The following is a 114,581-nucleotide window of genomic DNA, read 5'->3' as shown; positions in this document are numbered from 1 at the left end:
ATTTAGGAACTAGAGGAAAGTTTTATGTTTCTTCATTGCTGCATTACACCCACAACCCTTTAGTAAGAGGATGTCCAATTGCCTACAGATGGGTCTTGGGTCCCTAATTCGCACTCCCCCTCATTCACAATGATTTGATTTTTTGTTCCTTGATATGTGATACCTGATCTCTTCGACACCTCGTGATTACACAGGCTGGTGTGCATCTTCCATGTGGACCTTGTTGCTTCTGAGCTTGATGGCCGATTGTTTACCTTCAGGCCTTTAGGACCCCAGACCCTATATCTTTTGATAGCCAGGCACCATCAGCTTTCTTTACCATATTTTTGATTCTTGGATTTGCTTTTGGGAAACATTTCTCTTTGTCCTCTGGCTTCAACTTTTCTTGCTGTGCAAACACCATATTGGGATCTCTCTTCAGCATAGTCCCATGGCCTTCATTGGATACCCTTATTTCTGCATGCCAGTTCCTCTTAGTTTGTGTCACTGAAGCCTATCCTCTAGCAACTTTTTGAGAAAAGTTATGTATTGGTTATATATTATTACATAATAAATGACATAACTGTTTATTATGTCACAGTTTCTGGAATCTGGGTATAACTTAGGTGTGTCTTCTAACTCTGGTCTCTTACAAGGTTGCAATCAAGGTGTGGCCCTAAATGACAGTCATCTTAATGCCTTGGATCCATTTCCAAGCTCACACAAGTTGTTTTTCAGTTCTTCTAAAGTTGTTGGAACATTGGGACATCTTTGACCGCCACCTCATTAGGACTACTCTTGGACTGATCCTCCCAAAATAAATTATTTTTGCAATTTCCAAAAAAAAGTATTTTTTCCTATTTCCATATTGAATTGATAGTTTGGACAAAGAATTTTAGGTTTAAGACAGTGGGCTGACTCTTCTCCTCAGCCCTGTCTCCTGGTGGCTTCCCTGAGAAGACCATGGGTGGGACAGCTAGGACTTCCTAAGGGTCCTGAGAGACCCAATCAGATTGCAGGACAGGAGACTTCAAAGATAATGTTAGGTTTCTAAGGTTATAAATACTGAGATACCTTGGCTTCACAGGAGAAAGAATTCACACTAAAGCCAGGTTTATGATCCAAATGAGTTTCTATAAAGGATAGAAGGAGTTTCAGGTGTTACAGGGGGAACTGATTACAAGGATCTACATGTGACTTCTTCCCTGGGGGATGGACAGTAGAAAAGTGGGTGAAGGGAGATGTTGGACAGTATAAGATATGACAAAATAATAATTTATAAATTATCAAGGGTTCATGAGGTAGGGGGGAGCAGGGAGGGAGGGGGAAAAATGAGAAGCTGAGACCAGGGGCTTAGGTGGAGATCAAATGTTTTGAGAATGATGAGGGCAATGAATGTACAAATGTGCTGTATACAATTGATGTATGTATGAATTGTGATAAGATTTGTATGAGCCCCCAATAAAACGATTAAAAAAAAAACCAGAAGGTGTTTCAGGTGTTACAGGAAACTGAACACAGCCAGAGAGAGAGAGAGGCCACAGCCTGGCCACGTGGGACCACAGCCTGACCACGCAGAACCTGGAACCGCAGAGGAGCAGCTATAAAGCGAGGGGCTGGGGGAAAGAAAACAAGAGCATGGGTCTGGGTTTTCAGGGTCCTCCACGGGGAGCAGTGGTCAACAGTACTGGTTGACCCCATTGGCGGAGTTAAACTCACCTGGCCCAGATCGGGGTCCACCCACATGTTCTGGCTTCCTGTCTCAAAGACCTGAATGTGAGCAGGCCTCCAGCCTTAAGCAGCTTCCAACTTCCAGTAGGGGGAAAGTTCTGCCTCTAGTTACCCAACAATAAGACAAACGACTGATGTGTTAAATAAGCATTATAGATCTCTATGATCGATAGAACTATGTCCTGTGGGACAGATCTTTGAGCTAACATTATACCAACTATATATATATATATTTAATTTTATAAATCATCTAAACAGAAAACAAATAAAAGACCTGAATGAAGAGGAAGGAAAGCAAGACACTGAAAGGGGAAAATACGAAACCTGAAAACCAACACGATGGAACTACTGTACAGGAACAACAACATAAAGAAATCACAGCAATGCTCAGAACCCCCATCCAGAAAAAGTGAGGGTCCCTAAGACAGTTTACCCTTCACCCTTGAAGAAAAGGGAAACAAAGCATACTGATTTTTTTTTCTTGTTTTTGGAGTGGGGAGGGAATGTTGACTCTGAGAAGCAACCTATCAACGGATGGATGTGGGATGGATGAAATTCCAGATGTCTCCCTCTGGATAACTTTGAAGCACTGCTGGAGCAGAGGGGTGCACTCAGGGGAAGGATTCTTGAGAAGGCCCTGGAGAAGCAGCAATTAATGCATTGCTTTGATAGAAAATGCAGCTGAGACAGATACTATGGCTATGCAGGAGCTGCATTCCAAAAGCAGCTCTCAGGGAAGTGAGAGACACTTTTCATTTCATGTGACCAGGGCGCCTGCCCTGTGTGGATAGGGTTTGTCCATGAAGGCTGTGGCCTGGGAAAGGACTTCGTGGTCTTCCTTCCTCATAGGAAAGCTGATGCACAACCCGATGCTCCAAGCCGTGAATGTGACATGCTGGCAGGAAGCAGGGAACCAGTAGAGAGATCTGAGGGGCCAGTCCCAATCCCAATGACATGCACAGCCACCCCCACCCCACCCGACCCCCGAAGAATTCACTTCAGAGCACAGCACTGAAACTGCAGCTCAGGGACAGGGACACGGCTGATCACAGCACCCAGGAGCAAATGAAGAGAGTGGAGCATGTCCTGGTCAACCAAGCCCTGAGGACAATATTCCTGCTCAGAGTTGCCAATACATAGAGAGGACCATAGGGCCAGCCCCACTACAAGACATGATGTCCCTCACTGACCCATAGTGCTATGGGGACAACACGGGAGACACAGTGCAGGAATTGTGCCCAATCTAACCCCACCACACTGAGGTGAAACACTAAAGATGTGTAACAGAATAGCAAGGGGAACAGAGCAATGAAATCCCCAGGGAATATCAAAAATAGACTTTGGGACCAGGGCATGGCACCACATCAGACTCGCCAGAAAACACTCCTAAAAGTCAACAAACAGACCTTGAACTATTTATAGCCTTTTTCTTGTCACTGGTTCTGTTGTTGTTTTGTTTTCTTTTGCTGCTTTGTTTTGCTCTGTCTTGTCTTTGTGCATATTATCTCTGTAGGTCTATCTAGATGAGATAGGCAGGATAAACAATCCGGAGGAGAAAACAACAGGACTGATGATTCCAGGGGGACATGGGAGAGGGGCAGGTGGGGGAAAGGAAGTGGGTGTTAACAAAGGGACAAGGGAACAACAAGCGATTGAAAATTGATGTCAAGAACGGTGTAGAAGGACTTTCAGGGCTGGATCAAGAACAATGTAACTGAGAGGAATTCCTGGAACCCAAATGAAGGCTGAACATGATAGTGGGACAAGAAGAAAGAAAAAGGAAATAGAGGAAAGAACTAGAAGGCAAAGGGCATTTATAGAGGTCCAAATGAAGGCATGTACATAAGTAAATATATTTATATATGATGATGGGGAAATAGATCTATGTGCATATATTTATAGGTTTAGTATTTTTTTACCAAAAATGTCTTTATTAAGATTCATGAGATTTTAAAACTATAATTAAATCAGAAATAATAACTTATAAAGACTCAAATTTTCATATCTATAGAAATTATTGCCATTTACTTTCTATTTGGATTCATTTATACCTTTTTCTATTCCATATGAAAATATATGGGATATACTTTCAATTTAATTTTTTAACATTTTGTATTTACTTATTTTTTGTTAATTTAACAAAATTTTACTTTTCTTTTTTTTAAAACATTTTATTAGGGGCTCATACAATTCTTATCACAATCCATATATATACATACATCAATTGTATAAAGCACATCTGTACATTAAGTATTCCTTCAATGCAAGAACACTTTGTTCTATTAAACTGACATTCTATGGTGCTCACCTTTCCAACATGATCGTTGGAGACAAAGTGGGTGCATAAGCAAATGTGGTGAAGAAAGGTGATGGTGCCCGGCTATCAAAAGATATAGCATCTGGGGTCTTAAAGACTTGAAGGTAAACAAGCAGCCATCTAGCTGAGAAGCAACAAAGCCCACATGGAAGAAGCACACTAGCCTGTGTGATCACAAAGTGTCAAAGGAATCAGGTATCAGGCATCATCAGAACAAAAACATCCTATCACTGTGAATGAGGGGGGAATGCAGAGTGGAGACCCAAAGCCCATCTGTAGGCAACTGGGCATCCCCTTACAGAAGAGCTTTGGGGAGGAGATGACCCAGTCAGGGTGCAGTGTAGCAACGATGTAACAGAAATTTCCTCTGGTTCTTTAATGCTTCCCACCCCTATCCCCCAAAATCATGATCCCAATTCTACTTTACAAATCCGGCTTGACCAGAGCATGTACACTGGTACAGATAAGAGTTGGAAACACAGGGACTCCAGGACAGATAAACCCCTCAGGACCAATAAGAGAGTAGCGATACCAGAAGGCGAAGGGAAAGGTGGGGGCTAAACGGGGAACCAATCACAGTGATCTACATACAACGCCCTCCCTGGGGGATGGACAACAGAAAAGTGGGTGAAGGGAGACGTCGGTCAGTGTAACACATGAAAAAATAATAATTTATAAATCATCAAGGGTTCGCGAGGGCTCAAACAGAAAGAAATGATTTGAAAATGATGATGACCACAGATGTGCAAATGTTCTCGACCCAACGGATTGTGATAACAACTGTTATCAATGAAATGACTTAAAGAAAGAAGGAAAGCGGATGCAGAGATTTGGGCTGTGTGATTTCGCATGAAGATAAGTGAGAAGTGAGCACAAAACGTGGAGCAGTGAGTGCCGGCGCCCGTCTCTGCCGCGTGTGCCTGGCGCCACAATGAAAGTGGCCGCCTCTAGACCTGGAGGGAAATATCCCTGAGATACCTTCCGCGCCTTAAATGTGGGGTTGGCTCACTGGGAATGATTGGTGAGCCTGCCCTTTATGCATGGCCCACCACACTGCTTTTGTAAGACCACTTTTTGCATTTCAATTGTTAACAATAGAATCGACCAGCAGAGTTCCTATTGAAAGCGTCTTTATTAGCTGGCCAGCAACTGCCTCTGCCGGGCCCAACGCAGGGTCTTGAGAGAGCAGCCCCTTGCCCAGGTAGGGGTAGGTTCTACACAACAGTGGTTAATCCAGTGCTTTTCAACCTTCCTAATGCCGCGACCCTTTAATATAGTTTCTCATGTTGTGGTGACCCCCAACCATGGGAAATATGTTTCCCGATGGTCTTAGGTGACCCCTGTGAAAGGGTCATTCGACCCCCAAAGAGGTAGCTACCCACAGGTTGGGAACCACTGTGTTCATCAATCTACAGCTTTACACCAAGCGGCCAATTAAGAATTAATTAATGTGTCTTCCCAGGGTGGAGGGATTTACACCCCCTGCATTCCTCAGTTCCCCCCCCCTCCTGTCTTTATGCCTTTATCTCAGGATGTTTGATACTCTGCAGGCTGTTGGATGTCCTGCTGAGGCATTCCATTTCGTTATCCTGACCTGCCTTTCATGTGGCAATTCATGGGCATGCCTAGAGCAAGCTGTGTTTACAGAAGGGAGATAGCATTGGTTAGGCCTAGATTAGACTCTCATTTCCCACTTGTTTTATTTGGGATTCAGATCACTGAGTCTGATTCCTCTTTTTGGGTGTGTACTGGATGATATTTTGTGGTTAAAGCTAGAACATTATCAGTAGCTTTTCTAACAAAAGTTTCCTCAACTCCTCATATAATTATTTTAAGTATGCATGGCCCCAAAGTGGCTGCTACTAGTAAGGCAAGAAGGGGTCTGTAGTAGTTACATAATCATGTGTCAATTTGAGAGGATTGAGTGTTAGGGGTGAAGTTTAGCCTGTCAATCAGATCACAGCTTGATGACCTCATTTTGAGGTGCTAAGAAGATAAATAGCTCACTGGAAGTGGGACACAAGCAGACTCCCTGGGAGACATTGCAGCTGACAAGACACATGGAACTAGGCTAGTGCCCTGAGCTGAAGGAGACACGTGGAGAGCCCTGCCAGCGCTGAGATGCTTACAACACCACTGGGTCCACAAGACTTCTCACCCACTGGCCTGTGATCTTCCTGCATCCGGCACCATGTCATGTGTTTTGTGAGTCTGAAGAGGACTTTATAGATTGGTATCAGACATACGGGCAAACATCGGACTTATGGACTTGATCTGAACTGGGCTGGGATGTTTTCTCAATGTTCACTTGCTCTGGTTGATAAAGCTCTTTCTGGCACACATGCACGTTTATGAATTTGTTTCTCTAGTCCACTGGGACTAACACAGGGTCCTTTCGAAGGAAGCAACCGGGGCAGGACTGAGGATAGTATTCCCCAACCGGGGGTGTTTGACTGATCTTTCCTGCTTGTAATTCGGTTTTTTAGCTGCTTAAGTTTGCTAGTGACAACATTTGATTCATTAAGAAAATAAGAGCATTCTTCATGTAAGGCCAAGCATGTGCCTCTCTTGTCACTAAGTAGGAGTTCTAAGCCTCTGTGATTACGGAGGGCCACTGAGTCAACGAATTCATCTGATTCTGTAAGGTGCCTGCTACTGAGGTGCCTGCCACTTCTGTCATGTCCTCACCCAGCGCAGACGCAGACGACAGCTGTTGGTATAATCCCACAGAGGTTCTTAATCCCCCCAGGCCTGCCCCAGTCCCTATTATTGCTCCTAAGCCTGCAAGGGCTAGGCCAACCCCTCTCTTTGTACGGGTTGGGGGTCCCAGGAAAAACTGCTCGAGAGCACTTTGTGAAAACACTCTTACAGCAGGTAATAGGAAAATCACACCGCGGGTACTTGTTCATTAAGTTCTCTGGATAGATGGCTTTGCACACCTTTTTATTGTGGCTTTGCACACCTTTTTTATTGCACCAGAAAAAATGTCCCGTCTAGGGCACACATGGTCTGAGTGGGTCTTTTAAAAGTAGAGCAATTCGTGGTGTTTTGGAATGGATTTTCTAAGAAATAGTAACAAGGGAGGTTAAATTCTAATGATAAACCGACACCGTGTGCCAAGAATATGGAGACATTTGTTCCTCCGCATCTTGAGGCCTAGTCAGAGGGTACACATTTTCAGGGTGGGAACTCCCACAAACCCCATGTTACCAAAGGAAACACATGCCAGCACGCAGTGTTTAGAGGCGCTAAGCTGTGTGCGAGGACTTTCCGCATTCGCTGGCGCAGTTGACTCAGGTCATTTGGGCGCAGCCTGCGTGGGACCGGCTTATATCCCAGTCGCTGGGCGTTGGTTGCAGTTCTGCTATAACTCGGTGAACTGCCTCCTTTCTGGCTTCATCCGCCACACCTGCTCCATCACTCCTTGCCCAGTGCGCTCGGTCAGTCGGGCACAGGGGTGATTACAATAGGCTGCCACCCAGTACTTTTATAACAGTGCCAATGAAATAGTTTTGGTCATTTCCTCCCTCTCCTACCACAATAATCAGTTAGCTCTGGGTGCTGACCTCAGGACCAATCACTGTGGATGTAAGTGTGCATACCATTTGGGCAATTTGAGATGGTTTTAGGGTTGGTGCGAGGACGGAATGGACCTATCTTGGAATCCCGCCTGGCTATGCTGGGTTATACGGAAGAGGAACAAGGTGAATGTGAACATTTCCGTTTTACAGGATTTGGGGCTTTTACTACAGTCCGTTTTCCTTCCTTCTCGGTCGATGGAGATGCTGTCTTCAAGTGGGTGTGGTGGATCCCGGCAGGACGCTGGGCTACTTTCACAGTCGTTGGGGTGCGAAGAGTGATGGTAAAGGGCCCTTTCCATCTGGGCTCCACGCTTTTGATGGGCACTGAGTCTCCAACCACAAATCCTGCTCTGACAAAGGCCCTCTTCCATCGAAGCACAGTGGCTTCAGTACCGTATATACTTGTGTATAAGCCGAGTTTTTCAGCACATGTTTAATGCAGTTTTGTGGTAAAATTAGGTGCCTCGGCTGATATTAGGGCCGGCTTATACTTGAGTATATACGGTAGTTTAAGCTTGCCTGAGATTCACCTTGGACCTGTTGGAGGGGTTGGAGAGACCTTAACAAGAAAAGGTCTCTATTTTCTTCTAGAAAGGAAAACGTAACTTTTGGCAACATGGGAGGAAGTCTTCTGAATATAATTTCATAAGGAGTAAAAAACATTTCATAAGGGGTACGCGGTGCCCACGAGAGGGCAAAAGGTAGCAGCTCTATCCAACCTCCGCCAGTCTCAGGTGTGAACTTGGTTGAAGTTTCCTTTAGGGTCCTTTTCTTTCGTTTCCATTCTTCCGACCTGTCCTGAGCTTTGAGGGTGATGTGCACACCTTGATTTCCAATCAGTGCCCACGGCCAGCACAGGGGATTTTGTTAAGGCTTGCTTTAAGGTTTTGAAGGCATTCTGTGTTTCTGGAGTCCCCTCCAAGGGGCCATCGTTCCCAGAGACAGCAGCATACAGGGGCTTGGCTATTTCCACAAAACCCAGACCCTATAGGCAGCAATAACCCACAGCCCCCAGGAATTCTTGCATTTTGGTAGAAGGCACAGGTATCTGCAATATGGCCTGGATCCTGGATGAGATGTTGCGCACCATCTTGTAGTTCATAGCTGAGATAAATGGCTTTTGGCAGGCAGACCTGGGCCTTCTTCGCTGAAACACGGTATCCCAGGTTGCCTGAGGCCTGCAGGAGGCTCCGTGTCTCTCGCCAACACTGCTCAGGAGAAGCCGTAGCCAGAAGTAAATCATCAACGTGTTGTAAAAGACTTACCTCCAGATGGCTTTCTCCGTAGTCCATGAGATCTTTGTTTCGGATTTCATCGAAGAGAGTAGGAGAAATTTTAAAACCTTGGACTGATCTTGTCCAGCAAAGTCGTCCTGATTTTCCATGCCCACATCCATCCATTCAAAGGCAAGCAAAGGCTGGTAGGCAGGAGACAGAGGAATATGAAAGAATGCATCTTTTAGATCTAAGACCACATAACAAGTCCTTTCTGGTGGCAAAAGGCTCCACAGAGTATAGGGGTTGGGCGCCGTGGGGAGATGGTTTCCACTCTTTCGTTTACCTCTCTGAAGCTGGGGCAGGAGTCACCAAAATTTGGCTTCTATCCTGGCAAGCAAGGTAGTATTCCTGCTTGACTGGCATGGTTAGTATTCCTGCTGCCAGCAGGCTGGAAACGGCTTAGATATGCCCATTTGCACCTCATGACTTACGGGGTACTGCTTGACCGGCCACTCTGCCAGAGAAAGATAGTGTTGTCTGTTCCAGAAAGAGTTACAGAACCACTTCGGGCCCCGCTGTGGCTTTTAGCTGGGCAATGCCTGGTGTCACGTGAGATGAAAACCCGGTGGATTCGTCTCAGCCCAAACCTCAGGCACTTCTCGCTGAAGCTGTTTTAAAAGAGCCAGGAGACTGAGTACTTGGTGCAGACAAGGCGGGGTTCTTCCACCAGAGGGCAGGTGAGAGCGAGAACAGGAACCTCACTCTGGACTTGGAGAATTTATTTTGGGATTAGTGAAAGACACCGCAGCCTGGAGCTTGTGAAGCCAATCCCACCCCAACAGAGGGTAAAGGGCAATCCGGAATGACTCCCAGATGTACCGTGCGCTGGGTGGTCCACAAACTGGAAGGTTTGTACGTTTCCCGCGGTCCCTTGTACTTCAGTCGTTGCTGAGCTTCAAGTTCCCAGCAATGTGGTTAACGCCGCGTGCGTGGCTCCTGTGTCCACCTAACAGGCTGGCCCCCCACTTGCAGTGTTGCCATGAGCTCCCGGGGCGAATTGAGCCCCGGCCCCTTCATTCATCCACCAGGGCTAATAGTGCTTCCTCCTTCTTCTTTATAATTGGGCACTCATTTTTCCACGCATTATTTCAATCCTTTTACTGGAATTTCCTCGTGGCCCAGAAAATAAACCTCTTGGAAAGATTGTGTGCACACTGGAAAGGAATGTGTATCCTATTGTTGGGTTGAGTGCTGTAAAACTGACAAGTAGGCCAAGTATTCCTAGTATGTGACACATAGCGGCCACGAATTAATACTTTCTCAGAGGCTGAATGAATGAAGACTTTGTAGAATTCCACGTCACCGGAACCCCTCTTCTGTCGACAATAGTCAATGATTGTTCCCAATGTATCCTCCTCAAAGTCTTTCTTTCCTCCTCAGAGCCAAATGCACCAAAGAGAATGTCCCTCCTTCTTTCGGGCTGGTTGTCCTTGACCTTTAAGCAGAGCCTCCTGAGCGAGCCGCACTGGGCAGTGTCCCTCTCAACTGAGCCCACCTCTTTCTAACACTGGCAAGAGGTACCTACAACTGCAAAACGGAAGCTTGGAATTAGTCTTTGAGGCACTCCTGCCCCCTTGTGGCCATCTTAACCCACAAGCGCCCTAGAACTGTTGCCTCCTTTCCCCTACCTAGGAGCGCTGGTTGAGTAGTGAGTCAGCACCGGCTGCTAAGCAAGAGGCCAGCCATTTGCACCCACCAGCCACTCTGCCTGAAAAAGCTAAGGTTGTCTGTTCCAGAGAGATTCACAGAACCACTACACCAGCAGTGGATTTTCCCTCCCTCGCCCTCATTCCCAAATAACAGACAAACCCAAACTCACAAGCCTGGAATTAATTCTCACTTATCACAACCCTGTACAGGATTCCTGGAGACTTTAAATCATTGTGAGAGCAGACAGCTTCACCTTACTACCACAGAGCGGATGATGAGTTTGAACCACCTACCTTGTAATCAGCAGCCCAATGCCTAACCCACGGTGTCACCAGTGCTCCTTACATGGACTGAAAAGCTTAAGAAAGATCAGAACATTTAAGTTTGGCCTACCCTTCATAGTGTGTTATGCACTGGGCTGTTGACCTGAAGTTAGCAGTTCCAAACCACGAGCTGCTCCTGGGGAGAAAGATGAGGCTTTCTGCTCCTGTCAAGATTGACAGTCTCAGAGACCCATAAAGTCAGTTCGCATCTGACCGGTGGGGTTGCTATTGAGTCAGAATCAGCTCACTTAAAGGGGGCGTTTGGAGTTTTATTTGGAGGGACTCACTTATTTACAGGTGTTTATTGGTTGATTAAGGAGCCCTGACCCCAATGTGAGTTAGGCACTGGGCTTCTAAGTGCATGCTTAGTCACTCCATGGGAGAAAGAGGAGGCTGCCCTGCCCACTCCTGCAAAGATAGACAAGCTCTAGGGCAGCGGTTCTCAACCTGTGGGTCTCAACCCCTTTGGGGGGTCAAACGACCCTTTCACAGGGGTCACCCGATTCATAACAGAAGCAAAATTACAGTTATGAAGCAGCAACTAAAATAATTTTATGGCTGGGGGTCACCACCACATGAACTGTGTTAAAAGGTTGCGGCCCACTGCTCTCTGGGGAGCAGCTGATAGCAATGATGAACGTATAATCCCACTCAAGGGGAGCGAACAACAGAATTGTATGTAAATGAATATACTGGATGGTGGGGGACATGGCCCAAAAGGTAAATAAATATAAGGGTTCCTGGGGTGAGGGAGAGGAGGGAGGATAAAGGACAGCTTAAAACTGACTGTGGTAGCACTTGTACAACACTGCTTGATGTGATTGGACTATGGGATGGGATGCTATCTGTAAGAGCTCCCGATAAAATGATTCAAAAAGAATACATAAATAAATAAAAACAAAGTCAACCTTGCATATACAAAACACTCAAAGAAAGATGTACAGGCTCAGAAACTCCATTGTAAGGCCTTAGGAGCTGGGATGGACTCAAAGGTCAGGGGCGTGGATTTGGGTACTTCTCATTGGTGTCCTTGTCATATTGAGGGGGGCTGCGTGCTGCCTCGAGGCTGACAGCAATGCTATCAGTATTGCAAACACCAGCCAGTGTCACTCATGGGCACACGTTCTGAGGGGGCTTCCAGGGCCTGCTAGCTGCAGCTCAAGACCACCAGCCACTCTGTGAGAGAAAGATGGGGCTTCCTACCCCAGCAAAGTGTTACAATGTCAGAAACCCACAGCAGACAATTTTTCCCTATCCCACAGGGTCATTATGTAGTTAGAATTGACTCTATAGCAATGAGCTTGTTTGGGGGGCTGTTTTGTTTTGATTTGGTGTGTGTCTTATTTTGGATACTTTAGAGAAACAAATCTACAGAAACTCATGTATAAGAGAGATTTTTATATAAAGGTTTAGTGCACAGCAAGAAAATATCCCAACCCAGTGCTGCCCAAGCCCACAAGTCCAACATTAACCCATATGTCCAACACCAATCCACAAAGTCCACCACCATCTCACAAAACAGACACAATGATGCCAACAGCAGGAGGAAAGCCAAGTCAGTAAATGTGTAAACATCTCAGCATTGGCAGGGGTCTCCACATGGCTACTCCAGCACCCAGGGCTGCATTGGGGTAGGAATGTCTTGCAGGAAGTGAGCCTTGTCAGTTGAAGCAAGGAACTGGCTAAGGCAGCTGCACCCTGGTCCGACCATCAGAAAGCAAGAAACCTGAGAACTCGAAAGGCGAGGCTCACTGAGCCATTTATCCCTCCGCCCTTCAATTAACCACACATGTTTATTGGCCAGGTTGGCACAATCAACTACCTCAGTGTGGCTTGGTTTTTCCAGACTAAGACTAGGAAAGGAAGTCCCCACTAGAAGGGATTAAAGGAATAAGTAATATTTCTATACATTGTCTTAGAAAAAGTCCTAAAACATAAATGAAGGAAATAAACATAATACATAGCAATACCGAGAGAGGGTGTGGTGCTTAGGTTTTATGTAAACTTGAGGGCACCTGTGTGGAGGCAGGGGTGGAATACAACCTGTCGATCAGGTGGTAGCCTGGTGATGCTGCCTTGGGTTGTGGCCTTTTTCTAAGAGAGACTGCTGGGAATTTCTCTCTGGCCCTTAACCCACCCTGCTTGCTAGGATCCGTGTCTGCCTCCTGGGGTGGGCCCTAGATAGGCCGCTGACTGGACGCCAGCCCGCGAGCTGTCTGTACCCTGCCGTGTTCTCACCCGACCCTGGATCATGTGACTTGTCCCCAGCAGCTTGTGTTCAGCTTGACTCCCACTCCACCTTCCTGCACCCTCACCCTGAAGCTCTGTGAGTCTGAAGAGCGTTCTGACTAGCGCAGGACCCACGACGTGACTTGGACTGGGTGGGCATGCCTTTGTGATTCAAAATGATTCCTTGAGATAAAGTTCTTTCTGATACATAAGAGTGTCGCTGGTGTTGTCTCTCTAGAGAGCCCAGCCTCACACAGAGGGTTTCCAGTCTGGCCGAGACAGAACCAAAAAAGGAAAAGGCTCAAAGAACAAAATTCTCTAAACATACTTAGGTTTGTGGTGGCCCAGAGGACTATGTGGAAAACTGCACATCAACTGTTTAATCGGTGCGTAATGCTTGAGAGAACACACTTAAGTTACTACAGGCGAGCCTTAAGCCAGCGGCCGGCGCATAGTGCTCATTACCTCATTGTTCCTTTGCAGGGTCTGGCACTATTTTAATTATCATCAAAATCCCTTCTGCAATTAAAAGAACAGTAGTCACAAAATGAGGGAAAGCGAACGCCAACAAACATCTGCCAAGATCCTCAATCTCAATGGGCATCAAGAAACTGTAAAATGAAATAATATTGTTTTCTGTCCATCAGATTTGCCAAAAACAAAGGATTTTTTTTTACCATCTATTGTGGTGAAAAGCTAATGTAACCATGGCAACAGAGAGAAGACTTTGGGGTTTTAGGTTGTTTTTTGTTTTTTTCTTATATCTACCGAGGTTTAAGGATCCTCAGGGGCCCAGTCATTGAAGAGCTTGGCTGCTACCCTACTAGCTGCTCCGAGGAGAGGTGTCAGTCGGCTTCAGTAAAGATTTACAGTGTTTGGAGACCCTATAAATAATTATATACTGCCCTATAGGGACATTATGAGTGAGAATCAGGTTTGATCCGGCAATTCCATTTATAGAACTCAATTTCAAAACAGATCTCCACGTATACAAAGACATGCGCGTATACAGACGTTGAAATCTCTCTACCCAGCTTTGGAAGGGATGGCGATTGGAAGCACGTCTCCTTTGCCAGCTGATGCAATGCTGAATGGTGTCAGCAGAGGGCACCAGGAGGAAGAAGAGGCTCAAGCCATTTCCTTTTTTTTTTTTTGACTCGCCGGACGCCAGGGGTGCTTGCCTCACATCAACATCCAGTTTCAACAGCATCCTCTCCTGGGAAGGGTCCCCGCGTTTCAACAGCACCCCTGTGAAGCGATGCCCAGTCAGCGCCTCCACTGAGCATCCCACTGAGATGACTTCCTGCTTGCCAGCACAGGTCATGTGGAGGACTGGTCTTGGAGAAAAGGGGTCTTCCAAATGGGTCCCTTCCTTGAGCGTGCTGCCTCCGCCGTGGGGGGGGGGCCTCCTCCCTGCCCCTGCTATTCCTGTTTTCCTAGTTCTCGGTACCTCTTCTGAGTCCCCTGTCACTAGTTCAGGGTCGGACTGCCTCGGTGGGCTTCCGAGTCGGAAACTTTACAGGAAGCCCATCTTTCTCCCACATAGCGGCTGGTGGTGTCAAACTTCAGTGCCAGTACATAGACGATATGGGATAATATACCAAATAATTGCCAGGGATGACTTCAGGAGGAGTGGGATTTCAGGGGCAGCGTAAAAAGGGTATCTCTTAATTAACTATATGATTCACTAAAGTGTCCTACTATAAACAAATTCATATCTGAGAGATCTTTTTTTTAAGTTCATGAAACATTAAATGAAAGGATAGTGGATTTTTTTTCATTTACTTTAAGTCCCCCCCACTCAAAAAAATTAAGTAATTTGAAACAACAAAAAGTATATTTGTTTTGTGGAAGTCTCTTAAAACCAGAATCTAGAACAGGGATACACACACACACACACACATATATATATACATATATAGATATATACATATGTATAATATATACTCATTGCAGTTTCTGGGAGTTAAAATGTTAGAGGAGTGTTTCATGATTGGGAGTTGCGCTTGGAAAGAAACCAGTAAAAAAAGAAACTAGCAAGATGAAACAATGACTCATGTGTGTGAAAAAGAGATGTTTTGTATGACCGTAATTTGAGATTATTACAAGACCTGAGAGAGATGCCAACACAGATGGCACTGTTCGGAGCTTTGGTGGTGGTATAAGTTGGACTGCTAATCCTAAGGTTAGCTGTTTGAAACCATCAGCCACTCCTTGGGAGAAAGACGAGGTTAATAGCTTCAGAAACCCTAAGGAGGTCGTCCCACAATGCCCTATCGAGCTATTGCAAGCCTCAATCCACTCATTGGTCATGGTCTTCATTTGTTTGTTGGTTTCAACTACTCCGAAAATGTGGGGACCTAGGATAGAAAGGACTCCAGTAGATTAACCCCAGAAGTGTAACTATTCCAGAAAAATTTAGCTTTGGGCCCTAAATTCCTCCCCACCCCACCCCCACCCCCCACAGTCCATTCTTCAGTAACCATGGCAAAAATCTCAGCAACCTGATAAGGCAGAGTAGAACAGGCGCACCCTGTGGATTTGAGAGGCTGTAAATCTTTTTCCTAATTTTAATCATTTTACTGGGGATTCGTACAGTTCTTTTTTTTTAATTTTAACAATTTATTAGGGGCTCATACAATTCTTATCACAGTTCATACATATACATACATCAATTGTATAAAGCACATCTGTACAGTCTTTGCCCTAATCATCTTTTTCTCCTCTTTTCTTTTTTTACTTTTTATTAGGAACTCATACAACTCTTGTCACCATCCATACATATACATACATCAATTGTATAAAGCACATCGATACATTCCCTGCCCCAATCATTCTCAAGGCATTTGCTCTCCACTTAAGTCCCTTGCATCAGGTCCTCTTTTTTTTTTCCCCTCCATCCCCTTTCCCCCCTCCCTCATGTGCCCTTGGTAATTTATACCTCGTTATTTTGTCATATCTTGCCCTATCCTGAGTCTCCCTTCCCCCCTTCTCTGCTGTCCCTCTCCCAGGGAAGAGGTCACATGTGGATCCTTGTAATCAGTTCCCCCTTTCCAACCCACTCACCCTCCACTCTCCCAGCATCGTCCCTCACACCCTTGGTCCTGAAGGTATCATCCACCCTGGATTCCCTGTACCTCCAGCCCTCATATGTACCAGTGTACAGCCTCTGTCCTATCCAGGCCTGCAAGGTAGAATTCGGATCATGGTAGTTGGGGGGAGGAAGCATCCAGGATCTGGGGGAAAGCTGTGTTCTTCATCGGTACTACCTCGCACCCTAATTAACTCATCTCCTCTCCTAAACGCCTCTATGAGGGGATCTCCATTGGCCAACACTTGGGCCTTGGGTCTCCACTCTGCACTTCCCCCTTCATTTAATATGGTATATATATATATATATATATATATATATACATATACATATACACATATACATATACACATATATACACATACATACACACACTTATATCATTGTTTTTTGGTTTTTTTTGCATGATGCCTTATACCTGGTCCCTTGGCACCTCGTGATCGCACTGGCCGGTGTGCTTCTTCCATGTGGGCTTTTTTGCTTCTGAGCTAGATGGCCGCTTGTTCACCTTCAAGCCTTTAAGACCCCAGACACTATCTCTTTTGATAGCTGGGCACCATCAGCTTTCTTCACCACATTTGCTTATGCACCCATTTGTCTTCAGCAATCCTATCATGGAGGTGTGCAGTCAATGATATGATTTTTTGTTCTTTGATGCCTGGTAACTGATCCCTTTGTGACCACTCGATCACACAGGCTGGTGTGTTCTTCCATGTGGACTTTGTTGCTTCTGAGCTAGATGGCCGCTTGTTTATCTTCAAGCCTTTAAGACCCCAGTCACTATCTCTTTTGATAGCCGGGCACCATCAGCTTTCTTCACCACATTTACTTGTTCACCCACTTTGGCTCCAGCCGTTGTGTCGGGAGAGTGAGCATCATAGAGTTCCAATTTAATAAAAGAAGGTATTCATGCATTGAGGGAGTGTTTGAGTAGAGGCCCAAGGTCCTTCCGCCACCTTAATACTTGACCTATAAATATAGACACAGATCTATTTCCCCATCCTCCTATATATATTTGCATGTACATGTCTTTGTCTAGACCTCCATGAATGCCCTTTGACTCCTAGCTCTTTCCTCCATCTCCCTTGACTTTCCTCCTGCCCTACTACCATGCTTCGTCGCCACCTGGGCTAGAGTATACCTCATCTCTAAGCAACCTTACCCTTGATCATTTCCCACCAGGCCTGCCACAACCCCCTTCTCTACCATTTGGGGTCCCATGTTGTTCCCTTGTCCCTGGGTTTGTTAACACCACTTCCTTACCCCCCTACCCCCCCACCCCAAGTCCCCCGGGAACTGTCGGTCCCGTTGTTTTTCCTCCAGATAGTTCATCCAGCCTGTCCTATTCAGACAGACCTGTGGAGTCACTAACATGCACGAAAACTAGACAGAGGAAAACAAAGCAACAGTATACAACCAGACAACAAAACAACAAAAACAAACCACTGAAAAAGAACAGAACAAAACAGTTCACAAGAGAAAAGCTTGTAGTTAGTTCAGGGATCGTTTGCTGGCCCTTAGGAGCGTTTTCCAGTCCAGTCTGTTGGGGCACCACGCCCTGGCCCCAAAGTCCACTTTCAGCATTCCCTGGGGACCTTGCCACTCCATTCCCTTGCTGTTCCGCTGCACTCCCCCAGTGCTTTGCCTCCGTGTGGTGGGATCAGGTCAGGTGCAATTCCCACACTGTGTCTCCGGTGCTGTCCCCTGTATCGCCCTTAGTCACTGAGGGGCATCATGTCTCATAGTAGGGCCAGCCATTCGTACAGTTCTTATCACAATCCCTGCATCCGTCCACTGTGTCAAGTACATTTGTATATTTATTGCCATCATCATTTTCAAAACATGTTCTTACTCCTTGGGCCATTGGTATCAGCTCATTCCCCCCCCCACCCTCCCTCCCTCCATCATGAGCCCCCAATAAAATGATTAATAAAAAATAAAATTAAAATAAAAAAACACACACACACAGAGTGAATGATCCCTCCTAGATTATCCCAGATGCCCCATTTCTTCTTTATTTAAGAAGAGCCAGCGCTAGGCATATGGATTAAAAACAAGGAATTCTCAACATTGCTTTGAGCAATGGGAAAGGTGTTAGCGTTTTGACAGGCAGCACCTTTCCAAACATTGCTTTACTGCTCTGACTCAGGATGAACACCTGGGCACCCCACAAACCAAACACCAAACTCACTGCAATGGAGTCGATGCTGACCCATAGCGAACCCCTGTGGGTTTCAGAGACTGGAACTAGTTAGGGGAGTTGAAAGCCCAGTCTTTCTCCTGTGGAGCTTCTGGTTTCGAACTGCCGACCATGCAGACTCAGTCCAATGAGTAAGGGCATCCCATACGGGTGCACCCGATGCCCTACACGCGGTTTTCCTCGTCCCCTTATTCTCTCGCTCCGCTGATCCCCACACCCCCATTTCTCCCGATCCTAGCATACTCCCAACCACACTTTTCCCCATCACGTGTTATTGCTCAGTGTGTTCCCTGAAAGCTCCCTCCTTTCCCTTTCGGCTCCGTGGGTGCTGCTTTTTCGCGCTCTTCTTTCACGGACTCACCAATCAACACGATAGAAAAGCGCAGGTGCGAGCGGTGCCAGACCCCACCCAGAGCGAGTGGACACCCCCATTTCCCCGCCCCTGAGCGTGGAGTCCGAAGACGATTGGTCCTAGTGCGCCTCCCATGACTGGCAGCTTCCCCAGCCAACCCAGACCTGCCCCGCCCTTTGCCGCCCCACCCCTGCCCCACCCACGCTGCTGCAGGCGGGGTGGGTCTCCTGATGTTAAATAGGAGCTAATAGGATTTAGAAAGTTCTTCTCTCCTGGCCAACCTCCCTCCTAGTTAATACCCCGAAAATAAGACAGTGTCTTATATTAATTTTTGCTCCCAAAGATGCACTAGGTCTTATATTCAGGGGATGTCTTATTTTCCCATGAAGAATAGGGTACACATCTATTGTTGAACAACAAAAAAGGAAATGAATTACCTGTATATGGTACGGTAGTGTGGGGTCCTGGTTTGTAACTGCCAGCACCAGCGCCATGACAGGCTGTATAAAACCAAAGTCTGGGGCAGGCCTACGTTTCGGATTCAGGGTCCTGGTCACTGAGGCAACTCTGTCGGATGAGACATCCCCTGTTTCAAACTGACCAATGGGATGCAGCGCCTGAGTACGACCTAACCGTGAAATTCAAGCAAAAGCCCACCACCGATTGACCAATCCAGGAGACATGCGCGAAACGGCTTACCAGCCACCGCTGGACACTGGCGCCAGAAGCTCCTCCAAAGAATTCAAGGAACAAGGAGCAATATGGGACTTCCCCGTTTGCCTCACCCTGTAAAAGCTAGGCTACCAAGGCACTCGGGCCGATTCCCTTTGGATGCTGGGTCCCTGCTGCGTGGCAGTGGAGGGAGGAAGCCCTAGCTCGAGCTAGCTAATAAACTCCTTTTGGCCCTTTTGCATCTCAACTGGTGGTGATTATTCCGTGCACCCAAGGTGAGCTCACCTTTCTTCCTCGTATCTAACAGTAGTAGTCGTCATCACAAACCAGCATAACCAGACAAACTGAATCCTACAGTATCAAGAATTTCTTGTTACCACCATTATTTCCATGTACAACAATCTATGGTACATTTACTCATTTATTCAATGACACGTCCTCATCTTCTGTAACATCATCATAACAATCCAAACCCTTCTTTTCGGGGAGGTCTTATTTTCGGGGGGATGCCTTATATTTCAGCGAGAGGCAAAACAACAAGTAGGTCTTATTTTGGGGGGATGTCTTACTTTTGGGGAACAGGGTAGCTGCTAGCTAAGTTTTTTCAGGAGCCAGGAAAGCCCGTTCTGCCATGGATTGTGCTCAGGATGTTAACAGTAGCGAAAGGTAAGCGTTGAGCTGTTAACCCACCAGCCGCTTCACGGGAGGAAAATGGTGCGATCTGCTCACGGAAGATTTGCAGTCGCGGAAGTCCTGTGTAGGGTGACCCTAGTCGGAGTCCACTCGGCGGTGATCGCCACCATTGTCAGCGCTTCGTGAGAATTAGCTCATCTCTCACAGCAAGACTGTGAAATAGTTGTCTACTATCCTGTACTACGGGCGAGGAAGTTCAGTGTCAGGGAAGGTTAAATATCTTACCAAAGGTCCTAGCTATATATAAGACTGTCAAGCGGCAGGAGTAGAACTCAGTAGGCCGGATCCCCAGCGCCATGTTCCAGACCCACTGTCAGTATGCCTCTGGAGGCGTCGGGTCAGCCTGCAGTTCCAGAGCAGATGATGGAGGTGTCCTGCCTTTGAGTCAGGCTTAGAAAGCAAGGAGAGCGGGGCTGGCAGGAGGAAGAGAACCGAGTTTCTTTGCTGGGTTCTCGGGGTTTAGGAGGAGGCTGAGAAGGATTTCAATGAACCTACAGGATGTGGGTCCCCTTTCAGAATCATCCTTTAAGGTTAATCCAAGGGGGAAAGTATTCAATGATACGGGATTAAAAAAAGAAAAAGATCATGGTCCTTTGGTACTAACACTCCTTTAAAAGAGTTGGACAGCTTTTGAAAATAAAAATACTGGTTTTGTTTCTGTATTAATATAGAGTTTTATAAACAAAACTGCCATCGAGTTGATGCCGACTCACAGTGACCCTATAAGACGGTAGAACGGCCCCCTGGGAGATTCCAAGACTAATTCTTCACTGGAGTAGACCGTGAAGAAAAAAGACGACGTCTTCATAGATGCCCCAACGTGGATGACGCTTGAGAAACTGTTGAGTGAAGAAAAGGACAAATGTTTGAATTCAAACTAAATTCCCACTGACATCAAGTGTATCCCAACTCACAGTGAGCCTAGAGGGCGGACTAGAACTGCCCTTCTGGGGTTGGGGGCTGTGAATCATCACAGAAGCAGAAAGCCTCATCTTTGGGTGGCTGACCTTGCAGCCCGAGAACTGGAAAGGTGCTAGCCACCAGGGCCCCTTTGTGGGAGCCCGCACCTATGAAATAACTAAACAGGTAGATGCATGGAGACCAAAGTTTACCAGTAGCTACCAGAGGCAGGAAGGGTAGAGGCTACGGAGCTGTTTCCAAACCAATCAGTTTCTGTTTCTGGTGATGGAAAGTTCCACAGAAGATATTGGTGATGGTTGTCCGAACCGATGATAGTAATTGATCTCCCCCAATGGCACACATGAAAAACGCACGCGAAATTGGCAAATGTGTCACGTAACCATAAAAAGGCAAAGAATTATGTAGAAGTTATGCAAATAGGTGAAAATAAAAAGTCAAGCAGGATAAAACATGCCCAATGGTGTTCATTTGCCCCCTTTGAAATAATTCTGTAGTCTCATAAACCTCAGCTTACCCATCATCCAGATTTGTCCTATGCTGGGCATGCGTGAATGGACATCCCAGTCCCTAGACTAAGCTACCTAACAGTTCCAGCTTATGGCAACCGAGCAGAACTCCTCCATGGACTTAGCTGTAACACAAATGAAAGTGGGGTGCCAGCACTTTCTTCTGCAGTACCACGTGGGGTTCAAACCACCAACCTTTAGGTTCGTGATCTAGCGTTTGTACCATCCAGGCCCTCTGGCTTCCATCGTGTTCCAAAAGTGGCCAGCGGCTGCTTCAGGATATGCTTTGCTTTTCCGAAAGCTTCCAATGCCGTCAAGAGCAGTTGGTCCACCCCGCAGTCCCGGGCTTGATCGCTGCTCACATTTCAACCCGGGAGAGCACCCACTTGGTATCTTCATGTACATCTCTTCCACCTGCACCTCATCTCAAGGAACTCTGGCAAAAAGCTTTCTAGAATAAGATACAGGCCAGGGATTAGCACACACGCCCCCCCTTTCACATCAACTATTGCCTTCAGATAGGTGGGCCATCCCTCTTCAAAGTCCCACTTTGGGGATCTGCTCTTAGAGGTCACTTCTTGATTCCAGCCGCTTTTTTTTTTTTTAAGCCTAGCATCCCTATAAAACGGAGCCTGAGACAAAAGACGGTGTGTGTGCTAAAGTTTTATTGATGGGGAGATCCCAGGGAAGAACATGGGGGGTGGGGAGGGGAGTCACACACACCAACTACAGAGGGATGTGTGACTAAGGTGACCTTAACCTGATGGACAACAAAGCCGACTGCTTGATCATCTAAGGTGTGGAGGGAGGTCAGATGCTTACAGACATCCTCCCTGAAGAAAGTCGTTGCCAGACTGCTGTCTGGCCTCACCACTGGGGTGGGCCTGCTCTCTGCTGCTGGGGACAATGGACTATTTCTCCCTGAAGCTTGCAACCATTAGCTTGGTTCCTGTAGGTGGGGTTCACACCCTACTGATAATGGTTCCTATGGAGATTCAGCTGCCATCCTGAATCTAGGATCTGCCCATCTTGTCACATGTGTACCCCCAATCCCTCCTCTTCTTATTGTGTGTATGTCCCTAGACCACCCCTTTTACCTGTAATTAGTGGGCTTGCACACACCCCCAAAGGTATATAAGCCTGGGTTAGCAATAGAGGCCTCTTTCGCTGGTCTCTACCCCCCTCTCTCCTTGGCTCCCTCTCCCCTGTTTCCCTTTTCCCTTCCCCCTCTCTCCACGTGGACCACCAAGCAGGGCTGAGGTGAGCATGCTACTATGAAATGTGCCTGACTCCATTACTTCTATCTCTCATGCTCTCGATGACATATATATATATATATATATTCTCAACCATACAATTGTGCTTACTGAACCCGTAATTAGTGGTGGGGAGCTGGCACCCCCAACTCATACCGCACTAAGGGTGTCCCCAGATAAATCGACAGCCTCTCAAAATGGCCCATCACACAGGAGGAAGCATGCGATGCTGGCTTCGATCTCCTGGCTCTCATTGGTTGAGACTTACTCCCCCACGCATCGAACCCAGGGTGAGTTAACTCCCTCATATTCCCAAATTGCCGTGCCCAGCCCCGCCTCAGCAGTCCATCTGGTTTCCAGCATTCCTCCTACTCAGTGCCGGGGGTGGGGTGGGGGGCGGTAATCTGTGGGGCCACTGAGGGCAGCAGAGGCTCTCCATGTGACTGACTTTACAATTGTCAAATTCATTCTAGGGTTTTTGGGAGGATTTGGTCCAGTAATACCGAGTGTCTGGCATCGAGTGAGTATTCAATAAATGGTAGCTGTTATTATTAATAGCAATTGAGCCTTCCATGTGGTTGGAATATGACACGACTGGTATGTGGGTTTCCACCAGCCTCTCTCAGCTTTTGTTACGTACCACTGTGCTCAGTCAGCACGCTGACACCAAGCCAGACGCATCTGAGCGCTTCAACAATGCCACGAGCTGTGGGACTCAGCCGCCTGGCAGCCAGGCAGCCAAGTCCACGCCAGGGATGGCCACCAGCCAAGCAGCAGACAGCCACGCTAAGGAGTCCAGGGTTTTCCTTTTTGAAAATGACTGATGATAATGCTCTCCTCTGTCTAGCCACCTTAAGTTCTTTACACATTTAATTTGTCCCTGAAATGCACCCAAGAAATTAATGGAGACCGCTTTTTGTTCTACGAATTACAGCCACGGAGCTCAACAAGGCGGGCTGCCTCCTCCCGGAGTCATTGATTTGCTTCCGAAACCATGAATACGGGAGCCCTCGAATGTCAAATAGCCGAAGAATAATATTTTCCTTGGGAAACTTGCTACCTCATCCTCCGCATTTGGTTAATCATAAAAAAATACATCCTTCGGTTGATGAATAATTCAAATCTGGCCACTCGCCTCGTTTCTCCCGAGGCGCTCAGGACCGCAGACGTATTGGTGACTGCTCTTGAACAACGCCTCCTGACAAGTAGAAATATGGCTTCAGCAGGGGGATAATATGCCGTCTGCATTTGTTTAAAAACCGGCTTCAATATTCTGTTTTGATTCTTCCCTCACATCTGCAGAAAGCATTTTTACAGTTGAGAGGATTATATGTGAAGATGAGCACAACAGACTTGAGAGAGTGGAGGAAAAACTTTAGGATATATATATATATATATATATATATATATATATATATATATTGCATTTCTGGAAGCAAAAGTGAAGTTTATTGAAGTCATACAATCTAATATATTTGAGTAAACTGTAACAAAGTGACTTCTACTAATTTCATACATCATCGGTCTATACCATAAAGGCTTTAAAGAACAGGGATTAGTGATTGCCCAGTTCGGGCAGCTAGAGGGCCGATCAGAGTACTGCCCCTTCTTCCCTGAGGGTCTGTGTGCCAGAGCTGCTGTGCCTCTCTCCTAGCTTCTGGTCTCTGCCAGCAAGCCTTGGTTGGCTGTCACTGTGTCTTTACATGGCGGCTTCCCCCTGTGAGAACCGCCTTCCGATCTGTGTTCTTTTAAAAGAACTCCAGACGTCTAACAGTAACACATTAACTTAACTTAGACCCTATTTTCCCACACAAGGTCAAAAACCTCCCCAAAGTTACAATCCAGCTGGAAGGATATGCCATAAACACAACTGACATAGAATAACCACAGATATGTAACTCAAAGTCTAGCTGCCTTGACGTCCCTAAAGTCCTCCAGCCCATCAGAGAAGGCCCCATTCTGTAAGATTTAAGAAAATGGTCCTGACCATAGGGCCAGCCCCACTATGAGACAAGATGTCCCTCACTGACCCATAGCCCTACAGGGGACAACACTGGAGACACAGTGTGGGAATTGCACCCAATCTGACCCTACCACACTGAGGCAAAACACTAAGGGTATGCAACAGAACAGCAAGGGGAGCAAGCAAGGAAGTCCTGAGGGAATACCAAAAATAGACTTTGTGGCCAGGATGTGGCATTCCATCAGACTCCACTGGAAAATACTCCTAAAGGTCAACAAACAGGCCTTGAATTATTTACAGGCTTTGCTTTTTTGGACATTAGTTTATTGTTGTTTCATTTTCTTTTGTTGCTTTGGTTTCCTCTGTCTTGTTCTTGTGCATATTATTATCTCTTCAGATCTATTTAGCTAAGATAGGCGGGATAAACAATCGAGGAGAAAACAATGGGTCCAACGGTTCTCGGGGGACATGGGAGAGGGGGAGGTTGGGGAAAGGAAGTGGTATGAACAAACCCAGGGACAAGGGAACAACAAGTGATCCAAAATCGGTGGGGAGGAGGGTGTAAGAGGCCTGGTAGGGCTTGATCAAGGGCAATGTAACCAAGAAAAATTACTGAAACCCAAATGAAGGCTGAGCGTGATAGTGGGACAAGAGGAAAGTAAAAGGAAATAAAGGAAAGAACTAGGAGGCAAAGGGCATTTATAGAGGTCTAAATACAGGCTTATATATATGTAAATATATTTATATGATGATTGGGAAATAGATCTATGTGCACGTATTTATAGGTTTAATATTAAAGTAGCAGATGGACATTGGGCCTTCACTCAAGTACTCCCTCAACGCAAGAATACTTCGTTCTATTAAACTTTGTTCTATTAAACATTCCATGATGTTCACCTTCCCAACATGATCACTGAAGACAAAGTGGGTGCATAAGCAAATGTGGTGAAGAAAGCTGATAGTGCCCTGCTATCAAAAGATATAGTGTCTGGGGTCTTAAAGGCTTGAAGGTAAACAAGAGGCCATCTAGCTCAGAAGCAACAAAGCCCACATGGAAGAAGCACACCAGCCTGTGTGACCACGAGGTATCCATAGGATCAGGTAACAGGCATCAAAGAACAAAAAAATCATATCATTGTGAATGAGGGGCAGTACAGAGTGGGGACCCAAAGCCCATCTGTAAGCAACTGGACATCCCCTTACAGAAGGGTCTCAGGAAGTAGACCAGCCAGTCAGGATGCAGTATAGCAATGATGAAACATACAACTTTCCTCTAGTTCTTTAATGCTTCCTCCCCACCACTATCATCATCCCAATTCTACCTTAAAAATCCAGCTAGACCAGAGGGTGTACATTGGTACAGTACAGACAGGAACTGGAAACACAGGGAATCCAGGACAGATAAACCCCTTAGGACCAATAATGAGAGTAGCAATACCAGGAGGGGAAGGGGATGGTGGTGTAGAAAGGGGGAACCAATCACAAGGATCTACATATAACCCCCTCCCTGGGGGATGGACAACAGCAAAAAGGGCGAAGGGAGACATCGGACAGTGTAGGACATGATAAAATAATAATAATTTACAAATTATCAAGGTTTTGTGAAGGTGAGGATGGGGTAGGGCGGGGAAAAATGGGGAGCTGATACCAAGGGCTCAAGTAGAAAGAAAACGTTTTGAGAATGATGAGGGCAACAACTATACAAATGCGCTTGACACAATGGATGTATATATGAATTGTGATAAGAGTTGTATGAGCCCCCAATAAAATTATTTTTTAAAAGAAAATGGTCTTGGACTTCTATCGTAATAAGAAAAATCAACACCACTCCCGATATTTCTGAGGTTTCATGGGCACTTCACCTCTTCTTATAGTCTGTGTCTCTGTTTTCATCCTTCTGTACTGGGAATCTCCTGGACCCAGAAGCCAGAGAGAGAGAGAGCGCGAGCGCTTTAACACGGAGTGCAGTAAGAGACGGCAGCAAGAAGCACCAGCAGAGAAATGGTGGCAGCAGAACCAGGAGACCAGCCACGGATGGTGCCCTGGGCTTCCCGGCCCACAGAGGGCAAGGGCTGCATGCCTTCTCCAGGGACTTGTCAACAGAGCTAACGAGCTTTGTAACCTGACCGGCAAGACAGAGGCCTAGCCCAGGAGCCAGGAGGCAGAGTGCCAGAGAAAGGTCTGTCTGGTGGGCTTGTAAATATGTCTAACCTTTATGGAGATCAGTGACATGGCGATACCTGAAACAACTGACAATAGAAATACCATAATCCTGAGCAATACCTTTGCTGGGCATACACCCCAGGGTATGTCTCTCCCCCCACCCCCACCCCCTTAGATCCCAAAGGCCTCCAACTCCCACCCCCTTAGATCCCAAAGGCCTCCACCTCCCACCCCCTTAGATCCCAAAGGCCTCCAACTCCCACCCCCTTAGATCCCAAAGGCCTCCACCCCCCACCCCCTTAGATCCCAAAGGCCTCCACCCCCCACCCCCTTAGATCCCAAAGGCCTCCACCCCACCCCCTTAGATCCCAAAGGCCTCCACCCGCCCCCCCCCCCCCACCTCCTTAGATTCCAAAGGCCTTGGCACAGAACTCACTGCCTTACCAGGGACCAGAAAAAGACAGATGGGTGCCGTTCCAAGCAGTACTGAAATGAGGAGCCGGAGCAGTGCATCTGCAGCAAAACCTGATCAATAAGTTGCCCCAAGCAGCCGAGAGGAAGCCAAAGCAACAGCCCGTATAAGTGGTCCATCAACAAGGACCGCGTAAACTGGACTCCGCGAAGTTAATCTTCGCATGGATGCACAGGATAATAAAAATTTTGTCATCCCTGCCAGACATTCTACAACATATCCTGTTTCTTTGCCCAATCTAACTGTAATCTTTTTGGAAATTTCCTTTCTGGACTACATCACTGAGGCAACGTGCTAGCTTTACAAAGTAATTTTGAATGGAACCTATTCAGAAAAAGGGAGGCCACTTTCCTCTTGAGACGAAAGGACAGCTCAGGCTTAGGCTGAAACAAAATCAAACCAGCCCACTGCCATCAAGTCGATTCGCACTCCTCACAGTGGCCCACCCACTGTTTCCAAAACGGTCACTCTTTACAGGGTCAGACTCCGCGCTCTCTCAGGACGCAGCCGGGGAGTTTAGGCACTGACCACAGTCCAATGCTTAGCCCAAAGCGCCAGCAGCACATAGTATCAAGTATTTGAACCAAAAATATTTTAGATTTTAGGTGCGAATGATCTTCAATATGGGGCTTCAGGCAAAAAAATCCATGGCGGGGGACAGGGGGGTCCATTGGAGCTTTGAAGGCATAAATGAACCCAAAAGAGTATTCTATTAATTATTTAATAAATCTCAGTAACATGAAAGATAACTCTTGATTAAACGAAGGTTAACCATCTTAATTCATTTACCACAGATTTTATTTCCAATGCCATCCACTAAAACATAGGAATCAAAGCTGTGGCAGACAACAATCTAGTAATTCATCTCTAGTAGTATATACCAAAATGATGCTTTTGTTCTTGTAGAACGTCGGTTACCTTCTTTGATGGTAATCTCTGAACACAGAAGGCTAACGTGCATTTACTTTGCTTAGTCACCCAGGACACAGCTAGCACCTGGACAGATCGCCTGCTGAGTCACTTCCTGTCCTATCTCCAGCTCTGATTTCTATCCTGAACCCCAGACTCCAGTTGGCTTAGGAGTCCCTTCACACGGTTGTCCCACAAGTTTCCCCAAGTCACCATATCCCCAAATGGATTGAGCCATAATCTCCTTCCTTGCTCCCATTCCTGGAATTGGTCCTCTCCCTCGCTATGACTGAATGGCATCCCTAGACCCACTTAACCTGGGGAGAAAGGAGACGAACTGTTTGAGACTAATTTCTCTCACCCCATGCCTCCCTGCTCCCTAGCTGATAATCAGTCCCTTGGATTCTACTGTCTGATGTATTTCCACCTTAGAACCGCTCATCATATCTCATTTGGACAATTCCAGCCGTGCCTTTATTGTCCCCCTTCCATTTAAATAGCTACCAACGTGGATTTTTAAACAGCAGATTTGATCATGCCAGTGTTCCGAATTTTGCAGGTCCAAACTTAAATTCTTTAGCATTTTAAACAAGTCCATTTGTGATCTATCAGCCCCCCCCCCTCCATTTTTACTTTGACAACATCAAACAATCTAGTTCCTCAAATCCAGCTCTTAGAGCTTGATAATAGGTTCCCTTCTTTCAATATTTTAGAATTTGGTAAGCAAGTTCATGTCCACACTATCTGAACTTGTGGTTCTATCAATTCAACTTAATCTCTTCTTGCTCATCTTTTTCTCTTTTTTTCTGTCCTAAGACACCCTTAACTTTTTAGCCACTCAGAACCATTCTTTAGTCTTTGCTTACACGCCTTTATATTTCCATCACAATAAATGTGGTTCTTATCAAAGAAATCTGCCTTATCTCTTTCCTTGCCCTGCTGCCTCTCAGTACCCCCACCAGGCCAGGTAAAGCCTGTTAGGTGTCCACACTAGAGCTAAAAACAGTTGGGGTGCACCTAATAGGGGGAAAGAGCCGAAACTTAGACCATCACAAACATTCATGTCCCTTCTCATATAGTCCAGGCCGCATTCACGTGGTTACTTTTCCCTCCAGAAGCTTCCAGCGGAGAGACCAGAGCATAAGCTCACTTCTGAAAGAGCTCTTCGCCGCACATGGAGGTCTCATACCTGTTATTGGTGAAGCTTGTGCTGAGGAAGGAGATGAGACAGTGACCACTCCCCTGGGGAGGGACATAGAGGAATCCTGGAAGAGGAGACAGAGGCCGTAAGGGGAAGACTTTGCGCTTACTCTAAGGTTCCTTATTTTGTTCTTTGCGTGTGAATGAAGTGCAATGTAGATTAGGAGAGTTTTCTTCACATCTGTGAGATGGATGACCTACTCAATATCTGTCATGATCTAGGTAAGGGATCTCTGCCAAGAGACCAAGCCGAGGTGACTACCTGCCACACAGGCCCTGCTACGGGATACAGAGGCCCCTCTGAGGAAGACACCAAGCAGTCTTAAACTAGTCTTCCAGTGGGTACAACTGATGCTGCAAACAACTTAACAGAAATAACTTGATCTCGTCTCCACCTCCCAAGCACGTGGCCCACCTTTAGAGGAAGGCAGAGACACAAAACGTAACAGATGAATAGCATCCTTACCACCAACCCCCACAGACCTGCCAGGGGCACCCTAAGGAATGTATCCTTTAGGCCTGCGGGATCACCACCTCGGGCATTCCCGGGGTCAAGAACTGTCTGACCCTAAAGTAGGGCAGGCAATTTCAGTGGCTCTGTGAATATTCTCAAGCTGTTTCTGTGTGGTGCACTGAGGGACTGGATGAGATCGTCTGCAGCTAAATCCTCTGTGCCCATCATTACAGGTCTGGAAAGCCAACTGCAGTGGGGGAAGACCCTCACCGCTTCAAAATATAAATAAATCTTCATACACACTCTCATGACTGGACACCGTCCCTCCAATAACACCCCCCCCCCATAGTGGAATTGTCATAAAGGAGCTACCATAAAAGATGTCTCAAACCTGCGTCTGGCTAGTCTGGCTAGTCACTATGCGGGAAGGTTATCTATAGTTAAGAACAATCAGATTCTATTGCCTGTCCCACCTAGAGCGTAGCAAGCTTTCCTCTGATGTCCTCTTCTGATATGATTACATTGTTGCCCTGGGGAGGGCTCAGGGGTGTCCAAGGTCAACTAGCACTAGGTCAAGATGCTGAGTCATTTTCATTTCCTGCTCATTATGTTGCCCACTTATAATATTACCCATTGAGTATGTAATATGTTCGCTGTATGATGTTTTATGCCTTTTGAAAAATCTGTAAGCCCCATTATACGAGGGGATACACACACACACACACACACACACAAAATGGAATTGTGTTGGGTGGAGCGAAGCTTTTGTAGTACGCATTTTTCCCACTAGGGGAGCATCCAGCAGCTCACTCTGATTTAGTGCACCCAGTGGCATTACCTGGGAAGGTTCTCTTTGGGCACAGTGAATTTTTTCATGAAAGCAGTTTCCCTTGTACTTTTTTTTGTGTGTGTGATAGCTGATTTAAGAGAACGGCATACAGCTCTGAATTTTTGCTTCCTGCTCTGAAAAAAATGCCACAGAAACTGTTGTGATGTTGAACTCAGCTTACAAGGATAGCACTTATGGGGAAAACTCAAGTGTATGAGTGGTTTGTCTCATTATAAAAAAAGTGAAATGTCGATTGATGTCAGATCTCGTCCTGGACGTCCATCGACTTCCTGAACGAACCTCATAGTGCTTTTTGGAGTTTGTTCCACCAGGATAGACTGTTACTCAAGCTTTCTATTTAGAGGTTCTGAAAAGATTGCAGAACAGTGTGTGACAAAAAAGGCCTGATTGGTGGCAGACAAAGGACTTGGTTTTGCCTGCTCTGGTGGCCATCTCAGTGCACCAGCTTTTGGCAAAAAAACAGCATGCCTCTGTTGTTCTCACACACCTGACTCACCTGGTCTCGCTCCATGTGACTTCTTTTTGCTGTGAAAGAAGAGGGACATGGAAGGCCAGTAATTTGACGATGTAGAAGAGGTGAAGAAAATAAATGAGAAAAAAGCCAAAAAAAGAAAAGAAATGAGGGAGGTGCTGTCAGCCATCCAAACAGATGGGTGTGAAAAGGTTCCCAAGAATGGAATTGTAGTTTGGACAAATGTATTAAGTGTAATGGAGAGTACTTTGAAGGTGATAAGGTTGTTTTGTAAATAAATTAATAAATGCACAGCTTTGGGAAAAAATTCTGGCTTGGGGGGGGTGGGGAACCCTTGTACATACCCATTGGAAAATACATTCACTCTCTTGGTCCTGACATAGGGACGAGGAGCCCCTGTGCCCCGCTGTCTTTCTGTTTGCCTTCGTCATTGCCCATCATTGCAGTCACTCCCAAGTTCCCGTCCGTGTGTCGGGGAGCCATGCCCCACATATCTGGATCAAGCAAAGCTCTGGGTTGTTCCAGGCAGGTGTGAATGCCTGGGTGTTCATCAGCTGACATCTGCAGTCTTCAGTCTGGGCCGGGATTAGGGGACCTATTTTACAGCAGGAGAATAGAGGTTCGGCATATCCCACCACTTGTACTCTCTATCTGCCATTGTCTGCTGTTTCTGTCGGTGTCTCCTGCTTCTGTGATGACAAGTGGCAGCCAATGGAATTTCAGAAAGAATGTCACCATTGCATATATTTTCTTTAAAAACTACATTTATCTTTACTTATAATTTAAAGCCCCCAAAAAGTAATATCTTTATAACATATTCTACTGTATGGGAAAATCAAAATAGCATTGGTTGTGCAGACCTCCAATCCAAAGGAGGTGGGTAATTGTAGGTAGGATAGTAAACCCAGCTGGGGCCCCACACACAGCAAGAGTGTGATTGTTTGCGGGCTCTTCATTAACTGCAGTCTGAGAGGGTCCATTTCACCTCTGCTTCTCTATCTGGTCTCAACTTCACTGAAGCACCAGGACTGCCCACTTAGAGAAGCAGAGCTCTGGTGGGCTTCTGGGGAAACTGGGAAGACCAAGTATAAGCTGACCCGAATATCACCGAGGCACCTAATTTTACCTTTAAATTGTATTAAAACGGAACCATTAAAACTGTAATAAAATGCGCTGAAAAACTCGGTGTATACACGAGGATATATAGTAATTTACCCGCTCAAGCCTCAGTGTGATTTCCATGGAACTAAAGAGCAGAAAATCCGGAGTGAAAACATTGTCGTGATTGGAGTTCTCTTCCAAGGAAAGGGACGAAATAAGGACATAAATAAAGGCAGTCCCACTTGTGCAGGATTCAAATCATGATAGAACTTTCTGAGTGGGTCGAGGCCCTGATCTTATCTATAGTCAGGAATGTGAACGGGATAGTCGGAAAACCGCTGCTGTCGGAGAACGATCTGAGCGCCACCATGGGCCTCTGATGCTCTCCTTGCTGAAGCATCAAACGATGGAAAAGGCCTAAGATAGAGGATGATTGAGAGGGGTGGGCTAGAGAGATAGGAGGGGAGAGAAAGAGACATCTACTTAGAGCAAAATAAAATAAAGGCACGAAAAATAAAATAAAATCAAACATTTGCTGTGGAGTCGATCCTGACTCACGGTGCCCCTATATGCTGCTCCTGGGGGGTTTTCAAAGCTGTGACTTTTCAGAGGTAGATTGTCAGGCCTTTCTTCCAAAGTGCCCCTGTCAAAGGTTCAATTTCAGTTAGCAGTGGAGGGTTTGACCGCTTGCTCCCCAAGTAACGCCATAGCAAAGGGACCTTAATCATCAACAAACCGGGTTCTCCGGCGGGCCCCACGGGTACAGACCCACAAATTACCAATGTCTTATGCATTCCAAATCTAAGATATTACAGGAGAGATCCTTGCCCATCTAGAACAAAAGAGAAGGGAAACAAGATTTAGAGAAGGAACTGTTAGATCTCTCTGGAGATAGAGGTGCACCTCGGTCCTTGGCTCTGCGCGAGAAAGAATTCATGATCCAAGTGAGTTTTATGAGAGTTAGAAGAAGTTTCAGGTTTACACGGCACCCATAGGACTCCTCCCGACCATGCAGCCTGGCAGCCTGGCGGAGGCTGCTCAGTGTCACGCAGACAAAGTTCTCTCCCTCTAGACTCTTGGCTCCTGCCTTTTCAAGGATCCCATGGGGAGGCGTGCTGGACAACCCCTGACCAACCCCATTGCTGAATTGAATTCACCTGGCCCAGGTGGGCCAATCCAGGTTTAGCGCCCACACATGCCTACCAGCAGGAAACCTGAGCCTCTGAGCATGTGCAGTGCACCACTCCTTGTTCCTGTGCTTGGCTCTCTGGGCATGTGTTAATGGACATTCCCATCCCTACCTAGAACTACCTAACAGAACCAGCCTACAGTATTCATTATCTACATCATAGGTATCCACACTTACTGCCTCCACCCCTTTTCAGGAAAAGAACTAAACAATTACTCAGTGCCTCCTGGCAATTAAACACTTGTACTGTAGCCCATAATCCAGGATAAAGTGTAGGGATCTGCTTTTACAGCCCCCCTACCCTGGGTCATTCCAGCACCTGCCCAGGGGCAGTAACACCCACTGAGGGAAACAATGATTGACATGAACCATAGCCTCCTCTATCCTGAAACCAGAAAGAAGTAGATGGTGCCCAGCCACTCTTAACCAATTAATATGGCTCTTCTAGCCTTCATCCCTATGTGAGGTGTTATAAATTCCAGCCTCTGTCCCTAAAGGTCAATTGCTACACAAGACCTCTTTAGGGTATTGAAAAGCAAGGATGTTACTTTGAGGACTGGAATGCTCTTGGTCCAAGTTATGATATTTTCAATTGGCAACTAGTAACAACATACCTCTCCACCTCGCTGGAGGTATGGAACAAGACACCGCCTTCTATTCCCTTGGTCATATGGCCTGCTGGAAGGATCCCTGGTGCCACAGTAGTTCCACGCTGGGCTTCTAATTGCAAAACCCCCAGGCACTCTGCCGGAAAAAGGACGTAGCTTTCTACTCCCATAAAGATGTACAGTCTCTGGCCTACAGGGTCGTTGGGAAACAGAATTCACTCAGCAGCGTTGAGTTTGATGATGTGCTGAAAGGCAAAATAAAACCCCCTACACCTCCGTCAAAGCCCTCCCTCTGTGCATAAGAGCCGTCCCAGAAGCAGAGAGGTATCCCGGGACCTCCAGGGAAGAAGGTGCACCCGTGAAGCACATGTAAGACACCTGACTGAGGTGGTGGCAGTCAGAGCAGAGGCTGAGGGAAGAGACCGTGGGATACCACAGAGGAGGAGCCCTGAGATTAGGAGACTGTGGGCGCAGAGCAGCAGATTGACTCCCTGGACCTTGGTGGCTGAGGCCAAGGGACCCGATGCCTGAGAGCCGGAGGCCTGGAGAGAGACGTAGCTAGTGAGTGCGGGGAGGTGTGACCACACATCCATGACTGTGTCCCTAACATTCCCTGAACCTGGCTTGTGGTAATAGCGCCCGTACTGGTAGGATCTGTGAGTCATGCATGGCCATTGCAGTGGATTATCAACACACACACACACACACACACACACACACACACACACGAAGGGATGGTCGGTGTAAGAAGCAGATGAAGCAGGATGGGGGTGGAGGCAGGGCTGTCCGACCTCTGCAGCTGGCCTTGGGCTAGTTCGTCATCAGTGGGATTTTCCTCTCCCAGAGGAGGCTGGACCTGCCACTGCACTGTTCACACAACTCCCACCCATTCTCATCAGAAGCGCTATAGGTAGATCGGTATAGAAAGGAATACAAATGTAAATCAGAACTTCTAACACTAAAAAAATCTAGTGACTGAATTCACAGAGACAGGAGAAATTAATGAGTGACTGTTGCCTGGAGATATTCCTTAAGCCTGAAGCCAAAGCTATCCCTTCACGGCACCTTTTAATTTGATAGAAGGTTAGCTCATAAAGCATTGAATGTCACCCTTGTACATTGCACTCTTTAAAAATTCATCCGTATGAGATGACAGGGACAACACGTACTCTAAAGCACAGACGAAGTGGGTGAGCGGGTGAGACCAGCTTCACAGGAACAGAACATCTACAATGGAAATAGTGAAAATTTGACACAATGTGAAATGTTTCAGAAGTCTAGAAACTGTTGAATGGGAATCTATTTTCTGCGAATACTTCCACAAAAACATAACATGATACTCTCTAAAATATTGTAGAAAAGAAATACAGTAGCGCCCCGGACCTCGACACTAATCCTTTCTAGAAGGAGCGTCGAGATGCGATGCAGTCGAGTTCCAAATCAATTTTTCCTAAGAAGTAACAGAAAATGGATTAATCCATTCTAAACCACTAAGTATTTTACCCTTATCTCACTTTTTATACAAAACAGTACACAGAAATTTCAAAATAAATAAGTTTCAAGTTAAATAATATAGTTTCAATAAGAAACACAACGTTTAAAAAGTTTTTTAACAACTATAGTAAGGCCCATCCCTTGAGATTGAGGAGGATCTGGATCTGTGGACACAGACGTAGAGAGGAAGAGCTTGGAGCCCCTTCTATAAAATCAATGGGGAGCTGCTTTTCAGGAGTTTTTTTTCCCCTTCTTTGCCTTTTTTCACTGGGACCTGGCTGATTTTCTCTTTTAAAAAATCTGTGTAATGTGATCCGCTGGTCATGCTTTCTTAACCATTTTCTAACAGAGTTTACTAAATTATTATCAATAATATTGATAATACGGTTAACCAGTTCCTTATCATGATGATTCTTATCAAAAAGCTCTTTCTTAGGGCCCATGCTTTTTATCTAAAAACAGTACCAAAAGCTACAAAATCTAAGAAAATTATAGCAAAACGCTTGGAACACAGCTGCAAATGGTTTCAACAACATGCACTAACAACACCAACCAACGTCGAGTGACCGAAAAACACGAACTGCTTTTGTTTACAAAACTCACGTGTGCTGACCTGATGCAAGGGGCTTAAGTGGAGAGCAAATGCCTTGAGAATGATTGGGGCAGGGAATGTATGGATGTGCTTTATACAATTGATGTATGTATATGTATGGATTGTGGTAAGAGTTGTTTGAGTCCCTAATAAAATGTAAAAGAAGAAAAGAGAAAAAAATGATTAGGGCAAAGACTGTACAGATGTGCTTTATACAATTGATGTATGTATATGTATGAACTGTGAAAAGAATTGTATCAGCCCCAATAAATTGTTTAAAAAAAATCACGTGTGCTGATCTGATCAGAGTCTGATGTTCCAGCCCGGATGCAAAGTTTTCTCAACATTTCGTGTCAAAATCTGATTATGTAGAGTTGAGTCGATTATGCGGTTGAATACCAGGATTTTACTGTATAAAGAGACAATTTTGTAGAGTATCTAGTATTGACCTAATATTATGTACCATTTAATGAACATAAACTATTTGCCCAGGGCTGACCTAGAGCTTTGGTGGCACAGTGGTTAAGAACTTGACTGCTGACTGAAAGGTTAGTGGTTCAAACCCATAGCTACTCTACAGGAGAAAAACGTAGAGATCTGTGTCTGTAAAGACTATAGACTTATAAAAATAAAAAATGGATACATTTTTTAAAAGCTTACAGACTCGGGAACTCTTTGGGGCAGTTACACTCTGTCTCATGCACACAATATGAGTCAGAATTGACTTGATGGCAATGGATTTGAATTGACTTTTATCTAGACACTATATTAATGTGACTAAGTCAATGTTCCTATTCTTAGGCATTTAGAATCTACAAGAGAAAACTACCTATGAATAATTTCAGGCAAACGTAGTGTCATGGAATATATTGTGTCACTCCAAAATCTGTGTGAACCTGGCTGGACCATGATTCTCAGCGTTACATCATGTCATTACCGTCCATTTTGTGGTCTGATACAATTATCCTATGTGTTGGAAACCCTAACTCTACAATGTTAATGAGGCAGGCCTATAGGCAGTTAGGTTCATGAGGTGGGATTCAACCTATAGGATTAGATTGTATCTTAAAGCAGTCTTTCGTAGGATATAAAAGGGATTAAGCAAGCCAGCAGAAATCAGAGGGATCTGAAGACCTCCAAGAAAGAAAAGCTCACCCTTTGGATACACGGTCCTAAGAACCTCCTCAACCTAAGGTAAAACTGATAGCGAGACACATGAAGAGTAAGTATGCCAAACCCACAGAGGTTGAAAGTTTGAAAGAAGACAAGAGCTCCCCCAGAGACAGCAGAGAGAGAAAACTAAGCCCTAGATGACTAAGCCAAAAGATGAACATTATAGTAGAAGTGTCCAGAAGTATTCTGTGGCAGTTACATAATTGTCAACTGGAGCCTGTCAATCAGATCATAGCCAATGAGCATGACCTTCTCCTGAGGATTCTGGGAATCCTGTCTTCCTCCCTGGATGTGGGATACACACTCTTTCCGCGACACATTCCTTTTGACAGCCACGTGGACCTAAGCTGATGGAGACAGAGCCCCAAAGCTGGAGGAGCCACGTGGAGAACCAAACCAGTGCTGAGATGCTTCCACCGCCACTGGATCCACAAGACTTTCCACCCACTGGCCTATGTTCTTCCTGAATTCAGCATCATTGCATGTGTTGTGTGAGTCTGAAGAGGAATTTATAGACTGGTATCAGACATCTGGGCTACTATCGGTCTTATGGATTTGATCTGGACTGGGCTGGGATTTTTTTCTTAATATACAATTAATCTTTATATAAAGCTCTCTCATACACATATGCATGTCAACGAATTTGTTTCTCTAGTCTACTCAGACTTACATATTCTGAGACCATTTCAGAAGCAGGTTCTGGTTTGGCGGAGAGACAAATGCCAAGTGACTTTCTGCCAAGCCAGGAGTCTTATCACTGAGCTGATTAGTCATTGGCATATATTGAGCACATAATCCATGCAGAGAAATGTACCAAGTAAGTCCCATGTAGAATTTCAAGGTTAGCCATAAGCAAAGCAAGCTTGTCTCCTAAAAGACCCTGGAAAACAGGGGTCTTAGGGAGTCACAGGAGAAACCAGAAGATGGATCAAACATTTTTTGACCCCTGAAAAGGGATTAGATTCTTCTATAGCAGCGGTTTTCAACCTGTGAGTTGCGACCCCTTTGGGGGTCCAACTACCCTTTCACAGGGGCCGCCTAAAACCATCGGAAAACACATATTTCCTATAGTCCTAGGAACCAAGACACCGCTCCTCTATCCATCTCCAGGCGGGTCCGCCCACCTGCAGATACGCCCACATACAAGTACACGCATGAAGACTGTTACCCATGCTACACCAAGCTTCAAGGCAAAATTTCATTAGAAATAAATATTTCACAATATAGAATTGCAAATTGTTTCTGTTTGTTTGTTTGCTGCTGTTGGGTTTTGTTGGGAGCAGGCAGCCTCGTCTGTCTCCCCAGGAGCGGCTGGGTGGTTTGAACTGCCGACCTTGTCATTAGCAGTGCAACGTGCAACCACTGGGCCACCAGAGTACCACACATATTGTTTTTGTGATGAATCACTATGCTTTAATTATATTCAATTTGTAACAATGAATATACATCCTGCATATCAGATATTTACATTATGATTCATAACAGTAGCAAAATGACAGTTATGAAGTAACCACAAAAATAATTTTATGGTAGGGGGTCACCACAACATGAGGAACTATATGAAAGGGTCTCAGCATGAGGAAGGTTGAGAACCACTGTTCTCTAGGGTCCTAAGTCCCCGTGTAAGAAGTTGGCTTCATTGCTAAGGATGGTCAGATTTAGACTGCCCAGTTGAGTGTTATGAGGCATGAAGGGGGAGAGCAATAAGCCGAGTCCCCTTTGAGCTGCTGATCAACCCTTGACTGCTGGTTTATTTGACTTTTCAGAAGGATACTTTTCTCAAGTTGTTTTGTTTGTTTTTAAGGCAAACATTTTATTTGATATGATTATACATTCATATACAGTTTTAAGAAAGAATATAGAGTGATCTCTTATACCCTTAACCTATTTGCTCCAAGGTAACTTTGGTAGTTACGTAATGTTTTCAATTTGAGGTTTAAGAGTGAAGGGGTGGAGTTTAGCCTGTCAATCAGGTCGTAGCTTGATGACCTCATTTGGAAGCGCTAAGGAGATAAATAGCTCACTGGAGGCAGGACACACTCACTTCCTGTGAGACATTACTGACAATGAACCATTACATATGTTGCATGAATCTAAAGAGGAATTTATGGGCTGGTCTCAGACATATGGGCTAATATCGGGCTTATGGACTTGATCTGGACTGGGCTGCGATGTTTTCTTAATATACAATTGCTCTTTGATATAAAGCTCTCTCTTACACACATGTGAGTGTCTCTGGATTTGTTTCTCTAGTCTACCCAGACTTACACACCTTCTGAGTGCTGTCGTTTAACAAGAGCAGGATAGAAACACAGAATCCACGAGAGGCCGACACCATGAAATGATCCAGGTACACATCCAGGAATGCCCAGGTGACCAACAAGGAAGAAACCTCCTCTAGAGTCAAACCCCCAATTTGGACTTCTACCAGAAAACCTGAGAAAATAAAATCCCTGTTCTTTAAAAACTCACCTGCTTTGTGGTATTTTGCTATGACAACCCTAGCAAACAGAGACACTGTAATTGAAGTCTCACGTGGATGAGACTTTCTATTCCGGTAAAGAGTTACACTCTTGGAAACCCACAAGGGCAGTTCTGCCCTGTCCTAGAGGGTCACCATGAGTTGGAATCAACGTGTGTGTGTGTGTGTGTGTGTGTGTGTGTGTGTGTGTGTGTGTGTGTGTGTGTGTGTGTGTAAAATAGTGCTTTAGGATTTGTTATTGCCGGAATATTGCTTCAAACATTTTTTTAAATAAAAAACACATTTAAAAAATTGTCTTTGAACTTTGTTACATTTTAAAAGAGTATCGACGTCTTCTTTCTTGTCCTTTGAAGAAGGATTTAAAAGCATTCAAAAATTATTTCAAAACAGAATGCGGCTGTGAGTATTGAGCTCCATTTACTTGGAGGGCATATGAATTAGCCCCGCAGAAAATCCCCAGACAAGAGTTTCTCCAGCTGGAGAAAGTGGAATGTCCGCTTTGACACTCAATCGATGCCCAAGTTCCTCTGTGCTCAGTTGGAGGGGGTTGGTTTCATGATGTCATGTTCCTACTTTCTGTTTACTTAATTCACACTTAACTTGTTCTTAAGTGCCAGATACTGTTGCTTTACAAATAACAAGTCTTTCACTCACATTTGAAAAGGGAGAAACCTGAGTTATAGAGATGGTGTGTGGCTTGCCCAAGGTCACTCCGCTAGTAAGTAGAAGAGTTAGAATTCAAACTGGAGGCGATCAAAATCCATCTGCCACATGCTTAATGGCTAAGCTACACCAAAAAAAACACAAAAACCAACAACCAAGTGACACCCACTGCCACTGAGTAGATACCAAACCACACATGGGTTGTAGGGCCCAGTGGAGCTGCTCCGTGGGGTCCCAAGGCTGTGCCTTTCTCCCTGGGAGCAGCTGGGGCATTCCAACTGTTGATCTTAGTTAGCTGTCCATCCCGTACCCATTACACTCCCAGGGTCCCTGTAATAAATCCCGCCGCTCCTTCATTAGAGTTATGAGGAGCCTAGCAGCAGAGGGTCCGCTCTTCCTCTGACCATGGTGGGAACAGCTGGAGCTGGAATGTGAGCCCAGGGTGCTGGCTACGCTATGCTGTCCCGGTGCTGGGGCTCAGACCTGGAGCTCGCAGGCTGATAGAAGTCCCATCACATTTCTGGAATGAGAATTCACTAAAGGTAAGTGTTGGTTTTAAAAGGAAATTGGGGGGGGCGGCGTTTAAAGGTTAGGGGGTGGCAGAATGCCTGCTCGGAGCAGCTGCTCCCAGACATTAGGGTCTTGATGGGGTCTTCCCAGGCAAGGGGCTCTAGCTCTTAGCTCTGCTGGCCCAGGCCCTTCACTTTTTCAGTGCGCCCAGGGGTGAGCCAGGCTCAAGGGAAGTGAATCACACCAAGCAGATTCTTAAGCATCTAGATCAAAATACCATCTGTGAGAGGCCAGTGCCAACAAATCAGAAGCTTGTTCAGAGCACTGCTCTTCTTCCCTGCAGCAAACATATGCTTTGGGGCTTGAACTCAGAGCAAGGAGAATTGCCTGAATGACCTCAGAAGAGGATGTTATGAAATCGTCCCGCCCGCATCTCCAGGATAACCGCACACCTGCCGAGGAGGCCCACAGCCAGGAGTGCAGGAGCGCGCCCTTCCCTTCTGTTACCCTTCCTGCGATTACATTAGCGCCTGAATTCTTTTCACTAAGTCCACGGGTTACAGTGGGGGTCCAAAAGGCATTTCAGCCACCACGGGTCCTTTCTGACCATTGACCAGGACCTAAAAAAGCTTTGCCCTCAGGCAGAAGAGGTTTGCTGTTATTCCCCTGGTCAGCTCAGAGAGGGGCACGGTTCTAAGCGCACCTTGTGTGGGAATCAGGGCAGGGTATGAGGTCTCCATGGTCATGAGCCGTAGTCCAATCAGGGTAGTCAGAGGGCTCTCAACCAATCTGGTACACTTCTCTGCTCTGCAACAGTGGATTAGCCGGGTCCTGGTCCATTTACTGCTTTGATAGCCCCACCTTCAAGGGTGGTGAAGGGACCAGCCAGCAATCGTGGCTTTGTGACAATGTCCTTTGTGTTCCAGGTCTTATCTAAGCAGCTGAGTGACTGTGAAGCCTTAGATACCATCTAGCCTTGTGCCTATACATATCTTTCATCTGGATGGTTTGTCTTCATCTACGTCCTGTTTAATTAAGGCTTACTAAACGGGTCTCCATAAATTATATTTGAATTTAAAACAAATGCAACAACTTCAATTCAGCTTTCCTGAGCACCCTGGCTTCAAAAGACACTCTGGTCATCTCAAATGGACGTGGATGGCTAGAGGGGGTCCCTCCAGATGGTGTGTTTGTGGCCTGTGGTTTGATTTGTAATACTCTTAGAGGATCACTACTTACTCTGGACTACCTCTCCGGATCCCAGACGCAGTGTCTTTCCTAGGGCGCAGAAGTGCCTGCAGGGCAGCAGTGGGGGCATGTGGCCAGCAGAAGAAACGCCAGGGTCCTCCCTCCCTCCTGCCCTTCCTCACTCTCTTCCTCCTTCCTGCCCTCCCTTCCTTGCCTGCCACCTTATTCCAATCTGCAGATGTTAAAAACCTTCAGGTTAGTCATTTCATGAGTGGTCCAAGGCATAAAAGCCATTGATTCCTTTAGCTCATTCGGTTCTTGCTTCTTGTGGTGGTGTGGCTTTTCTGGATATATTATTACCAGAGCAAGCTTCCCAGCTGAGTAAGAAGAGCAGAGCAGGGAGCCAAGCTTGCCTTGCAAACAAGCAGATTTACCGGACAGGGAAGTAGCTTGCAAGAAGAGACATGAAAAAGGTTTATTGGATAGAGAAGCATCTTACAAAGGGGGGCATGATGAGGCCTAAGGCAACACAGACCACATCTTGCCCAACAAGGGAACGGAGAGCTTTTTAAAGGCATTTAGGCTGAACAAGCATCATGTTTATTCATGAAATGCAGTGGAGAGTTCTGGGAATTGAGGCCATATAGGCAGGGTTGCCATCATGGGTTGTACAGGAAACAGGTGCTCAAAATAGAGACGGTCGCAATGGCTTCTCGGCATCACCGTTCATTATGGGATGGTGCGCATGGGCTGGGCGGACGGTCCTCAAGTTTGAGTCTCCTGTCTCGTGTTCTTTGTTCTTGAGCTGAACTCCAGGTCACAGGTGTCTGGGGTACTCTTGGGCCTGTGTTCAGTTGGAGCTGCGGACCAGCTGAGTGGAATCAAAACATTAGTCTTCCAAGGGAGAAGAACACATTGTTTTTGCAGCGCGTTGGGGAAGAAATGGAAAATGACAGACTAACACAAGCATGCCACAGCTTACACGTTAACCAGATGCAGAGCGCGAAGGAGCCTCTGTGTGTTGGCCCTGGGGAAATTCCTCAAGATCATCCAAACTTGGAATGTGGGGGTGGAGGAATACCGCCTCTTCCCTCGCCTTTCACAGTGTGCCCATTAATCCTGCCGCCCAAAGCCTGTCAGGTGCCCGGGCTCACCCTCGCCCATCCTGTTCTGCTCTTGGCACACCACAAACTGAGTTGCAAGCTGCGTGCCGCTTTGGACTTCTCACGTAAAAGGATGTAGTGGTGCGAGACCTGTGGATCGGAAGCCCGCAGCGGGGTCTTAGCAGGGTCTTGCTTTCCCACACTGTTCAGCAAATTCTGGCAGATGGATTTTCTGTGAAGAGGGCACGACCTCAGTGCAATGCTCCGTGATTGACGTCACCACCGCCAGGCCCCGTGGGAGGAACCGGAGCGGCTCCTTGCTCACTCAGTCCTATCTCATTCCCTCCGTGACAGTGAGGCAGTGGCCTGCCTGTCGCCCCAAAGTCTAATCCAGACATCACTTCCATTTTGCCTAGTGGCAGATTCAAGCTGGGTCTTTTTTTCCTGTTTTGTTGTTTAAAGTGTGCATGAAACAACTCACAGCCATCCAGTAGATTCCAACTCATAGCGCCCCTATAGTCCGGGCTTGAACTGCCGCAGTGGATTTCTGCGATCGTTCATGGTTAAGGGAGTAGGAAGCCTCCTTTTCCTCTTGCAGAGCAGCTGGTGGTTTCGAGATGCTGATGTTGCAGTTCGCAACCCAACGCTTAACCCACTGACCACCAACCATGTCACCGGGACCCCGATGAAACAAAGGAACAGTCTCTCACTTCTGGGGGCGTGGAGTGGAGGGCTTACTCGCGTCACTAGCGCCCCTCCAAGCAGCCGCGGAGAAACAGCACTTGCCTTGCAGTCTTGCGTGCTGCTTTCCACCGGGTCGGAGCGAAGAACGCAATGCATCGCGGACTGCGCGTTCGTCTGACGCTTAGTCAACGTTCGCCATTGTCCTTGGAAGCCAAAGTAGTCAAGTCTTAGCGTCATGCTTTCAGAGCACTGCACATCGATGATCCGGCCACTCGTGGAGAATAAATGAGCAAATAGCTGGGTACTGAACACAAGCGTCCTAACGGGAACTAGCAGGGGGGAATTTTTAAAGAGAAAGAGGGGGTAAAAAAAGGCCTAGAGGTTCCACAGACAGAACTCTCCACTCAGCACACCTAATGGCAGGGGTGTCCTTTTTAGCTTACGTACGAGCCCAGCCAGGATGGGGACTATATAGCACGTCGATTCCGAATTCTAAAAGAGCGCCCTTGCCGTGCCATTGTTCCCACAATGCCGTGACTCGGATTCGAACCGAGGTTGCTGCGGCCACAACGCAGAGTACTAACCACTATACGATCACGGCGAGCTACCGGGACGCCACGAGGAAAAACGATAAAATATTGTCCTAGGTGATCAGAAGGTTAATATTCGTAAAATGCCCCCATTTCCAGGATCATTTGTACCTTGGGGCGTTTCCAACGCTGAGATAGGTGGCTGTAGCCCCCATGCACTCGTACGCCAATGGGGGTGTCTACACCACCCCCCTCCACACCCCCACCCACCACCACCGAGTCTCGGTGGCCGGGCCCCGCAGACGGCAAGGGAAGAATGAGAAGGCGCGTGGTAAACTAAGGAGGTCCGTTAGAGCCCAGCGCGCAGACGAACCGGAGCCTCCTCGGAGCCCTTCGGGGAGAATCCCCGGGCCCGTCCGAATGGTGGAGATCCCAGGGTCACTCTCACCCCTAAAACAGACATTCCATCTGGACTGGGGACCCGCGGTCTATTAAGAGCTACAAGAAGGAAAATCACTGCCGCGAGCCCCGCACAAGTTCCTTCGAGGCCCGAGGAGACAGGCACGTAGAGCGAAAGGCCACCCTCCCGAGCCCCCGAAGGTGGTCGCGCGCCCGCGTGGGCTGGAGTCCCAAAGCCTGCGGCCGCCACCGCGCCTGTGTAGACACGCGGAGCCTCGCGGCTGGGAAGGGGCTGGACCAAACAGTAACCGATCAATGTCACTGCCAGGGGGCGGGGCTTTGCACAGAGAAGTGCTCCGGCAAGGACAGCGCCGCGCAAGTCCCCGGTAGCTCGCCGTGATCGTATAGTGGTTAGTACTCTGCGTTGTGGCCGCAGCAACCTCGGTTCGAATCCGAGTCACGGCATTGTGAAAGCAATGGCACGGCAAGGGGCTTGTATTTTATGACTTTCCTTCATTTTTCTTCGAAGCCTGCGCGGCGTAGAATCCGGGTTGTAACAGACATGCTCGACGGCGTCATTGGAAACAGATTCCTAATAGAAAGAACGGGACGTTGCACAGCGGAGGTGACCTCGGAGGTAACTCTTACGGGCAGAGTAAGAATTTGTCAAGCAACCGGGAAGGTCCCGTGCACAGCCTTGTGAAAAGGAAATTCCCACGGTCACTTTTCTCTTTCCCCACTCCCCCAGAGACCAAGGGCTCTGGTGCTGCTCTAGTACCTGTTGAATGAATGAATGAGTGGATGAATGAATGTCATTAGAGAGTGGGAGCACCTCTGAAGAGGGGGCAGGAATGAAGGTGAGAAATGGAAATGAATTCCCTGCAGCCCGGCGCCAGAGGCGGGAGGTTTACTGAGATCGCCCGGCGCCTCCGCAAAGGGAGGGAGCGGCGACAGAGACGGTGGTCACCCTACGTTCACTGGTTCTCAACCACGTCCTCCAGAAAGCAAATGCCACTGACCCCTGGGCCCGGTGTTGGGCGCCGTTTGGGAGCGGGGGAACTGATGGACAAGAGGAAACCTGGGTCCCGGCCCGCCCTGCCACCAGATGCCGCCGGTCCTGGCCCTTGCAGGGCCGGCCTTGGAGTCGGCAGCACGGGAAGAAGCGTGTCTGCAGAGGGCGGAGGGAGAGCAGTCACCGAGCCCCCTCCAGCGCTCGCTCCGGTGCCCGGTCCCCTGCACGCTGGCCCCAGGAGGCGCGGGGACATTCCAGGAGGAATCAGCAGCCAGAAACCCCGCAGACCAGGGAAATCTGGAGGTCCGCCGGGAAAGGTCTTCAGGGGCACAAGAAGACGTCCTCCTAGGAACCGAGTTCCGTGGCTCGCCACCGTTTTATCACGACTGCTGATGGCGAACTGGCCAAACCCGGACAGACTCCAAACTGAGCGGAGCACAGTGCGCCTGCGCATCCTGGGCCTTGGCTGGCGGCTGCAGCTCCGCCCCATAGGTGGGGCAGTTCGTGACGTACAGACTGGGAAGGCCTATAACTGTTGAAGAGGAGATTCAGAGACGGCGCTTTGCAGGTCCCCGGTAGCTCGCCGTGATCGTATAGTGGTTAGTACTCTGCGTTGTGGCCGCAGCAACCTCGGTTCGAATCCGAGTCACGGCATTGTGGGAACAATGGCACGGCAAGGGGCTCTGTCTTTTTCTTACAACTCACTTTGAATTGCTTACTCAAGCAAATTAAACCACCCACAGAATCACTATTTCCAATTTTTTTTAAAGTCATTTTATTGGGGGCTTGTACAGCTCTTATCACAATCCATACATTCATCCATTGTATCAAGCACATTTGTACATATGTTGCCATCATTATTTTCAAAACATTTTCTTTCTACTTGAGCCCTTGGTATCAGTTTATTTTCCCCTGCCACCACTCTCCCTCCTTCATGAACCCTTGATGATTTATACAAGTGTGTATATATATATATATAATAAATATTATATATTCCTTCATCCACTTCTCTGTTGTCCATGCTCTGGGAGGGGGTTATATGTAAATTATTGTGATCTGTTCCCACTACTTCCAATTTTATGCGTTAAATATTTCTTCAGCACCAACCATTTTAATGCCTTCCTTTTCAAAAAATCATCTAAATCATCTTCCTACACCAGCAAACATTGATGGACTGTAAATCAAAAACCCTTGCCACAGTGCATTTACAGGGAACAGGCAGAAATTCAAGCCAGATTCAGAAGAAAATATTAGAAGGATGGATAACATTGCTGATGATAGATCTTGGCTGAAAGCATAGAATAAAAGGAAGGAAGGAAGGAAGTGTTTTATTGACTATACAAAGGCAATCACATATAGGGAATATAACAAATTACCGATAACATTTAGAAAAATGGAAACTCTAGAACACTTTCACTCATGGGGAACTTGCACATAGACCAAGAGGCAGTCTTTCAAGCCCCAAGTGTGGTATTTTCTCATATACATAGACAAGCTCATCAATGGATAAGGAAAACCAAAGGTTTGGGGTTTTTTTGTTTTTGCTTTTAGAAACCAAAGAATTAATGCCTTTTAATTAAAGTATCAGTGAAGAATAGTGAATATACCGATTGCCAGAAGAAGAAACATACCTGCCTTGGGCAAAGTACGGACAGAATGCTAACACCAAGGAAGATGAGATTTTATCTCAGGTACTTCCAGCCTCGGACCAGGAGGAACCTGTCCCTGGAGAAGGGCAACATGGGTGGAACGTAAGGAAGGCCCTCGGATGGAGTAACACCCTGACTGCCACAAGGGTTGAGACGTAACAAAGGTGGTGAGGACACGACTTCTTTCTGTTACACATAATGTCTCCGAGTCCGAACCCACAGCAGCAACCAGCAACATGCCACCCAAACAGGGCTCAGTGACCTGATTCTTCCCCACTGGCTCTGCATTTTAAAATTCCGGTCACTGGCTTTTAAATGAAGACCACCTGGACATAAATCCAGTAAAAGGTCTACCTCGCACTCTTCACCCATCTAGCAATTATTGCCAATTTTCAGTTTATCTTTCTGTAAGGGTCGTTGTATAAACAAGCATTTATGTATGTATAAATGTACGTACATAGCTCCCACCTCACCTCTTGTACCAAGAACTGATCTCTTCCTTTCTTCTCCCCTCCCCGCAAGTCAGTCAGACAGAACAGGAGAGGGTGGATTCACACCTTCCCTGAGGCCAGGGTACACATCCTTCCTAGAGGGTATTTCCTCACCTCAGGGCCTGTCTTTCTTCTCTCCCAGCTCAGGCTCCAGGCTGGAAAGAAGAGTAGGGAGGAGGGAAGAAGGTGGTTGTAATTGAAAAAAGAGAGTAAAGTGATTCCTTACTATGCTCACAAAAATGTTTGGGCTGGAGCCTGGTTCCGGTGGAGCAGCGCTGTTTCGATTTCTGTTTGGAAGGGCAGGGACTACATCCGGCGCGTGCAGCCTCACACCCTTTTGTGACACGCCCATCTCCCCCTTTTCTTAGTGTCAAGATAGAACGTAAATCACAAATCTGAATGTTTGGAAATGCAAGTTGTTGAAAGCAGTACCTAAATCGTTTTTTTTTTTTTTGTATAAGAAAGAGGTTTATATACAAGAGCAATTGAATATTGAGAAAACATCTCAGCCCAGTCCAAATCAAGTCCATAATTCCAATATTTGCCTATGTGTCTGATGCCAATCTATAAAGTCCTCTTCAGACTCACACAACGCATGCAATGATGCTGAATGCAGGAGGATCACAGGCCAGTGGGTTGAAAGTCTTGTGGGTCCAGTGGTGTTGTAAACATGTCAGCACTGGCAGGGGTCTCTACCTGGCTTCTCTGACTCCAGTGGTCTGGTTACATCAGGTTGGTCCTTGTCCATGTGGCTTCTCCAGGGCGTAGCGTCATGTGTCTTGTTAGTAGAGCATCTTCTGGTCTTCTCGTCCCCTTGGCTGTGTTGCAGCTGTCTCTTCATGTGAATCCATAGGTCTCTCTGGCAGGTGCAGATCCAAGCAAACAAGGCTTGCTCGCTTGCTCTCTCTCTCCCCTTCTCTCTCTGCTAGATGCAGCCTCCAAGAACATCAATGAGGTCCACCTGGTTCTACGGGCTGCTGATGGTCCAACGTTGCCCTCTCTGTGTCTCTTTGCCAAGTGTAGCTTCTGGGTCAGGGCCAGGGAAGACCCTGTGGGGCACGGGTGTGCAACTGCTAGACTCAGCAGAGTAAAAGTTAAAACAGGCTGTAGGAAAGCCAAGGTTTGAGGTAGGCCTCGGTTTCGGTTTGTTTCTGTTTCGGTTTCTGTTTCCGCAGTACCTAAATCTTATTCATGTTTCCATTCTAAACATGAGCCCACAAGCGTTTCTTTTTATATAAAAACAAAACAAAACAAAACAAAAACCCACGTTTCTTTTTCTTTATGTTGCATCTTATATTTCTTTCAATAGATACAACACCAAAACAAACCCTTTGCCCTTGAGTATATTTTAATCTGTGTGTTTCCAAGTGAGGATTAAGAAGAGCCCTGTAGCATTGTAGTTATGGGTTGTGCTGCTAATGACCACAAAGTCAATAGTTTAAAACCATCATCCCCCAAATTGGGAGGAAGGACTTTCTCTTCCCTTAAGCAGTCACATTCTCAGAAACCCACGGGGCCAGGCTTACTCTGACCTGAACTCTCTACTCAACTAGGGTTTTTTATTGTGGTTGTTTTTTCTTTTGCTTTTTTTGGCTGTACTCTTTGCAGAAGGACCCTAGGTGGCAGAAACCATCTGTGCTGGACGGTTGCCTGAAGGTTAATAGTTTAAACATACCCAGCGAGGCTGCGGAAGAAAAGACCTGGCAGTCTGTTTCCATGAAGACTGAAGCCAAGAAAGCCTTGTGGAGCCATTCTATTCGGTCTTCTTCAGTTAGAATTGACTAGATGACCATTGAAAACAGATCATCAAAGCCTTTCTTCCCAGCATCACCTGGTAGATTTGAACTGCTGACCTGTGTCACTGCTGTGTCACTGCTGTGTCACTCAGGACCCTCTCCAACCCAAAGCAAACTCACTCCATCGAGTCAACTCTGACTCATAGGGACCTTCTTGGGCAGGGTAGAACCGCCCCTGTGGGTTTCCAGCACTAAGTCCCTACAGGAATAGAACACCTCATCTTTCTCCAGGGGAGGAGCCGCTGGTAGGGTCAAACTGCTGACCCGTGCTTAGCCGCCCAAAGCGTAACCCTTCAGCAATCTAGCACCTTATTATGTTCATGCCAGACAAATCGTTTTTGTTTCCACTACAAAAAGAAAAAAGTACAGCCCAGGGTACTACAGGCCTATATTTCTTTCCTTTCTGACCCTTGAGAGAGAGAGACATGACCAGGACAAAGATTTCATTTCCTCCGAATGGTACAGGAAGAAAAGTTGGTGGTAAATGCAACTGATTTGGAGCCCCAATGAAATCGCAGGGCCTAATATGACCTTGGGAGTGCTGGAGGTGCAGTGGTTAAGCTAACAGAAAGATCAGCAATTAAACCCACAAGTCACCAGCTAGCCGTTACCACGTGTGAGCAAGAAAAGATGAATGTCGATAATGGAGCGTATCCGCTTTTAAAAAGAATTCTTGAATTTAAAAAAAGGATTTCTTGAGCCCATGGAAATAAGAGAAAGAGGAGATGGGGAGCATGGGGAGAGGGGGGGGCTCTTCTTTACAACAGAATGCCAACTCATAAATGCAGAAGAAATGGTAGAATTGGAAATTCACCCTCTGGCAATCCACATCCCTGCCCCACCACGTGTGACTGATGCAAGCCTAAAGCCATGTGTTAAAAAGTTGTTGAGAGGGAATGGTGCAAAGACCTCATGGAGTTATTTGCTTTGATTGTTAATTATGTGCAGGTTTACAAAGCAGATCATCCGGTTTACATGCAACACTTCATACCATATGCATTCTGTTTCCACTCCTCCATTGCAATCCCCTCAAGGTACCATCACTTGTCCCACTTCCTTCTGCCCACAGCTCAGTTTAAATTAGAAAGAGGAACAATCCCTGGGGCTCCCCCTTAACCAAGTGTCTGAGCCTAAAGTAACCAAGGAAAGGACAAGTGGGTATTGTGGATCTGCCAATGTAACACATTGTGAAGTCCCCAAAATCACCTAGCTGAAAATGTTCAACCCTGAATCTGTAAGGAATCTATGGATACATCTAGAAGGTAGGTTGTTCCTCAATGACAACTTCAAAACAACTAATCATCTTGAAAAAAAACGAATGGGGGAAAGCACAACAATGGATTGTTCAAGATCAAAGGAGACTCAAGAAACTTAATCATATGCAATGAACAGATCTTGATTGAATACTGAATCAGAAGCAACTATCAAAGACATTTTGGAGCACATGTAGTTTTTAATATGGACGGTATTATAGATGAAGACAGCCCTGGTGTGATAGCGGGTTATGAGTTGGGTTGCTACTATAAGATCAGCAATTCAAAACTCCCAATCACTTCAGAGACAGTCCAGGCTTTTTACTCTAGTAAAGAGTTACATTCTTGAAAATCTACAGGGGAATTCTACTCTGTACTATAGGGTCGCTGAGTTGGGATCAAGTTGAGGGCAGGGAGTGTGAGGGACATCATAGAAAATATGATTTATTTTAGCGCTGGTAAATTCTTGTGACCTTAGAGAAGACTTCTGTGCTCTTTGAGTTTTAAATACCTCGATGTTTGCAACATGCCTCAAACAGAGAGGTAGAAAGTAAAAGTGGTGAATCCAGGTGAAAGTTACACAGGCACCCATTGCTCTTGCTTCCAACTTCTGTAGGTAGGAATTTAAAAAATAACACAGTTGGCATAGCAGAAATGGGGAAATTAGCATTCAATGTTAAGTGTGGGGGGAAAGTAGAAAATCATTGTTTTCCAAGGTTATAGCTATATATAAACAAGAACAAGGGGGGGGGGACTAACACTTAAGCCCCTGTCACATGACGGGTTTCATGCCCCCTCATTCAGGGTGGTCAATGTGGTGAAATGCTAAATATGCATGGTACCCACAGCATAACATCATTTAAAAAATTATCCTCTGAAAATTCTACTTTGATGGCTTCCCCACCCCCGCCATCATTTTATTTCTTGTGCTTCCTCCCTTTTTTAGGGCGTGCTGGGGCCCACGTTCATGCCTTTTGAAATTACCTTTCACCCCTTGGCTTCATCTCTTCACAATCCTATCTTCTGCCAGGACGCCCATCCTCTATTGTGGATGGATCCCATGCCTCTGAGTTGCTTAACTCCATACTTCTTAAACGTCAGTGGCCTCATTTGACACCTTTCCATTGAAAGCATTGGACAGTTTTAAAAGTCTGCTCACACCCATTTAGTCCTCACACAACTATCTTCATGCCTTTTCTACTAGCAAAGAAGGAGTGTGTGGAGCAGGGGCATGCGTATCTTGTCCAGGGGTCTCCTTGGAACCCACCACTGCTAGACTCCTAGGTCAGTGATCTTGCAAACACATCTTTGTTCATGCAACACAAGTGATTCAGGCTGTCTGCCAAGAATAAGCCAATTCACAAGATGAGTGGGGAGGTAGTGGGGGTGGAGGGAGAGTTTTATTGAATATGATATTCAAGGAGACAGGGTGGAGACAGTTCAACAAAGAGCTGTGTCCTCCATCAAAGAAAGGAAGTTTTTAAATATATATATTAGGAAGACCCAAGAAGAATCAATGCGTTTAAATTATGGTGCTGGCGAAGAATACTGAAAGCGCCGTGGACTGCCAAAAGAACAAACAAATGCGTCTTGGAAGAAGTCCAGCAAGAGCGCTCCTTCGAAGCAAGGATGGCGAGGTTTCATCTCCTGCACTTTGGACGTGGTATCAGAAGAGATGGAAATCGGTCCCTGGAAATAGACATCATGCTTGGTAAAGTGGAGGGGCAGTGAAAAGAGAAAGACCATCAACAAGATGGATTGACTGGTGGGATGCAACATGACAATTGTGAGGATGGTGCAGGACTGAGCAGTGTAGTCGTTCGTTGTACGCGTGTTGTCTTCCACTCAATGGCACTTAACAACAATAACAGATATCACGTCTTCTTTCTTTTTAAAAAAACTCATGGGGGGGGGGGCGATCTTAACAGCTCTTATCACAATCCATCCATCCATCCATCCATTGTGTCAAGCACATTTGAACATATGTTGCCCTCGTCGCTTTGAAACGTTTTCTTTCTACTTGAGCCCTTGGTATCAGCTCGTTTCACCCCCTCCGTCATGAACCCTTGATAATTTATAAATTGTTTTTTTTTTTCTTGTCTTGTACCCACAGCTGCCTCCCTTCATCCACTTTTCTGTTGTTCGTCCCCCTGGAAGGGGGTCATATGCCGCACGTGGGCTGCTTTCTACTCTGGGGGTACAGTGGAAATCATGCATCTTGTTCCCCCCCACCCCCAGATGCAAAAGCATAAGTGACCATCTAACTATACTTTAGCAAATGTTCCTGTTTTTCTGGCTTGAAATTATAAACTAATTCTTAGCCAACTTTCACTTATTTTACTATGAATCCATATAATTCTCTTTTACTTAGTTTTAATGAAAGCTATGTTAATCTTTACCTTCCAAAAGGAAACAACAAAGGCAAGTTAATTCACCACAAACTCTAACCCACATCACAAAGGCAGGCTTACACTAAGGAGAAAAATGCACAAAGGCCCAACAGTTCACTGAGGCCTGATAGCATGTCCCCAGAGTCATTGTCCCCAATCGCCTTCTCATCAGTCCTGGTGATTTAGAGCCTCTCCACTATGGTTTTACCAGCCCATTCTTCTGGTGTTCATCCTATGTCCATTTTTTTTAGGACCCCTGGTAACATGGTGAGTTATGCATTCGGCTGCTAACAGTAAGGTCACCAGTTTGAACCCACTGGCCACTCATTCCAAGGGAGAAAACTCAGGCTTTCTGCTCCTGTGAAGATGGATAGCCTCAGAGACCCTCGGGGGCCGTTCTACCCCATCCTGTAAGGTCACTATGAATCGGAACAGATTGGAGAACAGTGAGTTATGCTCCCTTTTGCACTGAGTTAATTTTTAATACCACATATTAAAATATGCACACTTATTTTCTCTATTATACTTCATGAAAAGAACAAGCTCAGTTTTTTTTCTCTCCAGTATCTCTTACAGGCTACTGTTTCGTGTGGCCGCAAGAACTGCATCCTCAGCGTCCTCTGGAAGCCTGCTAAAGCTCCAGCCCAGGGGACTCCAGGCCCCTATCCCAGCCAGACCTGCAGCATCAAAGCCTGCCGTTTAAGACGACCCCCAGGAGATGCGTGTTTACCCTGAAGTTTAATAAGCCCTGTCTCCTTCCTAATTGTCCCCTGTCGTCATGTAGTTGCTAGTTAGAATTTGCACAAAGCAGAAATGCAAGAAATAAAACCTGTGGACTTGGAACTCCTGGGGGAATCACCCTGCTCTCTGTCAGCTCCGAACGGTCCCTTCTCCACGAGTCGCCCCGCCCCTTTCTCCCTCAGAAGTCCAAGAACAGCCGGGTGGCCCGAGGGTGCTGGGGAGATGAGGCTGCAGCGGAAGCCAGCCTCCAAAAGCTGATGGATGCTGAGGTTACAACATTTTTGCGGGGAGGAAACCTGCTTTATTTTCTAAGACCCAAAATGCCTACCACCCGAACATCGAGCCTCGCTCGGGAGCACAAGGGTTTTGTGATGGACAACGTTGGAACTGCTTCTAGACTTGATTTATTGACTAGTCTGTTTCTATTCTGTCACGAATCTGATTGACAATGAAATCCGAAATGCGACTTGAAGGATTTCTACGTGCGCGCACCGCAGCCGCAGCCAGGATCCAGTGGGCCTGCTCTGGGCGGTGTGCGCCCGTAGGTGGGGGTGTTTGTGCGAGGGCTGTTTGCGTGTGAGGAGGGTGGTATGGGGAGGCTCCACGGGAGCTTTCTAGAGAGTTGGTTGTAGGTGATATGAGATGTGTTTGGTTTGGGGAGGAAGGTGAGTCCAGATGTGTGTGGTGGGAGCAGCGGGGTGGGAGGAGGCAGGTGGGGCTCCCAAGGTAACAAGGTGTGGGGGGCAGGGGAGCACTGTTAAATCTTATAGATCATCTTACTAGATTTCCCTCTTCTTATCGCTTCCCAGTGGGGAGGACTTAGAGCAGATAAGGGAAGGGGAGAAGGCGTGCCCAAGGGCTGGGAACCTCGGGGTCTGGGGACACCGTTCTCCAGGTCACCCCAGCTGAGAGCCGGGGTGCGTGCATCCCTCCAGGAGCACGCGTGGAGGCGACACGTGGATGGAGGATCCGTCCACACGGTCCAGAAGTCGCCTCGCCGCCCCCGGGGTCGCTCACTTTTTCTGCGCGCCCACACCTGCTGGAAGCCAGTGACCGGTCTTCCCCGCGGGGGGCGGGGAGGGAGACGGGACCCGGTAAGGAAGCGGCCCCGCCCCTCCCTTGTTACGGACAAGCCCCGCCCCCCGCACCGCCGGCGCAGCCCCGCCCCCGCCCCCGCCGCCGCGCTCGCCGCGCTCAGTCTGGCGGGCCCCATGCTGCTGAGCGGAGCTCCTCCGGCGGGCTCCGGCTCCGGGCCGCGGGCGGCGGCGGGCGCGGGGGGCGGCCCGGGGGGGTCGCGCCGGAGTGCCGGGGGCGCCGGAGCCGGCCCCGGCGGGGGCGGCAGCGGCGGAGTGGCCAAGTGGCTGCGGGAACACCTCGGGTTCCGCGGGGGGAGCAGTGGCGGAGGGGGGGGCAAGCCGGCGCCCCCCGAGCCCGACTACCGCCCCCCGGCGCCGTCCCCAGCCGCGCCCCCAGCGCCGCCCCCGGACATCCTGGCAGCCTACCGGCTGCAGCGGGAGCGCGACTTTGAGGACCCCTACTCCGGGGGCCCGTCGGGCTCCGCCGCCCTCACCACTCCCGCCACTCCCGGCCCCACGCCACCCCCGCGCCACGGCTCGCCCCCCCACCGCCTCATTCGGGTCGAGACTCCGGGGCCCCCAGCGCCGCCTCCGGACGAGCGCACCTCCGGACCCCCCAATTGCAGCGACAGGGTGAGTGCCATCCAGGGCGAGGGTGCCCTGGAGGGGAGGTGGTCAGAGGTCGAGAGGGACAAAGGTGGCCCGGCCGAGGCTGGACCGCTAGGTGTCACGGCTCCTGACGGACGCCAGCTGAGTCCCCGACCCCGGGTCTCGGAGCAGTCACCCACCTTTGTTCAGATTCCCAACCGGCTAATGGAGTCCCAAACTCTGCCCTCGCCGCCCCCTAACCGAGCCCTGGGACTGGCGGCCCTCCCCCTCGCCGGCTCCTCTCGCCTGGTCGCCGCTCTGTGGGAGCCGGATCTGCCAGCCTTTCTCTAACGGGAATCCGAGGCGTACCGCCCCCTCCCCCCTCCCCTAGTTTGTGGCTCCTGGGAGCATTAGCTGAACGCCCTTTGATCTCTGACCCCTCCCCCTCGGGGCAAAGCCAGCGCCCTGCTCGGGGGTTCACCAGGATCCCAAGCATCCTCACAGGTGCTGACGCCCCCAGGAAGGAGCTGAAGGCGGGGTTTCGCCCCTGGCCCTTGCTGTCCCCAGTGGGACTGTTGTTCTGATTCAAGAGGCCCGCTCGGTCGGTCTGCAGCTCTTCACCCAGATGCTGACCACTGGGGCTGGGGCAGACCCATCCCCATCCCCACGCCCCTTCCATTGTTACCCCCCACCCCACCCCAGGTGTGGGGCCAGCCAGTATGCAGCACCTGTTGCCCAGGTGGAGTTAAGTAAGTGAGTTCACTCCTCTCCAATTCTGGTCTCCCTCCCAGGATCCATTCTGAATCTGCAGGCATTGGGCTAAAGGGGGGGGGGGGGGCATGCGTTGTTCCCCACAGTGCCTCGGAGGCCCCAGACCAGAAGCCAGCACCCATGACCTGCCTCCAGACTGGCCTTACCTCCCTCTAAAGCTGCTCCCTATCCTGAGGTCTCTCCAGCCCTAACTTCTGTGCTTCTGACTTTGAGCAGCTCAGGTTCTCATGCCCCCTTTTCACTCACCCCCCAGGACATCCACTCACCGGGGTTTCATGTGGTTGAAGAGCAAAGTTGCTGTCCCAATTCATTGGCTCCTGGGTTGAAGCTTTCAGCTAGAAAACACGGTTCTGCCAGACTTCCTGGATGAGAGAGATGTGTCAGGGTCAGAGCCGAAACCTCAGGAATGTGGATTACTGTGTTTCTGGGTTCCTGCCATGGGGCATAGCTGCCCATCTAGGCGGCATCTTTAGCCTGCAGAAGGCTCAACGGGGGCATTTCTCAGGGCTCTGCATTCTTCACAGCCTAGGCTTCCCTCCAACCCAATCATCCCGTTTGTTGAGTGCTGCTGGTAGTGGGACTGAGCTAGAAGGCGTGCTAGGCCTCCGTCATACCCTTGATCAGCTAGTCTCCTCCCCACTGACCACTGCCCGCTGGCACATGGGCCTGCGCTGGCCCTTGGCCTCCTCCTCTTTCCTGCAGGATCTTGCATGAACCCAGCAGGCTGGGAGCACGCACACTGGGCTTCTCCAAGAAAAGGCCCATGTCCTCCTCCTGTCTGCATCTCTTAGGCGCCTGATGGATGCTTGCATACAGAGAGGTGCATAAATATGTCCTGAGCAGTGACGGTCCATGGCCAGGGCAGCTGAGGGTCAGGGACTCTCTTAGGGAGCCCTCCCCCTGCACATTTTCCCTAAAGAGATCCCCAAGGACAGAGCTGCACCCACACAGATCCTGAGGAGACCCACAGCTGCTTCTCACTGAGGGTGTTCATGCCTCTGCCTGGGCTGGCTCTGCTCTGTGAGCTGTTCAGACCTCCGTGGCCTGATGTCTGACTCCTTTGTCAGTGCAGGGACAGGAATGAAATCCAGCAGGATCTCCCAGGAGCCACACAATTGGCCATTTCTTTAGTGGGTGTGATGAAAAGAACCTGAGTCGATGCTGAGATGCCACCTCAGCGGGCCTAGGGCCAGGACCTGGGGCCTCCCACCCTCGGGAAGCAGCTCCCCTGCCCTGTTAGAGCAGTCTTTTCGGGGGTGTCTCAGAGTCTTCTGCAGGGAAAAGCTCAGACAAGATGCCCGAACCCCTTTTACCCTAAACCTAGTGTGGCCGGCACCCCTGGGCCAACTGAGAGATGTATTCTTGGAAAAGCCCACTCAGGGAAGGTGCCCTTGGGCAGTGAGGCCCCGAGACCCCTGCTAAACTGCTGTTTTCACACTGTGAGGCTGCCTTCTTCCCTCAGGGCAACTCTGTAGGGCCTCTCAGCTCGCCTCTTTGCTCTGGGTCTCCAGAGGTGAGGTGGGGACTGGGGGAACCTTGCTCCAGCCCACTTTTCTTTTTTTCCTGGAGCCCAGAAGCAAGTGCTGGTGGGTTAGAACCCTCTGGGATGGGCTGAGTCGTGAGGTGGGATGAAGTGGTGGAAACATTTCCATGCGGAGCCAGAGGTGGGGGTGGGGGCAGAAGAGAAGAGAGACCTGCACTGAATGAGAAGACGCCCAGAGAGCCCTTCCACTATGCCAGCCACTGATAGCCCAGGACCATCCACCAGCCTGCTCCTCACCCAGGGCTCTGGCCTTCAGCCCACCCTGAAAACCACTCCTGCAGCTGGCAGGGGTGCAAGGGTGGCCATCTGGGCAGGGCAGGTGTGGGAGCAGCAGGAGCCGTGCCCTGCCAGGGGCAGGCATGGGTCTTGCCATCTGGCTGCAGGAAGCACTCCCTGGTGGGGCTGGGCCCTTGTCCAGTCTCCAGGCCACACTCTGGCAAAGGGGCTAGAGAAGTGGATCTTCCCTTGCTTTTGCTCCTGTGTCTCAGACCCAGATAGGGGCGAAATCTGATCTAATCCGGGGAGAGCGTGGGTATGAGGAAGGAGCCCTGATTGGATGAGGCTCCAGACTGCCTTTGACCATCTGTACAGTATGTCCTTTGCCTGCGTCATGCCAAGATGGGCACACGTGTGTGGAGTGTGTGTGTTGGGGGGAGGGTTGCCAATGTGGACAAGGACAGCCAGCTGCCCAAAAGTGGAACCAGGCCTCTTGTGCTGAATACATGGGGGGCCGGGGGAGAAGGGGGGTCGGTGCTCCTCAGGTTTGCGAATCTTCAGATACTGTATGCAGGTCTTTGAATGTGTAAGCATTTTTCTGGAAAGATTCTTATGGTGGTTTGCAGGCCCCAGAATATTAAGAACTTTCTTCAGGATAGAGACATGTATATACATATCACCAAGAGCTTGGATCCCCCGCCCACCCCCACCACTAGGCCCAAACCTGGATACTAGTGGACAGAGTAGGGAGAGTCAAGTGAGGACATGGGGAGCCTAAAATGGACTGGCAGTGCCTGCCCTGGGGCTAGGAGGTCAGAAGTAGGACCTCCCCTTAGCCTGCATTCATTGTGTATTTGCTGTGGAATTGCCTCCCTTTTACCCAAGGGCTGAAAAGGCTGCGCTCTGTGGGCGGGCTCAGTCCTTGGCACTTTTAGTTTGTGCGTTTTAATGTTGCTTCAGGTCACTTCTCCAGCTGCGGTCTGCTCTTTGGAGATGGAGGAGAAGTCCTGGGAAAGGGAAGGGTCTAGGTCTGGGCTCTTCAGTGGACTGCTTAGACCTCTGAGGCAGAGAGAAGTCTTCCCTGGGTCTCCTGTGGCCTCGGGCGCTGTGCGTTGAGAATGGCAGAGGCCTAAGGTTATGCGGCAGGCCTGTCCACTCCGCCCAGTCGCACTCTCTCTGAAGAACACGGCAGCTTATTCAGGTGGTCAGGGACTCACTGGCACCACAGCCCTGGTCTCCTGCTCACTGGGGCATGGAACAGCGGGGGGGGGGGGTGTCTTGTGGCATCTAAATGGAAGGAGCTGGTTGGGCTGAGCCAATCCTGGGCAGCGCCTGGAGCTTAGAGGACTTTCTGTAGCCATAGACCCTCACCACAGAACCCCAGAGACAGTACTGAAAGCAGAGGAGGGACCCCCAAATCCTGCCTATAGTCAGTCTGAGAGTGCCTCTCCAGAGCCTGGTGCCCCATCCCTTCAGGGCTTCCCAGCTCTGTGGAGGCACCTCTCATGGAGCTTCTTGGCATCCATCCCTGTGAGGTCCTAAGGCGCCTAGGGATCGGCATTTTCATCTTCAGTAATATGAGAGCTGGCATTTACTGAGCACCTACGTGGTGCCTGCTCCTCTGTTGAGGCAGCGGATGTAAACCAGGGGACTCCAAAAAAATTCATGGAAAAATGTCATCTTTTTGCTCTTTTCCATGAGCTTTTTGAAGCCCCCCCCCGCCCCTCACTCCTACCCATCCCCACCCACCCCACCTCTGCGGCCAGGATTAGACTAGTTGGGCTTTGCAGTAACTGGGGAGAGGATTCTATTACTATCCTCAGCTTGTGTGGAGAAACTAATGTCCGAAATGTCTAATCATGCTCGTGTGGCCTCACAGCCAGTAAATAGCAGAGCCAGAGTTCAGGAACCGCCATGCTAGGGGGTCCTCGGCCACCTATCACCCATGCCCAGCAGAGAGGAGGGGTCTCTAAGTGTTTGCTGAGAAAGATGGGGAAGAGGATCCTGGATGAGGGACCTGGTGTGAGTTACAAGCTGCGTTCACCAGGTGTGAGTGCAGAGAAAGCCAGTACTTGCCACATGACCCACAGGTGAAGGTGGCCACATGACCCATCTGCCTTTGAAAGGGCCGGGGACGCCAATGTGTGACCTTTGAATGCTTCATGAGCCTGGCATGACTTATGTCATTTAAAGGGGGTAATAACAGACTGGGTTCATGTGAAGGGGTTTCCCAGGCATGTAAAATAGAAGCAGGGCATTCCAGTAAGCGGGACCTGCGGGTACAGGAAGTTTGATCGCGGAGAAGGTAAATAGTATGTATTTTGAATTTACAAGTAGAGGAGAGAAGCTGGTGCCTTGCCCAACTGCTAGGAAACCCTGAGATTCAGGAGTGCCAATGTGACAGGCAGTGTGCCCGGGGCAGGCACCTGCACTCTGATACCGCAGTGTGTGAATTCCAGTGATGGTCACCGTGTGAGATACGTTTATTGAGGAGCCCTGGTGGGTTAGTGGTTGCGTGCCATGGGCTGATACCTGCAGGGCCAATTATTGGAACCACCAGCTGCTCCTGGGGCAAAAGAAAGAATTCCTAGAGTCTGGGCAACCCACAGGGACAATTCTACATTGGCTCGATGGTAGCGACAGTGAGCATTTCTTGAGCACCAACTCTGTGCCAGCCTTTGGGCTAAGAGCTGCTCTATGCCCACATCAAAAGCCAAAACAAAATCAAAAAGAAATCACTGCCATTGCGTCCATTCCAACATAGATCCACCCTACGGGACCGCGCAGAACTGCTCCACAGTTTCCCAAGACTGTCTATCTTACATGAGGGACAGCCTCATTGTTCTCCCGCCTGGTGGTAGGTGGGTTTAAGGCAGAGACGTTGCAGTTAGTAAGCCAATGCTTAACTCACTGTCCCACCAGGGGACAGCTCCTATGAGGTAGGTAGGAGCCCTGAGGACATGCTAACGTGTTGGGCTGCCAGCTGGAAGGTCAGTGGTTCTAAACCACCAGTCTTTCTACTCCCACAAAGAGTTACAGTCTCAGGAACCCACGTGGGCAATTCTACCCTGCCCTATAGGGTCACTCTGCATCAGAATCGATTCAGTGGCAGTGAAATTGCTTTTTAATGGTATAGGTACTATTACCATCTCCATTCTACAGAGGAAAAGACAAAGGCTTGGAGACCTTAACTGTGAACTCAGGAAGTGGAGGGGAGTGGGAGAGGACTTATAGAACCAGCATCCTGCAGTTGGTGCCTCCTCTGAGCCCAGTCAGGGAGCTCAGCCCCCACTCTTGTGTCTGTCTATCATGGCCCAGCCTCAGAGTAGGGCAGGGACCCGATGGTGGGGTGGGGGAGCGGGTATGTATGTGTGGGTGGGGGAGGGTGGTATTTCCAGTACAGCAGCTGCTTTGGGAAGGGCACTGACTAACCCGAACACGTAGGAGAGTTGGGTTCTGGAGGTACCCTGCTGTACCTCAGGTGGGAGGGGCATCTGGTTGGCAGGGGGACTCTGTTGTTCTGTGCCACCCACTCATAGCGACCTCCCTGCCAGGTCCTGTGCCACAACCTTCCTCACGGTTGTTGTGATGTTTGAGCCCCTCGCTGCAGCCACCGTCAACCCATCTGGTTCAGGGCCTTTCCCGCAGACTCGCCACTCGCCCGACGCCAGGAAGTATTCCTGGTGCATTAATGCGCTACCAGATGCGGGGCCTAAATAGCAGCCCTGGCTTTTGGTGCCTTCCCTGAAGGCCCTTGGCTGCCACTTCATCCTTTCTGCCCTGGAGCAGAAGAGCCTATGATCACCATTCAAATGTAAATCACCCCAGATCAGCTCCTCCGGCCTTTGCTGCTCCCAGGGCAGAGTGTAAAAGGATCTGAGCTCTGTTGATCGAGAGGATGGAGTTTGTGGGGGAAAAAGGCCTTTTCCTGCATCCAATAAATACACCGAGCACCTACTGTAGGCCAGGTCCTAGGATGGACGTGGAGTATGGCAGTGAGGGGCAGAGACCGTAAGCAAAACAGCCAGTCATAATAAGTCAAAGGTGTCAGAACATAGAGGGACAGACAGCGCCAACCTCACCACCACCACCTCCTCGATTGGCCTGAAAGCCCACCCTGTCTCCCCAGCTGGCGCCACTGCTCCCAGCTCCCAGCCTGTGGGCGGCTCCTTTGGGCGCCCCAGTCCAGAGAGTGGGATTGGGACATCCTGGAACAGGGTGTGGAGCCAGCAGTGGAACAGAGGAGCCTTTGAGTTGTCCACAGAGCTGCCACCTGAGCGCCCACGGGCACTACCGGTTGGGGCTGAGGAAGCCAATGCTGACCTGGGAGGGGCTGAGAGTCCGGGCACAGGCCCAGCACTCTGCTGGACAGGGACGCTTGTCATTCTAGTAGTGCTGACCGAGCTTTGAGAGCCGAGCTGGAGAGGCTCTGTGGAGTGGGCCTGGGGACTTGGGCCAGCGGCTCTACTTCCACAGTCTCCCCTGGGGACAGAGACTCTCTTAGAAAGCTGTCCTCCTGTATGGTCTGCCATCCCACCCAGGATTCACGCTTCCTCCCCGTTTTCTATGACCTCCTTTAACAAGTATTTACCAAGAGTTTACACATCCGGACCGCTACCCACAAATCAGTGATTCTCACCCACCAGGCTCTCTAAGGCAGCAGCGGTTCTCAACCTGGGGGTCGCAACCCTTTTGGGGGTCAAACAACCCTTTCACAGGGGTAGTGCAATTCAGAACAGTAGCAAAATGACAGTGATGAAGTAGCAACGAAAATAATGTTATGGTTGGGGGGGTCACCACAACACGAGGTTAGGACATTAAGGAGGTGGAGAACCACTGCTTCTGAGGCACGAGAGGAGACCTTCTGCCCCTGTCTCAGAAAGCAAAAGGGGCAATTAGTTGAGTTTTATTCTGTCGCAAAGGGCCACTAGGCATCGGAATTGACTTGATGTCAGTAACCATGGGTCCTGCCCTCAGGCTAGCAGTCCTGGTGGTGTCCTGGGTTGCACCTTGGGGAAGCTAATCACAAGGTCAGCAGTTCAAACCCAGCAGCCGCTCCGTGGGGAAAAGATGAGGCTCTGTGCGCACATACAGATTCCTCTGGGCAGTTCTGTTCTCTTCGGGGGTTGCTGGGAGTCAGAATTGACTTAATGGCAGTGAGTTCGATTTCGGGTTTTTTGACCCTCAGGGATGGATGTTATGTTCGTAACACAACTTCTCTCCAGTGCAGTACAGCTCATCAGGGCAGCGCCTAACCAGGGTTGGTGTGGGGGCAGAAAGACTGTGTGGGGGCAGAAAGACTGTACAGAAGGCTGGGAGCGTGATCCAGGCCGAGGGAGCCATGGTGAGGTGAGAGCAAAGTGCTTTCCGAATACAGAGTGAGGCAGGTGGGTAGAGAGGAAAATGGGATTTTTGAAATCCTTTCAACTTTGGGCTTTTCCCTCAAGGCACAAGAGAGCCCACTGCAAGGCTTAAGGACTGTTTGTCCGTGGACTCAGTTACTGTTGGCTGAGCATACTGTGGTATGAGAGCCAGGCTGGGGCCGACAGAATTAATGACAGTCTGCTTTCATCAGCCCCTTGGCCCAGTGGGTGAGGGGGGGTGGGTGCTGGGTGCCAGGTGCCCAGGGAGCAGTTTGGTGGGGGCTTTCTTTTCTCTACATCCAGGAAGTAGGAGGACGAGGGCACAAGGCCTCCAAGGAGAGGGAGGTGGACCCCCTGGTTCTTGGGTGCTGTCCAGTCAAACCCGACATAGGGCCGCCCCCGGTGGGCAGTTCACCAAGTGTTGCTCCCAGGAAGCTGCTAGGTGGGTTTGAACTGTCAGCCTTCTGGTTAGCAGTCCGGGGCTTGGCTCTTCTCCTGGGTGACGTGGTAAGAAGTCTTTTTCAAGTTCCCACCGTGAGCCGAGGTGCTTGTTGGAGTGCAGAGACAAAAATGCCCCGGAGCCCCCAGGCTCATGGGTGTCCTGGTGATGGTGGCTGTTTACAGGGTGGGGAGTGGTGGTCACAGAAGCAGGCAGGGGGGACTGCAAGGGAGGTGAGGAGCTTGATTGGGACAGTTGGGAGCTGAGGGATGAGGTGGTAGGTGCCACCAGGACCTGCCTTAGGGATCACTAGAGGGATAAGCAAGAGTCCAACAGGCTTAAACAGGCTGCAAAGGTGGGGAGGGGCTTCTTTTACCATCTCTGCCTTGCTGGGGCTGGAGGGTCCCTGGTTCCCAGATCCTGTAGTCAAGGGCAAGGCAGCCACCCCACAGTGACTCCTCCCAGCCCACGGGCTCCCACGGTGCCCATCCTGCCCAGGGCCATGGCCTTGGCTGAAATTTAGAGACAGGGCAAGGGTGGCGGCTCTTCATGCCGCAGGCCCAGGAGCCACCGCCTGCCACCACCTGTCAGGCCAGTGCTCTCAAGGTGCTGGCAGACAGGGTGGGCTGGGCTCATCTCCACCTCAGCAGCCCCCCCACCCCCCAGGAGGGGCCTGGAGAAAGACTCTATTGTCCTCACCTGCGCCCCACCCGCCCGGAGCACCTTGCAGGGTGTGCAGCTTGCGGTTTGCTCTGCTCTGACGACTGGGAGCTGGGACGGAGGGGTGGCCAGGAGCCATCTGTGTGGGAGAGAGGGGCGGCGTGGGAAGTGGAGGTCCAAGGAGAGGCTGTTCAAGGCCCTGTCCTCCTAGTCATGGGGATTTCCACAGAGCCCAAGCCCTGTCTGTCCGCAGGGCCGTCTGTCTCAGTAGGCTGCTCTCTCCCAGGACAGCCAGCATGCCCATGGGGTTTCAGTGCTGGTTCCGTCACTTAGGTGGCATGGTCTTGGGCTTTTTCTGGAAGATGCCATTTCCTCCAAGTGGGGAGGACAATCCTTCTGACAGGGATGCTGGCAGGGTCATCCGCAGAACTGGCACAGTGGGTTTGGACTTTCCTTCCTTGATCAGCATCTAGGGTCATGCCGGGAGGCAGGGGGTGGGCCGATTCCTGGATTACCTCCTCATTTCCTGCTTGCTCATTGAACTCTTCCAGAATCCTTGCAACCAGGTCTCCCCGTGAATTCAATCCCTCCGTGGAGCCCCCTACTGTAGGCTCTTACTGAACCATGACCACGGCCAGCCATCAGTCCCAGTGGCTTCACCCAGGCCATTTAGTCTAGGGCAGTGGTTCTCAACCTTCCTAACGCCGCGACCCTTTCATACAGTTCCTCATGTGGTGGTGACCCCCCCCACATCATAAAATTGTCGTTGCTACTTCACTGTAATTTTGCTACGGTTATGAGTCGGACGACCCCTGTGAAAGGGTTGTTTGAGACCTACAGATTGAGAACCGCTGGTCTAGGGGAAAGAAAGGCCAGAGGCAGTACAGTTCACAGCAAAGCAGCCTGGTGAGAGGGAAATCCTGGCCAAGGAAGAGCCAGAGTGACCCCAGCCAGGCTCAGAGCCTGTCCCCATGAGCAAGCCTCCTCCTGGGCGAGTAGCCCCGGGGGAGCAGAGTGACCTCTCAGATGCCTGACGCCTCCTCTCTTCACTCCGGCCCCCCCAGCTGGCAATCCTAGAAGACTACGCAGACCCGTTTGACGTGCAGGAGGCGGGTGAAGGCCCAGCAGGGCCCTCCGGAGCACCAGAGAAGATTCCCGAAAATGACGGCTACATGGAACCCTACGAAGCCCAGAAGATGATGGCTGGTGAGTGAAGGAGCCAGGAGAGGTTTGGCGTCTCAGAGCCAGCTCAGGGGCCCACACATCGCAGGACTGGTTCCTTGACCCCCTAGCTTCTGGCAGATGTGGAGAAAGAATTCCTTGTGTCCTCGGGGAGTGCAGCCACTGCCTTTGGAGCTGTGTGACTGTGGCGCCTGAGGTCCGAGTCAGCAGGGCAGGCCACCCTACAAAGGGTCAGATAGCACTTGGGGGATGAATTGGGAAGGGTAGGATAACTTGAAGGGATGTGGGGGTGGTATGTGTTTTTTTGGGGGGGCGGTGTGGTGTGTGTGTGTGTGTGTGTGTGTGTGTGTGTGTGTGTGTGTGATCCCAAAAGAAAATCCCTAGCTTCGGGGCAGGTGGTGCGTTTGAAGCAATGTGCTGTCAGAGTGGGACACAATGTGGGCCACTCGCATCTTGGAGGAGAAAGCGTCAGAACGGCTTCTCTGTGTGGGGCAGTCGATCTGAGAAAGAGCGTGAGCACCCACTGGCTGACCAGATCAGCTGTTCTTCCTCTTGGAAGAGGTGGGCGAGGGGGCACCAAGAGCAGCTAGCTGCGTGGAATGTTGGTTGTCCCCAGCAGTAATCTAGAGATGAGGAGTCGAGGGCGACAGTCGTCAGGTACTGTCAATACACAGATGGCATTTGAAGAACGACAGCAGGCCGGGCCCAAGGAAAACACTGTGGTGAACAGTGGAGAGACCCCACTGGGTGCCCACCCCACTGAGGGCACCAGGCCGTGGGTGCTAGGAGGTCTATGCATATGTACTCCAGTATGTGAAGTGTTCAGGGCACATTTGCCCAGGGAGCAGGCCCATAGCTTTTATTAGGTTTTTGTTGGGAGTCCCTCAAAAGAGAATCGGTAGGTTTCGGGAGAGGAAAAGTGCATGATGTCAGAGTGAAGTACCTTGGACGCATTTGGCTAGAAAGATTGAGGCAAGCCGTGAGCCTGGGCAAGTAGCTCAAGGAGTACAGGCAGAAGGACACGAGTAAGATCTTGATCTTGAGGAACAGAGGTCAAGAACGGATCCAGGGAGAGACCACTGGGGGTGATCCAAGAAAGAGGAGGGCAGTCCATGTAAGTAATTCATCAAAGGGGAGTTTCGAGGGCAGGGTGGCGAACAGCATATGGTGGCGACACGGTGCCATTTGGGACGCAGGAAAATGAATGGAGCTGGGCAGCAAGGAGGAAATAGACTAGGCCCTGCCTCAGCTTCCTAAATGTGTGCACTTCAGTTCCACAGCTCATGCTGGGCAATGCAGAAGCCTGCTCCACACCCCTCCCCCATCTTCCTGGCCACTAACTGTCTTTGTGTCCCTTGGGTCCTCTCTCGGAGCCCCAGCTGTGTCTGGGGTGAGGCATGACGACAACGCGTGGCTGCTGGATCCAGCGGCATCTCTCCTGACTGAGGCTCGGCTCCCTGCTGGCAGAACTGCTAGAAGGGTGGACTCAGGATGCCACCACCATGCTAAAGGGCAAGCTCACACCTTGCCCCTCCCACCTTTGCCCCGCAGAGATCCGGGGCTCCAAGGAGACGGCTGCTCAGCCCCTGCCTCTGTACGACACACCCTATGAGCCAGAGGAGGAGGGGGCCACCCCAGAGGGGGAGGGGCCCCCCTGGCCCTGGGAGTCCCGCCTGCCTGAGGATGATGAGAGGCCCCCTGAGGAGTACGACCAGCCGTGGGAGTGGAAGAAGGAACGGATTTCCAAAGCCTTTGCAGGTGAGGCCCTGGGTGAGGGGCAGGTGGGCGCGGCCTCAGAGAGCATGGCAGGGCCCGTGCGAGACTGGGGGGTGTGCACGAACTGGACCTCAGGGCCGGGGAGGGGAGCGGAGTTCTGTGCCACCGAGTGGCGAGTCAGGTACTGTGGGTCCTGTGCTGTGGTGCTGAGCCAGGGAATTGGGGCACTGGGGAGGAGGAAAGCTTGACCCTCAGAGGCTGAGAAGCCTGGGCCCCTTCTGTCTTTTTTGGGGGGGTGGGGTGGGAGGGGCTAGATCTATTTTAAAAATAAAGATACTGTACAATCAAATTGCTAAAACCGATGGCGTATGTTAAATATATCTGCGTTTAATAAAAGAGGCTTTGCCCACTTCCAGCAATGCCAACAGCTGTGTGTGTCGCCTTGTAAGATAACAGCCCTGGATCTGAGGGCTTTGTCTCCCAGTGGTAGGAGCTGCTGAAGCGGAGCTGGGGGAGCCGAGGGATGTGTGAGGCGTGGGAACTGGTGGGGAGAGGGAAGTTGCGAGGAAGCCCGCTGGTTGCTGACGAAGATGAGATTTCCCCGGTCACTCACAGCCACACCAGTGTCACCCTTCACCAGTGGAGGTCCAGGTGGTCGGAGTGGTGGGGGGTGGAGTAAGCGCTGCAGGTACAGAGGGCTTTGGCTCCAGGATCCTCGACTCAGCGAGCGTTAAAGGGCTTCAGTGCCTTGAGTCCTCATTCCCGCCCCCAGTCTGGCTCCCCGCTCCATAGCTAAGAAGATCCAGCTCTGGGCTCTGGCCTCCTTGACCCACGTGGCAGCCAGACCGGGAAACACACAGCTTTCTCATTTTTCTTCCTGTAACCCGCACACTACTGAGGATGAGCCGTTTATCTCCCGAAGTCTCCTTGGAGAATCAATACTGTTTGGATTGTTTAATGGGAAAATCTATGCTCGTCATTAGGAAGCCTCGTTAGCAGCCCGGCAGCCGCGGGCGGCATCGCTGTTCTAATTGTCAAGGCTCAGGATGGGGGCTGGGGGGGGCATTGTTTAAATTCAATAAAACATCTGTCCCCACTTCTGCATATTTCTGCCCACCTGGAGCAGGGGCTATCCCCCTTCTCAATGCCCACAAGTGCCCAAGGTGCTGGGAGAAGGAAAAGGAGGGGGCCAGACTGGAGGTCCCAGGAGGCTGTGGGAACCTGGGGGTGGTGCTGGGAGGTGGGGAAGCTCCCCGCCTTTCTTTCCCTTGGGGCTCCACTGGGCCCTGGAGATGGTGAAGGCACAGAAGGGGCAGCCCCGGGTTGTCTCTTTCTCTCAGCTCTCTGCTCACTGCCTGACCCCCCATCTTTGACATACCAGCCTGCTGAGCGCAGGGCTGTCTGTGCCTGGCTCTCTGCGAGCCCTCTACTGGCTCCTGCCCCTGCCTCTGCCCCACACCTCCTTTCTAGGCTGTCTTGTGTCCTGGCTCTGAGTTTTGGTGTCTCAACCTCTGCCTTTCTCTGTCTCTGTCACTGTCTCTCTCCTCCCTCTCTTACTGGCTCCAGTTGACATTAAGGTCATCAAAGACCTACCTTGGCCTCCGCCCGTGGGACAGCTGGACAGCAGCCCCTCCCTGCCCGACGGGGACAGGGACATCTCCGGTCCAGTCTCACCCCTCCCTGAGCCCAACCTGGAGGACGGCAGCGGTGGGTTCTGCGGGGTCTTACAGCCAGGGTGCTGTGGCCGGACACCTCAGGCCCTGTGGTGGGCTTGGGCTGGAGGTGGGGCAGGGTGTGGAGGACCCAGGAAGAATGGCCCCCAGCCTAAGGAAGAGGGGCGAGACAAAGTGCACCCACCCCACCTATCTTTCCCACAGAAAAGTCATTACTCCCAATTCACTGGAGAAGAGCTTTAGCAGTGCAGGAGACCTGGTGGCACAGTGGTTACGTGTGGGGGCTGCTAACTGCAAGGTCAACAGTTCGAAACCACCAGCCTCTCTAAGGGAGGCGGGATGGGGCTTTCCATTCCCAGGAAGCTTCTCAGAAACCCACAGGGGCAGTTCTACCCTGTCCTCTTGGGGCACCATGAGTCGGCATCACCTCGATGGCAGTGAGCTTTGGTTCCCTGGGCTTCAGAGCAAGACAGCACCGGAGTCCTCATCGTCTTTGCGCAGAACACGCACATGTGTACGCATGTTTTTGCGAGTGTGAGCTGACGTTTGGAACATAGGAGATGGAGGGTCTCGGTTAGGGGTGAGCTACGCAGTTGGCAAGGTTAGCCCGGGCCGACTTGGATGGCTGTGCTAATCTGCCATGAGGGCCCACGTGACTTGCCCGGTAGCTCGTGGTTCCCTGGCTTACCAAGTGCTCAGTCCCTGCCAGGGGCTGAGTAAATAGGCAGAGAGGCTTTGGTTCCAGAAGAAGGGGCCGTGGGAGAGGCAGAGGCCAGCCACCCCTGAAAGCGTGACTCTTTGGCATGGTGGGAAATTGTGAGGAACTCTGTGCTGTCCTTGCTTACTGGGTGACCTGACAGCGGTCTCTGTCCCCTTTGAGTTGAGAGTGTGCCTGGTCAGGGAGGGCAGAGCCAGCTGCTTCTGCTGGCCGCCTCGGCAGGGGGAGGGGAGCCTGTGGGCAGCGGCCTTGGCGGGGAGGGACCGGCCCCCTGTCGTCTTTGGGCAGGAGTAGCCTGTCAGGATGGCACCAAGGGGAATCGGATAATTGTTCTCCGATCAATAAGTCATTTCTGCAGAATGGCTTGGCAGGGTGATTTGGAGAACGGTAATGAACTCTGAGGAGGAGAAAGAAACAATATTATCAGGCTGCAGCCACCCTGCTGGGGGAACAGGGGACTAGGAGGCGGCGGTTGGCTGCGGTTGAAGGAGAAGACGCTTCAGTGGTCTCCCTCGTTCTTCTCCCCTGGCCTTTCGGGGGGCGGGGGCCCGGGAGCTGCTGGGTAGCACAGAAGGGATCAAACGCCCCACCCAGGGATGGGTCTGGGATTGTGTTCCAAGAGTCAGGCCCATGAGCATGCCCTGCCCTTCTGGAATGTTCCTTTGACTCCTTTCAATGCTGACAGGAAATGGGGAGGAGGTACTGACCATTCAGTAGGACTGTACCTGGGGGGTCGTCCGAATTCCTGACTGGTATGTTCCCCACAGCCCAGTTCGAAGGATCGGAGAAGAGTTGCCTGTCACCTGGCCGGGAGGAGAAGGGGCGGCTACCTCCCCGGCTCTCTGCAGGGAACCCCAAGTCAGTCAAGCCCCTAAGCTTGGAGCCCAGCAGCCCCCTGGGGGAGTGGACAGACCCAGTGCTGCCTCTGGAAAACCAGGTGTGAGTGTCCGGGTCCAGCTGGGGATGCCCCCGTGCCTCCCTTTCCCCTCTTGGCACTGGCCTGCCCGCCTGCAGGGTGGACCCAGAATGGGTGGGCCTGGTTGGCAAGGGACCCAGCAGAGATGCCCTTCCCTCTTGTCCTCAGATGGTACCACGGGGCCATCAGCCGCACCGATGCCGAGAACCTGCTCCGGTTGTGCAAAGAGGCCAGCTACCTGGTGCGAAACAGCGAGACCAGCAAGAATGACTTCTCTCTCTCTCTCAAGTGAGTGTGGGTAGGAGGACGGAGGGCGCGCCATCATTCCCCCGTGGCCAGCAAAGCTGAACAAGTCTTGTCTCATACCCTGGGAGCTCTTCAGGCTCATCTGGACACCAGGGATCCAAGAGACCTGCCACTCAGTCCTTACTCTCAAGGAACTCGGAATTCACTGGGGAAGACAGATGAGTCACAACATGGGAAGAATTCTGTGTGACCTTGGGGTCCCTTTAAGGTCTCTAGACCTTGGTCTTATAAAATGGGGCCTAATACTGTATTCTTTATAGAGAACCCCCCAAACCAAATTCACTGCCATGGAGTCAGTGCTGACTCACAGCAACCCCCTGTGGGTTTCCACGACTGTAACTGTTTACAGGAGTAGAAAGTTCAGTCTTTCTCCCTCCGAGCTGCTGGTGGTTTCAAGCTGCCACCCAAGCCTATGACAGCACCCCAACTCTGAACCACTACACCACTGGGGTTCCTTCCTTATCGAGAAGGACCTCATGTATGGGAAGCCCTTCGCATGGTGCTTAGTAAGCGGTACATAGCACTGCGGGCCTGGGTGCTAGTGGCTAGCAGCGGAATTTCAGAGTCCTTGAAGAGATGGCGAGGCCAGGGCCGTTCTTCCCACCTGCCTGCTCCTGGTAGCCACATATGCACAGGCCAGCAATGGACTCCCAGTTTCAGCTGGTAGAATGGCCAGCCTAGGAGTTCTGACTGCTACAGCTTACACCCATGGGAGCCCACCTATTAGTTCGGTGCGAATATTCACCTACCCCCATCACTATTGGAGCATCTCCAGCATGTTTCTTTCTTCTAATTTAATTTAATTGATTTATTTTTCATCATTTTATTGGGGGCTCGAACAATTCTTATCTCAATCCATACATCCATCCATTGTGTCAAGAACATATGTACATCTGTTGCCATCATCATTCTCAATCCAGCATGTTTCTTCACATTCACGGGGGCCAGAGCCCTGGTCGCATAGTGGGTTATGCCCCACAAGATCAGCAGTTCCAAACCACCTTGGGAGAAAGATGAGGCTTCCTACTCCTGTTAAGATGTACAGTCTCAGAAACCCAAAGCGGTGGTTCTACTCGATCCTGTAGGGGGGCTCAGAGTCAGAGCCCACTCAATGAGGTGTGTGTTTGTTTTAGCATACTGCCAATTTCAGCGTCTGATCTGTGGAAATTTGAGACTGCTGAACAGTTAGCCCAACTGCTATGGGTAGGAATGGATCAGGGACAACACATTTGAAGTGTTTCTTTTTTTTAACCGACCCATCTGGGCAGTAATGATTCAACGTCACCAAAAAGATCACGGGGGAAAAGTGCCAGGCTAGTTAAGAAACTCAGCCCCAAGTCATCCATGTAATAAAAACAGTTGTGTGACCCTGGGCAGATCCTTGAACTGTTCCGGGTCTCAAGAAGCCCTGGTGGGTCAGTGGTTAAGCTAGAAAGGACCTTGGTTTGAAGTCACTAGCTGTTTGTTCCTCAGGAGTTAACAGTTTGGGAGTCTGCTCCCATGGAGAGGACAGTCTGGGAAAGACACCTGAGCAGGCCTACAGCCCTCCCTGTATCGCCATTATGAATCAGAATCGATCCAGTCAGAACACAGTAGCCACAACTCTGGGTCCTGGTTGCTCCACCTGTAAAATGAGTTCCTGGAACTACCCCCCACCCCCCAATTTCTTTTGGCTCTTACTCTCCTGCAGTCTGAAGCATTAAATCAAAGGGCCACTTAAAAATTTGTCAACATTTTGGTTTACTTACGGGGATGCATATTGCTTAAAATGTTATAGTTAAGATGTATTTACCATGTAGCGAAAACATAGACACCATCTCCAAACTCACAATCACAAAACAAGATTGATCTGATTTTTATAGCCTGAAAGTGGATTTCAAAGAGGTACCCATCAAGCTAGGAAAGGCCCCTCATCCAGCTGGGTGAAGCCAGGTTAGCCTTCTAGGCAAGGGAAGGGCCTGGTTCCCTGGGCTGAGCCTAAGGGTGGCCCTGCCTTAGCCTGGGGGTAAAGTGGGGAGGCAGGCCTGGGAGAGGATTCAATGTGGGTTTCAGCCTAGGCTGATCAGCCCGCCAGGCCTCTGTCTGCCAGAGCCTCGTTTACATATAAATGGCTTCTCTGAAATACAATTATGGTTTCTTCTCTCTGTGTAATGGAAGGGCTTTCACTGGTAATTAAACAGCTTCCTCAGAAAGCCAAGCCAGTGGCCCTGAGTGCATCTGGTCCCACCCTGTCCGCAGGGAAGAATCTTGGGAGGCTCTGGCTACGTCCTAATGGGCTCTTGGGACTTTGTCCCAGGAGGTCAGGAAGCACGGATAATTCTTTCCAGGGGCCTATTGTACAGAGATTGGGACTGGGTTCTCTGAGCACTGACCACTTGTTGCTCTTCTTAGTCAAGAAGATATGGGATAATGTGCGGTTTTTCAGGAGAGGTGGTCCCCCCACAGTGAACTGTGGGAAGGGAGGAGCACCCTGGAGAGGTTCCACATTGCTGCCCACAGCTTTGGACCTGGGCCTTGGTGCAGGGCAGGCAGGCAGGGGAGGGTGACCACTCTCTCACTGCCTCCCCATTTCAACCCACATAGGACTCAGTCTACACATTGCTCTCAGGCTCTTAGCTTCTTTCCCCCCACCCGTGTGCTCATTGCCAGCCCCAGCCCTTATCTCAGACCTGCAGAAGGACGGCTGGCCCCACACCCCAACATGCTTACATGTAGACCCAGAGCAGGAAAGTCAGGTAGAGAGCCACTAGACTGTCTAACTCAGGCTTCAGCCATGCCCCCTTCCCACTGCACTGGGAACAGGTTGGAGCTAGGGGCTTGTTAGCCCTTTCTTCCATTCTTTTTCCAGTCTCTCACCCTTCTCATTTTTCAGCCTAGTGAAGTGGGTCTACACAGGGCTCCTTGTCCCGGGAAGGAGGTTTGCTATCCTCATCTCTCTTGGGAATCAGACTGAACTGAGTGCAAATCCTGATTTTGGTTCCTCACTAACAAGACATGTACCTCAGGGCAGAGGCAACCCCCTGGCTAAGCCTCCCTCCCCATACCAGACTTTCAGCCCTGTACTTGCCCCCCAGGTAGGTGATTTCCCATATACAATAGCTTCCGCGGGACCATGAATTTCAGACCCAAAGCCAGGAGACCAAGCTTTGGTGGTTGAGACATAACACGGGCCTTCCTGGTAGTCCACCCCCATGCCCCCTCTCTAAGGCTGATGGTGCCTGGACACAGGAGGTGGTCCTACCTCACATACTCGGAGCTCTGGGCATCAGGGCCTTTGCCTGTGGGCAGGGCCAGGCACGTAGGTTGATATTTCTTGGACTGCGGCAGGGAGATGGGGGGAGGCAGTGGAGCATGGCTTCTCTGAGGGAGGGAGGACTGAGCTGCAGTCTGAGAGCCGATGATGTCATCCCAGGCTGAAGGGTGGGATAGATGAAAAGGGGCTTGGCCCAAAGCCCAGACAGCAAGAGGATGAAGGGATATCCCAGGAGGAGGCAGCTGAGCTGCCCTAGAATTGGGAAGGGGGGCTGAGGGGCTTCCTGAGCAGCCCACTCCCATCCGATTCTCAAGGGAGATCCCCAAGTGCTCCCTAGCATAGCATAATTGTCATGTCTCTCCACCAAGCTTCCTACAAAGGGTGTGGCTCCACATGAATCACCAGGACCACCCCCCCACCACCACCACCACCAGGTGTCCTCCCTCATAGTTGGGGGGGGGGGGAAGCAAGCTGTGGCTATTAGGCTGAAGGGCAGGGGAGCCTGCCTCTCAGGGAGGTGTGCAGGTTGCTCCAGGTTCCACCTGCCCACACCCCATACACTCACCCAACATATTCTGGGCACTCCTAGGGCCTTCTGCTCGCAAAGTCCCCCTCCACCTCTTCCCAGTTTTCTTCCCCGTCCACATTCAGTGGGCTTTGAGGGGGTGAGGGGTGGAGCTGGGGCATCACTGGCAGACCCGCGGGGGAGGGGCTGGGCTTTGGAGAGCGCCCACTCACCAGGCTCTCCTTTCCTCTTGCCAGGAGCAGCCAGGGCTTCCTGCACATGAAGCTGTCCCGGACCAAGGAGCACAAGTATGTGCTGGGCCAGAACAGCCCGCCCTTCAGCAGCGTCCCAGAAATCGTGCACCACTACGCCAGCCACAAGCTGCCCATTAAGGGGGCTGAGCACATGTCGCTGCTCTACCCCGTGGCCATCCGGACACTGTAGATGTGTGGGGCGCCCCCCGCCCTGCACCGAACCGTGGCAGACCTGGGCTTGGATCCCTGGCGGAGGGCTGTGCGTTACTTCCTGTGGACATGCCCTCGACTTCGCAAACCCCCTTCTCTCCCTCGGAGCCAGTAGAAGTCGGAGATTCCTTAATTTATTCCAAAGGGGAAGGGCCGTGGGTTTGTGGACCTAGGGGTGGCCGTAATTGAGGGTGGAGAGAATTCTGGCTGCCCCTCCACGCCCCCGTCCAGGGCAGGGGTCTCGAACCAAGGGAGGCGTTTAAGCGGGGCCACTTCAACCCCACTACAGCCCTAAGGCAGAGGGGACCGCCCCACCCCGCTGCACTTGGTCTTCCCCTCCATCCCGGGTCAATGCTGGGTGGCGCAGGACGCAAGCGCACTGGGCGCTCTGGCCATCTCTCCGCTCGTGCCCCCCCACCCTCGGCGTCTGCTGCGGGGCGTGGGGATGGCGTGGCAGGGTGGGAAGCCGGGGTAGGGCGCGTGCCCGGAGCGTCCCCCGCAGTCCCGGGCCAGAGGCAATCAAAGGCGGCCCTGCCAGGCACGGCCGCTGCCTCCAGCGCCGCCCCCGGCCCCGGGGAGGGAGCACAGATTGTTTATAAACCCGCGCCGGAGCCGACCCCGGGCGGCTGTGAAAAGCACTTTCGAAGCATCGAGTTCTTTCCTTTGACGAGATGTCAAAACATCCCCCGCCACCCGCCCCGCCCCGGCTGCCCCCCCCCCCCCCAGCCTGGCGGCCGCGGCGCGAGCGCAGCTTCCCAAGAGCGCGCCCAGTTTCCTGCCAAGCGCCATTTGTCTGGGAGGCGGGGAGGCGGCGGCGCAGACAAAGGGGCGGCGCGCCGGGCGGGCGGCAGGAAGCGGGCGTTCCTGGCACGCGGGTGGCAGCGCGCCGGCGGGGCGGGGCCCGGCGGAGGCCCTGCGCTGTCTTTCGTCCCCCAGGAGGAGGGCGGGGGTGGCCTGGGGACCCGCTCGGTGGGGCCGGGCGCGCGTGCCCCCTGCCGGCCGCGCCGGGAGCCGCACGCTCAGGGGCACAGCCCGCCTGGGACCCCAGTCTGGAGCCGGCCGAGGCCACCAGGGCCCGTCCTCCCCTGCACGCGAACAGAATCGGCCCGGGGAGGGCACGTGACGGCCGGTTCCAGAAGCTGCCCTCGCCATTCCTGATGAGGGAATCAAAGGATCTGTGAGCCTGGAATCCAGTGGCTGTTTTCTCCAAACCAGGGATTTGTAATCCGACCCAAGTTCCAGTTCTATGGGGCGTGGCTCCAGAGATTCGTCGTAGAGGGTTGCCCTACTTTGAGAGGCTTGGAAAGCATGTTGCCAACAGGAAAACAAGCCCATCTCAACCTGAAAGACCCACATTAGGCACCAGGCGCCCAGCTCACTGCCCAAAGGGCAGGGTGTAACTAAGCTCCTGAAGTAAGCCAGCCCAACTCTGGCTACTGTGGGCGCTGTGTCCCTCACAATTCCTCTCTAAAGCACCCAGCCCCCTCCAGAACCCACTGTCCCCCTTCTCCGTGTATACCCGCTCTTCCAGGGGTTTCAGCAGAGGCCACCCCCAAACCAGAAGACCAACCCTACTGCCCCCAAGTCAATTCAGATCCATTACTCACTGCCACCGAGTCAATACCGACTCATAATGAGTCTTTCGGATGGGGTGGAACTGCCTCTGAGTAACTCTTGACAACAGAAAGCCCCATCTTTCTTCTGCTGAGCAGCTGGTGGTTTTCGAACTGCTAACCTTTCGAATTGCAGCCCAGTGTGTAACTACGACGACGACACCAGGGCTCCTCCTGACTCAGTGACTTATATAAAGATTCCAAGGCTGTGAGTCTTCACAGGAGCAGATAGCCTCACCTTTCACCTTTCTCCTGAGGGGCAGCTGGTAGGTTTGAACCGGCAACCTAGTTGTTGGGACCCAGCAGTTAGTGCACTATATGTACCACAGGGCCCCTTCCTCTCTGCCATCAAGTTAATTCCAACTCAATAGCAAGTGGCCCTATTCTAGAGGGTCTCAGAGGTTTTGTAAATCGTGGCTGGTGTATATGAACCACAGACTTGTGGTTAACAGTCCAACCTGTCCCCGACAGCAACACCCAGCCCCTTTCTACCTACCCCAGAGGCCCTTCATTAGGAAGGGCATTCCCAGGGCAGGGAAGGGATCCTTGATTTAGTGGATCCCCAGGGCAGGCACAGAGAGAATGTGGACTGGCTTTGGTCAGCTGGTTGAGTAGGTAGCTTCTGCTGGTGTCAGACCTCCTCCCCAGGCAGAATAAAGAACCCCTGGGAGCAGAAAAGAGATTTATTTGTGAAGAAAACTATTGGAGCAGGAGGAGAGAGGATGGTGAGAACCACACAGCCTGACCACACACCGAAAAACTTGGAGCAAATTGTACTGTACTGTTAGGCTGGGGTACAGAGGGAGTTTCTGGTCATCTCTGGGTCCAGCTTCTGTCCACTCCGTGGCATTTTCCAGCCCTTTTGAAAACAAGGAGCCCAAAGAAGGGCAAGGTTCTGGGGTAGGGGGCTCTAAGATGCCAGCATCTATATACCAATGCTTCCATCCTTCATTCTTCCGGCCCCATTGCACGCACTTGCACACACCCTTCTCAGCTCTAGCCTTTTGAGTTTGTTTTTCTCATCCTGGATGAGGCTTCAGTTTGCCCCCAAAGGAACATGAGCTCTGAAAACTCTCGGCCCCAGGCAGTGCCCTCCCCCACTCCCAATTTCTCTAGGCTAAACCATCTGAGCCTGGGGTGAGGCAAGCAGGAACAGGTGATGTGTGGACCCAATTTTCTGCTCAGCTGGGCAGTGGGCCTAGAAGTTCTCATAATGGTGTGAGAAATGAGTCCGGTCCTGCTTGTTGATGAGCTGACAAGCCTTTTCCACATTCTTGGTCATGCCTGGGGGCCCACAGCTGAACACCCCGATCTTCTGGACCTGTTGGCAAGGAAGGTGGAGAGGCTAGGTTGCTGCTCATAGTTCCACTCCTTTGTTACAGAGAAACCATCAAGAACCCCCAGGGGGGCTGGGGGGCTCCCGCGCTGAGCATTCATAAATGGAGCTCAGTTTGGGTGAGTGCGAGATGGGTATTTCTGAGCCGGTGGAGTGAATCGGTGCTCCAGAGACAGCTCGGTGTCTCTGAGCGCCAGCGCAGTGTTTATAGTAATTACCTTCGTGTCCAGGTGAAAGCTGACTCAATTCAGGGTTAAGGGTAGCTGAGTTTATGGACCACATTGACTCACCGCTGGTTTCAGAAGCCCCAGGTCCCTCCGGGTGCCGCCTACCTAGCCCTGTCCATTCCATTCCACACCCACCAACCTCTGGGGGAGGGGTTCTCAGCCCCGTCTACTCCTTCCCTGAACCCGCGGGCCCCAGATGACAAAGGTGAGCGGTATATCTGGAAGCTGACCTGGGGGTGGACCTCCTGCAGGGAGTTGAAGAAGGGTTCGAAGGGGGGGCGGCCAAAGTGCGTGATGGAGCGCAGGCCCGTGAACAGACTCCGGTTCAGCACCTTCTGGAAGTGCCGCTCACAGATGTACTGGGGGGAAGATGAGGGGGGTCACATCGGGCACGGCCAGGCCCAGCGTCCAGCCCAGACGGCGACCGGCCCTGACGCACCAGCATGGTGGTCCTGAGGTCGAACTTCTCGGCCAGCTGCGTGATGTAGATGTGCACCGACACCAGGTCCTGGCGGTCGTTCTCCTCCACCTCCCGGATGATGTCGGCCAGCCACTCGAACTGCCGCTGCGTCCGCGTCACCCAGATGAAGTAGATCTGGGGACACGGACACGAGGCTCCAGCGTGGGACCCGGCGGGGCTGAGCTGGGCTCTGACTCCCAACATCCCAGGGGGCTCCACACTGAGCATTCGAGTCCCCTGACTTCAGCCAGCTTGTGCTTCTCCCGCCAGACAAGCCTGGGAGGTGGGCCCAGATTCTGAAGCAGGAGACTGTTACTCTCCGGCCATGGTGAGCTGAGAGTGAGCTTTCCTGGGGTGTGGGAGAGAGGCCCCTAGGGGACTGAGCTGTAGGTCTGCTCCCCCTGGAAGTGGCTTCAAGCAGAGCCTTCCTGCCTCTTCCTTTCTGCTGGACCCACAGCGAGAGGGGTCCAGCAGAGGGACCACCTCAGCACAGCCCCCATTTGTCCCAAGCTCAGCTCAGACTGGTCATGCAGCGAGCGAGACCCCTTTGGGGGAGTCAAACGACCCTCTCACAGGGGTCGCCCGATTCAGAACAGTAGCAAAATGACTGCGATGAAGTAGCAACGAAAATAGTTTTATGGTTCGGGGGTCACCACATGAACTGTATGAAGGGGTGACAGGAACCCAGCGATGGAACGGGAAGAGTGCCGTTCAATGTTACGAAAGCAGTGTGGAGACTTGTGTTCTGTAAACTCATCCACACCACCGTCTTGAGAGGGGGAGTGTGACTGGGAGGCGTAATTGCCTAGATGCCTCACTGTCGAGCACGGGCTGGGCGGGTCAGGGGGCAGTGGCCCCTCCAGACTGACCCGGAAAAGCAGAGGCAGAGCTGGCACACAGAGGCGTGGAGGGGAGCTTCTGTCACCCTTGGAGTGCCCACAGCACATGGGCCGCACCTCTGCCTGCGCATTCCTGCTTCCGTGACTCACTTGCCAGGCCCAGGGAGACAGGCAGGGGCCTGCCACCAGGCCCAGCGGGGCTTAAGGGCCCAGTGGGGAGGGGGCCTAAAGGCCTGGGCTGCGTCCTCCAGCAGCCCTACCTGGTCACCTCCCCTCTTCCTCTTAAGAGCCAAGCCAGTTTCACTGGTGCCCCACCTGAAGCACACCCTTCCCACACCTCAACTCCAGGCCAGTGCTCCGAGAGCTAGTCTCTCCCAAGAAGACAGGAGTTTCTTCATCCCTTCCCAACCCTGCTAGAGGGGCTCTAGAAACCAACCCTAGATAGGTAGCCCCACCACGGAGGGAAGCGAGCCTTTGTAGACCAGCCAGGGCCCCGAGGATACTTATGAACCAAGTCTGTCTTGAAGGCTCCGGGACCATCTTGACCTGGCACCGGCCCACGTCAGCCAGGCCGAAGGGAGAGGCAGCCAACGGACACCCAGCTGCACTGACAGGAAGCAGGGGGCCAGGGCTGCTGGGAGGAAGGTGTACTCACCTTCTTACAAAACACTTGGCAGCTGACTGATGACTTGAAGACCAGGTCTTTGAGGATGGAGGCAAAGGGAGTGACCCCAATGCCCCCTCCCACCAGCACGGACACCTCAAACTTGTGCCACTCCTGGTGGCCCTCTCCGAACGGGCCGTCGAGGTACAGCTGCAGAGAGGGGGTGGGCTTGGGTGATGCTTGGCCACCACCATGCTGAGCCCAAAGTGTGAAGGCAGGTGACACTAGACCCCTGGAGTTGGGGTACGGGGAGGGAGATGGGGCCCGGAGGCTTAAGGCATAATTGAGGTGGGGAGGTCTGATGCTTCAGGGCCAAGGCCTGTTAAGGGGACGTGGTAATGCACAGCATGCCTGGCCTGGGTCTGGGCACCTTTGGGTATCTGGCACTGCCGCCGCCCGTTGGGGGTGAGTAGATCTCCCTGAGGCGGGTGGTCCAGGGCCCCGCGGCCCGGATGTGTAGGCTGAGTGTGTCCTCGTGGGGGGCGGAGGTGAGAGTGAAGGGGTGGTACTCGGTGGTGCCCAGGGCCAGGCAGGCGATCCGCACCCACTGCCCTGACTTGTACTCAAAGCCTTGGGGCCGCTGGAACCGCAGGTGCGTCACTCCTGGGAAGGGGGGGGGGCGGCAGAAAGCTGTTGTTCTGAACCCAGAGAAATCCCCCACCCAAACTCTCAGCTCCGCTTCTGGATCCTGAGAGGAGCACTGTTTCCCATGGGTCACACTGGTCAACAGCGGCCAAGGGCAGCCTGGCCTGGGCGCCTCCTCTCTGTCCCCAGCAGCTCTCTTGCCCCCATAGCCCTAATACCTAGAGTCACTTCCAGTGGGTGAAGCCAGTTTTCATGATCCAGCTCTGCCCCTGTCCTACCAGCATCTACAGTGCCACCAAGCTGGCCCCCAGACAGCCCCCAGACTTATACCTGAGGGCAGCAGCTCTGCCTTCACCACGCTGATCTCCACCTTCTTCCGGCTCAGGCTCACCAGCTTGTCCCCCGCGTAGATGAGTGCCGGGACCAGGAAGAAGATGTGGAATCGGGGCATCTGAATCAGTGCAAAGCTGCCATGGATGATGATCTGGGGACACAGCCAGTGAGGACAGCTCAGGCCCAGCCACATCCATGACCATGACAGGTCCGAGGCTGGCTCGGGCCTTAGATCCCTGCCTAGCATCAACACATCCACCGCCCACCTCACCACGTGCTGCTTCAAAGCTCCAAAACCTACCCGCTCCCAGCTCCATCTTCCAGAACATTCCATGAACAACACTGGTTTGGAAAACAAACACACAGACTCACCAGCAACTATGCAGGCAAGAAGGCAATGGGGTGACATATCCAAAGCGCGAAAGAAATTAACTATCAACCAGAAATAATGTATCCAGTAAAATTATCATCCAAGAGTAAGGGTGGAATTAGGATTTCCCCAGATAAACCGAAACTAAGGAGATTTATAGCCACCAGACCAGCCTGGCAAGAAATATGAAAGGGAGTTCTCCAAAAAGAAGCCATGAGACCTGAGACTAGCCCAACAATCCACCGTGCTGGCACTAAACCCACTGGAACACGTAGAATCAAGTAATTGTACAGTGAAATGGGGGGGTCCTGGGCTACACCGTGTCATAGACAGTATAAAAATAAAATGGAGATGGTTGGGTAAAACAAAAACACCGAATCCACCCACTTGCCTCCATTTCCAGCTGGTCAGCACTCCTAGGAGACCCAGCCACCAGGATTCCTGTCACCAGGATTCACTGTAGTACCTGCCTGACAGGCCTCCTACTGCTGCTCCTAGGACCCCGTTTCTCATAAAAAAAAAAAAAAAATCCATCTCAGGCCACCTCCGGTTCAAAAAGCCCTGGAGGAACTTCCCAGTGCATTTCAAGGTCTGCAGTACACAAGCCTCTGCCTGATAGCGGTATCCCCGCTCTCCCCGCCCCCTCCGATCCTCAAGCCTGTCTGTTTTGGGGGCCTTTGGACTCAATATCCCCTTGTCTGGAGTCGCCTTTCCAAGTTGTTCTTCGTGGCTCTGCCTCGTCCCCAGCCCCTCTGCAGGCCTTCACTCTTCCACAAATCCCGTCCGTTCGCTGTCAGTGCACTGGTTTATCATCAGGTTCCTTCCTCATTCTCAGAGTCACCGGGGCTGGCTGGACTGCAGCACTAGGGACTGCGTCAGCTTGTTTGCCACCCTCCCCCCTCCCCAGCCCATAAGCCTGGCCCAGGGCAGGCACTCCATAATCCAAGGAGTTCCCCAACTTCTCTTTTTGAAGACGCAAAACAAACTCACTCAGCGAAGTCCCCTTCTTCATGGAATCCCCGGCAGGTCGCATTTCAGACAGTCCTAGCAAGTCACCGGACATGACCTGCCGGCCCCCAACCCTCTTGCTTACTCCTTTCGTCCCAGTCCACCTGACTTCTGCCTCCATCGCTCCTGGGGACCTCCCCGCTGAGGAGGTGGCTCAGCAGACCCACCGCCAGCCAGGTGACCAGGTCCGTGTTCTGTCCACATTGCTGTCACTCTTGGCAGCCCGTGGCACTCAGGACCACACCCTCCTACCCACTGTCCCCTCTCCTGGTTTCTGCAACAGTGCTGGTCTTCCCAGGCTGGCCGCACACACGCCCAGTGATGGGTGTTACCCAAATCTCATTTCTTCAGCCTCTGCTCGCCTCTTTCTACATTCTCCTGTGGGATAGGGTCTCTCAACTAAGCTCCAGCTTCAGCTCCACCCACATATGCCCACTAGCATGGCCTGCTACCAGCCAGCCCCCTGTGGCCATTCCGCCAAGCCTATTTCCTTGGCCCCCTGAATACCCTGGCATCATTCCCACCTCCACGCCTGTGTTCACGCACTTGCTCCTACCTGGAATGCTCTTCAGTTTCCACTCGACCCAGTCAGACCTCAGCTTATCCGTCCTGAAGGCCTGGCTCAAGTCCCAACCAGTTTAACCCCAAAGACCCTCCCTTCGATAGGTTTCTATAAATATGCTCCGGCACGCTCGCTCAGAAATCGACCCCCTCCTGTCTGTCTGGTTCATTCGGATCAGTTCATGAGAGTGGCAGCTTATCTCCTGCAGGGATTTTAAGTTCCTCCAAGGTAGGAGTCAGGAGTGTCCCCCTCCACAGTGGGCCTGGCTCGGTGCTAGTGCACAGTGGACGCTCAACGGGCATCTGTGAAACTGAGCCCTGTCCCCCATTCAACTCTCCCTTCCTCTGAGGAGTGCTCCCGAATTCTTGACCCTTTCCCCACAAGACACACGTCAACCTCTCTGAACACTTCTTCGGTTCCTCGGTTCCTCTTACACTGTGGAGCCCATGCTTGTCCCCCAAGGCGCTCTGCACATTCAACAGGCCGGGGACAATGTCAGGGTGACCTCATACTCCTGTGTTTATGCACCCCACTTTGTGCTGGCTCTCCTGTGGAACCACAAAGCTGCTCTGAGTTGGCCGTGCAGCTGGGAAGCAGCCAACCAGCTCTTTCCAATCAGGATTAGGAGCCTGCACACCCTCCTCCCGGTCTTCTCTACACTGCAGGCCTTTGTCTGTAACGTCTCCTGCAGACCCCCCAGCTCCCTGCCCAGTGGCCAGGCGGGGGATGAGTGGGCAGAAGAGGTTACGTGGGCGGGCCCTGATCCTTTCCCAGGTGAGCTTTGTGCAAGCTTCCACGGCTAGCTAGGCCCGTCCTTTTCTGAGATCCTGGGTTCCCAGCTAGCAGATAAGCAGCTCTGAGCCCCCAACCTGGGGATAAATCAGAAACGGGCTTGGCCCCAGGAAACTGGGCCAGCTGCCCAGCTGGGTCGCCTGTCTCATTTAAAGAAGTTACTTTATTACCAGGTACCAGAACAATAACAATATCTCCACCCGTAACAGAAACAGTAGCTTAAGACGCTAAGGCTCCACCCTTCATCAGGAAGGAAAGGAGGGAGGACTAATTTAGTCACCGCTTCCAAAGAAACTTCTGCAATAACTCGGTTCTAGGAAACATGCTAAGCCAGGACTGGGTAGTCACCTTTTGAACCATGAAGGGCTGAAGCCCAGGCAAGATGGAAACAAAGCCTCCTGCATACCAGGGCATCAGGGACGGCTCCTGAGGGGGACTGCTCACAGGAGCCAGCCTGGCTGAGGCAATGGTGGACTCCTTTCCTGGGGGTTAGGATGAGGGGCAGCCCTGTGGGCACTTCTGCCTGGAGGCAGGAGACAGTGCAGCCAGATGGCTCTGGGCTTCTTGGAGGCTGACAGGCATCATCAGGGTGCCCTTTGGGGAGCTGCCTGTGTCCATGAGGAAGGCAGGCAAGCAGAGCCATGGCACAGGGGCACAAGTCAGAGTCAGCTCTGGGACTCCCAAGCTGAAGCAGCTAATGACAACCTAGAGGATGGAGGGGATGTGAAGGTGGACAGGCTGTGTTAAGGTGAAGGAGAGGGGACAGGTGGTGTGACCACAATCCATTTGGTCAGCCGTCCACGTGAAGATCATTAACTTTACAGGTGCCACCAGCCCCTCCCCAAAAGCGGGATCAGGAGAAAAGTGGCAGGGTCCACTGGAACTATGATTTTCTTTAAAAAAAAAAAAAAAAGCGGGTGGTGGTGATGGATTCCCTTTAAGTACAGGAGGTCCACCCAGGATCCCAAACCAGCCATCCCTAGTGGGGAATGACTGGCCAGGCAGAAATGACCTAGGAGTGTCATGGAGGAATGTCAATCAGCCTGGCAGAGCTACCCCAGCAAATCCCACTCCAGGGACACATCCTCCCAAGTGCCTTTCACTGGGGTCAGCTGACGAGGTGGGGGTGGGGGATGAGGGGTGGCATACTAATCCCTGCCTTGCAGAAGGGTGTGGGAGAGTGGAGAGGCTAAGGGGATCTTCACTGGCACCCCGGTAACATCCAGCCAGACCCCAGCGGCCAGCCTCCCCGCCAAGTGCCCTCACCAGGATGTAGAGCAGGATGTAGAAGTGGTGGGTGATCCAGAAGCCCCGGAAGCTGCGGCGGCGGAAGTGATGGGAGGCGAAGACGTACATGATGGCCAGCACCAGGAGCAGCACCACCCCGGTGAGGCCTGTGGGGTGAAGGGGTGAAGGGGTGAAAGGTCATGGGCAGTGTCTTGCTGAGGGGGCTTTTCTTAGGTTTCCAAGGGTCAGGGTCTCTTCTGAACACCACTGAGGTCTCTTCTGCGCTGGGGGAGGGGTGGGTGGGGCAATGCCAGCATTCGAATCTGTCCCCCTCCCCCGGAAGCTCTGGTCACAGGCATTTTTCATTTCAACAGACCCTGCTGGTCCTTCACAGCCATGGTCCTGAGCCATGGTTGCCTCGTCACACCTGTCACTTTTCCCGTAGGTCCACGAGCACAGGAGGTTGGTCGACCAGCAGCTCCCTGGCCCCTAGTGCAGTGTCTGTCACACCACAGCCCTTAACCCAAACGTGTGCTGAGGGAGCCTGGGGCCTCTGCCCTGGGTCAGACTCTGGGGACCCAGGCCCTGCCCTCAGGTGGTCAGGGCTTGGTCCCAGTCCCGTGTAGCTCCTCGAGCCAGCACAACATACAGCAGTAGTATGGCCTGACCCTGAGCGGGTGCTTAGCATCCTTGGCGCCCTCCTCCCCAAGCCAGGAAGGGTTGCCTACCAGAGAGCTGGGGGATGGGAGCCAAGGAGCAGGGTGAAGGGCTCCCAGAGTGCTCCAGGAGAGAAGCAGAAATTAGGACGATTAGAGCCCAGCCGTTTGGAAATGCAAAGGTTAAGGAGGGATCTACTCAAAGCCTGTGAAGTCCTGCAAGGAGAGGAGCGCGTGAACACAGCCTCATTATCCTGGAAAGCCCCAGTGCAGGAATTAGCAATAACCCTCTGAAGTTCAAAGCAGATGGTTTTAGGATTAAGGGAGAAAAGGGGAGGAGGGGAGGAACCCATGCTGCGTTTCACAGAGAGGAGTATGTGTAGGAAATGTACCACCCCAAGGAGGGAGTGGGAGGAAAATATAAATAGGCTGGAGAAGAGTTTGAATAGATTCACAGCTAATAGCTCTAAAATGAGTGATTATGGAGAGTCGGGAATATGCCCCCTCAACAGCCCTTGACCAGAGCACTACAGGGGCAGGGTAGGTCTTTGTTTGGCTCAGCAAAGAGCCTGGCCCCTCCTCCCAAGGCTTCTGGGCATTTGTCATAGTAGGTGTGTATTGGGGGAGTCCACTCCCTTCTCACAAGAGAAATCGGTGTGCATCGGGGGCAGGAGCCCAGCCAGATTCCTGAGAGAAGAATGGGAAGGCAGAGTCTCCTACTTTCCCGAGAGTCCTCCGGGCTGGGGGCGCGCACACTGCAGAGGGCAGTATTCAGCTCTCTGATTGGTGAGGCCTGGGCTGTCCCCCTGGCAGAACCCAGAGTCAGGCATCCAGAAACTCACAGAGCAAGACGGACAGAAACTCACCGGGCACAGTCTGGAAGAACCACCAGTAATACTTCTGGGGGAACTCAGACCTGTGGAGAAGGGACAGACAGATAGATGCCAAGGGAGAAGCTCTCTGGGGTTTCCAGCGGAGGCCCCTCAGACACAAGTCTCCCCTGCTACCACCTTGGAGCCTGGGGCTGGGCTCCCATATATCCTGAGCCTCCCCCATTGTCCCTGAGGACATGACAATAGGCCCCACAGATTCGCATCTTCCCATCCTAAAGAATGGCTTCCTGGCCATCCACACGGACACTCACCCGTCATCCCGGAACAGTCCGGGGAAGAGGCAGGAGAGGACGCTGAGGGGACTGATGGAGAACAGGTACACATTCACCACATGGCCAGCACTGTGTAAGACTACGGGAGACCAGGCAGGGCGGTGGTAAGCAACGGACATCCCAGAAGGCAGGTGGCAGGGAAGCCAACCCAGTCCACCCAAAGTGGCAATCCCTGGCCAAGCACAGTTGGGGGCTTGAGGAAGAACCCCAGAGGTCTAGCGTTCTCATGCCAATCTCTAGGGCCTTCCATCCCCACTCTGCCCCCCCCCCCAAATACACACCTAGGTGAGCACAACCACACAACTCTGCAATCGCACCAGTAGCGGTTCATTCCCAGAGTAGTGTTTAGAAAACACACATCCCAGGGATGGAGGAAGTATTCTGTGCACGCAGTGAGCGGGCCCTGGTTCGCTCTGGGATTACGTTCGCCAATCCCATCCTTACTGAGAAGGGCAGCCAAGATGCACAGTTAAGTGCAAGCTACCCCCAAACTCACTGGGTTGACCCTCCAGGGCAGGGTACTGCCCCATCGGCTCTATAGAGTGTAACTCTTTACTGAAGTCCCAAACCTAGAGGTTCGCCCTCCGAGCTGCTGGCGTTTCCAACAGCCACCTTGAGGTTGGCAGGTAGAGGGACAAGGGGCAGGGGCAGGGAAGGGGCCAGTGCAGGCCCCTGGGACCAGCTGGGGGGAGGGGGCGCTCCGAAGCAGGGGAGCCTGCAAGCGGAGGAAAGTGCTGGCGACGCCCCGGCCCTGCCTGCGAGGATGAGGGCGGTGCAGGCGATCCACCGGTGGAAGTCCACGGCGGCGTCGAAGGGCACGTAGCGGTTGAGGAAGGTCTCGCGCAGGAAGGTGATGAGGTTGCGGCACATGGTGAGCAGGATGTAGGAGAACATGAAGGAGATGCTGGCCGCCGTGCCCCGCGACAGGATGATGCCCACGCGGGTGGTGTCCGTGATGCCCTTGTGGTGTGCGGCGAAGGCGTAGTCTGCAGTGGGGTTGGGGGACGGGCACCCCGGGCAGGTAAGCAGGGTGGGCGACCTCCAGCAGCAGGGTCCTCAGGACCCACAAATCTGTCCTTTTGCACAGTGGGCTCCACCCCCACGGCTGTCATCCTCGCTGCGGGGCGGGGAGAGGGGTGTGCCCGGCGGGGGCGGGGGGGCTGCCACTCACAGTAGGCCCGCTCCAGGAAAAGCCCGGCCGCGATGGCAAAGAACACGGCCACGCAGCCGATGTGGCGCCGGTAGTTCTCCACGAAGCGTTTAAACTGCTGCACGGTCTGGTGGCGGCGGCTGCGGGGAAACTTCTCCCGGTGCGCCTCGGTGAACAGCAGGGGCTGGACCGACGTCACCCTGGGGACACACTTGGCCCTCAACCCCCAACGCCCCCGTGGAGCCCTGCTCCCTGGTGGGACCCGCCAGCGCGGGAGGCAACTTCATCCACAGGAAGGGGCGCCCGAGGCTCAGACCCCCCCACCACCACAAAGGGTACACTGAGAACAGCCCTCTCCCTTCCCAGGTCTGTAGCTGCCAACCCTCCAGAAGTCCCCTCTCCCCCAGAAGTTTTACTGGACTCTCACAGGGCCTTTCCTCCAGGAAGTCCTCCCTGACCTCCCAGGCAATGGTGGGCTCCTCCTCTGAGCTCCACAGCCCCTGGGGCAAACGGACACAGCATTTCAGTGGGCCTTGTAATGAGCATTGTAGCAGACCTTCACGCCCAGCTGTGGGGCTTTGTGGGGCCAGAGGGGCTGCCTGCACCCCCAGGGCTTACTTAGCCCAGTGCTGGACACAGACAAAAGGATGGAGGCCCCTTCTGTGGTGGGACCGGGTGAACTGTCTGCAGTTAAGGGTGGGAGCAGACCTACTTCTTGCCAAACCTCCTGCGGATCTCCAGGGAAGGTTCGGTGTCCGTGGGGCAGTGCCGTCTCTGTGGTGGTGTCAGCTCGCCCCCCAGGGTGTTGCGGGAGGAGTGGGCACTCCCGCGGGGAGAGGGACTAGGGCAGAAATGCCAGAAGCTAGGAGGACCCTGACCACCTGGCCACTCCACCCCCTGCCCACCCCTGGTTCACCTCCAGACCCACACCATCAAGGCTCGGCCAGGGAAGGGACAGCCGGCATTCCCACCAGGCCACCACCTATGGCTGTGCCCTTTACAGGGGCATCTGACCCAGGCCACACGCAAACACTTGAAATCCAGCCGGTTCTGTGCTCTCCAAGTCACATGCCTCCCCCCACCCCCCGCGCCCCATCCCCCCCCAGGTACAGGGCAACAGCCCTTGTCCGAGTCATCCTGAGAACCACGCCCCACACACATCCACATCTTCCAGCCTTGCCAGATGGGGGCTCACCAGATTTTCTCCTGGCTGATGTAGGAGGCTCGCCGGCAAAGGTCCTTGATGACTTCAGGCACCTCCACCCCTGCAAGGCAGCAGCTCAGGACCCAGAATCAGGAGGGCCTGGCTCACATTCACACTCTTCCCCATCCTTGTGGGTTTACTGAAAGCCCCACCTTCTATGTACTGGGCCAGTGGGAGCTGGACCCAGGCACAGCGGCCAGGGAGAGGGCCCGGCAGTCTACCCTGAGTGTGTGTCCATGTGCAGTCTCATTCCTGGGGCTGGTCTCGGGTGTCCTGGAGCCGAGTTTGGGAATGAAATGTAACTAGCCTGCGCACCATCTCACCACACACAAAAACCTATGCTTACAGCCCTGCAGCTTGAAACCTCCGGGGTAAAAGTAGCAAGTGGATATATGGGGGAATCACTGTAAAAATTTAAAAAAAAGCTTCCCAAAGGTTCTGTATTTGGAAATGTTCATAAGAAAATGTTGAATGGGTTAATTAGGGTGTGAGGTAGTATCGATGAAGAACACAGCTTTCCCCCAGATCCTGGATGCTTCCTCCCCCCAACTACCATGACCCGAATTCTACCTTGCAGGGCTGGATAGGACAGAGGCTGTACACTGGTGCATATGAGGGTTGGAGGTACAGGGAATCCAGAGTGGATGATACCTTCAGGACCAGGGGTGTGAGGGACGGTGCTGGGAGAGTGGAGGGTGAGTGGGTTGGAAAGGGGGAACTGATTGCAGGGATCCGCGTGTGACCTCTTCCCTGGGGGAGGGACAGCAGAAGGGGGGGGGAAGGGAGACTCCGGATAGGGCAAGATATGACAAAACAACGATGTATAAATTACCAGGGGCATATGAGGGGGGGGGAATGGGGAGGGAGGGGGGGAAAAAATAAAGAGGACCTGATGCAGGGGGCTTGGGAGGAGAGCAAATGCCTTGAGAATGATTGGGGCAGGGAATGTATGGATGTGCTTTATACAATTGATGTATGTATATGTATGGATTGTGATGGGAGTTGTATGAGTCCCTAATAAAATGTAAAAGAAGAAAAGAGAAAAAAATGATTAGGGCAAAGACTGTACAGATGTGCTTTATACAATTGATGTATGTATATGCATGAACTGTGAGGAGAATTGTATGAGCCCCAATAAATTGTTAAAATTAAAAAAAAAAAAAAAACCTGAAAAAGAAAAAAGAAAATGTTGAAGCTACAGGGAATCCTCCCTATTGTTCCCTGGATGGACTGCAGGCTGGGGGAAGGGCAGGACAGGGCTGAGTTGTCAAGCTAGGTTCTCACAGGAGGCTTGGGAATCTCCAGGTCACTTCTAAGTGCTGAGCCAACTCTGAGATGACCCTGGGCCTCAAAGAGAGAGAACTGGCCTCAGTGAGAGCAGGAGTTGAAAAGACCAGTATACAGGTCTGCACCAGGGGTCGGCAAACTTTTGAGATGGAAGAGCCATTCCTGTCCCTCACAACGATTTGAAAATTATTTGACAGCCTTAAATATATTTTTTGCAAACAAATGAGACCACGATGGTCTGAACGATATGAACTATGAGGGCTTCGTTTTCATGTTCAATTTTCCTTCAGAGCCACGTGCACGTGTCGAAAGAGCCACACGCCGTGGCTTCCGAGACACAGTTGGACGACCCCGTCTACACCAACAGCAAACAGATGCGTCAGATTCTAGCAACCACCACATCTGCTAGACAGGGGTACAAGGATGCTGGCTTTAAGTTTGACTTTTTTTTTCTTTTCCCCCAAATAAAACCCAGGGGGAACAATGAGTCTCAACCAACACCCCAAGCAAACACAATGATACTCAGTGTTACCATTCGCTTAATCCTCCTTCCCCAGGCCAGACCCAGCTGCCCGCCCCCCCCTTTCCCCCCCAGGCCCAGCTGCCCCTGCCCAGGTTGCTGGGAAAGGGGAGGTTTCTCTCTCTCAAGTCTTCCTTGCCCCACCCCCACCTCCTCAGCCCCTGACCCTGAGCACACCTGTCTTGACTCATTTGCCCCCTCCCACACGGAGGCTGCTCAGCCCCCTCAAGTTCGCACACTCTTGGGAGGAGCCAGGCTTGGTCTCAACATGCCCCAGTGGGACTCCTAGATGGAGGAGACACCACACGGTTCAGAAACAGACCCCACACACACACACCCGCCCCCTCTGCACTGCTTCCCGACTAGCTCCCACCCACCTGAGTCAGATGCAGGTGGGGCAGGCAGGAAGGCACATTTACTGAGCACTGTGCAGTGGCGGGGATAGAGAGGCACACATACCCTGCCAGCCCAATCCTGGGACGCAGTTGCCTCTGACTGTCAAATAAAACCGTGTGCCTGTGGTGCAGAATGCATCAGCTGGCTTCCCCACCTTTGACGCAGAGCTGCGTGAAGCGGAGCTCGCTGTCATGGTCCCTCAGCATGAAGTGGAAGTCCTCCCACGTCAGCTCCTCCTTGTCCTCGAAGCCTGCCTCCCGGAACATGGACTCCACCACTTCGGCCAGCTGGGCCTTGGTCAGGCAGTTGTTGGAGATCTCGATGAAGGAGCTGGGGTTGGGGTTGGAGAGGAAGGGAGCCATTAGCCTGGAGGAGGGGTGTAGGTCCCCACTCCACATGCAGAGGCCCAAGCTGGCTGAACCTCACCTTCCTACTAGCCTCGACAATTTCGAGTCATGGGTAAGGAGGAGGACTCTGGTCCTCCCCGTGGCCCCCTCTTTCATGGCCCAGTTCTGTCCCCCAGCACCCCCTGGGTCTGTCCTCTCTCCTGTCCATCCCCCAGGACCAACCTGAGCATCCTGATAAACTCATCCTTAGAAATAAGACCATTCCCATCGAAGTCGTACATGCGGAACATAAGACGAGACTTTTCCTCGGGGGAGCCTGGAAGAAGAAGGAACCTTAGAAGAGAGGCCCCGTCCAGCTTCCTGAACCCCCACACTGAACAGAAGGAGCCTCACATTGGTGTAACTCAGTGTTGTACATAGCAGGGGTCACCGTGCTTCCTGACTCCTGCCCGGGTGCAGGTGCCTGCCATGACTGAACACACCCCACCCACCCACCGCCCCTCCCCAGTGCTTCCTTATCTCCAAGTCATCCACCCTCCAGCCTCAGTTCCCAGTCCCTGTGCATCCTCTCCATGCTGGACAACCAGTCCCTCTACCCTCACCTTTCATGAAGACCACCAGGATGTCCAGGAACTCCCGGAAGGACAGGTACCCATTGCCATCCTTGTCGGCCAGAGAGAACATGGACTCCACAAACATGTCCTGCGGTTTCAGGCCCAGAGACTCGGCAAACTCAGCCCTGCTCAGCTCGCACGACAGGGCCTCACGCACCTTCTGCGAGGAGTCCAGGGGCAGGGTCCCTGCATCTGCCTGGTTAATGTCCAGCACCTGCACTTGGACAGCGGCCGGGAAAGAAGGCTTTGTTAATTTGAAGGCCAACTGAGGCTTATCCAAGTCACTTTTTGAGGTGTCTGCGTCATACTCCCTCCTCTAAATACTACCCCCTCTGCCCTGTGGGAGGGTCCCTGAGGCCATGTTTAGTCTACAGAGTCGGGCTCTCTGCCTTAGTTGATTGGACCGAGATGCATAAACACTGAACTCAAGATGATGAGGATCTGGAATTTAGGGAATTCAGAGTGTTCTAGAATTCACACTAAGAGGTCCCAGCCAGCTGTTGCCTTGACCCGGCCACAGAAAGACTCAGAAATTGGGAACCATCTCATCAAGTGCTCAGAGACAGAAGCCGAATGAAGCTGGAGGCACAGAGGAGGCAGAGGCAGCCCGAGTGGGGAGCGGCCTTGTCTGCCACCGGTTTCCCTCTTCCTAGGCCCTGCAGAGGCCAGTCCTCAGTCCTGCCTTTGGATTTCCTGGGACATCTTGCATGCCCAGAGTCAATCTTCTTTCCGTCAATGCCTGAGTGGGTTTCTGGTTTTGCATCCAAGAGTTCTAAGAGAGGGTCTCAGCTGGCTTGAGAACTACTTGAGCCTGGGACTCAGCCGCCCTCAGGGACTGCGGGCCACGGGGAGCACAGCGTGTGAGGGGAGCAGGCAGGCTGCAGGCCACCAGGCCTGTCTTTCCTGCCTGCCAACTTGGGGGCACTGGCCCAGGCCTGCTGAGCCCAAGCAAGCTTGTTGCTCTAAACAAGGTGCTTTGGTGGAAAGAGCCTAGGGCTGGAGGCAAGACACCCAGGTTCATGTCCCAACGTTGCCATTTGCTCGCTGGGTGACCTCAGGCAAGTCTCTTCAATGGTCTGGGGTTCATTTCCTCATCTGCTCTCCTTGTCTCACAGGGCTGTGTGAGAAGCCCCACAAGAGAGGCGGCTGTGTGGGAAACACTGTGAGAAGCTGGCAGTACCGTGTAGACATAGGGGCCAGCAGCCACGCCCAGCAGACTGCAGGAGTGCCACATGCCTGATGCCCTGGGACTGAGGGGGAGCGCCGGGTGTCCCACAGGCTGATGAGGGTCTTCAAGGGTGCTTGCTTCCAACCTACCCACCCCGAGCTTCCTCTGTTCTCTCTGTCCTCAAACTCAAGTTCGAGCTGCTTGAAGATTAAGACATGTGCCTGGCACACCGCAAATCCTTATCAATCGGCTGCTTCCCTCGTGAATGCCATTGCCAGAAAGGGGCACCGTGTTTGGTAAAGTAGAGGGAACCCTCCGTGAGGTCACGCAAAGCCAAACACAACCCCCTGGCTGCCATCGCGAGCCAGCGCCGACCCAGCACAAGCCCCTGTGGTTTCTGAGGCGTGGTAGTCACTCCAGTGGACTCAAATATACTAGTAAACCGGGGGAGGGAACAGGCTGGGCAGCATTGTGCTTGCTGTCTGTAAGGTCGTCTTGTGTCGGAGTGGGCTTGACAGCCATCCACTGAGGGCACCTCCAGGGTCCTCTCCTGAGCCAGCCTACTCTGCTTCTTCTCCACACTCATGGTTTCACTCTCTAAGAGCCCCTCTGCTCAGTCCTTCCCATCCCTCCAGCCCCATTTCCCCCCTTCCCCCCTCTGAGCCCAAACTTTCCCAACCTTTGAGGCCTGGCCAAACCTCACCTTGGCCATGACCTTACACCAGCCCGATGGGGCTCTCTACCTCTTCGGATCTCTGGGATCACATGTTCCGGGGATCACCCTGCAGCCTCCCAGCTGAGAGCGGGGCTAGGGTGGGGAGGGGAATGGCAGCATTCTGGACAGAGAGACCAGGTGTCTTGGCCAAACTGGCAATATAAGCATTGATGATTGGTCCGGAATTGGGAGTTTCTAACTTTCCCCAGGCTCTCCTCATGGCCTCACACAGGACAGGACAGGACACCACCGCGGGTTGAGAGACCAAGGCAGATCTGACCCCAATGCACACACCTGGGAGAAGAGGTGCCTGAAAAAGGTCTCCAGGAGGTGCTTCCGCTGCTCCTTGGTCACAGCCACCCTCATCAGCTCCTGCTCTCGAAGCTCCCACTCCTGGAAGCTCAGTCCATTCTCCTTCAGAGCCTCTCGGAGGTTCTCCACCAGGGCCTGCCGCTCTTCCTCCAGGTTAAACAGCAGCGCCTGCAGCAGCCCCGAGAGCAACCACTTAGGCAGCTTCTCCAGCTCAGACACTCTTCTTGGACCTTGCCAGGGGCCACTGGAAGGAGCGGCCTTGCCAAAGAGAGATTATTCTCTCTCTTGGCAGAAGGAGCTGGGGGTATGTGGCTTGTTTATAGGTGGAGAGCTAGCTTTCAAAGGCCTGAGTACACAGCCACCCTTCCCTCTCGGTTCAGAAGGGAGGGGTGTCAAGGAGGCCAGGGGCTGGTGGGAGCTGTGGACCGGACAGAGCCAGAGGCTGCTTTGGTTCCCCTCCGGGAACCTTCAAACTTTGTTCTATCCTGAAATGAGAAGCCAGGGAAGAGGGCCTAGCTTTTTCCAGGGATTCCTAGCCGGGACCGGGACCAGGACCAGCCCCGAAGTCCCAACAAAGGAAGCGGGGCAGACTGGTTCGACCACTTCGTCCTGCGGGCCCAGGGCTGGGTAGACGTGTTTCAGTCTATCTAGTTCACAGGTGCTGTGGCCAGGTACTAGACACCTGCCTCCGGGCCCAGCACTCCACCCGCCGCCCACCTGGCCTTACCAGGTCATACTCCTTGGGGATCTTAAGTAGCAGAGCACGGCGTCCACGGTTGCTGGACAAGATGAGGTTGACTTGCTGTGGGGGCCGCAGCTGGACAATACGGAGCACGGAGAGCCGGCCGTCCACCACGCGGATCTGGCCTGGCTGCAGGTGCACGAGCACTGGCCGGCAGGACTCCTTTCGGCCCTGCCATTCCAGCGCTGGGGAGAGAGGCACTGGGTCAGCTGGGGCCCGCTGGACCCATAGGCACAGGGCTAAGAAAAGGGCCGGCTCAGGACTGGGGCCAGGCCTCCGGCTGCTGGCTGTCTCTTTCTTGGGCCCTTGGGGGTGATCCCCTTCCTGGCAGTCCTGCTGTGTGTGCTTCTAGCCCTCGAGAAGAATCCTGTCTTCTGTTTCCTCCCGGATTACACATACCCAATACCGACCAAGCAATTTCCATGGGCAGTCTCCTTTAATCTTCCTAACTTACAAGGGAGGGGCCATGTTATCTTACAGATGAGAAAAATTAGGTTAGGGGGTATTAAAGGCATGCCTTAGGCCCTATAGCAGGGGTCCTCAAACTTTTTAAACAGGGGTCAGTTCACTGTCCCTCAGACCCAATGGAGGGCCAGACTATAGTTGTTGTTTTTTTTTAAAACTATGAACAAATTACTATGTACACTGCACATGTCTTATTTTGAAGTAAAAATAAGGGGTGGTGGTGGTGGAAACACCCGGAAGGCCAGATAAATGTCCTCGGCGGGCCACATGTGGCCCGCGGGCCGTAGTTTGAGGACCCCTGCCCTGTAGCCTATAGTGGACAGTCTGATCTCAACCTGAAGCCAGCCTGACTCTAGACCTACTTTTATTATTTTGCAGTTACAGGGATTCCAGTGTCTGGTGGTACAGTTCTCAGGGGGGTGGTAGGCCGTAGTGACCCTGTAAAGTGGAGGTAGGATCATGGGACTTCTTATCCCCTTTCTCTGGGACCACTGAGAAGAGCTGTGGGGATGGGGGCTCCAGGTAGAACTTCTATCTCAGTCTACTGGGTTGCATTTCCCACCTGCCCTGCCCTGCCCTACAGTTCCAAAAGAGAGACACTTTTTTCTTAGACCTTGGGGGTGGCGATGGAGGCTTCCTGAGACCTGTCCTCCCCACTCACATCCTGGCCAGCCCAGGGCCTACCTTCCACACCCCCCACGAGCTTCTCAGACATGATGCTCTGTCGGTCTTGGGCCTGGAGCCTCTTGAAGTTTCTCCTTCGAAGCCGGGCGACAATCCAGGCACTGAGCAGGCTGACTGGGAGGGCAGAAGCCAGTTGCAGGAGGATGGACAAGGAGAGGTGGGGCCTGGGCAGTGGAGACAGGCTCCTTCCCCAGCTCTTTGCCTTGGCAAGTCCTCCTGCTGCCCCTGCCTTCTGGGTCCGTCCCCTCACTAGTCTCAAAGTGTGAAGCTCCCTGCATCACAGGAGGATCATTGGATAGCATTTACCATGCCAGCCCAGCCTCCTCTGCTTCTAACGGCGAGGACTTATCCTAGCCAGAGACTAAGTCCGGAGGCCTTGTCCCAGGGACTAGACTCTCCACCCCCACCCAGCCCCCACCATCACCCCGGCTGCTGGTTGACTCCCACCCAACCCTGCCAAGGACCCTTGCCTCAGAAGGTTTTTGCCCCAGCCCTGGTCCTGAAGCAGAAGTTTTCCTCTGACAAACCACAAGTCCAGAATCCTACACATAGTTGTAGATTGTGGAAACCCCATGACTCCAGGCCATGCTGGGCCCTGGGGAACCCCAAGAGAGCAGGGGGGGCAATTCTCCCCAGGGATGACTGATCTGTAGGCCAGCAACCTCTTCTGCCCTCTTGCCTTCTGACATATCTGCCCAGAGGGGTGGAATTCTGCACTGTTTGCACCCTCTCCCGCAGCACCGCCCGGCCCACCACATTTACCCAGTGGGAAGCAGCAGAGGGTCGCAATGGTGAGTCCAAAACCAAAAGCGCTGCCCTCAAAGTAGTCTCGGACGCCATGGGGGGCACAGGCTGGCAGGCCGTTAGTGCTGAGCTGTCCTGGCTGTGGGCAGGGGTCTCCTGAGGAGGCAGAGGAAGCCAGGGTCTTGGGGGTGTCATCACCCCAGGCTCTGGCCCAGGATCACTGGGCAGGTGAGGGTGGTGGGAAGGGAGGAAGGTCTCTGCTGCCATGTAGTGAAGAATGGGCATTTGCCTTCTTGGTTAACAAGTGGGGTTCAAAATGAGCCTCTGTCTCTGTCTCTCCCTCACACATACAGCTTCACTGCAGGCTCATGGCCCTACTAATATTCTACTCAGCTCCAGGCTCATCACAGCCCAGGGGCAAGTCACACCCGCATCCCCCCCAGTCCTCTTTCAATCTCAGTTCTGCCCTTACGCGGGCACCTCTGCTGGAAGTACAGAGCCACTGTTTCTAGTGCCCCCTGGAATTGTGCAGAGGGGAGCCCACATAGCTGGACTCAAATCAACGCTCCCAGAGGCAGAATCGTGGCTTCCTTTCCCTTTGGAGGCTACTGTCCAGCCAGACTGAGCCATGGCCACAGCCAAGGAGGGCGAGGCTCCCGCCCCAGTCCCGTCGCCCCTCCACCCCATCCATGGTCACTCACCTAAGTGCCAGACGAAGGCGTTGGGCTGCACGGCACTGGGCTGCACATTGGTGACAGCCACTAGAATGTCCCGCAGGGAAGTGTTTCTGATCTCTGCGATCTCTTCCTCAGAGAACAGCCTGGGGGGAGGGGAAGCCAAGCCAAAGTCCCTGCCATCGGGTCGATTCCGACACACTGCGACACTATATGTCCCTGTGGATTTCTGAGACTGTAACTCTTGATGGGAGTAGAAAGCCTCATTTTTCTCCCTTAGAAGGGCCAGTGGGTTTGAACCACTAACCTTGTGATTAGCAGAAGAGAAGAACCCAGGGACCCAGAGGAAGAAAGAGACCCAGAGGGCCTGGTGAAAAAGTTGTGAGGCAAACTGATAACTGAGAACCCATGGGGGTGCCTGGGGCTAGAGAGAAAGAGGGTCTTATGCCCAGGCTGAGGCAGAAGCCAAGGCGGTGGACAGGAGCTGGCATGGGGGGTGGGCAGGCAGGCCTTACCCATTCCTGGTGTTCTCAAACCAGTAGCGGTCGCCGTCCCGCAGTCGCACAAACTGGTCCAGGACAATGGCAGTGAAGAGGGGTCCGGGCCCCCCGTGGCTCTCTAGGAGCCCCCCGGGGAGCAGCTCCAGCCGGGACAGGTCGTGGTTGTAGAGCGCGGCTGTGGCCTCCAGCACCCGGGACTACCAAGAGCAGAGGCCAGTGAAAAGAACAGGCAGAGCACCAGCCCTGGGGTCACGGGGTGGCTCCCAGGTGTCCCACACACGCGTAGGACTGACTTTCCCTGTGAGTGCTTTTCTGGGAAGTCTGATAGCTTTGATGGCGTCTATCTTGTCAGTGGGGATTTAAAACGGAGAGCTAGCCCCCTACTTTTGTACCTAACTTATTCTTGACCAAGAGCAAATTCGGAAAGTGCAAAACTTGAATGGTAGGATGATGCCTTCTAAGAGGGTTCTCCTTGTTAGATGGAGATCAAATGCCGACTTGTACGCTGTCACCCAGAGACGACAGTCCTAGCATTTTCTACCTGATCGCTCCTTTCAGTTTTCGATGCCTAATGGCTGAAGGCCTTGACTGGCCTTGCCTGGGCTGCGGCCGCGGGAAGCTGGAGCTGTGTTGCTGTGGATGTGCCTGGCGCGTCCTGTTTGTATTGATTTCATGGTGTCTCTGAGCCTCAATCCCTTTCTCAATTCACCAGTTTCGAACCATTTGATGAAACAGTGAGGTGAGAGGCAGTAACAGGCGCGCCATTGCAGAAAGCAGGCTGTGGCAAGACTGGAAGGAGGCTGAAGCTGGTCTACTGGCTGCCAGGCAAGGCTGGACCTGGGCCGAAGCTCAGGGTGGGACAACCGACTGCCCAGAGGCGGTCTCAGCTGACTCCTGAGGGCGCAGCTTGTTCTAAAGTCAACGGCCTTCTATGCCCACTCACGGGATTGTTGGAGAAAGTAAACGAGATCCTGTCTAGTTAGTGCCTGGCATACAGTACATGCTCCACAAATACTTGCAGAATCAGGGCACACAGAGTCCAAGGCCAATGCTACCCTGAGTATAATGCTGGGTGGGCAAAGGGACATTGTGAACCCTGCCTTCACACCAGGTGGTTGTCTCTGGTGCTTATGTCTCAATGCCTGTCTTCTATGGCTTGGGACAGTGTGCCCTGGGCCCCCCAGTCTGCCCTCTTGGTCTTGACCCATGCTCACAGTGCCAGTGCTCCGCGCAAGTACAGGGTTGATGTCCTGCCAGTGGGTAATAGGAGGCAGACCCAGTGCCACCCTGGCCTTGGCATAAGAGGGCAGGCCCAGGTCCCGGCCCCTCTGCAGACTGCTGGCGAGGTAGTCTGTGCGGGAAAACTTCAGTGATCCGGGCCAGAAATCTGTGGATGAGAGACCAAGGAGTCTGAGGGAGCTCAAGACCACCACAGGGGCCTCCAGTCCAGGCCCCAGGCTCCAACCAGGCCTGGGGACCAGTGTCGTAGCCTGTGAGTCCGAAGCGCCCTCAGCAGCAGATGCAGTGCAGGCTCCCAGCCCGGCTATGTCCACTGCCTGCTCAGAGGCTCCCGCCAAACCTCCCGCCAAAGGTCAGAGGTCCACAGCCTGCGGGGACAGCCTCCGGCTCACCTTGCAGGTCCTCGACCACCACATGATCCTCTCGCTCAGCAATCTGGGAGGCCATGCCCAGAAGCAGCGCATCCACATCTTTGGCAGTCCGTAGGTTTGGATGCTTTGGGGGTTGGGAAAGTGGTATGGTTGATGTGGCCAGAGGTCGGCAGCCAGGTTCCTTCATTCACCTTGTTCTGTCCCTGAGCCAGCTGGTCTGCTGTCTGCACCCACACTGCTGGGCACCTTCCTCTGAAGGTTGACTCCCCAGTCAGGGTGAGTGATGCCCTTACCTAAAGCCCATGCCAGGGGGAGACAGGCTTCTGCACGCACAAAAGCCCCCAGAACTATCTTTGGAACAGTGGCTGGCAAAGGCGGCTAGAAGATAGATCTCAAGCTTGGCCCTCGCTATCGCGAACCAACTGCGTGACTTTGGGGAAAGTCACAGAAAGCTGTGTGTCTTGCTGTGAAAGAAAGGGAAGCCCGCTAGCAGGATGCGAAGGTCTGCAAAGCCCAGCCCCAGGGCTCGGATTCGGCGCTTTCCTCTTCTCCCTCCCCTATCTTACGAACACATTATGCACTAACAGATTTTGCTTTGAATGAAGGCAAAGCTCCTCACTTAGGCTGGCCTAGGTTCGATGGACAGACTATCCCTAGCAATCTCTCAGAATCTCTATACACACACACACACACACACACACACAGTGCTGACCTCTCGGCTCCAGTAGCTGTTGCAGAGCCGGAGAGCTCTGGAGACACTGGAGTTCTGATTGGTGACCCGCTGGAAGTGGCAACTGGCATTTCTGAAACACAGGGAGCAGGGCAGCAGTGAACAGAGACCTGGTGACTCCAGTGTCGGGCATCATCTCAGGTCTCCAAGACTGTATAGCCAGGAGCCCTCGGCCATTGTCTCCATGAGGTCATGTGTGAGTGGGGCACCAGAAAACCTTGGTAGGTCCTGCATACTCTAACTTTCAGAAGATTCTTTCCCCCCCATATCAGATTAAACATCTAAAAACACACCTGTGGGGAGGGAGGGAGAAATTGAGCAGCAGCTATTAAGGGCTCAAGTAGAAGGCAAATGTTGCGAGAATGATGATGGCAACAAATGTACAAATGTGCCTGACACAATGGATTGTGATAAGAATTGTATGAGCCCCCAATAAAATGATTTTAAAAAACATACCTGTAGCTTATAATATATACCCATATATGTTATCTATGTAATCTATACACATATATAGTATTTAAACATCTAAAATAATATTTAAATTATTCATTTGAAGTTACTTGTCTATGAATCACTCAATTGTCTATGACTTATCAGGCATCTAAAGGCATGTCCAGATAAACCAGAGTAAAGTCTAACCTATGAATTGTTTCAAATTATAATAAAAATTTTAACAAATAAAGAAGCTGACATGCTTTGTTTCCTTAACATTTAATTAAATATGTATATATATTTAATAGTTTTATCGGGGGCTCTTACATCTCTTATCACAATCCCTACATGCATCTAGTGTGTCAAGCACATTTGCACATATGCGGCCATCATCATTTTCAAAGCATTCTCTTCCCACTTGAGCCCCTGATATCAGGTCCTCATTTACTCTCCCTCCCTCACAAACCCTTGATAAGTTATAGATTATTATTTTCATGTTTTACATTGTTCTCCGTCACCCCTCACTTTTCCGTTATTCGTCCCTCTGGGACAGGGGTCTAGTTTGATCCTTGTGATAAACATGTATTTTTATGTACAGGGTGTTTCATTACTGTGGAGCTAATATTTTTCTTCAGCTTTCACACACTTTCATAATTCTTCCCCCTGAAAGCTTTTACAAGCCAGACCCTGTGCTTACAACTAATACGCCCCGTGTAGTGGTCAGACTCAGATGGTTATGTGATCCCCTGAGCCTCGATGAACCAAACCAAATGCACGTCTGTGGAAGTGGATTCTGACGCAGAGTGGACAGAGGGTTTCCCAGGCTGTGCATCTTTAGGGGAGCAGACTGCCATGCATCTCCCATGGAGCTGTGGGTGGGTCCCAACAGACCCTTTGGGAAGCAGTCAATTGCTTTAGCCACTGCATCCCTAGGTATCTCTGGACCTCAGTTAGGCTATTTCGTGTCAGGGAATTAAAATTTAACCAGCTTCAGGAGATTACAGCTATTGTTACAAACTCAAAGGCCTTTATCATTTTCACTCTTCCCTCCTACATGTCACTGTTCCATGGGTGAGACATGGATCCTTCCGGGCTGATAATTGGGTCTCGGGGCTCTTGGGAGCTGATTTTTGTCACCGGACTTTGCACCCACACACCTTTGAGCCCCCTCCCTCACCTCATGTAGACACCAGGGGGCACCATGGTGGAGAGGAACTGCTCAGATGCCGCCAGGAACTCTGGAGAGATGCTGGGGTCCAGAAATGGTCGGTAGCCTGCGCGAAGGTAACAAGAGAGGGCACAGAATTTAGCCCTTAAACCGCCCGAGCCGACCCCCACCCTGCTCCCCAAACTCCCGCCCTCATCTCCACCTCCCTCACCTGCATACTCTGGAGGCGTTTTCTGCAAGAAGCTGGGCAGCCATTCGTACAGCGCGATGTTCTGGGGGCAGGAAAAGGATTGAGGGGAAATGCTGGGGGTTCGGGGGCTGGCGCTCAGACTGGGAAACCAGGTCTGGTGCGCTAGAAGGGGGGGGGGCGGCGGGGGCGGGGGGGCGTTACTCCGAGCGCAGGGAAGGTTCAGGTGGGAGATGAGTGCAGGCAGGGTCGGCGAAAGGAGAGGCTACTCCCATAGTAACTGTGTGCGCAGGCCTGTCACCAAGGTGTGACTCTGGGGTGGGCCCTTTGAGTAGGAGGCCTTGGTGGGAACCAGAACGGAACTAACAACCCTGAGCAGCCTGTCTTCCGCATAAATCAACAACGCCTGGGTTGCACCCCCGGGCCCTGGTCAGGGACCCCCGCCCCAGGCGGGCGCCCTCTGGGCAGGAGGGTCTCCCTGGAAAGGGGGAGGGGCGGGGCGCGGGTGGAGGCCGCGCGCACCTGGTAGGTGGCGACGACCCTCTTGCGCGCGTGCTGGAACAGCTCCTCGTCGCCCCAGTGCGGGTGCCGGTGCGCCAGCCTCTGAGCCCACAAGTTGTGGTAGCGGAACCACAGCAGCCCCAGCGCCTGCAGGAAGGGCTCGCGGTTGCCCCGCTCTGCCCCGAAGGCTGCGGCCGGGCAGGGGGGACACACGCACGTGTTGGGGGGCGCCGCCGCCACCCCGGGACGCCCCGGCCCGCCCCGCCCCGGCCCCCAGCCGCCTCACCGTAGAGCCCCTGGGCGCCCCGCTGGCCCGTGGCGGGGTCGGGCGCGGCCCACATGAGCGGCGGCGGCGGCGAGTCCACGGGGAAGGCGGGGTCGCGCCCGGTCGCCAGCTGCCCCCCGGAGAAGCTCCGCAGCGCGTCGCTCCGCGAGTGCGAGGAGCCATAGATGGCGCTGCCGTCCAGCCAGCCGGTCACCTCGTTGGTCTGCGGGGCGGGGGAGGGGCGCGGGTTGGTGCCCGCCTGCCCCTCGGCCGTCCTCGGTGCCCCCCATCCCGGCCCGCGGCCCGCCGGGCCTCACCAGGTCCCGGGGGTTGCTGGGGCTCTGTCCGGTCTCGGGGTCCCAGCGGCTCCGCTGGAAGGGCAGCACCACGTCCCCGAGGCGGTCGGGATCGAACACGGGGTCTCCGGGCGGGATGCGGATGTTGAGGAACTCGGCGGGGCAGCCGGTCCGGTCCACGCTCACCACATCGGAGAGCAGGTGGTAGCCTAGAACAGAGGGAAGAGAATGTACTAGGACCAACTATGGGTGTCAGCTCCCAAGTGTCAACAGCTATTTGGAGCAAGTCCCAGCCCTGGCGTCCCAGCCCCTACCCTTCCCAGTCCTTTGTCGCTGGCCTGGCTGGCCTGTGTGCGCTTTGGTTCAAGCTGTTGTCATGTCAGACTGGCCCTCTCCCGGGTAACTGGGAGGAGCCCAATGAGCGTGCCTAGGTAAGCAGGCTGGCAGGACCCGCACCCGCTCTAACACACCCAGAGGCCTGGCAGCCCTACTGGGATGTTGGCCAGTGGGAAGTCACTCTGGACTCCAGCAGGAGCTGGACACTGCTATTGGGCTAGCCATTGGGTCTCAGCCACTGGGGCTACTCTCCGGGCACCCCAGTTGGTCTCCCCTTAACTTCAGACCCCTGCCTTGAGCAGGTCCTGGGAGTCACAGGGCGAAGAACAGGGTCGCAGTGTAAATCCTTGCCAGATTATTTTCATGCCCCTGCCCTGCTCTGCTTGACCAACTCACCCTGTCCTGCCCTGCTCGGCCAACTCACCCTCACAACATCCAGTGGCAGCTCCACTGCCTCCCCTCACCCCTCATCTTCTGTCATGTGGGCAGATTTATGGCTCCCAACCAGACCTCACTTCCACATGAAGCCCCACCCTCCTGTTTCTCAGGCCCTCTGTCCATCTTCCTTAGACAAAGCGCTGTCCAGTCTAACCCCCTGGCTTCTCTCCCCTGGTGGTTGAGGCCCTCACCGAAGAAGACCCCTAGCACAGTTCGGTTCTGCAGTGAGGCCTGCCCAGCAGGGCCTCTCATGACCTTGTTGCTGATGTCCCGGGGGTTGGGAAGGTGGGGTTCTCCCAAGGGTTGGTAGACGCCATCTGCGTAGCTGGCTGGAACCAGGCGCTGCAACCTAGAGCCTGGTGGGAAGGATAGTACCAGTATGAATTTCTCCCCCAGGCTTCTCTCCACACCATAGACCCAAGAGCCTTGGAAATGGATGGGCCTCTGCCAGTCCTTGCCCTAAGCAGTGAGTAGCCACCCAGCCTTGGGGCTCTGTCTCTAAGCACGGAGCTCTCACCTTTGCTGCCCCACCTGTGCTCCATTAGGTTGTTGTACCAGCCATCAAATCGCTGCACCTCCCATGAAATGGAGTTCTGAGACCCTGTGTGAGAAGGGAGGTGTGGAGACAGCTGGGCCATCAGGGTGCGGAAGGGAAGGTGAACTGGACATTAGGAGTGGGAGAGTGGGCACCCAGCACAGGTGGGATGAGGTGGGCGGGGAGGTATAGAGGGAGAGAGCCAGGTCAAAGTGAAGACCAGTCTCTGAACTGCTCAGGGAGATGTGGCCGGATACCCCAAAGGAATCCGGGGCTGTGTGCAAGCAGCCTATGAAAAGAAGGGGCAGTGGACTGGAGCACAGAGGGGATGAGGAGGATGCTGGAGCTCCCTACTCCCCTCACACCTTAGCTCCCAGGGGACGCTGCAGCCCACAAGCCATCCTGAGCATAAGGCATCATAGGAACAAGAGCTGGCCCTGCCCTATGGCAGAGAGGGACGTGTCACTCTGTGATCCAACCCTAGGCAGGGGCAGCATGGGGAGGGCTCTGGCCCTCTCTGCCCAAACAGAGCCCAGGGCAAGGGTGTGGGTTCACAGCACTGAAGTTTTGGGGCCTGTTGTTACACTGGTCTTTTTCCCAGTTTCCTGGGTGGGGTCAGGGACTGAGCTGGCCATGTGGGTGATGTCACATCTTCTCTTTTGAGGATATCATAACCTCATTTTAAAAAAAATCCTCCTCTTGACCCTATGGGTGCTTCCCCCAAACTAGGGTCATGGAGACAGCACTCAGCTGTTGATTGAGGCACGCAGATAAGTGAGGGCAGAAGGATGGGTTTAGATTAGGAATGAGCGGATGGGTGTTTCTGGTCCGTCGCTCAGCTTCTTTTCTACATGCCTGAGGCAGAGGGAGCATCCTCCTTCTCATTGTTTCCCCAATGTGTAGCCAAAGATGAGATCGTAGAGCTTTCACACACACACACACACACACACACACACACACACACACTCACCTGAAGGCCAGGGAGGAAAAAGGACCCCTCCAGACTGAGGGGTCCACAGTTTCCTCTGCTTCCTGTTCGGACATCTCCTACCACAGATGAGCAGGGACTTGCTCTTTGTAACCTCAAGACACCTATAGCCCACCTCTCTCCTCAGAGACCCAGAGCAGGTAGAGAGATCCTGGATTCTAATGAGACACCGCCCAGGGCCAGATAAGCAAGATGCCACTCTTACAGGAGATGCTGTTTTAGGCAATCAGTGACTTCCATGAGTTTTGGGCCCAATCTGACTCTAAGAGTCTTTATTGCTTTGTGCGTCTCTTCAGTCTTATTTGGGGTCAGAGACCCTTAATTTCTTGGGAGAGGGAATTGAGAAGATAGAGGTGAGGAGAAAAGTCTCCAAACCACATGGAATGAAATCAGAAAGCGTTCCTTTTCTTTGGATTTGGGGGAAGTCTTTCTTCCATCATTCATCCATCCATCCATCTAAGCTGGAAATCAACACCTACCTGTGCTGGGTGTTATATGGTTAAGGATTAGGGACACAGAAGTTAATGTGGCACAGCTCCTGACTTTAGGGGCACCCAGGACACCAGGCTCCTTTGTTTCAGCCACGCTTCCTCCTCCTCAGTCTGTACTCACCTGCTAGAGTCCACGGCCCAAGGAGGAGCACCCACGCCAGAGCCAGCCAGCCACCCATGACGAAAGCGAAAACAGGGCCCAAGTATTGAAACACCGCAAAACCGAGACCCTAGAAAAAGACAGAGGATAGAGAAAATGAGCCCTCATGGTTCAGGAGAAATCAGGGCCAGAACTCTGTCCATCCCTGTGACTTAAGGCCTGGGCCTGGACCCCGGCCACAGCAGGGAACAATGAGTAAGATGACTACTTTCAAGATTCTTTCATTTATTTACCAAATTCTTAACGTGTGCCCGTATGTGAGGGAACAATGAGCCAGGCACCGGTGCTTCAGCAATGAGCAAAATGGACAGAAGTCTCCCCCTTTGTGGACGTGCCTCCTAAGATTCATTTGAAAACCTTGCTTTGACCGAGCTTCCTCGAGTGTGCTGTGCTTCCTGGGGCCGGGAGACTGGGCTGGGACCCAGCATTGTGTCTGGACCTCAGTTTCCTCTTCTGGCAACCGGAGTGAAGGTGCCTGCCTGTGCTGTCTACCTCCTCGCTCCACGGCCGGAATCAGGCTGAGAATGAATTGGAATTCAAAGCAAGAAAAGTGACAGGTGTTACGCCAATGTGATGTACAGTGGGTGAGCTGGCCCCTGGCCCCTCTGGGTGGACTCAGTCAGAATGGAAGTAGTACCAGGGGCTCAAGCGTTGGTGTCACCAGGGGTTCGTGCACGTTGGGTGTTTGCTCTCTCCTCAGGCCAGCAAACCATCAAGGGTACCAGGGCGCTCAGGCCGGGACCCCTGAGCAACACAGGGTATGGCTGAACTGAGGTCGGAGACAGCCTCAACTCCAGCAAAACCCCAGGACTCCTGGGTGAGTTCTCCAATCAAAGAGGAGGGAACCCCAGAGGGTCTAAGCCATCTGGGGCAGCCTTGAAACGCACTTCCCGCCTCTGCCCCTAGGGGCACCCTCCGAGTCCACAGAGCTCCAATAAGGTGGTAATTCTCCAGAGAGTCTTAGCTCCAAGGGGATGCTGCAGCCCAGAAGCCATTCCCAGCATAAGGCATCATAGGCGCAAGAGCTGACCCTGCCCTATAGCAGAGAGGGACGTGTCACTCTGTGATCCAACCCCTCTCCCCATCTCCCATCAAACCAATGGAGAAACAAGGCCCTGTCACCACTCTGAGAACTCAGTATTCTACTTCACTCCAAAGAGCCTGGCCAGGTGGTGATGGTGGTGTGAGTGTGTGTGTGTGTGTGTGTGTGTGCACGCGAGCGACTGTGAGGGGAACTTTGAAGGGCTAGGCCTTGGACCATTGGAGCTGCCAGGCTGAACATGGCCATGTGGCCACAGGGGTCCTTTCTTGCTTGATCCAGTGCCATCTTCAGGATCCTGGGTCCTAAACAGCCCTGTATCCCTCAGCCCCTAAAGGCACGCAGGGGGCTCTTTCACTAGGTTGTGGGACCACCAAAGGAGGAAGGTGCGTGTGTTTAGAATCACTCCTTGTGAGTGGGTAGTCCTAGACGATTTACACAGCAGCAGGGGTGTAAGAGCTTCCCAATAGCTTAGAAGCAAGGGCCACAAGCCAAGGCCCGGAGTGAGGCCCCAGGCAGTGGCAGCACCAGGGAGAGATCCCAGGCTGGCCTGTTCTTGCCTCACATGGCCGCTTTCCCAGCCCCAAGGCCGAGCGCGCAGGGACTGTGGGGTGGTGAGTCCAGGACTTACAGATTCCCACGGAGGCCCCAGGGAACCGAACCCTAAAGGCCCAAGGTTGCCTCCCCGGCATGATTTGCTGTTTTCAGGAGGAGAGCCCAAAGATTCCCTAAACCCAGGAAAGGTAGGCCATCCCACTCGGTAACCCCAGTGTTACACAGAGTCCAGTCTCCACCAAGAGACCACCCATTTGGGCTTTCTGCGGAGACCGGAGGCGCCCTGGAACAAGTTATTCCCCCTCCCCGTAAACGTGGCGGAGCTGGGGCTCGCTCCGCCACAGCCCTGCGTTCAGAGCGCCCTCCGCAGGGACCCACCGCGCCCCGAAGCCCCCAGGGGTCTGACCTGCGGCCGAGGCGCCCCGGGCTCGGGCGGCGGATGGGCTCTGGGCTCGCGCCGGGCTCTGTGCCGAGCTCTCCGCCCCGCTGCCGTGCGGCTCCCGCGCCCGCTCTGCGCCCGCTCCCGGCCCGCTCTGGGCGGGAGGGGGTGAAGCCGGGGGGCGGGCCGCTGGGAGGCGGGGCCGGCTGGGGTGGGGCACCGGAGGACCAGCGCGCACTCGACCCGCCTCCGACTTCCGAGGGGCCCGGGCGGGCCAGGTGAGACAGAGCGGGTTCCCGGGCTCGGGTGGGTGGGGAGGGGGTGCCACCGGCTGAATGCGACCACGTGGGTGGCGGAAAGGACCAGTTGCGTGGGGTGGGGTGGGGACAGGGAGTGGCGGGAGAGAGTGCACGGGGAGTGTCCCCAACCGTCCCACACAGTCCAGTGTCCCGCTCTAGGTCCCTGAGGACTGCAGGCCGGCCGGGCCCGGCGTAAAGGCGAAACGAGTGTCCCAGGGACCTTCCCAGGGTCGCGATCAACGACCTTCCGGGGTTCCCCGTGCGATCCCAGGGTGGTCGCCTCACCAGTCGATCCCGCGCCCCGCTGGAGCCCTCTCTGCCGCGCCAGGTTTGCTGTGGGGTCACCCGTGGGGCCCCGGGGTGGAGATGCAAGCGCCGGAGGGACGGTGGCAGAAGGGCCAGTCTGGGGCCAGTGCGATGCGATGCAGATGCCCCCCTGTCGGAGGCCGCGGGTGGAGGTGGCGGCGTGGCGAGGAGGGAGGTGGGGCGGCCCTGCGGAGCCTCGGGTGCCTCCGAGAGGGTTGAGCACAAGTTAGGGGACGGGATGTCCCCCCTGATCCCAGTTTGTGGGGTCGAAACTTGGTTCGTGGGTGAGTTAAGAGAGGAGTGGGGGCTTGGGCGCCCGCTTTTGTGGCCCGATGTCCCGACCCGGTTCCTTCCCCGCTCCCAATCCCCGGGAGCGCTGCGGGCGAGGTAGGACCAGGAGGAGCGTGGCGCAGGTAAGTAACCGCGATCCAGGTCCGTAAGGAATGGGGATCATAGCGTGGGTGGCCGGGGAAGTGCTTTCGGGGATCCAGCTGTCGAAGCCGATCGGGGGCAGCCTTGAAACGCACTTCCCGCCTCGGCCCCTAGAGGCACTCTGGAGTCCACGGAGCTCGGATAAGGTGGTAATTCTCCAAAAAGAGAGTCCGGGAGACACTAAGAGCGAGCAAGAGAAACTCATAAGACTATACAATGTCACAGGATCTGCAGGTATAGAAGCTTTATCTCGGCTTAACTAGATGCTTGATAGTTTGGCTTAACTGGATTCAGCGCCCCTGAGCTCCTGACCCACCTCAGCTCTTACTGGGAAATCCTGCAATAAATAGCCCCTTCCCCATCCTGTTTGGTTTCTTCCTCTTTACTGAAACAACATACACGCACATGCGTTTGCGCACACGCTCCGTGAAGAGGAAAGCCCCGGACAGGTCAGCTACCCTTTTACTGGAGTCAGCCCCTCGGAAGAAAATAAACCCTGACCTTGCAGGAGGTGTGCCTCACAGTCCAGTTCCTGGGAACTCCAGACACTCCCCCCACTTCCCCCTCGTAAAGAAGGAGCGGTCTTAAGTCTGCGGGTTCTGGCTTATGGAGGAGATAGGCAGGGGGGAGACTTCTTTTTTCAAATCGTTTTATTGCCGTATACTTAAACATACAATTTAATCGTTTGATCATATTCAGAAGCGTTGTGCAATTATCACTACCATCAATTTCATAACGTCTTCTTCTTGTACTCCTAGCTGTTACCTCCTTGTTTTCCCCCTCCTCCCCTGCGATGCCCCTAGGTAATTATTAATCCAGTTACTGTCTATAGATTTACCTGTCCTGGATACATCCAGAAAATGATACAAAACACAAATAGGAAGCCCCCCAAAAAATGACTAGACGAAACAGAAAAACTTCAATTGAAAAGAGAGCAGAAACTATTAAAAATTGAAGCAACTTTAAAATGGATCAAAAGGGGCATCAAATGATAAGGTGTTACATTGTTACCCAATTACATCTGCCATAATAGACTTTACAATCTCTGTGTCTGACAGCAAGGATCTCCACACCCCTGGGCTATGGTCAGAGGGGACTCACCGGAGGCTTAATTCATGTGTGGACCCTGCAGAGGGATTTTGGCCTTCCACTGTTATCCATAGCCTTCTGCCAACTGGGTGTTCACAACTTAAGCTCTGATACCATTCCCTCATGGAGGTTTGGATTTTATTGTTTGCACTCCTTGGATCACACAGGCTGGTGTGCTTCTTCCATGTGGACTTAGTTGACACCTCACTTAGATGGCTGCTTGTTTGAAGACAAGGCTTTAAGGGAGATTTCTGGAGGAAGTTCTGGCCAAGCTACAAGAGCGGTCCTAGGGCACTGAGCCAGCACATAACTAACATTGAAGGCCGAATATTGGAGCTATGCCATGCTAAGTTTTCTATTTCCTCTCCACCCCTTCCATATATTTTATCTTGGGGTAAGTGAAGATGAAGTAACAGCACCTGAGATACACCTGGGAAGAAGAAAAGGCTTTATATGTCTGCAGAGCTCTGGTGTCCTGGTAGTTATGCACTGCGCTTCTACTCACAAGGTCAGCAGTTCAAAACCACCAGCTGTTCTGAGTTAGAGCACACTTCCTACTCCTATAAATATTTACAGACTCAGAAAATCACAGGAGCAATTCTATTCTGTCTGATAAATAGTATGACTGAGTAAGAATTCACTCAATGTCAGTGAATTTTTTATGCCTGTGTCTGACAATATCTTGTAAATATATGCATAGGTATGCAAATGTCCATTGTGTGTGTGTGTGTGTTTCATGGTGATTAGGGAAGAAGATGGCCCAGTGGACATTAACTAGAAATTTTCTCAGTTTAGAAGAAACTCTACGTTCAGACCCTACTTGTCAAACCAAGAAGGAAGGCTTGCAGAGGCTTTGCAGGCGGGGGTGGGGGTGGTTGGGTAGTGGGACTGCTGTGGGGGGACTTTTCCTTTCAGCGCTGCCTCTTTGTGCAAGAGGTCTGAGAGTTTAATAATGAAGCCAAATTGGGATCTGAGTCTTGAAAAATTAGCCTTAAATTAGGCAGTGTTTGTGAAGAAGACCCGGGGCATTAACTTGAACAAGAAAAATATTAAGAAAGGCAAATTTTATTCCCCAATTTTCCTTGTTGTTGCTGTTTTAACAATCACTCACCTCTCTCTTTGCTTGGTCATCTTTTCATAAACATTGTGGGGAATTAAGAATAAGTTAACATTGTTCTTCTGCACTTAAGATACAGAAAGCTTTTGTTAGTGCTTCTTTGAAGCACCATGTTAATAGAGGTGAGTCATGCTTGTAAAATATTTTATAACCCTCCCTTTAAAATGAAGGCAGGTATAACGATAATCTGTGACCCTGCCAACATAACGTACATTATGTATCATTGACTTATATTCCCAACATTTGGTTTTTAAAAATTCAGCATGTGACATTTATTCTCGCCACTAGCTATCTTTCTTTAGCTTCCCATTGTGTTCACCAATATGTTTTACAAACCTTCTTCCAGCCTTGCATCAAAACATAATGGCTTCTATCTATGTTTTGGAAATGAGAAATTCTTGATTTAATAATCGCCTGCCTTAAACACTGGGAGTCGAATTGGTTAAAACAAGTTCAGCTGAGGCTGAGGGAGCAAAATCCAAACAGACCTGAACTTTTAAACTTTGGGTGGAGTGGGCTAAGGGCCAGAATCGGCCACTTATGGTTAGAAACCCTGGAAGGGGGAGCTCAGAAGAAGTCGCAGGAGAGGGAGCTTGCTGTGGGAAAGCGGATGATTGCCAGGCAGTAGAATCGCCCACCATCCATGGAAATCCACTCAGTGGCCGTGAGTTCTGTTTTGAGTTTACAGAGAGCAACCCATATATTCAAAACACTGAAGTCCGTGGCCACCTTTGAGCTGGGCAGCTGTTTCCACCTCTGGTCAATATAGTTGGTTCCCATGTAAATGCACACAAGGAATGGCCTTTGTTTTCTCAGAGGGAGATGGTATTTCTAACAGGCGATGACTAAAGCGTAGAGAACTGGTTTGAAGTCCCGTTTAAATAAAACCAGCTTTTACAAGATAATTTCATCCATAAGTTCTTCGTTACTCATCTTCAGTTAGGGTTGCCATATGTATTTCCCATTCATTTAAACATGTTCATTCGTGCTTGGGCCTTCCGGAGAGAGGTTTTCTGGAAATGGTGTGACGTCAATAGAGATGGGTGGAGTTGGTCAAATCCCTTCCAGCCCATCCCTTAGTAAGATCTGGTGAGCCTAGGAGACTGTAGAATCCAGTATAATTATAGGGCAGCGAGGCAGCATAGCTCCCTCTTGTGTGCAAAATCGGAAGCCACGCAAAGGGATAGGAAATCATCCCGATATTTATTTATTCCTTTGCTCTAAAGCAGCGGTTCTCAACCTCTGGGTGGAGACCCCTTTGGGGGTTGAAGGACCCTTTCACAGGGGTCACCTAGGACCATCGGAAAACACATAAATAGTTCTCAATATATAATTACATATTGTTTTGTGATTAATCACTATGCTTTAATTATGTTTAATTATGTTCAATTTGTAACAATGAAATCTATCCTGCATATCAGATATTTACATTATGATTCATAGCAGTAGAAAAATTACAGTTATGAAGTAGCAACGGAAATAAGGTTTGGTTGGGGGGCCACCACCACATGAGGAACTGTATTGAAGGGTCATGGCATGAGGAAGGTTGGGAACCACTGGCCGAGAGCCTGATAACTATATGTTAAGCACAGGGGTCATGGTGGGCAGAGATGGAAAGAAAAAGCCTCTTCCCTCAAGGAACTTAGAGTCTAATTAGGAGACAGATGTTCGAGCAAGCACAGCACCCTGCCATAGCTGTGGTCATGGAGGTGTGTTCAAGATGCAATCAGAAAGTTAGAGGTCTGAACACCTGAATTGGTGTCAAAGGAAACTTCCTCAAGGAGGTAACAGGAGCTGAGACTTGAAGAGTGAAAAGAAATTTGCCAAAAGGGTGAGAACAGGCCAGGCAGAGGAAACATAATCGAGAAAGGTCTGGGGGCTTGAAAGAGCATGTCAGATTGAGGGAGAGGCAAATAGTTCAGTATTTTTAGAGACTGGGGGAGCAAAACAGGAAGGTGGAGGATTAAATGGGACCAGATCATCATGGGCTTTATATGGGATCGTGAGATTCGATTTTCCCAGAAATCGTGACAGCGGGGTAATACAATGATTTGCTTGTTAGAAACATTACTCTGGCACCAGGTAAGGGCTCATGCAACTGAATTGAGGCAGAGGGGATGTGATACTGGTTACCAGACATATTCAGGAGAAGGACCCGGGTCCGCTGGCTT

The 114,581-nt window shown here is 51.7% G+C and overlaps 2 protein-coding genes and 3 non-coding genes across 7 annotated transcripts; 3 read left to right on the top strand and 2 right to left on the bottom strand.

Moving 5' to 3' along the window:
- Window positions 1-44,577: 44,577 nt before the first annotated feature.
- On the bottom strand, window positions 44,578-44,649 carry TRNAH-GUG (transfer RNA histidin (anticodon GUG)). The gene has a single exon. It is a non-coding gene; the product is annotated as a tRNA-His (tRNA).
- Window positions 44,650-45,370: 721 nt separating this feature from the next.
- Window positions 45,371-45,442, top strand: TRNAH-GUG (transfer RNA histidin (anticodon GUG)). Its single transcript has one exon. It is a non-coding gene; the product is annotated as a tRNA-His (tRNA).
- Window positions 45,443-46,571: 1,129 nt separating this feature from the next.
- TRNAH-GUG (transfer RNA histidin (anticodon GUG)) lies at window positions 46,572-46,643 on the top strand. Its single transcript has one exon. It is a non-coding gene; the product is annotated as a tRNA-His (tRNA).
- Window positions 46,644-55,520: 8,877 nt separating this feature from the next.
- Window positions 55,521-76,331, top strand: SHF (Src homology 2 domain containing F). 3 transcript variants are annotated; one of them, XM_075531545.1, is made up of 7 exons: window positions 55,521-56,018; window positions 66,030-66,171; window positions 67,699-67,905; window positions 69,430-69,570; window positions 71,022-71,193; window positions 71,339-71,458; window positions 75,492-76,331. In XM_075531545.1, the coding sequence occupies exons 1-7, from the start codon at window positions 55,521-55,523 to the stop codon at window positions 75,676-75,678; spliced, it is 1,467 nt and encodes a 488-aa protein (XP_075387660.1). In that variant the 3' UTR covers window positions 75,679-76,331. The 3 variants fall into 3 exon arrangements, with proteins under 3 accessions (XP_075387660.1, XP_075387659.1, XP_075387662.1); XM_075531544.1 differs by lacking the exon at window positions 69,430-69,570; XM_075531547.1 differs by lacking the exons at window positions 69,430-69,570; window positions 71,022-71,193 and having other exon boundaries at window positions 75,492-75,658.
- A 1,692-nt stretch (window positions 76,332-78,023) lies between these two features.
- Window positions 78,024-107,213, bottom strand: DUOX1 (dual oxidase 1). Its single transcript, XM_075530676.1, has 33 exons — window positions 107,156-107,213; window positions 105,538-105,621; window positions 105,212-105,376; window positions 104,268-104,455; window positions 103,972-104,173; window positions 103,707-103,873; window positions 103,209-103,269; window positions 103,007-103,103; window positions 101,380-101,470; window positions 100,689-100,791; window positions 100,272-100,444; window positions 99,073-99,254; window positions 98,585-98,703; window positions 97,902-98,039; window positions 97,140-97,253; window positions 95,976-96,175; window positions 95,231-95,416; window positions 93,042-93,267; window positions 92,662-92,755; window positions 92,247-92,422; window positions 89,881-89,950; window positions 89,398-89,526; window positions 88,707-88,885; window positions 88,291-88,521; window positions 87,515-87,614; window positions 87,237-87,286; window positions 85,754-85,881; window positions 81,753-81,906; window positions 81,208-81,440; window positions 80,829-80,987; window positions 79,314-79,469; window positions 79,105-79,233; window positions 78,024-78,632 (listed from the first exon to the last, which is right to left on the bottom strand). Exons 1-33 carry the CDS (start codon window positions 107,211-107,213, stop codon window positions 78,510-78,512), a joined length of 4,665 nt encoding a protein of 1,554 aa, XP_075386791.1. The 3' UTR covers window positions 78,024-78,509.
- Between the last annotated feature and the right edge of the window lie 7,368 nt (window positions 107,214-114,581).

This window comes from Tenrec ecaudatus, chromosome 14 (genome assembly GCF_050624435.1).
Source record: "Tenrec ecaudatus isolate mTenEca1 chromosome 14, mTenEca1.hap1, whole genome shotgun sequence".
Taxonomy (NCBI): Eukaryota; Metazoa; Chordata; class Mammalia; order Afrosoricida; family Tenrecidae; genus Tenrec; species Tenrec ecaudatus.
Note: the sequence above shows the minus strand (reverse complement) of the source record. Positions and strands in the feature narration are given on the sequence as shown.

Bases quoted from the DNA above. Each gene is read 5' to 3' on its own strand.
- SHF (XM_075531545.1), top strand. From the start codon at position 55,521: ATGCTGCTGAGCGGAGCTCCTCCGGCGGGCTCCGGCTCCGGGCCGCGG. The intron at 67,906-69,429 runs GTGAGGCCCTGG...TACTGGCTCCAG, and splicing joins GATTTCCAAAGCCTTTGCAG to TTGACATTAAGGTCATCAAA. The intron at 69,571-71,021 runs GTGGGTTCTGCG...TGTTCCCCACAG, and splicing joins CAACCTGGAGGACGGCAGCG to CCCAGTTCGAAGGATCGGAG.
- DUOX1 (XM_075530676.1), bottom strand. From the start codon at position 107,213: ATGGGTGGCTGGCTGGCTCTGGCGTGGGTGCTCCTCCTTGGGCCGTGG. The intron at 88,886-89,397 runs GTAGGTCTGCTC...GTGTGTCCCCAG, and splicing joins CGCAGGAGGTTTGGCAAGAA to GGTGACGTCGGTCCAGCCCC. The intron at 81,907-85,753 runs GTGAGGGCACTT...CTGTGTCCCCAG, and splicing joins ACATCCTGCTCTACATCCTG to ATCATCATCCATGGCAGCTT.